Below are 116,411 nucleotides of genomic sequence, written 5' to 3' on the forward strand. Positions count from 1 at the left end.
TAGACTGCATTGTCCTGTTGGAAAATGAATTGCCTCAGAGCCCTCAGTCTGTCTCCTGGTCTATTTCCTGTTAATACCAGGAAGGCTGGGATTTCCATGTGATTTTAAAGCTTAGAGCTCTGATGTACAGAGAAATTCTGCCTCTTGGCAGAATTGTTCATTCTTTACTTCTTCTGATTCCTCCTTTTCTCATCCATTATCTCAAATGCTCTTGGAAACTTCATTTTCAAAGCACTGTAGTGTCTCATGGGCTGCTGCTCACATGAGTTTCCTTGTGTGGGCATCATGGTTTAGTAGGAAATGTGACACTGGTTTGAAATGTTTGGCAGACAAGATAGGGAGAAACACATCTGTGAGTTATTGAGGGCAGGAGTAATGTCTTTTACCTTCAAAGTTTACAGATTTTTTTTCCCCCTTCTCATCTGCCAAACACTTAGCTTTTCAGCGTTGTCTATGTCCAGAGGGTGTTTCTCTTGGCTGGGAATTATCTTGGATATGTAGCCTGTGTAAAGCTGCCTTGGGCATCTCCTAAACTCCATGGCTCTGTGGCTCAGTCCTTCTGTACATGCTAGCTTGTATGGCCTTTAGCATTTCACCTCCGGTTACTCATGAATGCATTCTGCAGTGGGAGACTTTGGTATTTCATTTTGTAACTGTTCACTATCCTCATGTGAACTGCAGGTTTCAATAAGAATCTGGGCTGCACTCCTCTCTTGGTATCTGAAACTCTCCTTCCCCCAGAGGTGGTAGGCTTCTGCCTGTGCTCATAACACCTCTGCCCATGCAGAACAGGTGAGTGATGACAGCACTGTTTTTTTTTCTACGGAATTCCTGATCAAACCCTTAAACCTCACTGAGTATTAAGCAAGTTAAGCCCAGCTTTTCTCCTGATTGGACCATTTCTCTCTAAAAAACAAACTTCAAACAAAAAAATTCTTCTACTGTAGTACCATATTCCTAGTAGCTGGGTACTGTTAGGTTTTGTGTGTGGAGGTCAGATCTTGGGTTAATCCTTCATTTGCAGCATCTATAAGTCAGAGAAACTCTACTGCTCTGCTTACTAAAGTGTTTTGGTAGTGCATTGCTTTGGTCTAAAAATGCTCCCCTTACTTATTTCCAGCCTCCAGTCTTTGTTGTGCTTCTCATAATGCTTTAGTTTCAAATTAAAAAAGACTCAAGTGCCCACCACTCTCAGAATTTTTCACTGCAGTGGTACACAGTGACCAAGATTGAGATGCATCTTAACCTTCTCATTGCTACATTGCAGGCACTGGTCTCGTTTCAGCTCCTTCTGCAAGATGGATTATCTGAACTTTAAATTCTGGGGTTTTATTTTGTTTGCTAAACTCTCTGCCATCAAGCGTTGTCCTTTTTAGAGTGAGCACCAGAACTGATGCTGCAGCAACCTGGCAATGATGGTTAGTCACTTTTATCATCAGGAGTGCACATAACTCACATGTCGAGAGAGTTTAGAATGTAAGCCTCCTGCTTTGAGGTGGCTCTTTGCAGGATGAGTAGCTGTTGCTGACTTGAATGATAAGATTGTTTCCAGTGTGAAGGTGAAAAAGCAAACAGGAGAGGTGGGCAGAGAGGACAGAACAAGGAAGGAAGAGGGGTGCTGTGATCTCAGGGAAGGCTATGGTATATCTCTGTACAAGGCAATAAGAACTTGTCCTACAGGGCATTAATTATGAGTGTAAAAGGATGAGTTTGGCTTCATGTCAGGGACAGCCACAGAAGGAGAGCACAAATCTTAAACCTGTGTGGCTCAGAAATGAAGTGGCTCTTCCAGAGATTGTGTCAAGGAGACTTTATCTGAGCGTGATTTTGTTGCACTTTTGCATATTTTTCATCCTCTGTACTCTCCAGTCCTTTGCTCTTCATCTCTCGGCAGCCTTCATATCACTTGTCACTTAGATTGGCATGTTCCCACTGCTGCCAGCCTCTCTAATTTTGCCAGATTTTTTTTTCATGAAGCTCCCATGTGTGTAATTGTTGCCCTGATGAGGGTAGGTACTTCATGGCTCTCCTTCAGTGGGCAAAGCAGAGGCTCTCCTAAGTCTCCTTGATATTTTGGGGAGCAAATTAAACAATGGTGTCCATCAAATGCTTTTGACTTGGGCTTCTCTAATGAAATATTCCTTTGTGCAAAGCATGCAGGTTTGGGATCCCCTGGCTTCTCTCTTGCAGAACTGGATAAATTACTCATGCTTGTCCCACAATGGCTTTCACTACAAGTGTGGTGATTAGGAGTGAGATCACTCATGGTAGAGCCATTCTTTCTTGCTCTCTGCAGGATAACTGGGAATCTGAGCCTTGAGGCTTTCTTTGCAGCTGCAATCCTTACAAACTGACATTCCAGGGGGCCAGAACATCTTTTGAGGACAAAGCCAGGATATGTATGTGCTGGATGCAAATTTTTTTTGCATTCATATCTTCTTATCCAGCTATCAGAAACATCACGAAGAATCTCTTGAGATCTCAACTGTTCCCTTAACTGTTATCCTTTCCCTACCAGGAAAATATGTTCATTTTACTTAGACAATTCTTGTAGCAGATTACAGAATGAATCCACCTGATTTATTTCCTGCAGCTGCTGAGAATGGAGAGAAGTTGGGATATCAGAGAAATCACAGACTTCTTCCCCTGCTATGGATGGAACAGGAGCCAGTTGTACCTGTGTGCTTCGGGTCTGGAGAGCTACACGCCAAACAAAGTGGCTTTGTAAAGGTTAATTAAAGGAGAAGGTGCCAGCAGGTGGCACTCATGAATGCATAACGTTGTGTCGGGGTTTTGCAGGGTCACAATCACTTCTTTTGGGCAAGTATAGGAAAAAAGTGCAAAATAGTGCAGCATTCACATGCTGAATTCACAGATGGGTGGCCACTGCTGCAGTATGCAGATAATCTTCAGTTTGGCGAGCCCAGGAGGTGAGGAGGAGGAATTGCTGTCTGTTTAGAAAGAAAACTGATGATGCCCCTGGATTTGATGGCTATCCTTGTCTTATCCCTCACACCCAGCCTGTTTCTATTCAGAGCAGCTCACCTTTCCAGGCCTTGTCAGCATAAGGACACTGGAGGGAGGTGTAGTGACACAGACCTGTCAGCTCAGTGGTGGCAGTTCTGGACAGACAGGTTACTGCAGGGTCAGAATGATTTTTGTGTGGAAAATTACAAAGTACAGCAGTTAGAGGGAAGTGCAGTCTGAAGCACAGTGAGTTGTTCTGCAGTGCTAATGTGTATGGGACTGGCCTCTCCCTTTCCCTTAAGCTGGATAAGATTGGTCTCTTTCTGTTTGTCTTATTTACATAAGATTTGGGTAGCTCATGGAGTGGAATTACTACAGATCAGACATTGCTTCTGGGCCAGCACTCCTGAAGATGAAGGAGGAACAACAGAGGACAGGGCAGAGGCAAATGTCACCCTGTAGCTCTCTTGAGGTAGCATTTGGTTTCATATTTCTGAGGAAATAGAGGGAGGAAAATTCCTATGTGGTATGTGAGCTTTTTTGAGTTGGAGTCTGCCTTTTTGAATCACAACCAAAAGAATTCCATGGCTGTGAAGACGGAGATGCTTGCTGACATTAAACCCCTAAACAGATCCTGGGTGGCATGCCTTAGGTGATCCTGATTGGTTAGGGGAGTAGGACTTGATGATCTCCTAGATCCCTTCCAACCTCTACCGTTCTATGATTCTGTGAAACAGGTAAGACTTTGCTTCTCCTGTCTTCTGAATCCATCCAGCTGGTCCTGGACAGATCATTTGGGTGCAAGTGAAACACATTTTCTTACTCTATTTCCTTAGGGACTGGTGTTGGCATCATGGCTTTCTACCTCTCCAAGAAGTGCTGAGGGTGGCAGTGCCAGGAGACAGGAGCTGGAGTGTACAAGACTGCCTGTCCATGCCAGCTGTAGTGCCGTGGGCTCTGTCAGGCACTGGCACTGCCCACCCTGGGACTGAGGAGTTAGACTTCCAGTCTGCCCAGTGCCCCTCTCCTTGGACAGACCTGTTTGGCTGCTGTCTAGTGCAACAGGTGGCCAGAACTGGGGCTTCATGCTGCCAGCTTTAATTCCTGATGGAGAAAGCAGGGACATTCAGCTTCTATTAGAAGACAAAAAAGGCCATTTGAGGGCACATTTTCAGCAGTCAGAGTGAAGACAAGGTATGGGTTCTATTTCTGAGCCGTAAGAGCAGTCTATTCCCAGTCCATGGGACTTGTCAGCCCTGCAATGATTTGTGAGGCAAAAGAAAGGCTGCAGAGCTCCTGCTGCCCAGCTCTGGTGAGAGAAGGTGATAAGGAATTCGTTGTGCAACCAGGAGATAATTGGCAGCAGTAGGATGAAGCAATGCCAGTCCCTTTTGCCGTAGCAATTGTCTAGACTGCAGCTCACTTTGCTGTGCAGTCAGTTTCTCCTGTACCATGCACCACCTTGAAAGGACTGCAGCCACCATGTGAATCCCAGTGGGGTGGCACAAAGCCTGTGTGTGGGATTAAGTGTGAAAATCCATTTTGTTGGTGCATGGCTTGGAGGAGACAGGTGGTGAAGGAACTGAACCTCCAAAGGGCAAGTCAGTCTCTTCTCCCCTCACAGCAGACACTGGTAAGTGTAGCTGAGACTGTGCAATCACTTAACTCCTTGTGAGGAGGAGGATCTGTGCTCTGCATGCCTCGGCCTGAACAGACAGAGAAAATATTTTATGGGAGGTGGAGTCCATGTCTTATGTGATAACAAGCTTGAAGGAAGAGGGACCAGGTTCCTCTGATGACATCTGTGCAGAAAACTGAACAGAGCTTTTGGTTTAGTTACAGCTGTACTGCCTGTGTCTTTCTTACCTTTTGCATTTCATCCTGCAGTCCAGGCTTCGTGTGTCTGCCCTGTGCACAAGGAGAGTGGTATGAGGCTGGTTGCTGCTGGCCTCCACTGTAGCTTCACCTGCAGGTGTTAGCTACAAGGAGACAGTTTGGTTAGGGTGACTGGGCTAAGGTGGTACCTTGGGACCTTCAGCCCAAGTTAATGGGAGCTGAAGTGTTAGTGATAGGTAAACCCCATCCTGCTGGGCAACAAAGGTCTTTATTCTCCAGCTTTGAGCCTCTAGCCATGTGTCATATAGTCCTGTAAAGAATGTGTCCTGCAGCTGTCCAGCCCTGAGCTCTGCCCCAAGGAGCTGCTGTCTCCAGAGATGGCTGCAGAGCTGTGTGCAGCCCTCTGAGGTACAACAATGAGCACTTGCCAGAAGGATCATGCTTCTCCTCCTCTCATGATGAAGAACTTATCTGACAGTTTCTCCTCTGCTTTGCGGAGACTTTATGAACTTCTGGGATTTCCTCTCCTCACCACGGGACAGCTGTGATTCCCACAGGGGCTCTCTCTAGGGCTGTGCAAGATAATTGGCCAGTTTCCCTGGTCTGGAACCAAGGGCTGTGCAAGACAGAGAATGAGAGGAAGCCAGGGTAGCAACAAGATTAAAAATATATATGAGCAAACATCTTGTTTTGACTGCAAGGATGCATTGAAGCAGAAGTGTCTGGGTCCTGCAGAAAGCCAGAGGCAGAGTGGATTGGCATTCAGATTGGCAGTCACACAGCAAAGCAATGCTGGTAGCACAGGAAAAGTGAGGTCAGGAGCCCAGTCTTATTTACACTGGTGTAAACTGGAGTACTGTTATGGAATCACCTATTACATTTGACTGCATCCTGTTGTATGGAGTCTAGCATGGATACACAGCATCAGGACAGCAGGCACGATGCCGCTAAAACCAGCGCCAGTCTCTGCCTCTATTCTTTTGCCAGTGGCCTCAATACAGATGGTAGCTTTCACTGTAAAGACTGTTGGTGTGGAGCCATTATCTACCATTCAACACTAAGAGCAGGGAGGTGGATACTGAGTATGATGACCCTATCCTCGTGGATTCCATGGGGCATCAGCAGAAGCTAAATGTGATTGTTGGTGAAGGTGTCAGTGTGATACAAAGGTAAAATGGGTGCTCCAGTGAACCATGTTGCTTTTTCTTTCATGAAAAAATAAAGTTATTGAATTTGGATTTCTATTTTAAGGGTGATTGTTCTTGGCTGGGTTGGGTTCCACTTCACAAAGTGATTTCAGATAGTTGAAAGCTGTCAACACACCACAGTCATTTTCCTCTTACACTGTGAAGGATTTTTTGGGAGGAAGGTTTATGTTACATCCTTGCATTGAAGCAGCTCAGACTGGCAGGGAAACTTACCTGTGAACTGCAAAGGCACTTTCATGAGAAGGAAACCTATCTTGTTGCTTTGGTACATATGCAACCTAAAGAGATGAAGCCCTGCTGTGAAATCTCTTCACAGAGAGAAACTCATTTGCTTGTGGAAGAAGGCATTTCTCTGTACATATGCTAGGTTTACTAGGGACCATAAATCCCTGAGCACTGTATTTCACAGGTACCAAGAGAAGGAAATAGCTCATGAAAGAAAGGGATTAGTGGAATAGTTGGGCAACCATGCAGGTTTGTAGCTGCTGTGATGCATGAGAGCACCCCAACACCATTGCTGGGACAGGGATTCCCTCACCCTGTGGGACCTTCTTGTCTGCCTGCGTTTCAGCAGGCCTGGAGTGGCAGGGATCACTGACCTGGCACAGCAGCAGAGCAGAACATGTCAAAAGCTTCAATCAGTCCCTGTCTCTGCTGGCACTGATGTCACATGTTTGTCTTGGAAATCAAGCTCTCCAGCAGCATCCCATATATTAGCAATTCCAATAAAAATAATAATTGGATTCAGTCCATTGCATTTAACATTTTAATGTCAGCTGGGGATTTCTTCCTGATCCCAGTTCCTGATTAGGTGACATCTTTAAGCACCAGATTAATAAGCCTGACTGTACTCTGAACACCCAACTGGCACATCCAGGGGTGAGTGCTGCAGCGTAATGCTCTGCACTTGTTGTGCTTTATATATGTGACTGAAGCTGGCCAGAAGGCCACAGGCAGCATTCTTGAAATATTCTTTTCTTTCTACATTTGTTTCTCATCTGAACTGGATGGAGAACAAATCTTTCCTAAATTTGATGTGAGTGTCCTCCCATCCTGTGGGTGCGTGCTAAAATCAATGTTTTCTTGATTTTTTTTTTTTAAGAAGTTAGTCGCTGGAAATGGTATGGAAAGGTCTTCACATCTAAGACAGGTCTCACCGTATGGACTGTCTTGGGTTCAGCATCTCATGAACATATCTTTCCTTCATTTTAGGATGAGATTCTTAGTAGAATTTTAGTAGAACATTCCCTCCCCCCCAGCTTTTGCCAGAAAACACATGCTCCACTGCCTTCTGAACTCTGAACTTAGGATAAAGAGATTTTGTTCTGGGATTGTTGACTTCTGTTTTCAAACTCATGCTTGGTCCTGTCTGTACTATGCCAGACTCGACCTTAGCTTCCTCGGTAATATGAATTTTTCCTTGTGCTGAACTGTGCAGCCAGCCTTCACTGTTCCTTAGAGAGTTCTCTCTGTGGCCAAAGAAAACCAAGAGTTTGGGGACAAATACTACTGAAATATCATTTGTCAGGAGCACTTCTAAAAGCTGTCATGTTTTACTGGCTGTGTCCTGATATATAGTGAGTTACAAGTGTGTACATTTACAGGGGAGAAAGGGAAGGGAGATACTGGGAGGAAAGGCAAAGAAAAGAGAAGAAGGAGGTGTTCTCTAAAGAAGGAATTGCACTGAGGATGCGTTAGAGGCAAGGTTGTATTTGAGGCTCTTGCAGCTCCTCTCAGTACCTGTAAATTTGTTTCTGGCATGTTCTCCATTTACTACTGTGATGAGACTGTGTACAGTCTCACAGAGGTAAGTCCTTCCTCTGAACAACTTCCTGAAATCATGTGTGAAGTGTCTCACTAAATCAGATTTTGGAAAAATCTTTTTCTTCAGCTGTTGTATCACAAAGTCTCAGTCCTGCTGCTCTTGCCGGTATTAGGCACACTAAAGACAAAAGAGGCACTTTTCCAGCTGGTGCAGTTGCTGCCTTTCTGCTGTAGCTGAGAGCCGTTGATTCTTTAACCCAATATCAAATACTTTCCCTGGTCAGCAGCCGAGAGTTTCTTGCATTTTAACTTTCCAGGTCACAGCCCCAGTAAGTTTGGGAACGTTATTTTCTAGGTCAAGATACACATTCTGTATCATGATTTTTCTCATTGTAAGGTTTCAGGCTGGTATGGAAATGCAGTGAGATCACAGACAACCCTTGTCTCTAGCCTTCCAGCTCCTTGGAAGGACACTGCCTTGAGCCAGCATGGTATTAACATCTAACTGGGATATTCTCCAGGCAATGAAGTCTTCCTTCATGGAATGGAAACACATAAAGACCTTTTTCTTCTCCATGCCCTCTGGGCTGATGTTATCTTGATGCCTACAGTCCCTCTGCATTGCAACATATGGGTAACCCAGCATTCTTTGGTACTCACAAGTGGCCATGCAGTTCTGTGTGCATGCCATCCATATAGCACCTTTGTTTATATTCACCCATGACTTCACTGGAGTTGCTGTACCTGTGAAATCAAAGTTCATATTGATCTAGTATGAGGTTAATTAGATTCACAACATTTGTGGTGAGATCCACTTCAAGAGAGAGATGAATGAAGAGAAATAAAGATCTGCTTTCATTTGTGGGGACAGGGGAAGGAACCACTAAGGATGAAAGCAGTCTCAGCTGTCCCATCTGTTTGAAGAAATAATTCAGACCTTCCCCTGTGATACCATAGCTGAGGGTCTAGGATCTCTAAAGGGTGTGAACCGTTATGAAGACCCTCACCTGTGATACCATAGCTGAGGGTCTAGGATCTCTAAAGGGTGTGAACCGTTATGAAGACCCTCACCTGTGATACCATAGCTGAGGGTCTAGGATCTCTAAGGGGTGCAAACCATTATGATTTTTTCTGTGCTGTACGCCAACCAGAGGTAAGTCAACCCAGACTTGGAGGCTGTGTGACTGGGTCACCATGGGAGGTTGTCCAAGCTACCAGAGTTGTTTGCATGGATGCAAATTTGGGGACCCCCTGATAGATTTGCTGTTCTCACACCCTTGGGTGATGCTTTCATCATAACTTCTGGCAGCTGGGGTGCTAAAGGAATGATGATAGTTCAGAGGGGTGAAAACAAGATAGAAAGGATAGTCTTCTTCAGGTTGGTTGTTCCTGGGTGTGAATCTGTATCTTCAGCCTGTTTTGCAGTGCATTGCTGCTCCAACAGGTTATTTTCCTCCCTGCCCTCATGGAGCCTGTCTCAGGACAATAGGAAAATTTTTTACTTTGGTAGCATCATGCTTTCCTGCTTTCTCCAGAATATTCTGAAGGCAGCAGGAGATAAGGGATGGCAAAGTTTTCCTGGCAGCTGCTCAACATGGCTTCTCTTCCACTTCAGACAGCACTCGTCTCCTGTATCTTCAGTCCCAAATCACCGCCCACCTGAAACCTTCTGGTGATGGAGTGCAAAAAAGAGGTCTGAAAGGTCTTAGCCTATTCTGTTCCCAGAGAACAACTGCATTGAGTGGAGAAGAGCTAGAGAGGAAAATTTTTTATTGCAAATATGTCTGACGAAGAGATAGGCTGTTAGTGCCATTTCATTTTCTAACAGCCTTATTGGCTTTAATCACTTCACATTCATAACTCAGGTTGGGAACATTTGGATATTATCTTCATCTGGTTTGATCTGGGATGTTGAGATGCTCTGGAAAGTCACAGATTGTATATTAGCCTCCATATTCAGCATCTCTAAAACCCCAAAATGTTAGGTACCAGCAGTGGTTTACCCCTTTCAAATATGTACATGGAAGTAGGAGTTCAGGTCTCCTTGCTGACATGTTGAAGATGCCCCTTCTTACTGCACCTGAGGGAATTGGACTAGATGACCTTTGAAGGTCCCTTCCAACCCAGACCATTCTCTGATTCTGTGATGTGTGCTCAGCACAGGGCTGAGCACAGGTGTCAAAAGCAGAGGGCTGTGCAGGCAGGGCGGCTTCACGCTGCCTCTGCTGCAGTAATTAGTCTTAATGATTACATAGAGGTGAATGTAAATTGAAACCCCAGATCCTGGGGAAAAAAGTGGAGAATGACTTTTGTGAAAACCTAATGTGTTGACAAATGCTTTTTAGATAAAGATAAACATCTTGGAGAATGTTTTTTTTATGTCTCACCTAGCTCTAGACCATACAGGTTGAAAACTGAGGTACAGTGATTGGTGGCTGTGCCAGTGAGGAATCAGTGTTGAATGACAACTGTTTTTTGAGAAGATAAATTTGCTGCATTTGCCCATCTTGCTCTGGTGGTTTTACTGTCAGAATGTGCCCTTAAAGCATACAGCAGCATAGCTTGGTGTAGCTATTCTAAATGAGAAGTAATTTCTCTCCTCTGCTGACAAGTAGTGCAGGGTGTTGTGCATGGTCACTTACCAGTAACTCTGGTGTTTGTCCTAGGCCATAGCAGCTTGCCCACACTCCCCTAGGTCTGGGGCAATCCCAGCTCTCACAGTCTCTGACACCAGGAAGGGCTGGAAACCTTTCTGTGCTGTTTAGATATGTAGGGTGAATCTTGATTTTCGCAGACCTGAGAGCAGACTGAGTTCAACATCTTCAGCAGATAAAATCCAGCAGGCTGGTGGGTCATCTTTCTTTGTGTTCAGCCAGATGTGACGAAGGAGTATGGGAGATGTTTAAGTGCAAACCAGATAGGATTGGACTTCGCAGGGGTCTCCTGAAAAATTTAGAATCGTGTTCCTGTTTCTGCAGGAAGCTGTGGTGTGTTCTGTTTACAGGTTGTATTTAGGTTGGGCTTCTTATGTTTAAGCTGTTGGTCCTGTTACTCCTGTTAGAAGGTGATTTAAATTGCAGTTTACAGAAAAAACAAAAACCAAACCAACAGCCTAGGAGTGACACTGGGGATCTGTGGGAGGTTAGTGCACAGCTGCCACTTTGCCTCAGTTCCCCCTCTGCCTAAACTGGAGGAGCAGTACTGCTGGGCTGGATGGCCTCTCATGGGGAAGAATCACTAATTACAGCTGGGGTAGGATTCAGAGCACAGGCTTAAGCAGTATTGGCTTGAATTGTTTCCCTCTTGCAAAACTCTATTCTGGGATAGGGATCTCCTGGCAGATATTCCCATCGCTTTGTTCCTTCCTGAGAGAGGAAGGATTTGTGAACCCATTGCCTAATATTAATCTGAGAGTGTTTCTGTTGTATGTAATCAACTATATCTCTGTCTTAGCTTTGAATTTTACACCACACATATCCCCACAGTAGGAGAGCACTACATTCAGCTTTACCAGTTCCTGGAGGTGGATTATATCCCACTTGATTGCTTACAACAGTTGTGAAGATCCAACATTTTAATGAGGTGTAGCAGTGGTAAATTAAGAAATGTATCTATTAAATGGACTCTTTAGAAATTGATAGGAATTTAATTGGCATGTATTAATATTCTTGTTACATCTCAGTTAAATCCACAGTTTAAACATTAGAGTAGGTAAAATACGATTTGGGTAAAACTATAAACTAAAATAAATATACAGCTGCCTTTAGTATGAAGATTTTATTAATAAAGTCTTATACTGACTGAAGCAAGTGTTTACAGTAGGTATTTTTAAAACAGATGAAGATGACATAAAAGAAATGTTCTGTCAATTACTGCTCTGAGATAAAGAGTTATCTGTGGAGGTAATTTTCATCTCCTCTTAGGAATGATTCAGACTTCATCGTTTTGCAGAGAAGTTTTTTCCAGAAGTGTGTTCCTTCACATGAATGTGGTCATTCCTCTCCAGGGACCTGCTCTCAAGGATTGGTAGTTTGCTATCTGAGATTCTTCAAGCTGTGGTGTGATCACCATCTATGAAGGTTTCAGACTGCACTACCAAATCTGCTAGTATTGCAGCCAGTGGTAGATAGTTTGTTGAGAACAGGAAGAAACCCATGCTTCAAAAGGACAAGGTGAAGGACACAAAAGTTTCCTGGGACGAGAGGACAGTGTATGTATAGATCTTGGGGGAAGACACTGTGTTTGATGATCCCTCAGGCTCAGTCTTCAGTAGTGACAAGGGGACATCTGTGTCCTGCTATTTCATTCTTGGCACCTGAGCTGAGAGGATCCTCAGGACAGCAGAGTAATGCATGAATTCTCTTGGAATGAGCTGCAATTGCTTCCAGTCCCTGCCCTGTGCAAGGTTTGCAGTAGGTGTACTTCCCAGTGCCCTATGGCATGGTGATGGGAAGGCACCTGCAAATGGGGGTGAGTGATTCAGTGACTTACTCTGTAAAAGGCAGCACGTGGAACCAGTGGCATGGTGGGAAGGCCTCTGTGTGCCAGCCTCACTTATCACTTCTCCCAGGCTGTTACTGCCCTGTTCACCTTCGCCGTTTGAGTCATTTCTCAGCAGCACTCATGTCCTCCTTGCTCCATCTTTGCCTGGGTCTCTGCAGATACCAGCTCCCACAGCTGAGCAATTGAGACCTCCTTGCTGCTGGCAGGCAGCCTGCCTGGTTCCCATCGCTACGTGTCAGTAGGTGCTTCCTGTCTAACGAAGCTCCTTTCCAAGAGAGGCTGTTGATGTGCTTCAGAATTGCCAGATGGTCCCCTTAGTTCTTCTCCTCTCATGCTCCCTCAGAAACATTAATGATCCCTAAACCTTACTCTTGGAGGGGTTCCTTTTTGTGACAACCTCATTACGTGGTTATCAGGAGCTGCCACTATCCATGTTGTCACGACAACCAGCCTGATTCAGAGCTGCTGGGAAAGGTCTGAACCTCAGGCAAATAACCAGCCCCAGCTCCCAGCAGATGCTCACCCACAGCCAATCACTGGGGTGCTGTGAAACCATGACATCATGGGCCCCAAAATGTAATTGTTAGCTTTCAGTGTCCCTCTGTGTTGCTTTCCCCTGCTAATCCCCAAATCAGCTAAAGGCAGTCCTGCTGCACTACCAGTTCAGCCCACTCTGGAGATTGCTTGGGCTGAGCAGGGCTGGGGGAGGGGCCCCCCAAACCCCCAGTGTGAGGCAGCCTTGGAGGAGCTGGAGCCATGGTGGCCTTGGAGGTCCATCACAGATAGAAAGCTGCAGGGTGGTTTTACACCCACAGCTGTTAGGAGGTTGCTTCTTACTGGGGTTTTGTTAATAGGGATGGGAGTTAGTTGTTAGAGTTAATTTTATCCTCAGGACAAGCTCTCTGGCAGCTACCACTAACTGTGGGAGATTAATAGAGTCCTTAGCCCCCTGTTCGCATTAAAATCTCCTGTTCTCCAATTACCAGTCATACCATGTTGCTCAGACTGTGTCACATTTGCCAGCAAGGTGTGAAAAATGCAGCAGAACCTGCTCTGTCCAGATGGAGAATGTGTCCATCTTCCTGCCCTCCTGAAGCACACAGGGATTTGTTCAGTGGCCTCGTGCCCCCACTAAGATATAGCTGAGCCACCTCTGGAACTGTGTACCCCATTAAGTAACCTTAACGGCTGCTTAATGATCAGGATTGGCCAAGGCATCCTGCAGATGTGCAGCTGTAGAGCTTTCCCGAATTCCTGCCCTGCTTGAGCACATTTCCCAAGAAAGCAAGATCAAAGCAGCTCTTTGAAGGGATTCTTTTTTGCTCAAGAAAGATTTTTTCCTTTTAAACTTCCTGGCTAACTGTACATTTGGTTTCTGAAAATCATAGAATCAAAGAATCATTAAGGTTGGGAAAGACCTCTCAGATCAGCAAGTCCAACCATCAACCCAACATTATCATGACTACAAAATCATGTCCTGAAGTGAAAAGCTTTGCCTCTCTTACTGAGATGTTTAGCCTTGCACACCCCTCTGCTCCGGGGAAAGGTGCGGGTAGTTTCAGTCAGTATGAGTCTGCAGCACTGCAATCAGTTTGGGAGAGTAACTAATCATAGATCTAAATGGTGAGGTCACATGGGTTTTGGCTTCTGATGTCCTCAGGCATCTTTTGAAGAAGCAAAGGCTATGAGAAGGCTATTTGTTGCTCATAGCTAAGACTTATTTCTCTTGATCTGCTGGCCTGGGCTACCTGGCCCTTTATTTCCATGAGGCTGCATCTTCAAGAAGGAGTTGTCTCTGGGCCACTCTTGGCTGGAAATGGCCAACAGAGGGGGTTGGGAGCTTGTGCATAGTCTGGCACAGAGGAACTTCAGCACGGATGGCCCTGATACAGACAGCCCTGCCTTTTTTAGCACATAAAGAACGACTTGTTTGAGCTGGTGATGGACCTGATCCAGCCAGGTCCCTCTGCCTGCTTCTTAGACTCTAAAAGCACTGGGCATTAGGGCGCAAATTAGGGCAGCTTCTGAGATTGCTTTTGCAGGAAGAGATCCTTGTTTGGAGACCTAGCTGGCTCCTGAAGAAAGAGAGTTCAGGCATGCCCTGTGACTTTGGAGGCCAAACCTTGTGGGCGTGCAGACTCTTGAAGCATTTCCAACTAGCTTTGGCACTCATGTGATAGTCACACAGGACTGCCATCTAGCAGGGACTGCTTTGCTTTCCTGTGCCCTATGAGGACAAAGCCAGCACCCTGTCCACATCTGGCTCAGCGAGACTCTGTAGGTTTGGCCTAGCCCAGCCTGTCCAAGGCTACAGCTCTATGGGGCTAGTCCAGCTTGTGCTACTGATCCTTGTGCCTCAGGACTATGTGGGTGCTCTGGCCATGCAGTCACTTGGCTTTTTCCCTCTCTAAGCAGTGCCATTACCTGCACACCTGGCTGCTTGCAGTGTGAGGAGGAGCCCTCCAGCTCTGACAGAGTCAGCCTCAAGTATGGCTGGGTTAAGGGGCAAGAAAGTGCTGTGACCGTTGCCTTTGCTTCCTCTCACTGTGTCCTTTCCCAGGAAGACATGGGACAGGCATGGGGCATCAGCATGGGAGACTTGACTTCCATCCATCAGCTTAAAGATAGCTGGAGAGCCCAGGAAGACTGAAGTAACACAGGTTCAGGGGCTTTGTGGTCTCCAAAGGCCAATCCAGAAGGCACAGGCTTTTAAACCTCCTGCTGTAATTTTGAAGAAAAACTTCACCAGGCACAGTCAATGTTTGCAAGGTTTCCTGAGCTCCCTAGAGAGTCATAACTTTGGACTAGGCTGAGAGTAAGGGATCTATCTTGCTTTTTCACTGCATGCAGTCATGGAGTCAAGTTTCTGCTCTTTCACAGAGGAAAGGAAGCTGAAACTCTTCATCTGCTCTCGCTCAGCCTTCGGCAAAGTCAGACAGAAGCCAAGGCAGCAGGCTTGGTGTCTCAGGGAGCCTGCAGTTTTCTTATAGTGCGTATAGGAATAGTTTTGCTAGTAGTTTATGCAAAAACTATGTTTTGGTTGGACTTTTAAAAATGCATGAAAGTGACTGACCCACAGATTCAATCCTAACCTCGGAAATTGCCTGACTTGGTGCTCTGTCTGTGGCTTTTCCTCCTTCAGAAGCCTGAGAGCAGGGTACACACCTCATGCTGAACGTGGGGCTGGTCAATAACCAACCCTTCTGTGGCTGGAGGTCCACTGCTTGTCCACTACCTGCTCAGTCTTTTCCAACTCTGTGGGCTGTTTATAAAGAGCAGTTTGCAGGAGCCAAGATGGTTTGTAGGGTACATACCTTCAGGGCTAGGTGAGCCTGCGGGGACCTCTGACAGCTTCTTCAGCTGCATTCCCATCATCACTGCAGGTGGGGGGTATCTTCCCTATATATTTGCACAGACTTTGAATGGGGGGAAAGGCGGGCCAAAGCCTAAGCCCTCTGTAAACTACCCCATTTTGGATCAACAAGGGGGTGCATGTCCTCTGTAGGGGTTGCCCCTTTGGCTTGTCCCAAGCCCCATGGATGCACACCATGCTGTCACTGGGGTGGACACTACTATTAGCAAAGGCACCTCTTCTTCCACTCTCAAGGGACAGTGGCCTCACTTTGGAGGATGCTTGAGAGTCCTCTGTCCACAGAAGTATTTCTCTACAGGGATGAAAACAGCACTGACAGCATGCTCCATGGCTCAACTGTGATCACTGCAGAGCCAGCCAGCTAAATGATATATTCGAGTCATACTAGAGAAGTAAACCTTGGTGAGACCCTAGCGTACAGCAGGAGGGGACAGCAGTGATTCAGTAGGGGCTGCTCATTGTGTTGGTGTTGACTGGGTGACTCTGTGTGCTTTTGCTTCTGGAGAACCCATCGTCTGAATGAGCTGTAAGACGATAGTGTGACCACTCATGGTCAGAGAAGATCACATGCTGTGTGGTGGGGCTGAGAGGGTTTGCTATCTTCTCTTGGGTAATTACATGACCTGCCCTACCTTTGGCAATAGCAGCCTGCAGAAGGGAGTCTTCATTTCTTGCCTGTAGCTGCTGCATAGCACGTTACGAAACACACTACCTTGTGACTCTCAGGAAAAAAACAAAGTCAAAAATGTCCCCATCTTGGGATGTAACAGCTGGTGGCACATGGGCAGGAGAATGGCTGGCAGAAATGCCTGCCAGCCCCAGGACCAGTCACAGCCCAGGCAAGGGGCTGAGGTCAGAACAAGACTCCGGCTCCCAGCCAGGGCCCTGCCCCAGAGCCTGTGGCCCTGGGGCTCTGCTGGGAGGTTGTAAAATCAGTCACATTTATCTGTGGATTGTTTGGCCTTTTTTTTTTTTTGAATACTGTAAATGCGAGGTCATTCTCATCAGAACAGGATCTGTTTCGACTTTTCAGGGAGAACAGGGAGACCTTAGTGCAGCCCTTCAATATGTAAAGAAGGCCAATAAGAAATATGGGACCAGTCTTCTTAGCAGGAACTGTTGAGATAGGACATGGGGTGATGGTTTTAAACTAAAAGAGGAGATTTAGGCTAGATCTAAGGAAGAATTTTTTTTTACACTGAGAGTGGTGAGAAACAGGCCCAGGTTGCCCAGAGAGGTGGTAGATGCCCCATCCCTGGAACCATTCCAGGTCAGGTTGTTTGGGGCTCTGAGCCTCTGAGCAACCTACTGTAGCTGAAGATGCTCACTGCAGCAGGGTTGGACTAGATGACCTTTAAAGGTCCCAGCAGGAGGAGGGCCATGCTCTGCCTGGGGAAGCCATGTTCTAAATGGAAGAAGGGAAAAGCACATGCTGTTAAGGAGATTTTCCTTCTGGTGCAATTGGGTTTTTTTGCAGGGAAGCGCTGTGTCACAGGAATGGCTGCAGCTGGTTGCTCAAATTTTGCGCCTGGTGGCCTCTCCCACTTTGGGACCCTGACAGGAAAAGCCCACAGGCTGTCACACGGCACGCGTCATTCGGGGGAACCCGACATTTCACGGTGCATTGGCTGCTCCCCGCGGACGAGGACCAAGGAACAATCTTATGGCCTTCAGGAGGTAGCAGCCGGATGCTGGTGCCCGCCTCCCAGGTGCCCGCACACCTCTGCCGTGGCTCAGCAGCCGGAGGGGGGGGGACCCTGGCAGCTGGGGGCGTCAGATGCGCAGGTGGGACCCCCCCGCGTCACGCTCGCCCCACGCAGCCGCCTAGCAACACAAGATTTGCCCCCGCGCCTCGAGGGTCCGCCGCAGTCGTGCGAGCGCAGCCAATGGCGGGCGGCGGGTGACGACACGGGCTCGGGGCGCGGCGGCGCGCGCGGCGATTGGCGCGCGGCGGCGGCGCGGTGGGGCCGGGCGCGCGGCAGATGGGCTGCGCCCGGGGGGGGGCCCTCGGCGGCGGCGGAGTGGGGCCGCGGCGGGGGACGGCCGGTGCAGCATGACAGCGACAGCTCCAGGTAAGGCCGTCCGCCGCGCAACGGCCTCACGACGGGCTGCCAGCGGCCTGCGGAGATTTCGCCCGCCGCAGCCGCCTGCAGAATGCGGTGTCCGTGGCTATGTGTGCAGCTTCCCGTCTCCTCCCGGTGGGGGCGGCGGGGGGCCTTTCGTCGGGCTCGAGGTGCCGTGCGGGGTGTGCGGCTGCAGGGAGGGCCGGGCTGCTCCGGTGTAGGGGTCGTCTGCGGCTGTCGGTTTCATCCGCCGGCGGTGACACCTGTGTTACCGGGCAGCCTCTGCGTCGTCTGTAAATGGAGACCGGTGGCCTGCGGGAGGGAGCCCCCGGCGTGGCCGCCAGCCGCAGAGCCTCTGCCGGCTCTGAAGTTATGTCAGCGCCTGCACCGGCCATAGAGGCTGCCGGGGTGCTCCCCATCTCCCAACAATGCAGCCTGGGCTGTGCGGCAGCAGATGAGCAAGTGATCATGGGCTATAAATAACTCCCACGCTTCTGGGGTTATTTGTTTGTTTGTTTTGTTTGTTTTTTTAAACACTCTTTGTGGGCAACACACATCCATCCCACTGATCTCTTTAAGCATGCCGGCCAAGTTCTTGCCGAAATCTGGGGGAAGGATCGTCTCTCCCCAGCACATGCACGGTGGTGCCTGATGCCACAGTGAGGCTGGTTCCTGTGCTGGGTGTCCCTTTGTCCCAGACTTGTACACCAGCCAGGCGAGGAAGTGCTCCAGCATGATGTCTGGATGCTTCAGGGTCCCTCCTCTGATGGGGGATGTTCCGGGCACGAGTGCCCCCTTTTTGGTCGGTCAGGCAGTTTTCAGATCCAGTTGGCACCAGTACCAGAAATGATCCCTCCTTTAAATACAGTGGTGTGTCTAATGTAGATGGTTGAGGGAATTTGGGCAGGAAAAGCTGTGGCTTCAGAGTGAACAACGTCTGACAGAGGTGGTGGGCCTGGACTGGGAAGAGCAGGGCTGTTTCTGAACTTGCAGTCCCAAAGCGTGCTGGGGGGGCTGGATCTTGTCTCTCCCCACCTGGATCCATTTGCTGGGATGATGAAATGTGCATTAGGAGTGAACAGCCTGGATATATGTGTGGAGAATTGAGCAGTAGCCCATAAGGGCTTCCTTGCTCCCATCTCCCTGATGCCCCAGCTGCCCAAATTTGATGCTGAGCAAAAATTTCAGAACGGAGTCAGGTTTTTATTTTCCTTCTGGGCACTGTCAGTGATGTTCAGCACAGGGAACCAGGAGCCTGGAGATCAAAAGTGGGCTTTGCTGAGCCACTTGAATCACCCAGTCAGGAGAAGGAGGAGGGCTGTCAGGAGAGCCAAGGAGGCCAAAGGACTGGAGCCAGGCTGCTACCTGCCTCCCTGAGGGGGAGAGGGAGGGAAATGCTGCAGCTGAAGGGGATGATAAGATATTCTTCCTGGCCTCTCCTCTAGTGTGAATACACATTCTCTGTGGCTGTCCGGAGGGGAGGAGGGGGCCTGGGAACAGCTGTGAGGGGCAGGGGCAGCATGGTGGGGAGGTCCCTGTTGTGAAGCCCCTGGGGGACACCGGGGCCAGCCAGGATCCCACAGTGGGGGTGAGAATGTAGCCTTGGCCAGCGCAACTGCCTGGTGTAGTTTGCGGTAGGAAGACATGGTGGAGGGGACCACAGTGTCGTCTGAGCAGGAGTTGGTGGGTCCTGCTGGCTGGGAGCAGGCCATCCATGCAGAAGTGGCACTGGGGATTCTCGAGCATCTTTGCCCCATCTCTGAGGCATATGGCTGCAGAGGAATCACATGCATCAAGGAAAGGTGTTTAGTCATAGGTTACCCAACAGTGTGAGCAAAAAATAAATCAGGAATTGAGGGTAATTCATTTTAGGCCTGGGACATGGGCTGATGGGCTCTTCGAGTCCAGGAAGTGAAGGCTGCCTTGACGGGTTATGTGTGTGGAGGGGAAAGATTGCCCTGAGCCTGGGTTTTCTGTGGTGGACTGGCAAGGGACAGCAATGCTTGTGGCTGCATTGGTTGCAGCTGCCCTCCTTGGAGTGTGGGACTGGGCAGAGGAGCTGGTGGTAGGCACAGTATAGGGGGCTGGGTTTGTGGGTGGCTGTTTTCATGTTTGGAGGGCTCCAGGCAGCTGCCTCTACGCTGCAGAGGAGTTTGTGCTCTGAACTACATGGATGGCATTTTTTCACTGAGTGACTCTGGATAACTAAAAGTAAGTCATAGTAGCTCCTGCAAGCTCGGAGATCCTGTTACAGGATTAAGTTTCCAGCCTTATAGGCCACCACTTGCAGCAGCAACAGTTTGGAAGGCAGCTGTGGCAGCAGTGCTGTAGGAAGCAATACCCAGGGTGAGCTGCTTTGGTTGTCATAGGCCCTCTGCTTGGACTTTGTTCACTTTAGGGCTTTAGCACAAGCATGTCAGCTTCTTGTAGAGTATCTCACAGGAGCTTTTTGCCCTTTAAACAAACAAGCCCAATGAGACTGTGTAGGGGGGTATTGCAGAAGTTGGCAAGTGCTTTGCTTTTTTAGTACAGTGAAAAGGATTTTACCTCTCCAAGCGGACTACTAACTGGGCATTTTCTCTGTAAGGATCTGACCAAAACTCAGTATTTAAAAGTGTGTGGAAGTTGGAGTCCAAATTATCCTGTATGTCCTGAGCCAGCTCATGAGGTCTGGAAAAACAAAACAGCACAAGAGGTTGCCTTCCTCTATGCCCCATATTTTGTTGCAACTTTTTTGCATACAGTTACAGGGATAGGTGAGACAAATTCAGCTCTGCAACATATTGTTTACCATAACAAATGCAGCTCCTGTATTAGCCATCTCCTGGCTCTGCAGCATTTGCTCCTACAGGAGAACTGGTTTATGGTGGTAAGTCCCACTTCAGTCCTCTTCCCTCTGCCTAGACATTTTCTCCATTGCCTTGTAGTACTTTGACTGTGGATTCAGTGTTCTGGGATCAAAAATGACCTGGAAGGTGGGGGCCTTTTAGATCTGCCTTCAGCTTTTCCTTAATTTAACTGTCTGCACAGAACTGGTCGCAGGAGACACATTGCCAGATTTGGCTTCTGCTTTGGTTGGACTCCCTGTGACTGGGACATTAATGCTGCTGTCAGTTTGTGCCTACCTGGGTCAAGTACTAATTTCTGTTCCTTGCTGTGTTGTACAGTGGACAGGCAGGAGTCCACTGTGATCTTCCTCTTTCATTACCTGCCTTAGCTCTGGCAAAAGGTGCTCGAAGCTTTTCTTCCAGGAACTTAATAGGCAGGGGGAACAGAGTGAGTGGGTGGGAAAGGGAGAAAGAAACGTGAATTAACTTTCACCTGCAGAAATAAACCTTTCTACTCACCGGTACTGTTTTTGTGTTTAGCTACCATTTGCTATTTTGGTTTTTACCTTCTAGACGTGAGTAGTTGAACTTATGTATCTTCTGCTTCTTCTGTTTACTTTGATTTGCTTGATCCTTGAGAAACAGTATTAGGCTGGGTGGTAATTTCTAGGTCTCAATAGCCTGGGTCAACACAGGTGGAGATGCTGATGTGAATGTCTTGTCCCAGACACACCTGTTGCTGGTGTGTCTCCTAATGGTAGTTCTATAGTGGAAAAATATGACATGTGGTTTGCTAGTGGCTTGTCTTAGTGGTTGGGCTTTTGGAGATCCTTTCCAGGTGAATGTCAGTAGCTGCAGCTGACAGCAAATGTAGGGTGTGCTCTGTTTGGGATAGCAAAGGGACTTTTAATTTTGCATCTTTAATTGGACAGATGCAACTTAGCTCCGATAGTGTCCTGTTTATGAGCTGGCCTGCTGGTTTTCCCGGGACAGGAGATTGGGCTGCAGTGTGGCCTTTGCCTCCTCAGTCAAGCAACGTGGGACATGGCAAGTGGTATCCCTTGCTCTGGGCAAGCAGTATGACATCCACCCAGTCAGTCCCACTGACTATCATCCAAGAAGCCTGTGATCTTACTGATGTGGTCTTATGGCCCCAGCTACTGGAGCTCTTGACCCCAGGAAGCCCTGGGACAGGCAGGCCTGCAAGCTCTCTAGGTCTTCTGGCTCCTGGGCTGGGAAGCTTTTCTTCTTAGCTTACACCACCAGCCATACCTGCATGTCTGGTTCTTGGAGCACCTCTGGGTACTCTGATGTCCAGTCTCATATCTTCTTCTCAAGAGGCAGACTTCCAAATCACGTCCCTCTTAAAACAGGGCCATGTCCTGCTCAGCTAAGATCTGCCACAAATGTTGCATAGCATGGTCAGGTGTTACCTGTTGGTTTGTCTTGCTCTAATGACTTACCATCACAACTGTGTGCATTAAGTATTCAAGGGTAAAACAATGCTGTTATATATTCAATGGGCTAATTTCCCACTGTTACATTTTTATTGTCAGTTGTTTATCTGGTAGTGTATTGACAGATGAAACTGACTCTTGACTGATCCCAGAACAAAGCATTTCTCTGCCCTGGAGTCTGCTGTTAGTGACACAGTTTGAGTAGTTTACGCAGTTTCCATGTGATAGCACTGGGTTTGAGGCTCTCTGAGTGGTATAGGTGCAAGACATTCCAGTATGGTACCAAGTAAGGCTTGCCAAGATGGGAAATGGCAGAGTTAAGGTTGGATACACCTCCTTTCCTCTGTCTGCTTGGGTCTTGTGTATGTTTTCATTGCCGTCAGCAGCAAATTAAGGCAGTTTGGATCCCAGAACATGTGTTCAAGGAATCCTTGGGCAAGTGTTACGTTTCTTCATAATTCTAAGGGCAAAAGTGTGCTTTCTCAGAGAAATGGAAACAAAGATTGTGATACAAGCCCTTCTAAAAATGATACCTTGCACATGTACCAGTGATAGCTGAGCTTTGATCCAGCTTGCTGCACGCGTGTGCTTGCCTTTCCCACAAGACAACATACTGCAGTGTCGTTTTTGGCCAGCCTTCGATCCCCTGTAAGCCTGGAACAAACTGCCATTTCAATGTGGCAGTACAGACGCCAGAGACAGACCTTTTCATTTTCTTTCTGATGCCCAAGTGTTGAAATTGCTCTGGCACCTTAGCAGGCCCACCATTGCTTTGCAGGGTGTACACACAGCTGGCTGCACATGACTAAGGGAGTACTAAAACATTTTCCTGTCATGTCACCTGAGCATGCTCATTGATCCAGATAGTGCAGTTGAAGGGGCAGCAGCCCCCCAGTTCCTGTCCCTTTGCTGGCACAAATAAACTGCTGTTTGCTTTATTTGGGAGGGGCACTGGGAAGTACTTCTGTATGTCTCTCATAGGGACTGAAAGGTGTAATGTTTTCCATTTCCTCTTTTCCTTCTCTATTCCCTACTGTGAAGGAGAAATTCCTCCAGATCAGAAATTTTCCAGGCTCTTCCCTGCAGAGAATTTTGGTTCAACCTGCAGTGTCCAGATGCCAGCTCATATTTATCAGGTGCACCCAACCACTCCCTGCATGAAACATGGGGGTGCTGGCGCATGGCAAACCTGAGAAGGAAGAACAGGAGTCACACGCTTAAGATCCTGGGCATTAGCTAAAACTGTTTTTAGTGTCTTCTGCTTTCACTTGCAGAAGATGGTGGACTCTGATTTGGGATGCTCTTGAAGTATCACCAGAAAAGCCATCAAATGTGTGCACACAGAAATGGAGACTTGGAAAATGCCTTTAATTGCAATTCCATTCTGCACAACACAGATTGTCATGCTTTGAGCTCAGGTTTGTTTGTATCGGGGACAGACATTGATGCAGCAGTTATCAGGGCATGAATATTTCAGCAACTGAAATGATGCCTGCCTGCTCCAGAAAAGAGATGCTTACATCCTTGTTTGATCTTTTTAGTGAGCCTAGCCAGCTCAGGTTGGGATCCTGGTTATTTATTATCTACAGATATGGTCTCTATTAGCTGTGCTGTGCTTTGACTCTCCTCATCCAGAGGCTCTGTAAACTCAAGTTGGGAAGAGTGGAAATTTCTATGAAGAAAAATGACTAAAGCAGACAGAATTTTCTCCCTTTTTGAGGAGGCATCATGCACTTAATTGGATGCATATACTAGAAAGAGGTGGAGTAATATTTGAAAGTATGTAGAGTGGCAATTTGTGAAGAGAGATGCCCCACATCCTGCACTACACCTTCTCTCCATGCTCCTGTTCTCTCGCTACTTCTGCTTGCATAATTCTCTCTAGTAACATTGATGGATAATACTAAGCACTTCAGAAAGAGTAAGCTGAAAGTAGCTCCTTATTCTTTTATGTGGTATATTGACAGTTCATACACAGAGATTGTGCCCTGAACCTTTCTTTTTAAAAGCTGTAATTATACTGAAACTCTGGAATTCCTGGGACCATTGCATTGTTTTCAAGTAAAATGTCTACAAAGCATCTACTTTGAGCAGACTTCCTACACCTGTGATCTATAATGCAAACACTGTGAGCTTTTGAGCAACTAGTTCCTCAGAGGATGCTCTGTCTTTTCCTATGGTCTGCGGTGCACTCTGGACACTGGGTGAACGCCAGGCTTGTTAATGTAATAAGGAAAAGCAGCATGAGTCTGGGTATGAGGCAGTTTTCCAGTTAAGGTAAGATCTCTGTCCTCTCACTTAGCCAACAACAGCATGTGGATGAAGTTTCCAGGCCCACAGATAGAATCAGCTACCTGATTCTTGAGTATTTTGGTTTGATCTGTTTCATGGTGTTTTCATTGCTGATCCCAGCAGAATGACAGAGCCTGGCCTCATGGGTACAGCTGAATGTGTGTGATCTGTGTTTGAGGAACTGCTGGAGTGGTTATCCTGGGTGTAATGGCTTGTGTACCAGGACAGAAATTATATATTGAGAGTTATAGCTGTGTATGTACCCCAGGAAGCAGTCCAGTAAACATCATCTCAAAATCAACCCACAACCCACTTTTGGGCAAAGAGAGGAAAAAGTTTTGCTCTTAAATATTCCAAACAGCCTCTAAAGCCTGAGCTCTCCTTAGACTGATACCTTTTGTTGCTGAGTTCCTTGGGCAGAAGATGCTTTGTACTGGTCAGTCCTGCAGTGTTAATGAGCCACTACATTGTGATCTGTGGAGCTGCCTGTTTCTGGCCACCAGTCTCCTGTGGCACAGAGAGGGCAGCTCAGGCTGGCCCCAGGCTCCCTCCCAGTGTTGCTTATTTGGGTTGTGAATGTTGATGCCAGAAAGCAGTGAGCATGTGCATGCTTCAAGGATTTCTCTGCACTCTGAGGTTCTCAAAGCATATTTTTCTCTGAAAAGGTTTACAATAAATGGCTGAAAGTCAGGCCTGGAGGAAAAGCAGAGATGTTTAGGAAGGCAGAGTCTGACTACTCCAGGGGACTGAGTGCCAGGTTGACTCGTGTCAGACATGCTGGAAACACAAGGATGGCGTCAGATGTCCAAGGTCATCAGTAGGGTGCTGGCAGAGCAATGGAAGATGCCAGTTAGAAGTAAACATGGTTGAATTTCTGTTTCCTCAACTCAGTGTGGGTAACACTGACATTGGTGTGGCCAGGTACTCTGCAAACCTAGGCCAGTAGGTGCCTAAATGGTAGAATTTGGGTCTGCAGTGACTGGTGAGGACAATTTACAGTGGAACTTTACTTCATGTGTCCTTTTCCACAGTAGGCATGTGGTGCTTCAGTCTGGCAGTAGTAGGGGGAGAAGAGCCCTGGCAGCCTGAGGCTGCTTATTGGGAACAGACACTGAAGGAGGGACACATTGGATGAAGAATTGCTACTTGTGAGATATTAAGTGCTAATTGTATCCAATACAAGGAGCTTGTGAAAGGATCTGGATTTAGGATGTGCCTGTGCATAGCAGAAATGTTCTATTTTGTGGCTGTTTGGAGCAGAAAGACAAGACCTCCTTGCCCAGCCCCTGTTGCAGGATGGTTGCTGAGCTGAGTGTTGTGAGGTGGCCATTACACATCACATAGGTGGCCACGTACCACAGCAGGATTTGTTGTGGAAGCTGTAGAGCTCTCTGGGGACTGGGGATTTGAAGGCTTTTTAGACACTTTGCATTGCATTTCACTCGTGCATCTTTGGGAGGGGTGCCCTTGTGTGCATATATATATCACATGAAAATGTATTTTGAGTTGCTCTGTGTTTTGTCTGAATTTAGAAAAGGAGTGATGTGGAGAAAGAATCCTCCAGGAAATACTGTTTTCACAAGCATGGGCCTCTTGACTGTGATTTGGGGGGAGGACGGAGTGGGAATGAGGGGGAGGTTCGGTGAGGTTTTCTTCTTTCCTTACAGCATTTTGGGAAAACTCCAGCCAAGGCCCACATACAGTCAAATGAATCATCATTTCTTTCTGCTATAAGTGATTGGCAGCTTGAGCTGCAATGCAGTTTTGATGTATGGCTAATACAATTCTTGATTAATTGAGAAGAAGCGCTGCAGAAGACGCATGGTGTTGAGTTGGCCTTTGTATGGAGTCTTTGAGAGCTAGGAGGGAGACACTGTAGGCCTCTTCTTGAGAGGATGGAATTTGCTGCAAATTATACTCCATACTGTGGTCTGAAGGCTGTTGTTAGTGTTCATCTGCTATGGAAAATCCATTTCTTGTTGCATACAAGTGTAGAGGGCATGGTAAACTGGCACACAGCTTACACTATTGCTTAGTGCAGGGTTTCCTTGGAAGAGTTTCATTTTATGACACGTTTGACATAATATTCAAGTTCTGAGATGAGTGACTGTTCCTATGCTGACAACTAAAGCATTTTGGCCTTCTCATATTCCTGTAACAAAATGAAATTCACTTGTTTTTTAAAGTGTCTGGTGCCAATTCAGACTCACAGCTTTCTGTGTCTGCTGTAGGATTTTCACTGGGCTCGGAAAACTTACCAGACAAGCTCAGTATTCACCACTGGAAGTATCTGGGATGGCTGGAAGACTTTCTTGTCCTGGAAACAGGACATGTAGCAGTTGCCCTTGGCAGGTCAAGATTTCCCAAATGCCTTTTATTTCCTGTTGGAAGCCTAGTTTTACATGGAAGCAGTATATTACTTATACAGCTGTATTATCTGTTGGTAAATGTTGGCTTCAATAACATTGGCTTCACGTTAGCAGAATAACAGTGGTGTGGGATGAATGTGAGCAGTGAAATAAGCATGCTGTACTGGGACAGGTACATCAGTGCTCTTTTACAGTGTTTTAAATGGTAAATACCATACCTATTACTTTTGTAGCATTTGAAAGTTCATTAGAAATAAGTCCCTTTGAAGACCCTGTAGTCATAAATGTGATTAACTTGACTTTGGAGTTACAGTCATGGCCAAGGCTTCACCGAATGCTGTCTGAACAGAGAAAACAACCCTGGCCTTTCATGGAATTGCTTCATTTACAGGCAGCATGTGGCTTTTCTACCTCCACTAGTTCTGTGGGGAAGAAAGTACCAATGTAAGGTTTCTACAGGGCAGGCAAATAAAATGTTTGGCTCTATAGCACTTTGTACCTGGAAGTTAAACCCAAAGTGGCCATTTTTGTCCTGCACATTTGTAGGGGGTGGAGGAGACTCTTGGATGTATGTGAGCACTTAGAAAGTAGAAGGGCATCTTCCTTTCCTTGTGTATTTAGCTGAATGTATTCCTGCCTGTTTGGTTCGATGTGTAACGTGTATCTGGAGAGAGATTTTATCAGGCCAGTTGGGCTGAAGCTTGCTCTTTCTCTCTCCAGTTCATTGGACAAGTGTTTTACGTTTTCTTCAGCATAACTTTAAATGGACATTGTTCTGCCCTGTTCTGGAAAGGAGCTGATACTTCTACAACTCCTGCTGTCATGTAAGTAACCTTTTTCTTTTTTGAACAAGGTCATTACATCATGATGCAGTAATCCTCTGCCTATAGGATAAACCATCCTCTGTCTGTGTGTCTCTGTCTACTGCTCTTATCTGTGTGTGTTCTTTCTTAAAAGTATGCATGGGGGGAGCAGAGATGAGGGGAGAGAAGTTGTTTTGATTCTGACCTCTTAAACTATGTTTAGAGAGAATAATGCATGGGTTGTGAGATGCAAAGGGCTGTTGTCTCACAGAGCTTTTGCTTTGATACTTTATCCATAAAGAGGAACTACAAAGTCTGAAGTCAAAAGAGCCTAGGGATGAAATTACACCTTTGCCAGGCTCTGACAGGTTAAACTTTACAGAGTTGCAGGTAGCAAATTATCCACAAACTGAATTGTAAAGGAGAGCTTTAAAATTGGCTTTAAAAAGCTGCTGGGGAGTTTGCATGGATAAAAAATAGTTACTTCTTTTTTTATCCCTCTTTTTGTCTGTGGAGCTAAAACAATCTATAAAGGAAGGACAACATCATTGTTTTTGTCTTGTCCCAGAGGAATCTGAGGGATGCAGCAATGCTACTGTGGGTGGAAGGGGCCAGCATGGGAACCTGCAGCAAGACACAGCCATCTTGCTGCCTGTCCCATTGCCTGTCCATTAGACGAAGTTGCCTTCCTGCTCAGGGTGGTTTCTAATCAGCCTTGCATGTGTCTCTGTGCTTTTTCTGAAGTCAGTTTATACCACATTACGTTGTTCATGGCAGCCTGGGGAGCACCTGATGAAATATGGTTCATAACTATTTTGATTCATTTATAAAGGGATTAGGTGATATGGTTGCCAGGACAGCAGGGACTGTACTTGGTGACCTGGCCGGTCTCTCCAATCCCGTATTCCTATGTAACTTGAGGTGATGCCATCTAAGCTGCATCAAGATGCCAGTGATGTAATTTCAAACTGTCTGGTCTGAGCGCCAGGGAAGTCAGGGAGGCTGCACATGTGTAAGATAGCCTTGGCTTTGAGCCTGTCTCTTTCACCCAAAGAAGTAGCAGAGAAGCATGTTTTGAATCAAAATGGAACCAGCTAACAGAGCAGAGAAGGCAAAGGAGATGTATTAGTGGCTGGTTCCATCTTTCACCTGCTCTGAGAGGAAATAATCTGTCGTATTTTACTGTGCAGCTCTAAGGTCTGTTGCACAGTAAGACAAATAACTAAGTTGAGTCATCAGGTTGTGGTGTCTCAAACTACTTAAAAAGATGTTAGGCCCTCACTGTGGGTGGATGTTAAAGTGGCAAAGATATTGAAGAAACACATCTAGAATCACATGAAGACTTCACTGTTGCTGTCATGCCATACTTGATAGCTGCTCAGAGCGTTGCAGTGATAGAGCATGTGTCCTCCAAGCTGGAAGTGATAGACTCCCGTGGCTGTCAGCAGGACAGGACTATGACAGACACCTTGCAGGGCGTGCTGGCATGGGCACACTTCTGTGCTCACGTGCCTTTACAGCTATCAAAACAGACATGTGCATCAAGTTGCTTGGAGTGCAATCTGAGGAGCTTAGATTGGGCTGTGCCCATTTGTGGAGACTTTGCTGTGACTGAGCAGTCCCTGTTCCTATCAAAGGGGCACTAGTAATGGCAACTGTATCCTGATGATAATATTTTCATGCCTAGTACTTGTCCATAATTTATTCTATCCCCAAATCCAAGAGTCTTCTCATAGAGATTGCATTGCTGACACCATTTCCCTCCATGTTTCAGCTGTGCTGCCTCTGTGGGTGAGAGTAGGCTTGATGTAGTTGGGTCCAGTATCTGAGTGTGTTAGTGGAGGGAGGGGGATATCTAAATCAGATTAGTTCATTGTGCTCTTTTACCATTGCGTTTTATGAGAAAAACTCTAGCAAATAACTTTGTACTACTTCATTTGCATTATTGGTTTGCTTCTAATTCCAGCAGAAACTTTGGAGTTAGATTCCAAGGGGATGACTGTGTTGTAGGAGCAGTATGGTCACAGCAGAACTTCCCAGCCATTAGTTATGATAGCTTTGACTTCTACCATGCTATATTTCAGAGCAACATTGATTTTTTTTTTTTTATTCCTTTGTGTAACTTGTGATTTACTGAGTTATAGCTGACAGCAGCTTTTCTCTGTCCTTAAGGGGTCATTCTGCATATGTGTATTTGACAACTGCAGAACGACATCTTAAAATAAAAGTCCTCTAAACATGTTGAGTGTAATGCCTTTCCCTTTGGACTCAGTTTTAAAGCCAAATGTCATGAAACCAACTCTCCGTGCTTTGATGTGGGCTCATAATTTTCTCATTGCTGCTATTAATATTGCATGCCCACTTGCTCTGTGGTGGGTGTCAGTGCTCACTAGCAGCAGCCATCTGTGAGAAAGGAGCTGCTTCCTGATGTGGAGTAAAATTCAGACCAGCTGTGGATGCTGGATCCACATCTTAGAGACTGTCTCTCTGGACTTTCTCTTCCCTGTGCTTTGCCTGAGACACTGTAATGAACGGAATTTTTGGTACCCAGGATCCCACAGCCTGTGGAGCTGAATTTCTCTGGTTGTGTCAGAATCTAGGGCCTGAATTAGTACTGCATTAGGCTTGTGCTGTTCATGTTCCAGAAAGCTAATATCCTTCAACTCAAGGGATTTGCCTATTTCAATCTATTTAACTGTGAAGAAGTTACCAACAAATGATGCTCTTGTTCAGTTTGGGCAATACTTGAAACTTGGCACCTCCCCATACATGTGTTCAGCACAAGTGATATTTTATGGCTCTAGTGAAACAAATGAGCAATTGCAACTCTGGCCTGATAGGTTGGGAAAAGCCAGTTTTCCTGAATTTTTTTCCAGTGGTGTTGGAAAAGTCTTGCAACTACCTTTTTAGCTTTGGTTCCTGGAAATATAAACAGGTTAGGATTGAGAGATCAGCAGAAAACAAACAAACAAACAAACTCCAAGTAGCATCCCAGGTAAGTCTTAATCTATAGAGAATGTGTGATTTTGCCACATTTTGGATTGTTTACAGCCAGGCTTCTTGGATCTGAATGGATTTTCAAGCCTGTGTCGGAACTCAGTGATGGGATTGCTTTCAGTGAAACATAACCTGTCAGTCCTCTTTTTCTTAGTCTGCATGATCTGTCTCACTGGGGTGTTCATGACACACCTGTCATCCAAGAAGCTGGTTCTTTTGAAATCTAATGGCCTTTGGCCATTACATGGTCTGATTTCAAGTTTTCATTTGATTTACAGAATTGAGGTTTATAAAATAGCTGTGTTTTAGTAACCATGTCAGTTCTCATCTTAATGTGACACCTAAATAGCATTTGCTATAGGAACATGGTCTCAAGATTTCTGCTGTTTTCCAGCACATGTCCATCCTTTCTGTAGCTCCCTTTCCTCTCACAGGATTCCATTTCTCAGAGGTCTTGGGGCAAGGCACTTTGCCAACAGCTGCAGGTATAGGCCAGTCACTCAGAAAAGAGTTTTTACCCTGGAGGTGCTTCCTTACAGAGAGGGAAGAGAATGCAGGGTTCTGCTGTCCAGCCATCCTTTAGAAGAAGGGAAACTTCTTTCTTTGAGGGCAAACAAACCTCCTGCAAAGGCTTAGGAAGTGATTCATCTCCACATACAGAGTCTGCAGTGTCAGCTTGTCAGACTAGGGTCATATGTTGCATTTTATGATATAATACTCCTTGTTGTAAATCAGCTCAAGGCATGCACAGTTTGTGGCAACCAAAGTTATATTAGTGCTGATGGTAATTGCTAAAAGAGTACAAAGATCTATCTGGGCAATCATGACTGAGTTCTGTCAGTAACAGTAACTCACCACCTGATTAAGGCCCTGGCTTCTAACTGTTATGAAGCTTTGAGGAACTGGGAATGGTACAAGCCCAGAAAACTTGCACAGAATCTGCCTTGGTGGCTGGTCGTACTGGCCACATGTAAATGTTGTGTGGGATTAAAAGGCACATTAGGGTTGAACTGAGTTTATGCTTCTCTTCCTCAAACAGCTCTGTCACAGGAATCAGTGGAACTAGTCAAAGGCAAAGGAGGTCTTCAACTCACAAGTCATCAGAGATTTGTGTTATCTGTTATGAATCCTGTTTCACACTTAAAAGACTGCAGTCCCAGATCCTTCAATCAGCTCACAATTCTTCCATTGCACCAGAACCAGTGTTTAACCCCCACTGTGGTGGTCTGAGCGAAAAGGCCAGGACCTGAATGGGCTGTAGAAGCTGTCTTGGCTATATAGGTGGGTTCTTGATACTGACAATGTTAATTTTGGCCAACCCCTAAAGGTGATGTGAGGAATATGTGCTCGATAAATCTAAGGAACTCCTTGCTCTCCACAGGGATGGTGAGATGTGCAACCAGAGATGGATTCTCATGGGAGCTGAGCAATATCTTCTACATGCATCTCAAACAGGCAGTAGTTTCTCTGCTGTATTACTGAGTCCCATCATATTCTTTGAAAGCAAATTAATGAAGTTTTGATCAGGGTTGGCAAGAACTTTACAGATAAGATGTTCAGCATGGGAACTTTGTATCAAGGAAATCTAAGGAGTAAATACAGGAATGTTACAGGTTCAGGTAGAGGCCTTGCATGAGGAGCAAATGCACTGTGCAATGAGGTCAGGTAGTGTTTTCTGATCAGGCTGGGATTTTGTTCTGAGTGAAGATTGAGATTTGCTTTGCCAAAGAGTATGTGAAGGCTTCCTGTTTCATTGGTAGATGCTGTTGTCTCCTTCATAAAATCTTTGATGGAAGAAAGAATTCTTAATGGTGCTTATGCCAAGTAAAACAAGAGGTGGTGTCTTGAAATAGAGTTAAATATTTCTAGGAGAAGCACGGAATGTATTATGTTTTCAATCTGTGCCTTAATTCTGCATCTCAGATTTGCCTTGATAGCATTTCTAATCAATAGGCCCTTATCCATTCTCTGCCAGTATTGCAACTTAATGACATATCACAGTATATCAGAGGTTGGAAGGGACCTCAAGAGATCATCAGGTCCAATCCCCTGTTCTTTATCACTTACTTAACTTGCGAAGTTGTTTATCTCATGGAAGGAAGGATGGAGAGGAGAATTTATTGCCTCTCTCTCTTGATGTTCTGCAGTGCAAATGCCTATTTTGCCAAAGCCTCGGGGAAGGTGCATTATCTGAAACTGCAGGTGAATGCACACCTAGAAATGGAGGTGCTGCATGCTGCCCACACTGATAATCTAGCCAGGTCCTTCTAATACCATGTTACCCTGTATCCACAGAGTTTGGTAAAAAGAAAAAGGAGATTAGGGAGATAGCTAGGTGATAACCAGTAATTTCTGATGTGTGGCCATACAGTACTCACAGGCACATGAATTGGATTTTTGACAGCTGTTGCTGGCAAGTTATCAAAGCAGCTTTTTTACTAAGGGTAGTTAGGTAAAGAATAGGGTTGTGTAAATCCTGAGGCAGCAGAACAACTGCAGTGTTCTCCTTCCAGGGCATAAGGTGATGACACATAAGCTGTCCCATGCTGATTTCCATGTTGAAGCTAGAGGGGAGAAGTTGGTTAGAGGGTGTTTCTGCTCTCTAGCTCCTCCAGGAAAGTCAGCATGGGTCAGCCACTCAACAAATCATTTGTTGCTAGGAGAGGGCTGCATCCTGTGCTGATGTGCCTGCTGGAAAAGCAAACTTGGGTGCATGTTTTAAGAATTGCAAGTACGGCTTTGGTGCGGCGTAGACGCTTCTTTGGTCTTTTGACTTGCAAAGGAATGAAGGTAAACTGTCCTGTCGGTCTGGGAGGAGGAAGGTCTGGGCTTGTCAGAGATGTGGCAGCAACTTAACTGATTATTGTGATAAATCACCTGCTTTGGATGCTTGTACAAATTCCCTCCTGTGCTTTGATCCATTTTGTGCAGTTGGATTGTCAAGTTAAGTAATACTGGCTGCTGGAGGAGTCAGGCCTGCTTTGAATGGGTTGGCATTAAAATTTAGATTGTAATAAATTGTTTTCTAAGGAGAGTCTAGCCAATGTCTTCAGTGTTGTCTGTTTGGGGTGAAGAAGTTCAAGGGAAGGCCGATGAGTTCCAGTAGATCCAAGACCTGGTGGTCCTCTTCTCCCCTCTGGTGAGAGTTACTGTTCTTAGAGCCAAGCTGTGAGAACATGAGGCTCAGCCTTTGTGGCTGTGCAGTTGGATAGTCAGCCCAAATCCCTTCAGTAACACTTTATGCTCAGTCAACAAATGCTGCATACAAATGGCTTAGTACAGACACATCTTCCTTCCTGCCAGTTTTTCTGGGTGAACAGTGGCTTTTGGCAGAGGGGCTTCTTCAGATAGTCTGTTGGGGCAGAGTGATGTCACATGGCCAGATTTACATGTTAAGAGCATGTGGCCCTGTGCCCATTTCCAGAGCTCTCTTAAAAGGTTCTAGGCTGAGACTGTGGTTGATTAGAACTCGTGTGCTGTGCAAGAAGAACTGATTCGTGGTGAGTCCAGCATCACAGATTCATAGGAAGGACAGATTAAAGTTGCCTGTGGCATGTGTGTCAGAGAGCCACTTTTCCCAAGCACTCTCCAGCCATTAACTAATAAATAATCTGCACAGAACTCCTGGGAAGTGGCCACCAGGTTGGTTGTTTGGTGGGAGGTTGAGTGGAGATTCTGACATCTTTGGACTCTAGAGAGCTCAGCTCTTGATACCTAGGTCATGTATGTACCCAACACCATTTACAGGTAAGTGCAACCTGAGCTCTTTCCCTGTCATAGGACAAGGTAGGAAATGGTTTTATCTTACCTATCGTCCTCATACTAAGACCTTTTAAAGCTTTCCAGAAAAGAGTGGGAATGGAAGAAATGCTGTTAAATTTTTTTTTTAGGAGTGGAAAGACTGTTCCTGAGTAATCTGGATCCCTTGCCAGGATACCCAACAGGCTGATGGCTGGGTTTCCCACTCCTGTTAATAGTCCCAAATCCATAGTTTCTTCAGCTGCTCTCACTCAGTAATTTTATTCCCTCTCTGTTTTATCTATTGATGTTCTTCTGATGAAGCCTTTCAAAACAGTGGCATATTCCCATTAAAAGATTCTCTTTCAAGCCACTGACATGTTACTTGCTGAAAAATTCATGGCTAGCTCTATTCAGAGACCTTGGTTCTCCCAGGAGCATGGCCTGTGCCTGTTTGATTGTGGTGTGCCTGCAGGGAGGCAGAATCCTAAGCTCAGGATCTGTCCCAGGTGATCAGGGATTTGTTACAGTATAATTGTAGCCATTGAGAAATGAGGGAATTGAGACCATTGTAATTATGCAACTGGCCAGAGTCCCCATGATAAGTCAGAAACAGAGCAGAAGAGAACATCAGATTCCTGATACTTCCTCCTGTGTTTCTTGCACAGGGGAGCTGGATGGGAAAAGCCCTTCTGATTTTGGATTTGATTTGGGTATTGAAGGCCCTATAAAAGACCTTAGCTCCCCTTGAGAACAGCAGAAATTATGGGAATGTCAATAGCAGAGTGAATCTATTTTTTGAAAGAAGGCAGCCACTAAGTGACATAGCTGAAGGGGATCAGTGGCTGCAAACATGCAGAGAGGATGTGTCCAGTGCATCTAACAGAAGAGTATTCAGTAGGTGATGTGACCAGATACACCTGCCCCTGTAGCTGTGAGCAAGGGTTGGAATGTCAGAACATCAAGGTAAACATAGCTGAAGAAATGCACCTTTACAAGGAGAAGACAGCTGTGTGGTGAGTAAGGCTTAGTGCTGCAAGCTACCTGATGACACAGGCATAAAGGGATGCTAAAGCTGACTTACCAAAGCCCTTTGTCTGGACTAGACTGTTCTGGGTGGTGGGTAGATAAGAAGTGACGCAGTGCACTAGGGCAAAAGATGATTTTGCTGTCATTGTCTTCAACTGGCAGTGACTGCTATTCCCCTGAGTATAGGAGATGCGTTGCACAATTTAATTCAGAATATAGATTACAGATGTTACATGTATAGGGAACAGAACACAGGGACTCGGGTTTTGTTTCTTGGATGGAGAGCTTAGAACTGCTGGTGGTGAGTGCTAGACAGCATAAGGGGAGCCCTTGGGGTATGTATCAGGAACAGGTGGTGGCATGTTTGTTAATTTATCTTGGATTTACATCCATAGATTTATCAGGGCAATTTGGCATGGTAATTTAATCTCTCTGCATTGATTTCCTAGTGTGTAAGCTCTTTGCAGACAGGTGCCTGTGTTCTGGCCAGCTCAGGTAAGCTCTGTTCAGCTTTCAGTGCTGAGGATGAGCTTTGCCTGGCACAGGCCGCATGGTGAACAGGCTGCAGTGTCTGGCTTCAATGCTTGTTCTCATCCAGGCTGAAAGGCTGAGACTTTTGGCAGTGGAAAGCCCAAGATTCTGGCCTTGGCTTTGTAGGCAGTGTGTCATTTGTCTAATAAGAATTCACTAATCACTCCTGAAGTACTTTGAGACTATCACTTGGGGGGTGGGTGTTAGTGAAATGTACCTATATGATATCAGGAGGTTTAATTACTTTAGCTGAGTGTTATGGGGTGCTCCGACCCCCCCTTCCCCCACCTCCATCAGCAGAGGTTTGAATGGGGAGAAGACAAAGGCATGAAATTGCCTTCCAAGATGCGAAATGACTCTTCAGGTGCAGAAAGTGTTATGATTCTGTATAAATATTTTCTGGATAATGGAAGAAAAATATTTTAAAACACAGGAAATAATGCAGGAACAATATCTGTAAAGTGTGGCATTTATTTAGGAGCAGGCTGAATTTAATCTGAAGATAAAGAAATAGTAATAAACCGTGACGTGAAGGCCCATGCTTTCCAGTGGAGGATCATTGGAGTGTGCCATTCGGCTTCACACCATGCTTCGTCAGCCCAAATTAGACTCTGAGGTCCTGGGATGAAATGAAGAAGCGTGACCACTGGTACAGCAGGACTTCCTGGCACACACAAAATGATACAGAGCTGCCCGTTCTGAGCCATGGGCTTTGCCTTCACTCTTTCTTTCTTCCCAGGGTTTGTGCATTTCCTAGTTGGCGCCTTGGCGTTTGGCCCCTGTGTGGCAGGCAGCCTGGCCGTGGGCATGCTGAGCCTTAGAGATGCCTTTGCTGGGAGCAGGGGGAACTCAGTCCTTTGCAGGCTGGGCCAAGTGTGTCTGAGTCAGAAAGGGCAAGGAGCCAGAGCATTTTCCTCACAAAGGCAAGGAAGCTGAATTCATTCAGTGCTTAGAGGAGCGTTTAGCTCCTCAGATTGGAAGGGCCCATAGAAATCTGATACAGCATTACTGGAATCTCTTCAGTGACTTCAGTGGGAATTGAATAAAACTTTGTATGTGTTAAATTCTTTGCACTTTTAGCTGCAATGATGATGCTGATAAGCAGAATTGAATGAAAGATAATAAAGAACCATCTTCCCTGTACTGTTATCTGGTTTCTCTTGATAAAAATGTCTGCATCTAGATTATTTTAGGTTTTGTTTCGCTGTGGTATCATACACTCTCTAATAAATAATTTGTGGTTCTTTGTGACAATTCCCTTTACTCCTGAAGAGGGGAGATCCAGTTTCATAGCCCTTCTAGCTTTGAGGTGTGTAGTTGCAAACATCTTCTACCCTCTCTTTTATTCTTGATGTTTCTTCCTGTGTACAGTTGTGCCTGCACCTTGGGAAAAGTTTGCTTAATGCAAGGTAAATATTTTCTCTTCTCTGGTGCACCAAGGTTTTATTGTCTTATTTTGTGTCTGATGGCAAGTAAGAGCTGTCTGAGCTGCAAGAAATTATTAATTTTGCAAAGGAATTTTGATCCCTTGAAAGTGAGAGGATGCTTTCCTTCAGCTGTAGGGACTAAGCAAATAGGATGCATGGTCACTGACTTTTTGTAGAGGCTGCTTTTAGGTTTCTCCCTGAAATTTATCACGAGGGGAAAAAGCCCTGAACATTTACGCTGTAGTTCTTTGGCTAGTTTTCTACTGTAGCTTTCTGCTGGCCCAGGTCTGTGTGTGTTGGTGGTGGGGGTGGATCTGTGAGCTGCCAAGCCCTGCTAGCAAAGATCGGGTTGTATTTTTTGTTGCTCTAAGTCATTTCACCCAGGAGAGTGGCTGGCAGGGTGCATGTTATCAGCAGAAGTCCTGAGGATGTTGCTGGTTGGTATATCATGACATGTGGGTCTCACAAGAAGAAGGTGATACTGTTGTCTGGTGATGTGGCCTGTCAAGGAGCCAGTACTGCACTACTCTGCAGTGCTTTGACATTGTTTGGAGTCTCCCATTAGAGCTGGGTAGCAACTTGATGTGTTAGTCTGATGTTTTCTCTTCCACTGAGCCATGCACATTGCATTCTGTAGTTTCCCTTTCTGCATAAATTTGCTGCCATTAGTGACCAACTAAAAAGTGCTGTATGCCGACACTGCTGCTTACTGAAGAACATGGCAATTATCCTTTGGAGGTGCTCCACAGGGTTTTTTGTGGTGCTTTCTCCTGGATTGTGACCCAGACAGTGCTGGTGACTAGTGTAGTGTGAATGGAAATGTCACATTCCAGGGAGCATAGCTGATGGCTCCTTTTCTGTCTGAGCAGAGATACTCTGTGACGTGTGAGGCATCAGCTGGTAAATGGGATGGCTCACTGGCTTTCCATACTTGCTGTTCCTAGGCTTGCTTCTGAGGCATCTTGGTGTCGCTCCAAGCTGATGCATAGGATGCTGGTACCTCAGGACTGGGCAGGGAAGAGCAGGCATCTGCCTAAGGCTGTAAATTAGGGAGGAGCTGATAAAATCATGTTAGGAGCAGGGCAACTTCTTGTATACCAGCTTTCTTGAATGGCTGAAGAGAAAGGGATAGATCTAGGTCTCCAGCTCAGTAGAAGGCAGCTGGGGCTGTGCTACCTGTGTTCCCAGCCCCTGGCCATGACCGCCTCCAGCCTTGCCTGACTTAGTAGAGACAGCAGGCTCATGAGACCTTCCAGCTGGGGTGGGGCCTGCTGTCTGGCCATGCTCCCTGAGATGACCCCGACCCCACCTGCTGCTGCTAAGGGCCTTGAACCCCAGAGGGGAGGTTCTTGGTCCCTTGGCAATGCCTATCACTGCAGTGTGTGCTGATGGCCTTGGATGTTCCCCGACTTCAAAGTGATGGTGCAGAGTCTGCAGAGCTCCCCCAGCTCAGAACACTACAAGGTGCTCGTTGTGTCTTTTTCTCTAAGAATTTCTTTAAAGGCCTCAGGGGAAAATTCAGGGCCAGGGATTAACCTCACCAGGAACAGGCTCACTCAGTGGTGGTTCTTAGATCATAGTTAGTCTTTGTGACCTGTTAGTGTGGCTTTTAACTGGTTTAGTGTGTTCTGTTGTCTTTTTCTTTTCTGTTTTGGTTTTAAATTAAAGCGTCTTGTTTTCTAAGACCTTCTAGGGACATAAGTTGTTATGAAAATGATATTTCTGTATCAAATATGTTTATCATTTCATGTTTGCATGGCCCTACTGCTAAGCAGTAGTTGGTTCTTTCTGTTAGTTTCTGTCAAGCTGAAGTGATAATGCTTCTGGTTTTAGGAGGGCTTTTTCTATCAGTAGCTTGTATTTGCCCACTGACCTCAGAATTTTTCTTTTTTAATTCTATGTTTTCAAGGTTTGGTGACATTTCTCCAGTCTAAGACTGCCTTTTACCATTACAGCTGGCTCTACAATCCAGCTGGCATCAAATTGGTCTTTGATTTAATGGCACAGCAGCAAACATAGCTGTAGAATGGCTGGCAGCTTCCTTTGCAAAGCCTGACTAGTGAGTCTGTTGTCTGTTGTCTGCTGAGGCTGTACTGGAGAGGTCCTTCTCACAGGAACATCTTCAGTCACTGCATTCAGTCCTGTTTTTTGCTTTCTGGACAAATTGCATCATCAGTGTGTTTACCCTGCTGCTCTGAGCTGAACACTTTTCTTTTTGCTTCTCTGTACTCTGCTCCAGACCACAAAGCCTGTGTTTTCAGGCACTCTCTCACCGTCCTTTCTGGGTTCCTTTAACCCAGCTGCAAGAGTTCCAGCTCTTTGGGCCTGTCTCAGTTCTAAACTATTCCACACACTTCAGGTGGCCTTGCTGTTGGGAGACATTTCTGTAGAGCTGGACTGGAAGCCTCTCAGGCTTCTCTGTAAACTAGAGTGATGAGCATCTCAGACTGTTGCCTGTGTTACAGTGGGGGATCTCTAGTATCTCTAGAGTTACACATAGACACGGTGACGCATAGCTCTGTAACCAAAGCAGTTATTCTTTCCTCTGCTTCACGATTTTGCTTAAATAATGGTGTCTTTAGACAGGTTCATTGCATCTGAGATCAGACAATATATCAGCTGTTCTGGGCTTTTTTTAGACACTGTTCCTGGCAACAGTGTCTTGCTCATTTTTCGTAGTTCTGTGCCGCTTTGTAGAATCATTTCACCTCCATCTTTTTCTTTACTTTTCCTCATGAAGGACAGATCAGCCTACAGGCTCTGTTCTTGCTTTGGTTCACTTTTGTTTTCCTAGCAATCCAGCATTTCCAGAAGTTTGATATCCACCCCATGTGCTTCCTGGTTTTTCCATTCCTAGGAGGTATTTTGTGGGTCATTTACTCTGTCTTTTTCACTTGCTGCCTGTGTTGTTGACACTGTCTTGCATGTACTGTGTGCTGGCTAACAACACAATTGCTGTCAGGTTTTTAAAACTAAACTAGCTCTTTATTAGTTTTTTTTTGAAGTCTGATAGATCTTCTGAAATACAGGCAGCACCCCATCTACATCAACAGCCAGGGAGAGAGACAAGTTCCTCACAAAGGCAGCTGAGTAACTTGTCTGTGGCAATTTCTGTGGCATGTGTCCCATGCCTGTGCCTTCAGCATGTGACTGCCTCTCAGTGCGTCCTGCAAGGAAACGACAGGCAGAGCTCTGCTCCTGTCCTCTGGTGAACACAGCTCCAGACTGGTTTGTACTGAGGCAGAGCAGGGGGTACTGTGAGCCTGGAGGCCAGCAGTTTGCTGCTGGCTCCCTCATTTCCCACCATCTTGCCACAGCTTCTACTGTTCCTGCTGGGATGGGTCCTGGATAGGAATGTGCTTGCATCGATCACTATGGACATGGGCATCTTGTAGTCAGGTACCTACTTGAGGTGGCAGTTGCTGCTCTCTGTATTGAAGAGCAGCAGTTTCCTGCTGTGTGTACACATGGAAATAAGTGCTCTTTACAGCTTCCAAAGGGGCAGGATGGGCACAGGCCCACTGAAGGCTGCTAGGAGGGAATTTCAAGATTCTGCAACTCTGTATGAACCAAGCATGGAGACATTCCTCTTCTGTCAGCTCTCCAAGTTGGCTTGCAGTGAGCCCTCTCTACATTGATGCGGTGTCTGTATCGGATGTGTCTGCTGAGGCATGAGGCTGCGTTGATGCAGCTGGACTGCCTCCTCACTGCCATCCAAATGCCCTTGCCCAGGCTCTCCAGGCTGTGTCCAGCTGTGGATACAGGTCGGGAGAGAACAGTGCACCTCCAAACCCTTGGCCCTTTTTGTAATGACTGGGGGATAAGGACAGGCAGAGGAAGTGTTAAGATTTTCTTGGACATCTTCTGTCCTTGCATACTGTTTCTCTGTTGTCTTCCCCATTTTTCAGCCTGCTTTGTTTCATACAGAAAGCAGCTGTCATTTTGTGCCTCATGAAATTCTCAATTAATATACCTCAGTTTTCCTTTAAGGCCTGAAGTTGTTGTAAATAGAAAGTAGGGGGTGTCAAACAGTAGTAGGCTTCAGCCAGCAGCAGGGTAAATGTTCTTAAAGCAGCTCACTGAACAAGTTTCTTTGCAAAGCTTTTATGATATAAATCTGATGTGTGCCTGGCACAAGGAATCTATTTATGGTTCTGTTACTGTCCTCTTTGCTCTTCCATTGCTTTTTTTGTTTGCTTACTTGTTTCTGTGCTTTTTTGACTGTTTGTTATTTTTGGTGCTTGCTTTGACCTGATACAAGATTGCATTAGTGTCAGCTGCTGCTCTGGGAGTTTGTACTTTTGAAGGGATTTGCATTAGGACTTTAGGCTGCTTTGGAAACAAACATTGGAGACACTAACCTTTTAAACAAAAGAGCATGTGGAGACAGCTTTGCAAGTTCTGGACAGAGGCCTTCAGAGATGGAGGTATGTTGTGTTGGAAACAGATGTGGCTTGGCTCTTGTCTGCCTGTATCAAAAGATTTGTGTCCTTTTGCATCAGTGACTTGCAAATGTGTTCCCAGGTTCTTCAGACAAGGCATCTGTAGTTGCATGGAGAAGCTAAGTGGTATGTCCTAAAAAAAAATTGCAGGAAACGGGAATGAAAACCGGAAGTGTGAGATGCCTACCGATGTCTCTAACTAGTATTTGTAGTATGGACACAATGCCATTTCCAAAACTAGAATGGTCTCTGCTGGCTCAAGCACTCTCCCTTAGAGTGACTGAGGTTACAATGTCCTTACTCCTGGGTGCCATCACCTTTTGGGGAGGTTGTTTCACCTTGCATTCAGCTCTGTGTTCTAAGCCGTGGTGTTTGCAAGCTTCATGCAGGAGGCTGTGGGTAAGTGCAGAGGAATTGTGAGTAGTTCGCTGAAACCTTTTCTTCATTCAGTTTGTAAGAGGACGATGAATTGTTTTGCTGTTGTAGTGTGGAGTCAGACAAGGTGTAGTAGTAGAGCACTTCTGGGAAGCAGAGGATTCTCTTTGTTTTTCTGAGCAATGGGGCATTAATTGCTGAGTCCTTGCTTTAGCAGCTTAAAAATACCAGACCATTGTGGTAGCTGAGAAAACAACAGATTTAGTGTGTGGATCTTGTTTTGCTTTCTGCATATAAGTGTCATTTCTTTCCTGACTTGTTCAAGAACAGCATTTGTACAATTGCTCTCCTAGTCTTCCCATCTTGCTGCTCTGAAGCCAGAGTCTAGCTGGCAGCTGGGAAGAAATAAGTGTACACAGCAACTGCTCCATTTCCCCCCTCTGACTGCTCCAGATCCATAATACCCCCAAGGTAGATATGCCATTACGCACGATAAGATCACTAACGTAGCAGGTGAATATTAGATACATGAAGCTAGTCAGCTGTAAATAAAAGGCCTGCCAAAGAATAAAGGGCAAAACGTTGTCCCTGAGGAAGTAAATGGGGATATGAATGCCTTCCCGCCCTGATGCCCTAAAGAGATGATGCAGAATTTGGAATGCATCTACCTCATGTTTGAGACACTTGTGTCAGCCTGGAACTTTGCCCTTCCCATACCTGAAGGCAGGAGCTGTTTCCTTCCAAATGTACCATAATGTCGTGGGACAATAAGTACAGCAAATATTCTCGTGTGGTGTTGGTCTCTGTCTCTGCTTGTGGCATTGGGAGGCCTGAAGTCCATCCCATACTCTCCTGATTAAAGATTCTTGCCTTCAGCCTCAGCTGAAGCATCCAGAGCACTAGCTGTTCTTTGAGTGGGGTTTGCCTGTCAACTCTGCCTGGAAATCCTGGGGTGACCTTGAGTGAAGTCTTCCAGATGTCAGGTTCACCCTTCTCTGTCACAGGGGTTTAGTGTTTATTACAGCAGGTTTCTCAGCTCAGACTAAGGATTGCAAGGTAGGATGGGCTAAAGGTGACTGGAATGTCCTGGAAAATGGCAGCTGTCTAATTTTCAGTTACTGGTGTGTTATTGCTGCTTCCTCATCTCTTACACAGTTGTGTAGTGGTTGTTGGCTTGGTCTGCATGTGTCTAGTGGGGCATGGGCCAGTGCTTCAGCAGAGGGGAGTTGTCAGCATAGCATAACCTCCCTCTTGCTGGTTTCCTGGAGAGCTGCACGTGTGTGTCTGGAACCCAAATCAGCTCTTAGGCTGCCCTTGGGGACCACTGCAGGGAAAGGACCATGAACGTTACTTTGGTAAGCATTGTTATTGTGGATTGGAATGGTGCTAGGCTGGATTGTGTTTATCATGGCACATCTTCTGTGAGTATGCCAAGCAGAGAATAAACTGTGGAAGAGTAGAGAAAGCACCACCACCTGCAGAGGATATGAGGGACAGGGAAACTGGTTCTTTTCTTTTTTTCATTTTTTTCCCCCACTCTTTCCAAACCTTGTTTGGTTCTTTTTATGTAAACAAAAGGAAAACCATAGTAGGCAAGATGCCAAATGGTTTATTAAAAGCAGTCTTAATGCACCAGATGGAGTTCAGTAGGAGTTTAAGGTACCCAAAAAATAGGAACTCAAGGAATTTTTTATGTACAGAATTTTTGTTCTGTAGTCCAAGGAAGAAGAGGCTTCTTTTGGCATTGTTTACATATCAAGAGAGAACAATGATGAGAAGAAGCTTCTATCAGCCAAACCTTGTGACTGGTGAGTGCTCTGCCCAGATTACTGGAGTTTAACCTGAGTATAGCTGGGGATCAAAACTCTGCTTGAGAGTGGCCGCATCCAAGACTCTGTGCTGGTGGTTTGTAGTGCTTCCAGGCTTTCCTCTGGTGCAGCAGACTGTGAAACAGCCCCTGGGTCTGTGCCTTGGGATGCTTTCAGTCCATTTTGAGATGGTGCAAATGGTGGGGTTGATGGGTGAATATTTGTTCCTCTGCTGAAAGTCTAGACACAGTGGTCTGTGTGATGCTGTGCATGTAAGTTGGACACAAAGCCTGCATCCGAATGCATGTGCACTAGAGAGGCATAAGAATTGAGGAAAGGAGGATGAAAGGTAGGAGAATATGGTAAAAAGACTCCCCACGTTGTCCAGAACCAGTGGAAGAACTGACAGTTCCACCTACATGTCCTGAAGCTGTGTCGACAAAAGCAAGCAGTGTATTCCTGCCAGCATGAAGCGATGACATCGCCCTTAGGTGTTCCAGATACATTGGTGTGAGGGAGCTTTGTGCCTTTCTGCAGGAAGGGACACTTGTGGCATGGAAAATAAGAGACATTTGCATGGATGCAGTACTGCAGCTTGTTTTATTCTGGGGTATTTCTTGGTATGGGTGAAGCATGTATGATAGCCTGGTATCTTACTAGGCTTGTGTAGACTCACCTGTAACATGTTTTCACCAGAGAAGATGAGAGAAGGGCGGAAATTCTTGTGCTGAGTTGCAACAGTTGTGATCTTTGAACACAACAGCATGTTTCCCATCATGTAAGTATGGATGATGTTTTAGTTGTTGCTGAGCAGTGCTTGACACTAAGTCAAGTACTTTTCTTATACTGCCCTGCCAGAGAATAGGCTGCAGATGCACAAGTTGTTGGGAGAGGACACAGCTGGGACAGCTGTCCCCAGCTGACCAGAGGGATAGTCCAGACCTTATGACTTTCAAGATCAGCAATAAAACTGAGGGGAGTTGGCCAGGGAGTGGTGGCCTGTTGCTCAAAGACTGGTTGGGCATCAAGTCATTTGCTGGTCACAATGTAACTTATTTGCACTTGGAGTTGTTGTGCTTGTCTCAAAAGTTATATTATATAACACCTTGCTTGCTGTGTATGTGCCCTATTCTGCTGTTTATCATCTCTGGGGGCTGGATTAAGGTTATCATTTTGATGTATTGTGTAACACTGGTTTATGGTAAAATTACTTGTCAGACTAATCTGGTAGCAGCACTGAGCATTGCCATTATCTCCTTACTTTGAGAAACATCTCCCAGAAACTATCAATAACTATATTCTTTCTCTTTTCTCCTTGGAGAACCAATCCATGGGGGAGACACTTTTTTTCACCTTCTCCTCCAGGCTACTCATAGTAACTCTTGAGAACTTTGAATATCTTTGGGATGTTAAGCCTGCATGCTCATATTGCTGTATCTCCTGAATGTGTTTTCAGATCTGGTTTCAGGTGCCCCAAGGCTGGATAGTTTTGAGGTGCAGGGTGTGTGGGAGAGCATGGGCAAGTGTCTAGGAATGGCAGTGGGCACCTCCAGTGTTTTGGAACATCAACCCTGAACAGAGGCAGAATCCTGACAAACTTAACATTTTTGAAAAAATCGTGCTGCTGGCCTGGCAATTCCAGGGAAGCACAATTCACAGTGAGGTGCTGAGGCCTGGCCCATGCCTTCTGAGCCCTATTCCATACCATTCAGTGCCCTCAGGGGAAGAGAAGGTCTCTAACAAAGTGCAGGCTCTGTGGCCACTCCAATAGCTGTGAGAGGCACTCTAGCTGAACCAGAGATCCAACCTGTGTCAGTATCAGTTGCCCCTATACATAAGAAGAAATATTGGATGTGAAGTCATCTTGTTTAGTAGGGGAAGATACTGCCACCAAGAAGGGGAAGGAGAAAGAAGTGGACAAGGCAGGCTACTCTGAAGGAAAGCCATCACAAGAGGAGGAAGAGACAGAACTCACAAAGGTGGCAGTAACCACCCAATCCTTATCCCTGAGTGGGCTGTGAGGTATGTGCAGAGATTTCAGCTACAATCCAGGCGAGCACATGGTCACCTTGCTGCTCTGATGCTGTGATTATGGGGCTAGTAGCCTGAAATTGGAGGATAAGGAAGCCAAACTGCTGGAATCCCTGACTAAGAACCTGTTGAGTCCCTGGCTTCTGGAAGCAACTCCTATCAGGAGTGGAGGAAAGATACTCTTTCAAGAAAGATGGTCAAGGGGACCATCATGGAGAGAGGTATCCAGTACCTGAGGAAATTAGCCGTGCTGTATGTGACTGGGAAAATTAAAGGATGCAATGGTTTGCTAAAGACTACAGAAAGAACAATGGGAGATGGGGCCCTCAAACCCTGGAACACACTTTTAGCACAAGCTGTGTGGTTAATCAACACTACATCTGCCGATTCAGCTCTTAGGTACTGTAGAAGGTAATAAAGTCCCTGTAGTGCACATAAAAATATGCTCGGGAGACAGTTTGGGTTAGTCCTGCCGCTGGCAAAGGCAAATCCATCTGTGGGACTGCTTTTACTCAAGGAATTAGGTCAACTTAGTGAGTAATGTGGAAGAACAGGGAAAGTCTGAAGCGTGTACCTCAAAAGGATTTTCTTTTGGGTGAGAATAGCCAATGGTTTGAATTGTATGATGTGATGTAAAACTGCATGTCACCACTACTGTTGTTGCTGTTGGCTGTATCAGTGGTGTTGCATTAAGAATTACCCAGATCAATAAAGGATGAATTGTGATGAAATCAAGCAAAGAGCAGCAATGGTGGAGCTGGGCAAGCACAGCAGTGACAGAACCATGCAACAGTCTAAGACCATACACATCTCTCTTGCCCTGAAAGACTATTTTGAATTATGGACCCCAAAGTCAGGGACTAAATGAACTCAATGGGGGTGTTATAAGAATAGGTCATAGATGTAGGGGGGGATAATATCTTTGTGTGTTTATCAAAAGACAGGAAACGTAGTGCTGATTAATTGGGATGTATTGGAAAGTGTGGGGCCTGGAGTCATTAAATCACAGCAAGTGGGTTGCTTGTACCGTATGCTGGCTTCTCATACCTGGTCTTGAACACTGCTCAGGATGGACTTCAAGTTGCTGAATCAAATTAGGACTCCAACAATTTGTCTTGGCTATTTTAATCCAAATTAAGTTAATGAAATTTTTATTGCTGCTATTATGATGTTGGTATCTTCAGTAAGTAGCTTTTCTTGGTTTACATTTGACTTCTGGAGAACAAAAGTGAACCTGAGGTTTAAGCTCTGAACTAGGAGTAACAAAGTCCATGTGGAGAATCATTTCAGTCTATCTACAGTGGTTTAAATCCACACTTTGATTTACACATGCTTTCAAGTGTAGACAAGGACACAGGATGCAGTCCTGTGGAATGTGGGATAGTTGATAGGAACAGCTGATTTTGAGACATCTTTTTTGGCTTTGTGGAGCTCTTCAGCTGTGTAAGTAAAAAAGTGAAAGAGAGAGGGATAAGATTTTTTAGTTTCCTCTTGCCTGTAAAGGTAGGTACTTCTTCATGATTTATTTTCAATCCCAGAGAAGTGTTTTCTATTACATTAAAAGAAAAAAAAAGAAGCTGTGGACTCCTGGAGGTAATTCTGGAAGCCTCCACTTCATTCTGCTGTGCTTCACTTTTTCTTCTTTTAGCTCCTTCTGAAGTGTCCATTGCTCTGGCAGTCTAAGCATGTCTCTATGGCTTAGAGCACAACCTTTCTGATTCAAACCACACATGACAAAAATACCCATGTAGCCAAATGGGATTGGGTACAAGGAGATGGGAGATGCTATTCCCAAGGCAGCCAATAGGGTGGAAGCTCTCTACTTTCCCACTGGTTGGCAGAAGTGTCCTAGTGACCCAGCTAGCTTTTCTGCATTGTCAGGGTATGATGTGTCCATACCTTTTCACATGAAGTTAAGTGTTTTTTCCTATAAAAACTAACTACCTAAAAGCATGTTTCATAATTATTTAAAATTGATATATCGTCAATGTTTAAAAAATATTAATAACCAGCAGGCTCCTTCATCTAGAGTAACCACAGGGGCTTTCCTGAGGGTCAAGCTTTGAACATGCACTTCCTATCCCTACTCCCCCTTTCCACATTTCATTTGCTCAATTCTCTTATGTGACTCTGCACTAGGTGGTTTTGCAGCTGCTGTGCAGGCCGTGTAATGATGCTGTGATACTGTGAGGTGCTCATGTAATGTAACCCATAGGAATATACTTCCTGTCCCTGCTGTGCTCTTACAAGGCTTAATTGCTGAATTCCTGGACAAGGATTGGTGTGGGAAGTTGTTTCCCTGCCCCACACCCTCTGCACACATACTTCTTTCCCTCCCAGGTCATGTAACCATCCCAAAGCTCGAGTGATTTAGTAAGTGGCCAGTATCCCAGCAAGAGCACAGTTTTAACAGATTGCTTTTGTTTTGATGTGATTCCAAAACACCCACAAAGAAAATACCTTGGGCTAAGGGTGTGCTCCAGGGCTCAGCCCCATCCCAGCAGGGTGGAGAGGGACTATTCCTCTCTTCAGCTTTTTTTTCCAGTGTCTCACAGCTATGCTGAAGCCTCAGGATCCACATTCATGTTATCTCATATGTTTAAACACAGCCCTTAATCCACCAACTTTAAGCATTGCTGACTTTCATGATGCAAAAATAATCCCATGTGTTGCTTGTTGGGGCCATAGCTTTGTACAGAGAGGGAAGGCAAGAGGTGCTCTACTGAAATTTGGGCAAGTCCTAGTACTTGTTGCACTTGGAAAGGTTGAACCTGTGTGAGAAGCCATGAAGCTTTTGTAGTGGGAGCGAGTACTGGGAACTGGGAGTCTGCAGAGCAGTGGTGAGTTTCCACTGTGTGGGAGCCTGAAGTGGGTGTTGTGAGATGATAGTCAGATGCATGTTGTAGTGCTGCATTGGCAGTTTGCAAAGAAAGAGTGGAAAGAGTTGTGGAAAGAAATGTAGTTTGATAGGTAGAGTAAGTGTTAGAGGAGGAGAGATCCTTGAAGGCCATTTACTGAAAAATACCATCAAATGTAAATTAAGCAAGGGGGAAAAAATACGTATTTACAGGTTACTCTCATCAGTTGCACCAAGCTCTGCTGCTTCAGTCCCTTCCCAGCTCTTAGCAATTCAACTGGATGACTCTTAAGTTCTAGACAAGAGACATAATAATTTAAATTTGAAGAGATGCCTAGTCAATACCATTCAATTCACAGCTACTGCATTCACATAGTTTCTTTATGCCTTTTTTTTAATGACACTGTTGCTGCAAGTGCACTGTCAAGAGTGAATATTAAACCAGTATTAGTAAGTCACTTAGTAAAACCATTAATGCTGCAATTCCTACCAGAAGCTTATTTATCCCATCTCAGAAACAGTTGCAAGTCTTTGTGACCCAAGTTGTTTTGCTTGGATACAACCTGAATTCAAAATAGACCCTCCACACAAGGAGCTGCTTATGAACAGCTAGTTCAGAGGCCAGAAGTTACTTGTACCAAGTTTCAGAGGGTAACTCCTGAATAAATGAATATATTGGAGGAAATCATAAGTCAGGGTATTTGCAAACAGAAACAGAGAGTACATTCATCAAAGAAATTACTCAATTTGAGTAATTTGTTGAGCTCAAAGCATATTTACCTGCCTGTGAGGGGAATGGGAAGGCTTAATTGGCAAATGTTTGTATTGTGCTTTGAGACCGTATGAAATTGAAGCATTTTTGTTATGGTTTCTAGCATTATAATTCCTTTTGTAGTTTGTATGAATGCTGCCTTTCTTTGGGTTGTGTAAAGAAGGGGTTCAATGGTTGTTTTGCCACACATGCATATGGTGGAGGTCCCAGAAAGATCTCTTCACTCCCAAAGGCACTGAGACACCCTGGCTGCATCTGCCCTGCCTGCAGAGCCAGTCCCAAGAGCCCACCTCCCAGCCTGCAGCACCCAGGGTGGAAGCAGCTGAGTGCAGACAGCCCCTGGGGGCATTCCAGACCTTGAGTGGCCAGGCAAGAGTTGTGTCTGCTTTGGCTGCTGCTGAATATGGCCCTTTTTAAAATCAAAAAGGCATCAGTATTGTATTTTAACTTGTATTTTAGCGTATTTTAGGTGAGCAGTGAAGCCAGGACTGCATCCATTCTGTGCGGGTCACCGGCTGCTCATTCACATGAACTTTGAAGCAAACTGCAAGCAGACATGCAGGTGTGGAAAAGCTGGGCAGTACTGTACAATACCTTCAGATAGCAGTTAAGAAACAGTGTCTCAGTACTCAATATCTAGAGAGAATCCTTCTCAATTACATCATCATTGATTTCTGGGAACCAGATGAGTATCACTGGGAGCAGAATTTGGCCCTTACAACTAAGTAATACAGTATCTTTTTGCAGGAAGTGTATTTATAAACAAAGAGGGAGCATTGCCTCTTCAGGTTACATTTGCACAGCTACTGTCTGAAAATTGGCATGGCTCCTTGCAGCCATGGCACAGTAGAAACAGTTTTGCAGCATCACAAGCCGCAATAGTATCTCTGTGGCTTTGAAAATGAACACCAGTGTCCCTGCAAACAGGATACTCTTTGTGAGTTTTAATTGGAAGCAGTCATGTCTGAATGCTGCAGACTTTGAAATAACGTGACTATCCTAAGAAAGCTATTCAGGGTCTATCTGCATACAGTATTCCCCAGATACACAGAGGTGAAGGGCTTGCTGGGATAAAGGCCCAGCGTGAGATTCTGCTCTGAACTTGAACTGTGTTGAACAAGGATTTCGTGTGTCTGTTGTTTTGAAGACATTTGGGTGCCTCAAATATCTTCCTTCCTCTCCTCTCCCTATGTTGGCAAGAACTGGATGTAAAAATATTATAACACAGGCCTTTGCAAAGGGAGAATTGAGTCATGAAGAAGCTGAATGCCGTATATTTAAAGTCAATGTTTGTCTTTGCGCTTGACAAAACTGGTGTTTGGAAGAGGTGAAGAGGAAGGGAAGGGATGCTGGATCATGTTCTGTAACTGTGTAATAGTCATATAGAAGCAACTGACCTGGCTGAGAATTTAATTTCAGCTGTTAATTAAATTTCAGCTGTTAATTTCACTTGGCTGTGAAGCCTTCACTAGAATACTCAATTACACTTTTGTATTTTGGTACAACAGTCTGTGTCTTTAAATGCTTCCTTCGACCCAATGGGTGTAATGGATGTTGAAAGGAATTATTTCTGGAAGTAGGTAGGTGCCTGTCCTCTACTCCACACAAGGAAGTCTTATGAATTTCTTTTAAAAAAGAAATTACCAGCTCTGGCTTGGTTCCACTACTGGGGTCTTTGAGGACTAAGATGAGGACAGTCCTGTTGATTGTCCATCCTGTTGGTGAGCACGGGCTGGCTTCTTCCAAAAGTTGCCCCTGCTGACAGCTGACAGGCTCTCATGGCTCTGGTGAGGTGTGGTAAAGAGCTCTGGAAGCTCGGGAGGGGGCATTGCTTCACAGGTCTACGTTCCAGGTTTACTGGGATCTCATCTCTGCTGCAGCCTCGGATCTGTGCACACCAGTGCTCAGGGCTGCAAGAAGAGTCTACAAAACATGACAGGAGTGTAAACCAATGCCACACTGTCTCCCTGAGCTTGCAACAGCCATGGAATGTTAGCTCAGAGACCCTGGAACACTGCTCCCTACCTTTCAGTGAGAGTCCTGTGGATTTTGTGATCCTTTGGAAGTGGAGTGTGTCACTTTGGTGGTGGTCTCTTGAAATTTGCAGTTATGATAAAGGTGGAAATTGAGCTTTTTTTTTTTTTATGTTGTTGAGGGGTTGCTACAATAGCTCCTTTGAGAGAAGGTCTTCACAGATTGCATACTTCTTGAAATACTGCATGGAAACTAAGTCAGCATGAAGTCAGAGACTTGGGAATTCATTTTGCAGCTAAGAAATGGAAGTTTTGTGACCACTTCTTTCTAGGGAAGAAAACAATCAACACCTTGCATGTTGAGTTGAGATGGTGTTATAGGGAGCAAGGCTGCCTGGGAGTTTGCCAGGAGGCATAGCAAAAACTCATGAAACCAATGTCTGTTTTGAGCGGAGAGTCTTGTGTCTGTGTGAAGGGGTGTGTGACATGGATGAGGTAGTGGAGATTAATTCTGGGAGGCAAGAATTAGTGCTGCTGCAACACGTAAGGATTCTTAACAAGGCAGTAGTTATCATTTCTGGGCATGGAAAAAGGGGTACAAACCTCATCTTAATGCAGCAGTCTGTTCAGCCTCCTGATTATAAGAGTTTCCTAGGAGTTCTTCATTGTGTGCTTGCTGGTTTGTCAGATGATTAGAGCAGTGAAAGCATTTTGGTTTGAAAGGCAATCTCCAAAGAATGAAATTCTCAGTGAACCTCACATTTGTAAGAAATTAAGATAATTGGCTTTTAGAACGAATAGACTATTTCAGTTGAAAGGCACCTGCAATGATAGCTAGTCCAACTGGCTGACCAGCTCAGCGCTGAGCAAAAGTTGAAGCATGATACTGTGGGCATTGCCTCTTAAATACTGATGGGCTTGAGGCACCATCTCTTAAGGAAGCCTATTCCAGTGTTAGACCACCACTCCAGTCTTACTTATTTTATTTTATTTTATTTTATTTTATTTTATTTTATTTTATTTTATTTTATTTTATTTTATTTTATTTTATTTATTTTTTTTTCAATAGAAAAAGACAAAACAACAAAGCCCTGAAGAAAAAGAGAGAACACCAGAACTTGGCTGTTGGACTGGATACATTGATATGGCATGATCATTTTCAGTAGACAGAAGGTGGTTTTGGGTGGGGTTGTCCTATGAAGAACAAGTCTAGCAGGACCGAGGACTTGTTATTAGGCAGGGAAACCTGGCCCCAGGATAGAGTTTAACTTGGGCTGTCATGCTGTTAACACTTCTTTGCAATGTAAACCTGAGAAGTTTCAGAGCTGACTGCATCTTGTTGGACCTCCATCCTTTACAGGTTTTCTCTGAGCTGAAGTTGGAGTGAATCAATACAGACCACTTAAAACATGAAGTCTCATGTGCTAGTGAATATTCTCTTGTTTTGGTGCAGTGGTACATGGAAGTTCTCAAAATCATAATGAGTGGAAGAGCAGATGGGCTCTGATTAAGGGAAACTATACATTGTAAACCTCTCAGTGTGTATTGCCTTGTGGTTTGCTTTAGGTTTCATTTAGACCAGCTTTAGCAAGTTAGTATCAACTGATAAAACCTTTTAGGCTGTCTTCCTCGCTCCTTCTTTTCTTTTTTTTTTTCTTTCCCTTCCTTCCCTGGTTTAGAAATGAATAAAAGAGCTTTGTACAGCTCTTGAAACTGAGCCTGAAACAGCTCTGAACAAAATATAGTGTTCCTTTCAAAATCTTGGAAATAATTACATCATAGGCAAGTTGGGCCAGCAACTGTTAATAGTATTCTTTGTGGAATGAAATCCCATGGGAGGACCTATTTCAGCAAACTGGCATTGTTTACAAATAGATACAGTGACAGATACAGTTGTCCCTTGGTGAGGGACAGCTGAAACGTTGTGTGCTGTAATGGACTTCGTAGAATAACCGTCTTCCTTTTGATAGAAGCTGAGAAGTGCCTTGGTGCTTCTGTGGTCAGCCTCATGCCAAGGAGGAGGGAAGGCTGTTTTTGGCACTGGAAAAGCATTTGTAGGTGGGTTAGAGAGAAAATAAAAGCCTTTGTTGCCATAAGGTCCTAGTGTGGTGGGGCAGGGAGCCGAGTTCACATGCTCTGTTGGACTTTGTGAGCTGGGTGCTCCCTCATGCTTCCGTGTGCAGAAATACCTTGTCATAGTGTGCATCCCTTCACTGTGATAACACACACAGTACATGGAGTTCTTCCTCTTACTTCATGCTGGTTTTTGTCACTGGCTCCTGGAAAACCTGCGTTTCTGGACAGAAATCACTAGGATTAGTGATGTTAACAGTTCGACCTAAATCTACCAAAGCATGTAGTTCTTTAGGTAAATGGGCAGCGCAAGCCCTCGCCTGGGCACAATTACAGACATTCCTTGGTGAGATAAAGCAAGTTGCTGCCTAAGGATGTGCTTCCGTCCGGTGGCGAGCCCTGGTCCTCCATCGCCAGCGCAGGTCTCCCCGTAGCTCCCAGCATGGCCAGCTGGGCTGTGTCGGCAGAGCCCTCTGGTGGGCACTGGGCACATGGCAGGGACCGCGCTTTGCTGTGAAGGGTCACTGTGCTCTCCCGGGTGGTGTGTTCCAAATGACAAAAACATCTGAAGAAGGTAGATTAGATTAGACGTTAGGAGGACGTTCTTCCCTTTGAGGATCGTGAGGCCCTGGAACAGATTGCTCAGAGAAGTTGTGGATTCCCTTTCTCTAGAAGTGTCCAAGGCCAGATTGGATGGGACCTTGAGCAACCTGAACTACTGGGAGGTGTCTCTGCCCATGACAGAGGGGGTTGGGACTAGGTGATCAGTAAGGTCCCTGGTCAGTGGCTGCCTGTGGTTCAGTATTACCTATATACAGGTGGAGGTGAGCCACTCCATGGTGTAGGGAAGGTCTAACAGTTCATATAGGGCTTGAGCCTACAAGCAGGCATCCTTTTTCATTTGTAGACACCATATGGATCTGTCAGTGGAGCCATTATTTGAGCTCTCTCTTATGTCCTGCAGACAAAATATGCCAAAATAGTTCAGAATGCTAATTTAACACAAACCAGTTGATTGCATCAGCTGGGAATGGTACTCATACAAACTGCTCCCCTGACCGTGGTGAGCAAGTGGGGTCAGTGGCATCTTTAAGTGCATGTTTGTGAATCAAGATCTCCAGCATCCACACTTCATACCGTATGTACTAGGAAGAGGGCTGGGACCAGCTGTTGCCAGGATTTTCAGCTGTGACCCTGGGGTGAGTCTCTGGGATCCCTTAGGTATCCAGATACTCAGAACTCCACTTTGTAGACTCAGGGGCTGGTACAGAACAGAGAGGTGATTGTATATCCTTGCTGAGGTACCACACTTGGGGCTTCATGGTACTGTTATTCAAAGCTGCACCACAAACCACCCCATGGTAGCAGGCCTGGGTGGTAGCAGGCCTGGGTGGTAGCAGGGCAGAAAGATGAAGATGTGAATTGTTGTCAGGATATGATTGTTTTCCTGATTAAGTTTGAATGGATTTTTAAGCAAACTTATTGCTCATTTTTATGTGAAAAAGAGTTTTTAATTGGTGCTTCTGAATGAATTTCCTTTGGGAAGATTGACCCTTTTTAAGCCCCAACCTCTCTCCAAACAGAATAGGGAGGGAACAAAGATCCTAATGCTATCTGTGTGCCTCCAGCATGCACCTCGTTTCTTACATGATAAAAATGGTTCCCTACAAAGCCAGGTAGTTTCAGTAATTCATTTCAGGTTTGCTTTGGAAGTGTGTTTTTAGATGAACATTTGGATTGTAAACAACTACAGAAAAAAGGTTGTAAATACAAATTTCAAAAGTCTTTAACAAGGGTAGACCCCACTGTATTTTAGTAATAATACAGTGATATTTAAGAATTGGCCATTGCATTTATTTATAGCAAACTTCTAATAGAGTGGCTTCCTTATTCCACCAGGAAGCTTTCCCTGCCCTCTTTCTTCCCCAGGATGCCAGCCTTGCATCCTAACTTGACAGACATGCTTTCTGTTCTGCTTTTGCAGGAGGCTGTGAGGGCTGCTGAAGATGTCCGATAGTCTGGATATTGAAGAGAAACCTCCAGCACCACCATTGAGAATGAACAGCAACAATCGTGATTCTTCAGCACTAAATCACAGCTCCAAACCGCTCCCCATGGCCCCTGAGGAGAAGAACAAGAAGGCCAGGCTTCGCTCCATCTTCCCAGGAGGAGGGGATAAAAGTAAAGTATCAGCAGGGCAAGTGGGTGGCTGCCGCTCCCTTTGCACTCTGTTGATTGGGAGTTGCCGTGTTCAATTTCTGCCGCCGTTTTCTTCCTGTTTCAGTTGTAGAACATGGTAAAGTCCTTCCAAAGGCTTCTATTCCAATTGCTCTAGGAAGATGTTTCAAAAGGGGAGGAGGTGTTTAGTCAGTGACACTGTTTTCTTTGAAAAGCCAGTAAAACATGCACAGGTTGTGCAACTTGCTTTGTAAAAATAACCTTTCGTTTAAGCTGGGAAATCCTTTCCTTTTGGATTTTGTTTTGCATTTGCACTAAAACCAGAGATGAGGTTGTGTATTTTTTTTGCAGAAGTGAGAAGAACTGACCCCCACCACGACCCTTTAGCGTTTAGTTTTGGGTGGTTTTTTGAATGCACTTACCTTCCAGGAGCAGGATCAAGGCTCTTGTTGCTTTTGCAGTGAGAGTGGATGCAGAATGGCTTGATTTAAAACCTGCTAGATGTGATTACAGCAAGACACGCAGGAAACAGCTTTTCACATGCATTCTTTGAAATGCTTTTGCAGGAAGGGGGGTGTTTTCAGTTAGTGTATTTACTGAATTAATGGAAGGGGTCGTCTTTTTTTTTTCTTGTTGTAAAGGATCTGGGGAACTACAGGCCAGTCAGCCTCTTCTTGGTTCCTGGGAAGCTAGTAAGTAAATGCTCCTGGAAACCGTTTCCACACAAATGAAGGATAAGAATGTGATCAGGGATTCACAAAAGGGAATTCTGAACCATGCTGACAACCTTCTACCAGGAAATGACAGGCTTGGTGGTGAAGGGAGAGGAGTGTGTGTTATTTCTTAGTAAGGTGTTCAACAGTCCCCCATAGCATCCTTACACACTATGTGGCGCTGCCCTCAAGGGCAGCTCAGACCTATGGAACTGAGGTCATTCGCTCAGAACTCCAGCTCACCTCGACTGCCTTGGTCCTGAGTCTTTTCTGCAGGTCATGTGGAGCAGTTGGAGATAATCTGGCAGGCAAAACTCCTCACAGGCAGTGGAAGGCACAGTTTCAGCACCATTCCTCCCCTTAGTCAGGGGCAGTCCTGATGACTCCTCTCATCTAAAGGCTGTGGCCCATTTCTGAGGCATTCTTCAGGTTCACTCTGCAGAGTGCTTCCCAAAATGTCCCCTTTGGCTACAAAATTAATTTTCAATTGATTGTTTTTAAAGGCCAAAATTAACATCTCTCCTGGCTCCTTTAATTCCTGGAGGGACATGGGTCACTTCTGCTGCTGCCTACCAGCAGGATGGTATTATCCCTTTCAGAGAGAATGTTTCTTAAGTTGAAGGTGCTGTGTGAAATGGATGCAGAAATGAGGAGGTCCCTCTTGGAAAAGATCAGTGACATTAAAACTGTAGTTCACTACCATTCATAACAGTCTTAGGAAGCATCCAAGTGTCATGATATTAAATGTGACTGTGAGGGAAGGTAAGGTAAGATTTATAGCTTAATTTTGTTGGGTGATGGCAGTAAACGGAGGAAGTTTTGTTTGGCTGGCCAAGCCCCTTGAGGTGGTTTGATCTCAAGGTTAGTTTGTGGGTCAGGGTATCATCTAGCCTGTGTGTGCTTCACAGACATGTTTTTGAGAATCCTGCTTATAAAACAGAAGGAGATTAATGTTGCAGCTCTCATCTAGTGCAGTGCTTTGCAGCATCACAACTTTTTTATTAATAGTCCACCGCTGGTACTAGTAAACAGGATGTGAGGAAAGTGCCGTGGCAGGGTGTTTCTGCCTGAACTTTCACAGAATCATGCAGAATCCCAGCATGAGTTGGGGAGTTGGAAAGGATCTCTGGAAATCATCTAGTCCAACCTTCCTGCTAAAGCAAGGCCGCCTAGAGCAGGTTGTGCAGGATCATGTCCAGGTGGGTTTTGAAAGTCTCAAGAGAAGGAGACTCCACAATCTCTCAGGGCGGCCTGCTCTAGTACTCTGTCAGTCTCAAAGTAAAGAAGCTTTTCCTTTTGTTTAGGTGGAACTTCCTGTGTTCCACTTTGTGCCTGTTGCCATTTTGGGCCATGCTGCCTCTTCTAGACATTTGTATTCCATCTCTGCCTAACAGGTTGTGATCATCAAAGAATGTCCCATTGTCATAAAAGCCAAAACCTCATGAGAGCACCAGCCATGTAGCCAGAACTTGACTTCTGGCTGCCCCCTTTCTCCCAACTGATAAAATGGAGGAAGAGACAACCTGGGAACCAATTTTTCACTTGCACCCAAGGGCTTTATGGTCTTCCTTGATTCTGCCCAGGTTCTGACATACAGTGTCACTCATGCTGACATGAAAGAGTAGCAGTGTGTAGTAGTCTGTGCTCTTGAAAAGTTGTGGCACCCTCTCAACACTGTCTCCAGTCTCAGCTCCTGGAAGGCACATATCTCTTGTGGCTCCCTGTCAGGTTGGCAGATGGACGCCTCGGTGCCCTTTAATAGGGAGTCACCCACTGCAAGCACACGTCATTTCTTGTGCTGCTAGTGCAGTTTGTCCATGCAGACCTTGGTTGTGGGTGTCTATAGGTGTTGAAGCTTCATATGTAGGGGTTTTGGTTTGGTTTGAGGACTCGTGCATTTAAAACCTTGTTTTGACAAGTCACTGATGGCTCTTTGGAGGCCCTCTGTGCTTCTGCAGTTGAAACAAGCCAGTTGAGCATCAGTGTCCTGCTCCTTCCCTAGCACCTGACCTATGTTCATTGGTGTAGTTCCTCTCTCTTCTGTCTCAATGGTAAGGCATCCCTTTTCCTGGGGCCAGGAAGCCAAAGCAGACAACTGAAATGTATTTCCAGCATCGTGTGGGAAACCTGTGTGGAACAATGAGTCCATACTGAAGCTGTGAAATTGCCTTTCCTTCCTCAGAGGTGAGGATGGTGATGGGAGCCATGGTGGAGTTCACAACATGATTGTTTCAGCAGAATGCTGTTACCTCAGGAGAGCTGGCAGCTGAAAGAAATGACTTCTGTTCTTCTGGTTGTTTGATACAGCCTTGTCCTTCTTTCATTAAACCCACTGTACCTGGTGTGCTATGAAATAGATTAATGCTGTGTGTGATCTGGTGTCTCCCTGAAGGTGCTCTAGAGCACTCAGCCTAAAAAAATGATGGAGGGGGAGCAGGCCCATCACAGTCCAGATGCTCCTTTCAACTGAAGAAGTACATCCATGTTAAGAGTACTGGGTAAATAATGCCACTTTCATTGAAACTACTTCAGACTTAGCTGCAGATGGGAGCAGAGTCTGACCTTTAGTTATCAGATTGCCTCTGGTACGGAAGAATAAGAGGGAGGAAGAAAAACCAGGGCAGAGTTAAGATTAATGGAGGAGAAAGAAAAGGACAAGTCTGATGGAGTAGGACAGGAGGAGCAGAGGAAAGAGGATTGGAGGACAGCATAAGTGACAGTGCAAGGGAAAGGGGATGAAGGAAAGAAGAGAATGAGATGAAGAGTTGTTGAGCAAAGAGGAGGGCATAAGCATGAAGTAAACCCTTCCTTCCTCTGTGGGGAAAAGCTGCCACTTAGCTGAGTCGTGTTTTGCTGCCAAACTACTGCTTTTTTAACATAATAACAGTTGTGGTGATGCAGACTGTGAAAGACAGAAAAGTCTTTCCTTGTTCTCTTTTGTTCTGTAACAGTTGGTGTGGGTGGCCCTCATGGCTAGCTGCTGTGCAGGAGAGGTGCATTGTGAGGGGGAGTCATAAAAAAATCAAACAGGAATGTCCAGTATAAAACCCTTGAGCCCAGTCAGTTGTTGCTTCAAAGCAGTCATGCCTTTTCCTGTCATTTTTCCAACTCACTTAAAAGTGATTTGAGTTGCAGGGCACGTACAGATATGCCAAAGGTTTTTGACTGGGGAGGGGTGAGGGTGTTGCAAGGAGATGTTTAATTCTGTATTGAATTTATAGTTTCTCAGCATTTGGACCATAGATGTTGTATCCATAGTGTGGTAGGCAGAGCTCTCTGAAGCAGATGAGCCAAATCTTGGAGCATGAGCTGGAACACTTCTCCTGGAGCAGGAGAGGCCTAGCATGGACAAGTGCTGCCTTTGATGGAATGTTTTCTGTAATGCCTTATTACACACTGTGATGGTTTGAAACTGTCTTTTTAATTTTTCCTTGCAAAGTTCAAAACAGAGAAAGTGAAAGAGTGTAAACAAGTCACTCTTTCCATTGGATAGATAGAAATGTTTAAGAACTATTACCCAAAAAAAAAGTGGGGCACTCTGCACTTTCTGCATTCTGCAGCGGGGGCAGTTGCTGGGCTGTCTGGCTGCTGTTTTCTTCTTCTCTTCTGGCAGAAGATAACACACTGACCTTGATGAGCTTTGAACTGAATTTGATGATCCTTTAAGTCTAATTTCCAATGCATTTGCTAGCTAGGTAAGAGAAGCCAGTTTTGTTATTGACAATAAAAAGTTACATATGCTGAGCAGAGATGACAACTGGCAACATCTATCCTGAAAATTAAACATAATCTTGGAGATAAAAGAAGAGGGAAGGCCTTTGTGTTTGTATTTGATATATTGTTGCCTTCTTTACTGAATGCTAAATGAAAATAATCATCAATAATTAATAATTAATCATAATTAATATTGTGTAGGGGTACGCAGTACAAACAACAGGTGACAGTTACTTAATGAGGATAAATGCAACAAGGCAGAGAACATCCAAACATTGTTACAAACATCCAAAATATAATTATAAAGAGCAGATCATCTTCCAGCTAAAGGAGACTATAAGGTACAGTGAGAGAAGACATGCAGAGAGGCCTCGTGGATCTACTGTCTGTGATCAAAGACAGACCCAGGCTGGGAGGGAGCTGATACATTGTGAGTTCAGTCTTTGCATGAGACAGACCCTTAGGTAAACTTAGGAAGCTGGCAAAAGTACTAAAACACTGAAGGAAAACGTTAATGAAAAGTCCCTGTGTATAGCAGTGCTTTATGTTAGAAGGCTGATTTCATAAAACTCCATCCTGAATGATATTGATAGAAGGGGACACTTGCTTTTGAAATAAGACACAGACAAAATTGTCTTCATCATGTTTCTGATGTGCATAGCATGGCTGTCACTGGCACTGCACTGAGGGAATATGGAAGGCAAAGACAGGACCTAAAAAAATGCTCCTTTCCTGCTGATGTGTAACCATGGCATGTGTATTCACTTCCATTTTATCATTAATAAATGGTGATACCCTGGCCTTTAGGGGTCCTGATACCAAGTCCCACTGTGATAGGCACAGTACAAACCTCTCACATGTCTCTGGGTTTCTCAAAAGAGTTAGCATGAAGTTGTATCACATCAGATTTACAGAGCAGACCAACTCAGCACCACTGTGATTGTAGGTAAAACAGTTAAGCATTAAACTGGTAAGATGGACAGCAGAGGAGAGGTAGGATCTCAGGGTGCAGAAACCTTCTTTAAAGATGTGAGATGATGTGACTTTTTGTATTCTGCATGAGAGCTTTGTGCCTCTCTTATTTTCTGAGGTTGTGTTAATGACTCTTACATACTGCAAGTGGGCACTGTAATATTTGTTCTGTCCCAGCCACTGGCATGTCATTTTGCCATGAAATGATAAATGTGTTGGTAGAATGGCAGTTTCCCTCTTGACTGTTATAAATAGACCATTGGCACTAGAGAAGCTCCTACAGATAGCTCTGTATTATTCAGACATGTGGTGGTTAGTCTTGGAGCATGCTGGTTCTCCAGGGAAGCCAAGTATTTGAGGTACCTGCCAGCAGGATAGATGCTTCAACGTGGGTTTACGCTGTGTTCATCTGGGTGTTTGGGAGTCATCCAGAAATGGCATTATTGTCACCATATTTCAGAGAAATCTCTGTTGAACATGGATTCTTGATTCATCAGAGTGAAAGCAGTTTCTCTCAACCTTTATTACACTCATTCTTTATCAGGGTCAATAAAAGTGGACTGAAGTGGGATTTGTCAATAGTAAGAGGCACAGGAAATAGATGACCACAAGGGATGTTACTTTTAAAAGGTGTTAAAATAGGAGGGAGATAAGAAACATAATGACTCTCAAGTCTGTCTCCTTCACTAAGATGCTCCATACTCTGAATACAGGTGGAGTGATTTAAAACCAAGAAATTTCTGGAGACTAATAAAGCCTGGGGTTTATAGTTGTATGTCTTAGTTAATTGAGAGCTCAAATGAAGCTTTTCCAATGGCATTTTGGGGCTCTTGTTGCTGGGCAGATTCTGTGGGGTTTAATCCAGAGATACTGCTTTAGCCTTTTACTCAGAGAAGCATCAGGAACAGGTCCTTCGTCTTCTCCTGAGCTGCCTGCTTTCACGCAACTTGTATGAACCTTGTTATCTAAAAATGTCTTCTCAGATTTGCTTGAGTTTGACAACAGGCTCAGAGCATTTTGGAGGCAAGGCACATACAAACAGGCATGGACATGCATGTCCCGGGTGCTTTAACTTCTGCAGGAACCCACAGAGCAAAGTCTAACATAAGTTAGTTGCTAGATATAAAAATTTGATGAAGAAAACAACTGGTAATAGAAATCATACTGGGTAGAGATAGCCTAAGAAGGCTACTTTAGTAACAGCTTACTTTGGCAGCTGTGAAACTGACCAGGAGAAAACCAAAATGAAACAACTCCTTTTAGACCTGCCCAAATAGGGGTTAACAGGCTGGTGTTGTATTAGCTTGGATCTCTTTGTCAAGTAAGATGAATGTTGATCAATTTGTTTTCCACTTCTAAACTTGGAAACTATTTTGAGCACACCTGATTGAAAATTTTTGAATGAAAAGCTGTGCAGAAAATAAATGCATGTTAACCTTTTGCCTCTAGCCAACAAGAAGAAGGAGAAAGAACGTCCAGAGATCTCTCTTCCTTCAGACTTTGAACATACCATTCATGTGGGATTTGATGCCGTCACTGGAGAGTTCACAGTAAGTACCCCTTGTATTGTGTGCTTACCAGAGCTTCTAGTTTATTGATGGTAAAATAACCTCCTGTTACCAGAAGCGTCAGATGACAGCAGCCAGGCTGTGAAGAAAGAAAATTTTATTTGTTGGACTTAGGATTTGGAGTGTTTTACTTCTGATTCAGGCTGCTTTTTTGTTTCTCCAAGGATTGTCAACAGAGTGTCTGTGGAAAACGAAAACTAAGAAGAACGTAGGTACATGCTTTTATCAGTCCCACAAGCTTCTACAGGAGCTGCTTATTCCATGTCTTTGGCAAACCATAAAAACCCCTCACACATGAGCTCATCTTGCTGTAGATGATCAGCCCCCAGGTGTGAAGTCCAGCTGCTCTGCAGATCGCCCTTGAAAACACCCAGAAAGCAGCAGCAATGTGGAAGTTTATTCATTTTAATTTAATATCCTTCAAAATATGTTTACAGAATAGGTGATCAGGCACATTTCTAGCCTCTATATTAATAAAATGGCAGTCAGACTTTTCTACTTACATCACAACAAAGTGTATGAAGCGTTGGGAAAAATGAGTCTGAAAGAAGCAGGGGGACTTGAAAGCCTTTTCTCTCAGACTACTAGTTATGTGCTGAAACCATTAATCCTTAAAGCTAAGAAGGCAGGGAGCTTACATTTGGTTGAGCTGTGGAGGTGAGAGGAAACATTAGCAACTCTCTGTACTATCAGTAGCAGTACCCTGTGAGCTGAGTGGTCAGACTGTGTTATCACCATGTGTCAAATTGTAAAGTGTGCTATTGCTGACTGGCTGCATACACCAAACAGGATGGGACAAATCATTTGCCTGCACCAAGGATGGTTGATGTTCAGAATTTGAACCCCAAATTACATTTCTTCATAATTTTTTACTTTGCTAGTTTAGTTTCTCAAAAACACTTCAGAAAATGGGAAACTTTCTGTATGCCTCAATAGCAGTAGTACCAGTAACAAGAGAAGTAAAAAAGACACATTTAATGACAGCATGCCTTCAGAGGAGTAGTGAAAATTAATTATCCTTAGTAATTAGGAAATACAGCTACATTTAAAATATATGGACTAGTTAATTAGCTTTTCTAAATAAATGCCACTTATAAAATCTTCAAATTTTATTCTGTGCCAAACCATAGGGCTTGATTAAATGGTCATTTAAAAAGTCTAAACATGCTAATTTTTTATGAGAAGGTTACCATAAAACTGTGTTAGCATAAAATTGTGTTTTCCCTGCTATCTATCCTGGTTTTCCTCTTTTTCTCCCTCTCTTTAGCCACTTTATTGTTCAGATTAATCTCCAGTGCCATTCTGGTGTCATATCATAGATTCTGTTACTTTTTGCTAGTTGCTTTTTGTGTTGTTTGTTGTTTTCTGTTGTTGGTTTTTGTGTGTGTTTCCCTGCCCTGTATTTCACTGCTTTTCCCTCTGAATGTCCAGCTGTTTCCTTTCAGCCTTCTGCCTTTATTTCTGCCCTGTGCTTCGGTCTTTTTTCCTTCTGGCTCTGTGCAAACACAGTGGGTCACAATCATGTTCACTTGTAGACTGACTGCTGGTGAGGATCCCAGTTATTTTCATGTCCCTGCCAGTTAGAACATAAAGGAGGGACGTAGAAGTTAACACAGTTCAGTTCTATGCACAAGCACTCTCTATCAGTAATTAAGAGATCACAATTTAGATGAGTTTGAATGTTATTTTTATCATCCAATGTGTCAAAACAGTCTCTAGCATCAGAAATTTTTTATCATTGGGTGTTTTTTAGGGGGTCAGATGCCACCAGCACTGGTCCTGGCCTTGCAGAATGAAGTGATTGCACATGACTAAATACATCCAGGTCCATTGTTGTAGTACAGTTTATTTTTTTACTACAATTTTTCTTTTCAAAATAGTGGACATTAGATGACTGCTGTTCATTTTTACACAATACTTCTACAATAATACTTGTTCCCAAGGCAGGAGGTGCAGCACTGCAGTTTGAGAAGGCTTTAACCAATTCAAACCAAATTAAAGGGACAGATGACTTCCCCCATGCCACTTGCTAGCACAGGATTTAACACTCAGTCCTTAGTGGAGTAAAATGTCAGTCAGAGCAAAGGGATTTTTGCCCCATGAAGAACAAACTATCGATTTCCAGCTAATCCCAGATGCAAGCATTATGTTACACAATAGATTAGGCATGTCTGATTTGTCACAACCTGGATACAACTCATGTATCAGCTGGGAAGTCCTGTGGTAAGTATATCCTGCTGAAGGGACTACCACTAGCTATATCATGTGAAAATACTCCCACTGTCTAGTGATCATGCTGTCATGTCTCTTTCAAAAGTTTGGAAGTGCCATGGGAATGTCCAATAGACATCCAAATATATGGGTTGGGTTTTTGTTTGGAATTATTACAGTTGTCATGCTCTACTGGTTATGTGCAATGCATTGGGCCATTTTCTGACCCCTAACAGTCACTCCCAGCTGCATTCCTTACCTGACTGCTGATGGTTGCATCTCAAATCAAAGCTGCATGGGCTCCTGAGTTTCAACTTTCAGGCTTAAGCACCAAGCTGTGGCGTTGTGCATCTCCATTTTCACTGTGCTTGGAGCAACTCTTGTACTTTTGCTAAGAAGTAGGGCTTTTGAAGCTCAAAAGAAAATTGGTTGGGAACTGTTGAGCTGGAGCATGCTGCTAGAGATTTATGTTGTTTTATTTTGAAGAAACAGTTACATTTTCTGAGTGGAGGAAGAAATGTGGTTTGCAGGGCTTTGGGGAGTGTATTTTGTAAGTGTGTTCTGAAACAGTTTCCTCATCCCCAGTCTAGAATAAAATGTGGTTACCCACCAAACTTTTAACATTTCAAGATTATTTCAAGCAACTGGGAGAAAGTTGTGGCTGTAAATCCAAAGTTGTTGTGCGTTATTAATCTAATAATTACTAGTCCATTAATTCTTTAGAATTGTCCTGATTTTCAGTCTGTCATGGATTTTTTGTGTTATGATAATACACAACCTCCCAGTATGAAATTGGAGTTTAGCTAGCTGCTTTCTCCACTAGACTTTGCTGACTCCTGCACTAGCCAATTCTAATCTTGAGACTGCAGAACCATTAGAAAAAACTTGCATAGAGCCATTCAAAACTGCTAACCTGGCTTTCAAAACTAGAAAACTGGCAAAAGCCCCTATCTTTCTCTATTAGTTTGGGGTTTTCTTAAATAAAGAGAGACATCACAGATCGCTTTTCCAGTCACTTGCTGTTAATCCTAAGTAATGTATTTTTATGAGGGGTAGAAAAAATGATTTAAAAGAGAAGGGGAAATGATGCTTCCAAACTTTGGAACACTTGTGATTTTTCTGTTTTCCTAAGTCTGCCTTCCTGTAGCCTGTCCACCACCTAATCTGTTTGGTATCTACCTCGTAACTCCCATTTTAGATGGGACTGTCCCATTTTGGCTCATTGGTTTCCTCCCACCACCTTCTAAGTTGTCCCACATTCTGTTTTAACTTTCTTTTCTTTCTTTATTTACGTCCATTACAGCCAGATCTCTATGGCTCACAGATGTGCACAGGGAAGCTCCCAGAGGTGCGTCACAGGCCCAAAAGAATCTTGCATCCAAATGCCTCTTTGAGATGTCATAGCACTGCAGCAGCAGGTTGATGTGTGTGCAGTAGATTTGTTGCTTGGCTTATCCCACTTTTTTTCCATTAGTCTAAACTTTGGAGGCCCATGTCACACATTGTTTTGTGGAGAACTTCTTAGAAAGAAGCTCTGTTAAAGAGTTTATCTAGATTGGGGTGGCACAAAGGCTTAAGTTTAAATGTACTTCAGATGTAATTTTTCATCCAGTAAGCCCTACGGTTTGCTGGTAGGTGTTGGCTGTTCAGTAAATGGGGAAAACTACAGGCTTTCAAATTTAGGAAATTATACTGGATATTTAAAGCAATATTTCATCAATGTAATTTCAATGCAGAGCTGTGGCCTTCAGCGATTGGTTCAATATACAAATGCTACCTTCTCTTGTAAAATGTCCAAGAATTCCTGCAAGGCTTTGTCACTCTTGGCATGTATTCTGATGCCCAGGTTTCTGTATATTTGCAACCTACAGAGCTACAGGAACTCAAGGAAAGAAATGTCCTTAGCAGCAGTGGTACAACTCAGTGTTAAGATTTTGAGAATTTAAATCCAGATTCTTAACCCTGCAGTGTTCCCTGGAATGCTGAAAATTAATTGTGTCAGGGTGGGGTTTGCTTTTTAATCAGACAGCAGAAATCATTTCAGTAAAATGTGTTTGTGTTATGAAGCATTAAAAATCCAGTGTAAGGCTCCTAAAATACACTGTATTGTCCACAAATGTAGAATAGTTTTGCTACGTCTGCACTGAATCACCAGGAAAACAAGCAGAGCCTTAAATCATTAATCCGTGGAAGAGCAGAGTTGATTTAAAGATGAGTTTCATGCACTTTTTTTCCTATCACAGTCATAACTTTCTTTTCTTTCTAAAGTTGGATCCTGGTTTTAGCTCTATATTTTGATAGAGAAGAGAAAGATTGCATCTAATGTATAAGTGACTACTTTTAATTGTAAAGTGTCAATCAAAATTTCTGAAAGTAATCTTACAGGCAGCATGGGATCAAGGTAAAGATCTGTGAGGCTGTGGTTGTTAAATATTCTAAACCTGCATTCTTTACACTTGGCATCTACAGGGCATTCCAGAGCAATGGGCCAGGCTACTACAGACCTCCAACATAACAAAACTAGAGCAGAAGAAGAACCCACAAGCTGTTCTAGATGTTCTCAAATTTTATGATTCCAAAGAAACAGTTAACAACCAGAAATATATGAGCTTTACGTCAGGAGGTAAGTCGACATCTCGCTGTGAAAAAGGCCCCAAAATGAGGCAGAGCGATGTTCAACATTAAAGTTGTCAAGAAACAGCCTCAAAAAATTCCAGTCTGTGGAATACTTCTGAAATGAATAAGATTTCTTCTTTCATCCCCTAAATGTCAGTGAAATGATTACTTTTCTTTGTTATTTCTTTGTAGAACAAAGTAAGATACTAGACGGAACAATGTTGTGGTATTTAAGCCTACCCAGTGGCGGCTAACCACCATGTAGCTGCTTGCTCACTCCCTACTCCCCTCACCTCAGTGATGTGGGGAGGAGAAAATATAATAAAAGGCTCAAGAGTCAAGACAGAGATGAGAAGGGCTCACTCAACAATCATGGTCATTGACAAAAAACAGACTTGGGGGAAAAAAATGTCCATTTAATTTAAAATAAAGATCTGACAAACACCTATCCCCACCTCTCCCTTCTTTTTGGGCTCAGCTCTTTTCCAGATTTTCTGTGCTTTCTTCTCCTGAGCCATGCAGGAGGATGAGGAACAGGGATCAGTTCATCACATTGTCTCTGCTGCTCCATCCTCCCCAGTAGGAGGACTTCTCACACTCTTCCCCTGCTCCAGTGTGGGGTCCTTCCCACGGGAGACAGTCCTTCATGAACTCTCCAATACAAATCCATCTCATGAGACTGCAGCTCTTCACAAACTGCTCCAGTGTGGGTCCTTTCTGTGGAGTGTAGTCCTCCCACCAATGGACCGCTCAAGCACTGGCATCCTTTGGAGTCATGACCTCCTTCAGGCAGTCCATCTGTTCTTGCATGGGGTCCTTTATGGGCTGCAGCTGGATATTAAATTCTTTATGGACCTCCATGGGTTGTGGAGGAACATCTTGCTTCACCATGGTCTTCACCGTGGGCCACCAGGGAATCTCTGCTCCAGCATGCCTCCCTGCCTCCTTCTGGACTGACCTTGGTGTTCCTCTCACATCTTCCTCCTCTCCAAGAACTTGTCCAGAAAGGTTTTTTTTTTCTATCTCCTTAAGTATGTTATAGCAGAGGTACTTCCACTGTTGTTGATTGACTTAGCCTTGGCCAGCAGCAGGTCCATCTTGGACATGATGTATGCTCCTGACCTCAGAAGCTATTATTGTGCTATGTCAGAAAAGAGCTGCCATGGCTAATGGGGATTTTGGGGAAGCTTTCTTGGGGAAGCGTTTTCAGCAGCTAAACAGAATCAATGCATGTAAGTTATTTAAAAGAAAAAAAGAAACAAAATCAAAACAAACAAAAAGGGATAAAAAGCTGCTATATTAGCTCAGGCAGAATAGAAGCACTGGCTGTTAAAAAACAATAATTTGCATTTGATTGGATTTGATTTACTGGCAAAAACAGGGCAAAAAATAGATACAAGAAACTGTAGAAAAAGATTCCCCTAGTATAGTATTGCCCTGTTACGTTGCTTGCTGTGTAAAATAATAGTTACTACTGGAGGGATGTTGTGGAAAAAAACAATGCCTTCTATTTGGATTTACTTGTTCCGTGGGATTCCCCACCCCAGGCAGTTTTACAGTATCTGGTTAATTCTCCCTTTCACTTTGCAGATAAAAGTGCCCATGGATACATAGAAGCCCATCCTTCGGTGAGTGTGAAAATAGCCTTTTGTTTTCATCGTGTTTTAAGAACTGTGGAGCAAGCCATGAGCTTTGACTGCCAGCCTTGTAGGCTGAAAGAACACGTATTTTAGTGTCTGTGCATCAGCAGAAAGAGGTCACTGGCTCTTTGCTGGTTTTCTTTTTAGGAACTTTATAAACAGATGAAAGTCTGGTTTTGCAGACAGAAGATTGTTTGCTATTCTCTGCCATGGTGGAATATGTAATGGCAACATTAGTTGTTGCCATTGGGCTGTCTAATTAGCCCATTTTAATTTATTTTTAACAACTTAGAATCCACTTGTATAGAATTTTATGATTTATCCTTAGTACAGATGGATATGCAGCTGAATATAAATAAAGTTATAATTGATATGTAACTCACTGGAACCACTGAAAGAAAGTTTTAGTTAATCATCCCCTCTAATTAATGCTGGTTTGCTATAGCAATCCCAGAGGTGTAGCCAGGACATTCACATTAATACTGACCACATTTATTAGTGTTAATATTAGTGCATTAAGTAGCAAATAGCTGAATGGGGACTTGGCCTTTATTTCCAAGTGTTAAGTAACTTAATTTTATATTTGTGATTACGCATCAGAGAGTGTGTATAATGAAAGGAAAATCATATTTGAATATTCACACTTCAGATTTTCATCCATGCCACTTTCATTATCTTTAATCAAACACACTTTTATAAATATGTCTGGCATTCACCAGAGCACAGTAAGCCCTCCCGGCAGCTTTAGCAGACATAGACACTGGTGAAGCAGTCAAGATGTCAGCATTCAGAAGTCGCCAACACAGAGGATGGCTGGTTGAAGGCTGTAGTAGAGGGAAAACAGCTGACAGGATTGGGCAGATAGTGGAATTCTTTTAATTTAATTTCACTCCTTAATGGGAGTTTAGCATTAAATAATAGGACATTGTATATGTTTGAGCTGCAGAGTTCAGTGCTCTTAGGCCAAGCATGGAGCACAGGGATAAAACTAATTCTAAGAATGTGACCTAACAAAAATGTGATTATTCTACTCTTTATTTTTCCCTTCCTCATCTTCTATCCCCATGTAAGCAAAATGCTAACAATTAATAGAAAGCTATATACTGGTCCAACGTGTGACAATGTAACACTGACCTTCCCATTAGGACACCCCTTGCTTGACAGGGTTGGCCCTTAAACAGCTGTTTAAAATGTCTGACCTGTCATTCCCTGTTTTGGTCAAATCAGTAGCCTCTTTCACCACTTCAGCGCCGTGGAAACAGGCAATATGATTACCCCACAGGCAGAAGAGTAAAGAAACAACCAGCCTTTATCTCCATAGCCAATTCCCATCCAGACAGCTGAGGAGGTTTTGCACTAGCCAGTAGGCACCTTTAGCTTAAGGAATTCCTACTGTTTCTGTAGACACAATGCTGAAGCACTTAACCAGCAACTGGAAGTGACTTCCAGTGATCTATTTTGTGAACTATGTTTTGTGAAATGAGGCTTTGACTGAGCATAGGAACGATTTAGCTGCTTTGAGCAGAAATGAAAGCCACCAAGATGAATTAACAAAACTACATGGACCTCTGTAACCTTCCCATTGCACTGTGCTAGGTGTAACTTAGAATGGAGGCCTGTAAGACTATAGGCATCGCCAGGGGGTTTCCTGATGTCTAAGCAGACTGAAGTTGTGTGTAATTACCAAAACCCTCCAAGTGCCAGAATGCTGATCATCACTCATGCTTCTGTCTGTCCACAGAGCACAAAAACAGCATCAGAACCCCCACTAGCTCCCTCTGTTTCTGAAGAAGAGGATGAAGATGAAGAAGATGAGGAAGATGACAACGAACCGCCGCCTGTTATTGCACCACGGCCCGAACACACAAAATCAGTAAGTCCCAGGTTTGGCCAGCACTGTAGTTGGTGTAAATCAGAGCAGCACGTTTCTGATCAGACAGCCCTTGCATGAAGACTTGAGAGCTGGAGTCCTACCATGACATAGTGCTTCAACCAAGCCACTGACACCAGGAAAATCTGCTTTGACCTTTCACATTTAGCCAGTTCAACCGTTATGTTCAGAAAGGGGAGATGTTCCCTTCTTCTATTCAGACACTTATGTGCCCACTAAAGAGTCTTTTGGGTACCTATGAAAACACATGAGCATCAAGGAACAAGGCTGTGGCTGCCAGGACAGATCTATTTCTGTATCCTTGCTAGAAGGTACATTTATGCTTTCTGTTATCTTTCAGACAATCAGTGAAAATTGAACGTGAAACCAGCCATGGATGTGTATAAAAGTAGCCTTTAATTTTCACCTGTTCAGTCTGAGAAGGGAACACCAATACTAAACATACAGCACCTTCCTAAGTGTTTGCATTTGAAATGTCACCTCTGGGGCATCTCTGCAAGCCAACTTTCTGACGCAAGTCAATTTCTTGTCACAGATCTACACCCGCTCTGTAGTTGAACCTGCTGCTGCACCAGCACCAGCTAAAGAAGCCACCACTCCTCAGCCTGAAAACTCAAACACAAACACTTTGTACAGAAACACAGACAGGCAGCGAAAGAAGTCCAAGATGACAGATGAGGAGATCCTGGAGAAACTGAGTACGTATTGTATGTGTGGTGTCTGACCAAGCAATCCATGGTCTGCATATCTCAAGACTACTGTACGAAATGTTCATCCTCAGTTGAGTGTCAGAAGGCACTTATGACTCCCTGCAGAAACTGTGATTGTGCTTACAGTATCACAGTATATCAGAGGTTGGAAGGGACCTCAGGAGATCATCAGGTCCAACCCCCCTGCCAGAGCAGGATCACTGAGGGTAGTCCACACAGGAACACATGCAGGTGGGTTTTGAAAGTCTCCAGAGAAGGAGACTCCACAACCCCCCTGGGGAGCCTGTTCCAGTGCTCTGTCACCCTCACTGTAAAGAAGTCTCCTCAGGTTGAGGTGAAATCTTCTAGTTTGAACCCATTGTTCCTTGTCTTATCACTGTGAACCACCAAAAAGAGCCTGGCCCCCTCCACTTGACACCCACTCCGCAGATATTTATAGACATTGATCAGATCCCCTCTCAGTCTTCTCTTCTCAATACTAAACAGCCCCAGGGATTTCAGTCTCTCTTCATAGGGGAGATGCTCAAGTTCCCTGGACACAGTATTGCAGGTGTGGTCTCACCAGGGCAGAGTAGAGACATAGAAGAATTTCCCTAGAGCTGCTGGACACACCTTTCTTGATACATCCCAGGATCCCATTGGCTCTCTTGGCCACAAGAGCACATTTTTGTTCCATGGAGAACTTGCTGTCCACCAGCACTCCAAGGTCTTTCTCTGTGGAGCTGCTTTCCAGCAGTGCAGCCCCTACCCTGTACTGGTGCCTGTTGTTATTTCTCCCCAGATGCAGGACCCTGCACTTGTCCTTATTAAAATTCATGAGGTTTACCTGCACCCAGCTCTCCAGCCTGTCCAGGTCATGTTGGATGGCTGATGGGGTGTCAGCCAACCCCCCCAGTTTTGTATCATCAGCAAACTTGCTGAGGGTACACTCAATCCCCTCATCCCCTCAATCCCCTCATCCAGGTCATTGAGAAAGATATTGAACAAAACTGGGCCCATTACCAATCCCTGGGGGACACCTCTTGCCACAGGCCTCCAAGTTGACTCTGTGCCATTGATGACAACCCTCTGAACTCTGTTGTGGAGCCAGTTTTCAATCCACCTCATTGACTAACCATCTATGCTACATCTCCTGAGCTTTTCTGTGAGGATGTTATGGGAGACCGTATCAAAAGCTTTACTGAAGTCAATATATATGACATCCACTGCTCTTCCCTCATTTACCCACTTGGTCATAACTTCATAGAAGGCTAACAGGTTCGTTAGACAAGATTTCCCCTTGGTAAATCCATGTTGGCTACTCCTGATAACCTTCTTGTCTTCCATGTGGTTAGAGATGACCTCGAGGATGAGCTGCTCCATCATCTTTCCAGGGATGGAGGTGAGGCTGACTGGTCTGTAGTTGCCTGGGTCCTCCTTCTTGCCTTTTTTGAAGACTGGAGTGACATTTGCTTTCTTCCAGTCATCAGGCACCTCTCCTGTTCTCCAGGACTTTTCAAAGATGATGGAGAGAAGTTCAGCAACAGTATCAGCCAGCTCTTGCAGCACTCGTGGATGCATCCTATCAGGGCCCATGGATTTGTGTGTCTTCAGATGGTGTAAGAGATCTCTAACCCTGTCGTGACTGACCAGTGGAATGTCCACATCTTTCCAGTTGTGCTCCCTTGCTTCTAGAGACTGGGGTTCCTGAGGGCTGGTCTTAGGAGTGAAGACTGAGACATTCAGCATTCAGCAACTCTGCCATCTCTGCATCATCAGTTACTGTATCTCCCCTCTCATTCAGCAGTCGGTCCACCTTTTCCATGCTCTTCCTTTTTATCATTAGTATATTTGAAAAAACTCTTCATGTTCTCCTTCACCCCTTTGGCGAGATTCAGTTCCAGGAGGGCCTTGGCTTTTCTTGTTGCATCTCTACATTCTCTGGCTACATCTCTATAATCCTCCCAATTGACCAGTCCTTTTTTCCACATATTGTAAACCTCCTTTTTGTTTTTGAGTTTTACTAAGAGTCCCTTGCTTATCCATGCAGGTCTTCTGCTTGCCTTACTTGATTTTTTTTTTCAAGGGAATACATTTCACTTGAGCTTGGAGGAGGTAATGTTTGAACATTAACCAGCTCTCTTGGGCCCCCCTTCCTGGATATTTCCACTGGATATTTCCAAGTAGAGTCTTGAAGAGGGGAAAGTTGGCCCTTTTAAAGTCCAAGGTTGAAATTTTACTTATCACCCTGCTTCCTTGTCTATTGGTATTAAACTCTAACATCTCATGCTCACTGCAACCAAGATTACCCATCTACAACCAGTCCTTCTTTGTTTGTTAATATCAGGTCCAGCATTGCACTTCTCCTTGTTGGTTCTTCAACTACTTGCAGGAGAAAGTTGTCATCAATGCACTGCAGGAACCTTTTGGACTATTTGTGCTTGGCTGTGTGATCTTTCTAAGTAATATCTGAGTGGTTGACATCACCCCCAAGCACTAGGGTGCTTGATCTTGATGCTACTTCCAGCTGCCTGTAGAAGGCCTCATCAGTAGCTTCTTCCTGGTTGGGTGGTCTGTAGTGAACACCCACAATCATTTCATCCTTGTTTGTACATCCCTTCACTCTTACCCGTAAGCTTTCAAAGCTTTTATTATCTCCCCCTGGGTTGAGCTCAACACATTCCAGTTGCTTATTCACATAGAGGGCAACTCCACCACCTCGCCTTGTCAGCCTACCCTTCCTGAAAAGAACATAGCTGTCCATAACTGCATTCCAGTCATGGGAGCTGTCCCACCATGGCTCTGTAATTGCAACAAGATCATAACCCTGAGACTGCACCCAGATTTACAGTTCATCCTGCTTATTCCCCATGCTTCTTGTGTTGGTATACAGACACTTCAGACACTTAGCAGAGGAGTATCTGTTACCATTGTGGTGTTGCATAATCTACTATCGCTTACAGCCCCTGGGATAGCAGTGGAGCTGGTACCCTGCCTCACAATTGTCCCAGGAATGTCCTCAGTGAGGCTTGTTTTTCCCTCTTCCCCTCTCAAAATTAGTTTAAAGACCTATCAATCAGCCCTGCCAGTTGTTGTCCCAGGATTCTTTTTCCTCTCAGAGATAAGCAGGTTTTTTTCCATAGTCAGTAGGCCTGGAGTCTTGTAGAGTAGCCTGTGATCAAAGAACCCAAAAACCTGCCGTTGACACCGGTCCCACAGCCAGGCATTAATCTGTTGGATTTTCATGTTTAGTCCATCATTAGGCATAGCTAGTGGGGAGACAGAATCAAATACTACTTGTGTTCCTGACCCCTTAACCATTCGTCCCAGGGCTCTGAAGTCCTTCTTCGTTGATCTCAAACTTCTTTTTGAAATTTCATCATTGCCTACTTGGAAAACCAGCAATGGGTAGTAGTCAGTTGGGCGGATCAGGATAGGAAGTTTTCTCACTATGTCCTTGACCCTGGCCCCAGGTAGGCAACAGACTTCCCTAAGGAGTGGATCAGGTCTGCATATAGGACCCTCAATGCCCTTCAGAAGTGAATCCCCAATGACAAGCTTAGAGGAAGTAAAGAGCACTCTGGGTATCCCTTCTGCCTCTGAGGGCAGCTGTGACTGGGCTGGGTTTGCCTAAGCTTCCTTCTACACCAAGGGCAAAAGCAGCGATTGGTTCTGGTTAAGCAGAAGACTCTGTGAATGACATAGTGAACTCCTGTGTGCTAATGGCCAAATTGAACCTAATATTTGGGTTCCTAAATTCTCTTCATACTCCTGACTTCGCACCCGTCAGGGGAGCCTGAATATTTTGCAGAAATAGCTCCTTTTAGTCTATCTACCATTAATGGTTAGGACAAAAAGTGGGCTGTCCTAACACCTCCATGTGTTTGATACCCAAGCCAGTAACCTTCTGTCTCTAATGGGAGCAGTGTTTGTAAAGGGTGCAGTCTGGTGGTGGCTTCCTGACAGTGGTGAGGAATGCTTGTTCTTGGTTTACACCAACCTTTCTGTTGTACCTGTCCTGCCAGTGATAGCTGCTTTGACTGTTGAAGCCTTCCTTGGCTGAGTTTTGAGCTGCTTCTGCAGAGTTCTCTGCACCCTGAGCAGGTTGATAGGACTGCAAAGAACTGAATCTTGGTGCTGTTAGGAAGTATCCAAGTTCAGTGACTAGCTGAGGACATAATGACATAAATTCCAGAGCAGATAGTTACCTGCTGGTATGTTGGCTTATAAAGGGAGGAATTCTAGCTGCTTCAGCTGAGGCTGTTTGAGCCATGCTTCCACCATGGGATCTTCAGTTACCCTGCACACGTGAGCCTAAGTAGGTGTATCATTTATTCAAGCTTCTACGTATGCCAGATCAGGACTGAGCCCTTGAGTTATTGCGGCTTACAGCTTTGTAATGTTGCATGCTTTCATGCTTTCTCTTTCTTAAGAATTTGATACCAAGTGAGCAAGGTCTGAAGGTCTGCCTTGGGCAAATTGTGATATGGACAATGAACATCTTTTTGTGCTTTCATGAAGCTATCTGAAAACAAGTGTGGTGCCTTTTTGCTATGGTGCTGGGCTAAGTATATTTAAGCATGCATAGTAGTTGGGATTTTCTGTTCTGTCTTTTTTTACCTTGTATGAGTTCTCCACCTTGCCTATTTCCCCCACAGCTGATTTTATGCTACCTTTAGGATGGTGGCCCCTGCCCTAGTTTATCACAAACTGCTTTCATAATTCTCTTCTGCTTGAAATAACTTGAGTTTTTTTAGAGCCACTTTCATTTCAAGTTTTGCTAGGGAGTAAAACCTGTTACAGTGAGATAGGATCAAACAAAATTCTGTCTGTAATGAAATCAGGAATATGTTCCACTGTAACTATGAAACAGAAGTGGCCCGGTTCTGCTTTCTTACCCACTTAATTAAGTCCTAAAAGATGTCAAAATATGTTTATCTTTTGTCCAGAGTAGGGAGTGATTCTCTGAACTGGAACAGCATACCAGTCACTTTGTTGATTTTAGTGCTGTCATATTTGATGTATGTTGGCTTAAGCACAGGAAACCAGCCACAAACAACTAACTTGTGAAAGCAGCTACTCAAGTTTTGAGAGAAAATTCCTGAATGCTGAATTGCAAAATCAGTGGCAAATTTGGAAAATTCTTTTAAAAAGTATTTATTCTGTTGTTTTTCCCTTTATCCTTTACTAACACAGTGTTGTTCCTGTGTCCAGCCCAGTGCAGGATTACAGCAGCGTTTGGTTTAGCACTGCAGAGTCTCATGAGGATCCCTGTCTAGGGGATGGTGGAGCTCAGCAGTGTGAGTGGGAGGGTGTGACTTTCTCATCTCACATCCCTCTTTCAGACAGAAGGGAGTCCTGGAATCCTCTAGTCATATTCCTCTTGACAGAAGACTTATTTTGTTGTGGAGACCCAGAATGAAAGCTTCATCTTACACTATGTGTTTTAGTGAGATGAAATTAATGTACAGTTAACCTAGTCCTGGAAGCATTACGTCCTTGGCTTGGACTGCAGACAGCTCAGTTACTCTTAACTCCTGCAGGCTGGCACAGCAGGGCAGGGCCTCTTCTGGCTACTTGAGATTGTTGTCATCCTCAGCCAGCAGCAAGCAGGCACTGGCTGGCATTCCTGGAGTGCTGGGTGAGGGGAGCAAGTACCACAGGGTAAAAGGTAACCTCTTCTTCTTCTGCAGCTCCCATTAGCCATCTTGCCAAGGCCAGCAATATTATTTTAGCAGGGAGTGTAACCAGATGGTGCTGATGCCCCATCTTCTGTCTGTGTTGGCAGGCTGGGTTCCTGGCTCGGCATCCAGTCAGATGCCCATTTAGATGCTACAGTGCTCTGACCCAGAGGAACAGCCTGGATAGGGGGAGAGGTGTTTTGTTCTGCATGCACAGGTGAACAAATAAGTACCTGTTTGTGGTGCTGGAATCTTGCCAGATCAGTCAGAAAAATATGTTGCGAAGCACTGGAAGGCTTTCCTCCTGAACTAATCTGCTTAAAGTATTCCAGTGATGTATGTTCCAAGTTAAACCTTTAGAAGTTGTTTGCACTGAGCCATCAGTGTAGGCTTCGTTTTTTATCTGGGAAACCGACAGACCAGGAAAAAAATTGGGGTTTTTCTTTTTTTTTTTTTTTTTTTAAGTATTGCTTCAGATTTGTTGGGATTGATCAGATTTTGCCTCTCACTCAACAAAAACACAGTATCCTAATTACTGCTTACTTTCCTTCCCATTCGGACTGCCCTACACCTCTGAGAGTGCTCCACGATGGCTATGTCCCCAGACTGTCCCAGACTGGTCCTGCCTTCCTGCTGTTGCAGTACAGAGCTGCCGCCAGGCGGCAGCATCCCCTCTGGTCTGGCTTCTGAGTCCCATCACCTGTACCCATGAAATTACCAACACCTCATATGTCCCTGGTGTCCAAGGAGCACTGCTGGCCTTGTCAGCTATCATGGCTGCACCAGCAATGCTGCAGATCAGCATCTGTGCAGTGCTGAGAGTGCGAGTCAAATGCTCGCTACTGATCCAAGTCAGGTTGAAGACAAAGCAGTGTGATTCTTAAAATGGCACAAACAGGAACTTATCCTAGCAATTAATAATGAGGGTCAGTAGTTCTTAAACACCCATTATTTCTGCTAACATGAGATGCTGTTCTTCAAAAACATAAATGTGTTCTTCTAGCAAACTTCTGAAAGGTTTAGAAGATCCCCTCCCAGAAACATTTTGCAGTATTCTTTGTGTTCAGAAAATGGCATCTGTTCACAAAGGTTGATTCCAGAACCCAAGGACCATTTATCTTCAGAAGCATTAAACCTCTTGTTGAATCACAGAGTAATTATTCCTGAGAAAGGCTCTGTTGTTCGAGCTCTCATTAATGTTTATAGACAACAAAGGCTTGCATTGCTGCTTGTTCTTTTCAGGTATCTGTCTCCTGTGAATGTTTCTCCATGTTCTTAGGTTCCTGTCAAGGTAACTCTCCAAAGAAATGTAGAAAATCAGTCTTTGTGGAGGCCATCTGTGCTATGGAGCTGCCTCTATTATCATTGTCATTATTACCTGAGTACAAACGGCTCACAACCCCACACACTGAGGCTGCAATTCTGATCTGCTTCATTTTTTAAAGTGAGCATCTTTACTTTTGTTTCTTCCAGGGAGTATTGTGAGTGTGGGAGATCCTAAGAAGAAATACACCCGATTTGAAAAAATTGGTCAAGGGTAAGTTACTTACACAAAAACAAGGGCCAGGGCTTTTGCTAGTGGAATATGAAGCATGAATTTGGGCAAGCTCCACACATTTCAGACACTGACTTTAGACTCTCCTGTCCTTCAGTATTGGTCAGAATTCATAGCTCTGGTCAGAAGGTATCATCAAAGACAGCTTGATGTTGACAATGTCTTGTCAGCAGCAAGGAGCAGGATCTGGAAGTTCTAGTGTCCACTGGTCAGGACTGTAACTACCTAGTTTAGAAGCTGACACCAGAGATGACATAAAAGCTCTTATTTCTAACTGAGGGAGTAGAACCCCCAAATTCAGTCATAAACAGTGTTGATGCGTAAAGTACTTGATGAGAAAATGCATCATCTGCCTAGGATGCTATTCCCTTTTGAAATCCAACTTTGCTTTCTGTAAATAGTATTGATTGGAAATACTTCCTGTGAGGAGTCAAGAACAAAGGAAATTACATCAAAATTAGGTCTCTGACTTACATTTTAAATACAGAGTCCCTGCTCAGCTCAGAGTTTCCTTGTCTGTGTGGCAGTCCCAGGAGGACAAGTGCTATTTGTGTAACACCAGAATCATGCTGCTGTCAGTGTATGACAGAAGTTGTTTACTGACATCAGGAGATAACTTAGGTAACTAGTGCTTGATGAAATAGTTGTGCTTCCTCAGGCAGTGCAAGCTCTCGCTAGAAAGACAAATTGGTGTGGAGCCATGAGCAGCCAAGGTTTGAGTTGGTTTGTAGTGCATCCCGTATCTAACTGTGGGCCCTGGTACTTGCTTAACTGCATTAAACTCAAAGACATAACAGAAGCATTTAAAAGTTACATACAGATGGGAATTCTAGTTGCTTAGAAATAAAAGTTGGTAATACAGAATCACAGAGCCTTTGCAATTAATTCACAGCTTTACTTGAATTACTCACTTTTATCTAAACTCCTCACAGATGGCCTAGAGCATACAAAAAGCACCCTAATTTAAATAGCTGTTTTTAAATAAACCCTGACAGGACTTTGCTGAGGAGGTAGAGCATGGTGTTTGCGAGGCTGAATAAATGATGTTGGCTTTTTATGAAAACAAATTGGATTAATCTTGACAATTAGTCACAGGAAAATACATTTGCATTTATATTAAAATAATTCATAGCATGGCAAAGAGAACACCATTCTCAACTCAGAGATGCAGTCTCTCGTGCCTGCTGAATTAAAATACCTCAGAAATATTTCAGCCTGCAGGTTAAAAAAAAATATAAAACAAGCTTGGGGATCATGTTAAAATGAGTAAATTGATTTTGGCCTTTTTAGCCATTGGAACACTTGCTGGGTGTGTGTTCCCACTTAGGATTCCCACCTGGCTCTTCCTTGCCTCACTGCCCATGCAGACAAAGGCTTCTTAAATGATGGCAGTATAGACCTGTGATTTAGCTCAGAAGAAAGTCCCAGTAGGGTTTACAAGTCTGCAGCTGCTTTTAAACCCAGAGAGCTTCCTCTGATTGTGGCCTTTCCAGCCCTTCTCATAGTTACAAGGGAATAACCCCTTTCAAGGAGAGGCAGGTGGCAAACAAAACCCTGCCCTGTCAGTCTGCAGGTGAGCATGTCATTTATGTCTGGTGGCTTGACAACGCAACCTATGTTTGCACAGAGGCAAAACAGAGACACCATGAAGAGTCCTTCAGCCGTCTGGTGCATCTAACAAGCAGCTGCTGATGGCTCTTGACACACAAAAAAGCTGTCTAAGGATCCTCTGTTTTGAGTAGTTCTCCATTTGTGTGTGGAGCAATATAAACCTTAATGTGGTCTAGCTGTGACCTCACAGAGACAAGTTTAGGGGGAGAAGAGTTTCCTTGCATGCTGGAGAAAAGTGTCTAGATTCTGTCCTCATGTGGCTGTGACATACTGAAGGCTCTCATAGTGACTGCATGGTTGAATTTTGCAGATAGAGTCAAAGTAGATGTCTGAGAAGGCACAACTAGACTGTATGTTACATTCCTTGGAGAAAAAAAAATCCACATGCACACATGTACAAGAAAAAAACAAGAGAAGAGGAAAGAGAAAATAAGAAAGAAAACATGAAAAAATACCCCAACAAAGCAAAACTGGATAAAATGGAAAAAGAAAGAAATATATTATTTTCCAGTTTTTGCAGACACACCCCCCCTAGGTGTTGAACTAAAATAATTTATGTATGTACAGCTGGTATTTGCACCAGCCCTTTTTCTTCATGTTGGAATTAGGTTTTAGCTTGGATACCCTGCAAAGCAGGGCTGGTGGGCTCCTGCACTGTGCACTGCTGGCCAAAGGAGTGAATATACAAAGCTGGTTTAGAAGCACTACAGGCAGCAGAGATCTGTCTCCTGCCTGGGCTTGCTTTCACTCATAGGGACTAAACCTCTTCTCATTCCTTTGCTGCTGTTTTGCTTCTAGGGCATCAGGAACAGTTTATACAGCAATCGACATCGCCACAGGACAAGAGGTAAGTGTCAAGAGTACAGCAAATTCTGCTGATCTTCAGAGCTTTCCCCTTGGGTGTGAACTGGGGATGGGGCTTTCAGGTCACCAGTAGACCTTTACTGCAAGCACTGCTCCTTTGAAAAACAGGGTAGTGTCAGCTGGCAAAATCCATCATCTGCTCTGTTCACCTTCTCAGAGAAGGCTCTTTAGGGGAGTTTCTCATCCACTTGCAGTGCTGCACTTTGTAACTTCTCTTAGATAGAGGTCTACAGAGGATCTAAAAGCCCTAACTAGGCATGGCTTGTAACCTATCCCATCTGTCTGTCAGATAGCACAGAATGGAGTATTTTGTTTAAACCTAGAATATGTAATGCACATAAGTATTTTCTTTCTGTCCAGCACTTAAGAATAACAGCAGGTGCTAAATAATGATCAGAAATTGTAAAATTGCTAAATTTGGGTTTATGTATTTGACAATAACAGAATCAAGTCCTGCTTGGAAACAGTGCATGAGTAATAACAATGATGATAAACTATGGTCAGTTATGAAGAATGTAGTTCCAGAGGGTGTTGATAGACAATTGTGGTTGAACAATTAAAGAGCATATTTACAGATTTTACAAGGCAAAATGTATATGGCCATGTGTCCTGTAACCCACACCCAAGGCAGCAGAGAAATAGGCTGTTGTATTGTATGGCACTGAGCTCCTGTGTCTAACAATGAGACAGTTTGGCACAGCTTGACTGAAACATCCACAGACACTCACTGTATGTTCATTCAGACCTTGTGCAACAGACTGCTCAAGTGCATGGTTTTCAATGTCATTTCAGGTGGCCATAAAGCAAATGAATCTTCAACAACAGCCCAAAAAGGAACTAATTATTAATGAAATCCTGGTCATGAGGGAAAATAAGAACCCAAATATTGTGAACTATTTAGACAGGTAAGTAGTTCTTTTGTCTCTATGTTCATCACTATATTGCAAGTTTAAGATTTACAACAAGGTGACCTGGTAGTGGTTGAAGGAAAGGCTGTGAATGTTTACTTGGACTTTTGTAAAGCATTTGACACCTTGTTCTGCAGCACCTGCCTGAATGCTTGTGGCTTGGATGGGTGGATGCTTTGCTGTGTAAAAAAATGGCTGTTGGCCAGGCCCAAAGAGTGGTGGGGAATGGAGTTAAATTCAGTTGGTGGTTGGTTACAAGTGGTGTCACTGGCAGAAAATTGACCTCTTTATTATTTGTCTCCTCATAAAATGTATGGGAGGAGATGGCATTTTGTCTGCATTAATCTTTTCTAGCATATATATAGTTTGAAGACTCTTTTCAAAAACGTGGATAAGCCATATCTTTTTAAAACAGCAGCCTCTATGTTCATGACCTCAATGCTGTTTTGTTGTGGGTTTTTTCACATTGATTATATTTTCTCTCTTACAGTAAGTGCTGATAAATCATCATGGAAGTTACTTCCGTTGAGCTGTTCCAAATATTTGCCATTGCTGTGGGTTCCAGGAAGACTAGATTCAGATTTCCAGAAACACATAACTTGCCAGTTTTAAATTGTTCTTCCTCTTTCTGAATGTATTTTAGGTGAAGGTTTTCAAACTGTTGACCAATTTCTGTCCTCAGTGGTACACACCATGCTGCTACCATGGACTACTATGAAAGTTGTGTTGCCTTGTTCCTGAAGCTAATCGTGGAATTTGTCTGTAAAGATGATGAACCAGATGATCTGATACAGATCTTTGCTGTTACTAATCTGCCTTTTTTACTTGTTTGCTGTCTAAGTCATCTGATTTTTCACTTCTGTGACTTTCACATTTAGACTGCACAGATTCCAAGTACTGTATAGCCTGGAAGGAATGTCTACCCATTTTATTCTGTCTTCATTTAACAATGATCTGAAAACAAAAATCCACTGTAGTCTTTTCCTTAAAGAAGTTCAGCTCTGTGCATTCATCTCAATGCTGTTGTTTCCTTCTTTCAGCTACCTAGTCGGTGATGAACTCTGGGTCGTTATGGAATACTTGGCTGGAGGCTCTTTAACAGATGTTGTTACTGAGACATGTATGGATGAAGGACAGATAGCAGCCGTCTGTAGGGAGGTGAGGGATTCTGTGTGTGCTTCTGGTTATTTGAACAGTGTGGGACTTCTCAACAGGTGGTAAGAACATGAGTAATGTCATCCTCAGAGGCTTTGTTTCTCTGTTGCTTTTAACATGGAGAAGAGCAAGCATCCTAAGTGAATTACCTATCAGTAATGCTGCATTTGTAAAACTCTGTTGTTGCATTCTTTTATACTCTTATTGTAGTATCTCTGTTCTCAGCTTCACCTCTTTCATTACTCACAATTCATCTAGAAATTAAATATTCTAGAACCATTTCCATTCTTGTGTGATGAAATCAGGTCATTAAATTTTACTCTCATGTTTCTTTTTTATCTTGTCAGTGCCTGCAAGCTCTGGATTTCCTTCATTCAAACCAAGTGATTCACAGAGACATCAAAAGTGACAATATCCTCCTTGGAATGGATGGATCAGTCAAATTGAGTATGTATTCTTGGTCAGGAACAGCATTCCCAGGATGCGGTGTGGGGCTGCCAGTTTGGGTAACTGACTGCCAGATACCCAAAACTGATGCCTGTGGTCAAGCACTGACCGCTGGTACAGGCTGAGGGCAGTTCCTTCATGCAGAGGATAGAAATTAGAAAGGTGTAAAGAGTGGCTTTGGTTTCGGTAGGTCCCTTTCAGAGTGAGGGAGGGACAATCTTTTGCTTGGTTTCATCCTTCTAGCTGACTTTAACAATATTGTTTTTCTTCTCAGCTGATTTTGGCTTCTGTGCTCAAATCACCCCTGAACAGAGTAAACGGAGCACAATGGTCGGGACTCCTTACTGGATGGCACCAGAAGTGGTGACAAGGAAAGCATACGGCCCCAAAGTGGACATCTGGTCACTTGGGATCATGGCAATAGAAATGGTGGAAGGAGAACCTCCTTATCTTAATGAAAATCCTCTCAGGGTAAGGTACAAATAAAACCAGATGCCACTGTCATGAAACAAAATCCCTGTCACATCAGCTTAAACCAAGTTCCACCAAGGCCTGCTTCTAAAAATGCCACTGGAGCACATCAGCATATCTTGTAGCTTTGGTCTCTTTTGCAGAGATTGTGAAGACTCACTCAGCTGCATGGAAGCGAGCCTCTTTGGCTTTGCTTAAGAAAGTTAGGCTTAGCTTAGGCTAGATGATCTTGAGGAGGAGAAAGGCTGGAATGTTCAGGTGTCTGGATAGGTCCTGTGTGCATGGAAGGACTGTGCATGCAGATAAGCAGCAGGACCTTTATGCACATCATAGAAGGGATTCACAGAGGAGTCAACACACACAGATACTTGTAGTCCTCAAGTAACACTTACATTGTTCCAGCTGTTTTGCCTGTGAAGATGACCATGAAAATACAGAGCTAGTGTAACAGATTCAATGCTGTCTTTCCTAAGGAAAAGAAAAAACAAACATCAAACTTTTCTAAAACAGTGGTTTTGAGTGATGAACTAGCCTGCAACTTTTTCTCATGGGGCAGCCTGCTTGAAGCATAAAGATCATAGTTTAGAGGCAATGCAATCTGTTCTGCTTCTTGTCCTTTTTTGCTGTAATGCTTAGTGCACATAATTTTTTCATAGTCTAAGTAGTTTTCTCTCTGTCACCAAGCCTGAGTTCTCAATACCCCAACAGTCAAAACCTTCCATTTCTTCCCTGGCAATTTCTGTGGCTGCATTAGGAGGGTTATTTGGTGGTATAAAAACATCATCTCTGACCCTCTGCCAGGGAAGAAACTGCCACTGGAGACTGGACCTTAAAAACCAGAGAGGGGCCTGTATGAGCACTTGTGGATATGAAATAAACAAGTGGAGTCTCATGTTTCCTTTTCTTGTAGGCACTGTATCTGATAGCTACAAATGGGACACCAGAGCTTCAGAACCCTGAGCGACTTTCTGCTGTGTTTCGTGACTTTCTGAACTGCTGCCTGGAGATGGATGTGGACAGGCGAGGGTCTGCCAAGGAACTTCTGCAGGTACCTTTAAAGGTCATATAGTCCAACCCCCCTGTAGTGAGCAGACATCCTGTCCAGGGATGGGTTATCTACTATCTGTTTTTAAACAATCTGGACCAATGCCTCATCACCTTGAGCATAAAAAAATTTCCCAGAACACAGGCAGGGCCAAAATCCGATCTAGCTGAGCCCACCTTGAGAAACAGATTAATGGGATGATGGGCTGTGCCTGCCTGTGATAGCAAGGTACTTGGACATGAAGGCACAGGTGCAGATGGTCCCCTCAGTCCTCTTTGTACATATTGCTGGTAACCAGAGGAACACTGCTTGAGCCTGTGAGTAACTGGGTTTGGGAAGTAATGGTTCCTTTCTTTTTCTTCCTCTGACAGCATCCATTTTTAAAATTAGCCAAGCCACTCTCCAGCCTGACTCCTCTCATCATCGCGGCAAAGGAGGCAATTAAGAACAGCAGCCGCTAGTGCTTGCGGCCAGCTTTCTCCTGTGGCAGCTCAGAGCAGGACTGAGAACAAAAACTTGATAAAAACCTCAAGTCTTGTGCTGCAGGACAGATGGAGGGATGAACAAACCAGCGGTCACAGTCCTGGTGGTAGGAGGGAGAACATATCAGTCCCTCAAGGAGTAAAATATGATCATTTGTCTTCTTCCTGCTTTCTGGCTCCTTTATTTATTTTTAAGATGAAACAGGGGTTAAGACAAACAGGTAATGACCGAAAATGCTTTGCTGCCTCAACCATTTCCAAGGTAAAGCAAAATCAGTTGGAAGAATCCCTTCCTTATCACCCTGTGAATAAGCTGTACATTCACTTTTAAATTGTTAGTTGTTTCTTAAAGATGAAAAGTCCCTTTTATGGTTTGTGTTTTTTTGGTACAGTTTGGAATTGGAAAAGGGTCTCCTTCATTCATAAACTCCAGACTGCACTGCCTTTGGAATGCAGCCCACTCGCTGGTATTTGCCCAGTCATGGTACACGGAGTTGAGGAACAAAGTGAAATTGTATTTCCAACTAAAATTGAATCAAGAGGGAGGCAGACAAAACATGCTGTTGAGGTACAGGCTTTCAGCTGTGAATATAGTGTTTTGGTTCTTGACCATTTAAATGACTTGTAGAACTAGTTGTAATCTGTTTGCCTGGATGAGAATCTTAATCAAATGAAAAAGCAGAAAGTCAGTCAGTGTGCTCCAAAGGGGCTTGTCTGCTGCAAAGCTGTAAGAGAAATGTGAGGTTTAATAGCAGGCACAGCCTTGCCTCGTGCTGAGCTCCAGCAGACCCCTTGCAGAGCACAGAGCAGCCTCAGCATCCAGAGACCTAGGCTGGAAGTGGCAGCAGACCAACTCTGGGTGCTTGTCTCCTCCTGAGACCAGACTAATCATCCTGAGTCAGAGCGAAGCTGGCAGTAGGCTGCTCCCAGGGTGAATCATAGCTAGGCTGTGAAGTGCACAGACTTTTGGAGTTAATCATTTTGAGTTTGTGCAGGAGTAGAGAAGGTCAAAACAGAGGTGAGTGTTGGTCACCTCAGAAGATGCCTTCTCCTGGTTATCTTCTATCTCCTGTGGAAGGTCAGTTGCATCTGTGCCACTCTTGGCAGAGAAGAAGGGAGCTGGGCTGCTCTGCAGGCTCGTGTGCAGGTGAGTGTCCTTCAGGCACTGGGTTTTGCCATGAAGGCTGAGGCCAACACGAGTGAGTGACAGCTTCCTCAGTTCAGATCTGCATGAGCTAGCGCAGCAGACAGCTCTGGAAGAAAGAGCCTTAAAACTTGGGAGTTCTGCACTGAGCCAGAGAAAACATGAGATGCAGAGTGGATTGCATCAAGCCAGGCTGCTTTCTGCTGTCCTGCTGAATGCAGCTCTGAGCTGCTGGGAGGGAGGAAATCCTGGATATGACTGAGAATTGTGCTTGACTAGTCAACTGATTTGTAAGGGAGCTGAATAGTTGAAGTATGGCAATTTGTTTCATTTATTCATTTCTGAATGAAAGGCCCAATGTGACTTCACTCAAAAAAAAGCATTTGCATGAAGTATTTGTTGCTCTGTTTTAGTAGTACAGCTAATCAAAGGCTTTCAAAACAGCAATTGAAGCAACACCCATCTAGTGAGAAAAAAAAAAAAACCAAACAAATCAAAACAGAGTAAAAGAGCTTTCTGCTGTAGAAATCTTCATGTTTAGGTCTGGTCCTGCAAAGGGCTAAGCAGCCTTTTGGATACTAACCACCTTCATTTTTTTGCCAGCAGGAATGAAGGATGCTTGGGCTATTCTTGAATTAGGCCACTGGCTGCTTTGGCTTTGTACTTAGTTAGAGTCTTTGTGTTGCAGGTGTCATTAACACTGCCACCTCACTTACTCTCGCTCACCCTGTCTGTCCAGGTGTCTTTGAGGCAACAGAGAGAAGCAATGCTCACTGAGTTACCACAGCTAAGCATGAATTAACCTTTCCTGATTTCCTGGGGAGGACAACAGGTCTGGCTTTCAGATGCTCAAATAACAGCCCAAGGCCAGCAGCTCCAGTTTTGTGAAGCGGAGAAACCTCGGGGGGAGCCAAGAGACTTGCCAGGAGCTGCAGCTTCTGTAACCGTGGCTGAGGAGACCTGCAGGCAGGGCCAGGAGCATTGTTGGGATGTTGAGAAGTATCAGGGAGCATAAGAGAGAGACAGACTACTGGAGTCCCACCTTACTTTCTCTGAGGTGGGCCTGACAGGCAGACAGGATGCATGGTATAGGGCATTGCCTATCCTGTCTACACCTGGCTGACTCAGTGGACAGAAGGCAATGGTGACAAGTTCCTGCCTGGCACAGGAGACATCTCCTCTGTGACAATGCCCACCTTCCCAGGTACCTTTGCACAATAGGTATGAGGATCTGCAAGTGGAATCAAAGAAAGTGGGGACGTCTGCTGAAAATACAATACAGTGGAGGCAGAACAGTCCAGAAGGTTCCTGAAGTGTATGAAAGAGACCTTCCTGACACAGCTGGTGAGGCAACCAACTAGGAAGGGTGTGCCACTGGACCTGCTGTTTGTGAAGAGAAGGATTTGTGGGTGATTTGATGGTTGGAGGCCATCTTGGGCACACCAATCACAAAATGACAGTTTTCAGTTCTTGGAGAAGTAAGGAGGGGAGTCAGCAGAATTGCCACCTTGGACTTCCAGAGGGCAGACTTTGGCCTGTTCAGGAGCCTGGTGACTGAGTCCCTTGAGAGGAGTTCTGAAGGGCAAAAGGCTCCAGGAAGGCTGGACATTCTTCAAGAAAGAGAGCTTAAAAGCACAGGAGCAGGCCCTCCCCATGTGTCAGAAGTTGAGCCAGCAGGGAAGGCTTGCCTGGCTGAACACAGAGCTTTGACTGAAACTCAGGGGAGAAAAAAAAAAAAAAAAAGAGTTCCTGGCCTTTGGAGGAAGGGGCAGTCAACTCAGGAGGACTACAAGGATGTTGTGAGGTTATGCAGGGAAGAAATGCAAAGGACCCAAGGCCAACTAGAACTTAATTTGGCTGCTGCTATGACAGTAAATTAAAAGTATTTCTATAAAAACGTTAGCCACAAAAGGAAGGGCTAAAGAGAAAACAGTGACCATGGATAAGGAAAAGGCTGAGGTACTTATTGCCACCTTTGCCTCAGTTTTTAATAGTAAGACCAGTTGTTCTCTAGGTACACAGCCCCCTGAGCTGAAAGACAGGGACGGGGAGTAGAATGAAGCTGCTGTAATCCAAGGGAGATAGTTAGCAACCTCCTGCACCACTTAAACATGCACAAGTCTATGGCACTGAGTGGTGTACACCTGAGGGTACTGAGGGAGCTGGTGGAAGTGCTCACCAAGCCTCTTTCCATCATTTACCAGCAGTCCTGGCTAACTGGGAATGTCCTAGTTGGTAGGAGATTGGCAAATGTGATGCCCATCTATGAGAAGGGCTGGAAGGAGGATCTGAGAAACTACACACCTGTCAGTCTTGACTTTGATTCCAAGGAAGGCTATGGAGCAGATCATCTTGGGTGCCATCACAGCATGCACAGGACAACCAGGCGCTCGGGTCTCGTCAGCAAAAGTTTATGAAAGGCTGGTACTGCTTGACTCGCTCATTCACCTTCTGTGACAAGGTAGCCGCTTAGTGGATGAGAGAAAGACTGTTGATGTTATCTACGTGGATTTTACTGAAGCTTTTAACACTGTTTCCCACAGCATTCTCCTGGAGAAACTGCTCATGGCTTGGATGGGCCCACGCTTTGCTGGGTAAAACACTGGATGGATAGTTGGACCCAAAGAGTGGCAAGGAATGGAGTTAAATCCAGCAGGTGGAGAGTCACAAGTGGTGGTCTCAAGGGCTCAATATTGAGGCCTGATCTCTTTAATATCTTTATCAAATCTTTGGATTGAAGGGATTGAATGAAGCCTCAGTGAGGTTGCAGACAACACCTGGTTGGGTGGAAGTGTTGAATTCCTTGAAGGTAGGGAGTCACTACAGAGGAATCTGGAAAGGCTGGCTGATAAGAGGTCCAACAAGGCTAAGTTTTGGATTGTCCACTTGGGTCACAGCAACCCCGTGCAACACAAGAGGCTTGGGGAAGAGTGGCTGGAAAGCTGCCTGTCAGAAAAGGACTTGGAAGTGTTGGCCAACAACTGATTGAATGTGAGCCAGTGTGTGCCCAGGTGGCCTGTAGCAGGAATGGCATGGCTGACAGGATCCAGGGCAGTGATTGTCCCCCTGTACTCAGCACTAGTAAGGCTGTACCTCAAATAATGGGTTCATGTTTTGGTCCCTCACTGGAGCACATCTACAGAGGGGCAAGAAAACTGGCAAAGGGTCCAGCGAACAAGTGTTACAAGGAGTGACTGAGGGAGCTGGGGTTGTTTAGCCTGAAGAAAAGGAAGCTGAGAGGGGACCTTGCTCTCTACAGCTCCCTGAAAGGAGGCTGTAGTGATGTGGGGTCACTCTTCTGACAAGTAACAAGTGATAGGACAAGAGGAAATGGCCTCAGGTTGTGCCGGGGGAGGCTCAGGCTGGACATGAGGAACAATTGCCCAAAAGCATTGTCAAGCCCTGGACCAGGCTACCCAGAGGCTCCCCATCCCTGGAGGGATTTAAAGGCTTGTATAGACATGGTGCCGAGGGACGTGATTTATTGGTAGACTTGGCAGTGTTGGATTAACAGTTGGACTTGACTGTCCTGAAAGGTCTTTTCCAGCCTAAATGATACTATTCTGTTCAAAAAGTTTTGCTTGTTTTGTGAGGTCCCAGTTTTCTCTGTCAACCTAAGCTATCTATTTAGAGAACAGATTTTCTGGTGAAGGAGAAGAATTCAGGCCCAGGATGGGCTGCCCTTGATTGGCAAGGCATTCACCTGAGTGAAGCAGGTTTGTATTCTGTGTGAGAAGTGAAGAGACCAGTGACAGGTTGTTTCCAGTAGAGTTGTTTTGGGGTTTTTTCCTACCCACAGAAGAAGAGCCAGCCATCCTTTACAGGGAAAGCACTTCTTAATAGCACATGTATGCTGGCCATACAATATACTTATGTTGACAGATGACACTATTTGATTGGGTTTTTTCCCTATTTATTTTCTTTGTCTATACCTTTTTCAGTGTCTCTACTATAAAAGGAGCTGCCACCATAACTTCCCAGACGATAAGAGATATGAAAAATAGAAAATTAAATGGTAGCATTGTTTAAATTTTTTTTTGATCACTGTTTTGTGACTGCTATTCTTGAATTAAGCAATTAGTTATCTATGATTTTGACTATCTATTTGAAATAGGAATTTTTGTTGTGAAATACATAGGAAAAGAGGTTTCAAACACTTTCATTCCAAGATTTTAGAAGATTGGTTTATTTTCTTCATTTAAAATTTTGTTAAATGGTAAAAATCCTTACCCAGTGCTTGCCTGGTTCCCATTCCTGCAGTGAAGATGTGTGTAAATGACCTGATGACTTGCTGTGGTTTTGATGTGGTTTAGGATAGCAGCATGACAGCAGTAAAGTCAGGGAAGTTTGAGAAGCACAGAAAAGCTTATTTATTTAAGAAGAAAAAAAAAAACAAAAAAAATCCACAAAACAAAGAAACCCACAAACCAAAACCATAACTGTGTAAATTTCCACACGTGGCTCCTGCATGCACGCCTGGGAACCTGCACATGAGTGGCTCTTACAGTGCTCTCAGATTTCGATCACAAGCTTGGGCTGGGGTTACACTCTCACTTCTCATGCCCAGTGCTTCTGTAAGTACGTTGTGTGTTCATTCTCCTCTTTGGCTACTGCTGGCGACTCACACTACACACAAATGGACTCAAGTATTGCTCTTTAGCTGTTTGTGCTGAGTTTCTCTGAGGCCAGTGGCTGCACCTTGGCAGGTCTGTCAGTCAGTGTTTCTCCTTGTCCTGCCACCAAACATGAAGCACATTCCAGTCACCACAAGAAGGGAAGTAAGTACCTGCCTCTTGTCCTCTAGTTGTAGGAATGTCACTATACCCTGTTGTCTGTATGACAGTTATTTCCACTATATAGTCAGTGCTATGGCTACTGAACATTCCTCACACTGAGCCTGTAAATACATTATTTCTTAGCCCAGTCTTAAGCAAATTCAGTGAGCAAAGAGGCAGCAAGAGTGCTGTAACACCTACCATCAAGGGCAGGAGCCAGTGTTTCTTTGCTTGGCATCCAGGGCATGCACACTAGTTCCAGCTTCACCATGCTAAACATTCCCAAGGTAGTGGTTCACACACCTTCCTGGTGGACTGCTGTTCATTCATGTTTAGATGTGTAGCAGCTTCATGATGGGACAAGCTGATGAAGATCCATAAATATAAGTGTTCGACTTTTTTTTTCCCCTTTCCCCTGAGCAGGTAAATGTCTTAAATTTTAGTCCCTAGTTTTCGAGGAGCAGGCAAATGACAACCTTTGTGTTTCAACAGAAACCATTCAAGGATCCTTTGAGTGTGGTTTGCAATTCAGGGATCTTTAAAACTTCTCTTTGCTTGTGTCTTGTCCTTGAGCAGACATAGTAGTTTCTTTTTCTGTCTGAACTGCAAAGAATCTTGCTTATACATCCTGCCTTTGGACGCAGTTTAGAGATGATTGCCATAATCCTAGGCATGCATCATGTGTATAAACCATCACAGGCCTGAGTCTACCAATGACTGGGTGCACCTTTGGTGACAAGAGCTGTCTCAAAAGAAAAAATGGTGTTACAGGAAAGAGGAGGGAGGGATGCTTGCGTGCTCCACACAGGTCCCCTTTGGACTGCCATGTAGGTATGAGCTGGCAAACTTCATTCTCACCACTCTGCAATTCTCCCAAGCAAGCACTTGCATTCTGCTAAAATTTGACCCTGCCTGGAGAAACTGGGGGCAGTATCATTGGTTGAAGTTTATAATACGGAAATTGCTAATCATTTTAATAGCCTGCGAGCACAGTGGCTTTGCATGGACAGTTTCCCAGCAAACCACACATCAGCTTCATCAGGTGCCTCTTGATCTAAAGGAGTGGTACCACTGGCAATCACTTGGGGATCATGGTTGGTTTCTGCAAAGCTTACTTACGAACATTTGCCTTACCCAGCTTATGTACAAAGCCAAAAGGACTACATTTGGGTGCAGTGGCCTGGACTGGCAGTTCTGAATGTGTCAGAAGGGCTGTTGGACACATGGAAAAACACCTTTGAATCACTTTCTAATGCTGCAGATTTGTGCATGCTGACCACTGAAGCAGAGTCCAACCCTAGGATCCTGCTGATTAATGAAAGGTCCAAGTGAAGGTTTCCAGTTCCTCTGTTACTAGTTCTCAGGTGACAGCTTGAGCCTGGATGCCTCTGGAGAGGGACTCCTGCCTCAATTACACCTTTACCACTCCCCACCTGATCCTCAAGTCCAATCACTCAGTGGTCTCTTGATTTCCTCTTGAGTTTTGCTGTCACTGGGCTGGCCTTCTGAAGTTACATCATTCTCTTGGAATTCTTTCCTTGGCCATTACCATCTTCTTTCTGCTCCTATCTGCTGGAAAAGGACCTGGGATGTTGGTCAACAACCAGTTAAGTATGAGCCAGCAGTGTGCCCAGGTGGCCAAGAAGGTCAACAGCATGCTGACCTGTATCTGCCACAGTGTGGCCAGCACCACTAGGGCGGTGATCGTGCACCTGTGCCGGGCACTGGTGAGGCCACACATCCAATACTGGGTTCGCTTTTGGGCTCCTCACTACAAGAAGGAAATTATGATGCTGGACCATATCCAAAGAAGAGCAGTGAAGCTGGTGAAGGGTCTGGAGAACAGGTCTGGTGAGAAGTAGCTGAAGGAACTGAGTTTGTTTAGCCAGGAGAAAATGAGGCTGAGGGGAGACCTCACTCCATACAAGTCCCTGAAAGAAGGCTGGCACCAGGTGGGGGTTAGTCTGTTGGCACCAGGTGGGGGTTAGTCTGTTCTCTGATGTAACAAGTGCTAGGACAAGAGGAAATGGCCTGAAGTTGAACCAGAGGAGATGTAGATTGGACAACTCTTCCTGGAATGTGTTGCCAAGGCCTGACCAGGCTGCCTAGGGCAGCGCTGAAGTCCCCACCCTTGGAAGGATTTACAGGGCTTCTATATGTGGTGCTGAGAAACATGGTTTAGTGGTGGGCTTGACAGTGCTGGTTTAACTGTTGGACTCAAGTGTCTTAAATGGCTTTTCAAACCTAAATTATTCTGTCTGCCGGATTCAGCTATTGTGTCTAAGCAGCATTAGTTTTATCACAAAGTTTACTCTTGGTCAGCTCTTGAGGCCTTAGGCCTCAACTACTTTAGTTACTAGTGCTAAACTGCTAATGATAACTGAGAGCTCTGAGAGAATTCAGGTAAATCAAATCTCTGGAACTGCAGGAACTGAGAACGAGTGTTGTTTGTGTGGCACATTTTTCTCTGTCCTTCACTCCTTTCAGGGCCGTGAAACAAAACAGTTTTCCTCAAGAGGAAGGCAGAGTGTTACCTCTCACAGGTCTTGCTCTTCCTGTTCTCCATGCATCATCGCTTTTGTCCCTCTTTCTGTTCTCCCATTCTTTTTGTGCTTTATGGCTGCTAACCAAGACTGTGACTGGCTCAGATACAGTGTGCGAGAGCCTCATTTCCCTGCCCTTTCAATTGTCTGTTCACAACAGCCTGTTGACTCTGTAAGCTTGGTCTGGAGAGGCCTGAGGGCCTGCTATCTGAAGTCCATGAGGGCTCCCCAGTGCCTCAGGCTGGTGTGGCACTGTTGCAAACATGAGGCAATAGTGGCAAGTTGTTGTTTTTGAAGTGAGATCCTTTGCTTCTTCATGACCTGTGTGTAATTTGTCCAGCCCAGCCATAGACTTAGGGATCATGTATACAGGCACTGCTGCTACTCCCAGCGAAGTCAGTGAGAATTTGGTTGTTTGCCTCAATGACAGCCAAACTGGTTCCTTAATAAGTGGGTGCTGATACTGCCCTTGGGTACTGGGGGCTGGAGAAGTTGCCTCAGCTGAGTGAGTGGGAGGGAGCTGCCCTCAGTTCTTGTTCTCCCAGTCGTGAGTGGGTCAACATAGCAAATGCGAAGAATGCATGTCTTCTACATCCATGTCTGCTAAGATTGTTGACCTTTGAGCTTAATGAGCACGAAGACAATTGCTTTTTGTCACACTGTTTAGTGTTAAGCAATGCTGCTAAATTAGTCTGTAGCACAGCGACAGGGGAAAAAAAAGCCCCTCAGGTGTTCAGGTGCAGCTCTGGTAAGCTGCTGGCATCTGCCTTAGTGGGCCAGCAAGTGGAAGGGGAACTACTCAAGATGGGAACTAGTGGCAGAAAACTGCACATGGGGCAGCCCTCTATTGAAGAGAACACAACACCTCCTCCTTGGGCAGAGCCCAGGATTGGGGGGAACAGCTGGGAGAGTTACTCTGGTGCTGGTGCTGCATCTGCACTGCAGGTGCTGTGTGTACAGACATGTGTTTCTGCAAAAGAATTCTACAACTCTTGACTGGATCAGGATATAACCAATGCTAAACTCCAATTTAGTCTGAAGCAACCAGTTTACACCTGCGCTGGTGTCTGCTATTTTTTTTTTTTTCCTTCAGGGTATCCAGACAAAAGTAAAGAGAGGAGGAGCCTACGTTTTCACTGCTTATCAGAAATGTATCTCATTTTACTGTACATTCCTTTTTTAGGACGTGTTATCTGTTTAAAAAAAGAAAAAAGACAAGAAAAAAGAGGAAAAAAAAGATAAAAACAGAAAACAAATGTGTAGTGAAAAATCTTCTGTAACTTTGAATTAAGAGGTAAATGATCTTTTTAAAACGAGCACTAAGTTATTTACTTTATAAATGTGCTGATGGCATGGCTCCATCTTACTGACCTCAGCATCCTTTTTTTAAAAAGATTTTGGGTTTTGTTTCCAATATTAACTTATTTTAAATGTGGTTGAAGCAATAGAAAATTGAAATATGGATTGTGCATGACTGTGTCTTGAGTGTAAAAATATTGCAGTTTGAAACTTGGACCTAAAGTATTGCAAATAAAAGTTATAAATACCAATGGATTGTGTGACTGCAACTTCTCCTGTGGGACTCACTGCTGCTGTTGTCAAAGTATTGTCAGTGCTGGCTGAAAATTCACCAGCCTTGATCATTGATGGAGTCAGACAGACTTGATCTGCACAGCTGTGTGTGCTTGAGTCTTTGTGCTATGCCACTAGCATGTCATGAAACAGGAGTTAATCTGCCACAAGCCCAATTTACCCTCTACTACTGGAGCTCCTTGTATCTCATGTATCTGCAGAAGAAGCCACTCCGCTTTTCTATTGCTCCCTAGTTTACAGCGATCCACTGAGTGCTGTGATTGTAGAAAAGGGTTGTGTCACCACTGCTCCCTATGTAATTTATAAAGAACCAGTGTCCCCTCCTGAGCAGTATAACAAGTTATGCAGATGGTGATGAGCTGCAGGAAGTGAGGGCTCCAGTCAGCTATGTAGGTGAGTGTATGTCCCTCGTTCCACTGCACCTCAGCCTGACCTCCACACCAGGTCTTCACAGTTCAGTGTCTTGATGTGAGTCCAGCTACTTGCTACCACCAGCCTGGAGCTCTGCTGAGGCTGCCTGACCTCCTGCCCCCTTCAAGTGCCTCCCCCAGCCCATCTCCAGCACTCAGTGTTGCAGCCTCTGGTGAAACCTGCTCTGCAGTGGTGCTGGGGCTCCGACACTGCTGGCTCCCACTCTGCTGGTCCTCCTGGGAACTTGCAAGAAAAGGTGGCTTAGGGGAGATCTTGTCGCCATGCTCCTGTTGTTAAAGGGTGGCTACAAAGCAGGTGGAAACACCCTTTTTACAAGCAGTCACACAGAAAAGACAAAGAGTAATAGGTGCAAGTTAGCCCTGGGGAGATGCCAACTGGACACAAGAAGACAATTTTTCACAATGAGAACAACCAGCCATTGGCATAATCTCCGCAGGGAAGTGGTGGAGTCCCCAGTATGTGATGCCAATATGTGATGTCTTTCTTGCAGAGAGGGGCCCAAAGTTGAACACAGTATTTGAGGTGTGGTCTCACCAGTGCCAAGCATGGGGACACAATCACTTTTCTACTTCTGCTTGACTCAGTATTCCTGATACAGGTGGTCAGGTTGCTGAATGGAGAATTGATTCTGTTTTAGCTCAAACCAGGAAACTTGCTTGCCTACAGAGGTCACACTCCTGTGGGAGCAGCATGGACCAGCTGAAGACCCAGCTCAGCTAGTGCAGCATCTCCTACATCCAAGCCGTCATGAGCATGGTGCTCCTGGGACAGGCAGGAGAAACGCAAACGTAAGTGCTGCAGCTTCTAGCACAACGTCTGCCAGGCCATGCCTGTTGTGGAGAGGTGGATTAGGGATGGAGAATGACAGTTATTAATTATGAATTATGAAATACGAATTATTATTAATAATTATTATAATTGTGAATAATTATTAATCACCTTATATATATTGATTGGGATGCACGGTTGTAACAATATAGTCCATAACTGGTTCAGTATTTACAATTATACCCAATTATAATATTAACAGTCAATTTCTAATTAAAGGAACGAAAGGTGCAGTTCCGCCACTTGTCCACTAGATGGAGACTCGACAAGACACTTGCAGCATGCAACTATATACAGAGATATTTATAATGTTATCACGAGGCAAGTTAAGCTAGAAATATCACGCGGCTACGCGTGGGTGCTTTGAATAGAATGTTACTGAATGTTGTACACATGGAAAGATACATTCTGTCTTTCTGTGTAGCGAGGCAAATTGCTGGGTTATGCTGGCTGCTTGCTGCTGCTGGCTTTCTGCCCGGGGTTGGTCCCATCCGGGCGGCGACTTTTCTTTCTCCCCCCCACCTCTGCGGGTGGGGGCAAGGCTTGCTTTCTCCTCCCGCGGTCTGCGGGGAGGGGCGGCTTGCCTTTCTGCCTATTGGCGGTTTCCCTTAGTGGGGTTGGAGCGGCTCCATGAACGGTCAGCCGGCAGGGCCGGTCCGGAGGAGCGGTTCTCCGTGTGGCGGGGCCGGGTTCTTTCGGGATCAGCCCTCACGATCAAGGTGGCGGTTCCCGGTAGGCGGGTTTCAGTGGGGGGTGCAGTGAAGCGATGCTTCCCCCTCGGCTCGGCTCGAAGTGAGCTGACTCTGCCAAACCTCTCGGCGACTGCTTTCCATTAAAATTACAATGCTGCAGTCTTTGCCTTTGACTTCAAAGGAGAGGCTATCTTTCGCTCTCTCCCTCAGGGAAATCGTCTTCCTCGGGGAAGACGACAGGCCTGGATGAGCAAGCAGCTCCTGAAGGATTTAAAGGAAAAAAAGAGGGTTTATCGCCTTTGGAAAGGGGGGGAGGCAACTAGTGATATGTTTAAGGATGTTGCTAGATCATGTAGAAGAAAAATTAGAGAGGCAAAAAGCACAGTTAGAAATTAAACTGGCCGCTTCCGTGAAGGACAACAAAAAGCATTTTTATAAATATATTAATGCTAAAAAGAGGGGCAAGAGGAGCCTCCACTCCTTATTGGACGTGGAGGGTAACATTGTAACTAAGGATGAGGAGAAGGCTGAGATTCTAAATACCTTCTTTGCCTCCATTTTCAACAGTAAGGCAGGAGGACTTCAGGATAACTGGCCTCCTGAGCTGGTTGATGGGGTCAAGGAGCAGTGTTGTGCTCCTGAAATCCATGTGGAATAAGTTTGAGACTTGTTGAGTCACTTGGATATTCACAAGTCCATGGGACCTGATGGGATCCATCCTAGGGTGCTGAAAGAGCTGGCAGATGAGCTGGCCAAGCCTCTCTCCATCATTTTCCACCAGTCCTGGCTCACTGGAGAGGTCCCAGAAGACTGGAAACTGGCCAGTGTGACACCCATCCACAAGAAGGGACGAACAGAAGAACCTGGGAACTACAGGCCTGTCAGCCTGACCTCAGTGCCAGGGAAAATCATGGAGCAGATTGTCTTGGGGGCAATCCCTGTGCACCTGAAGGATGGCCAAGGAATCAGGCCCAGCCAACATGGATTTAGGAAGGGCAGGTCCTGCCTCACCAACCTGATCTTCTATGATCAGGTGACAGCCTGGTGGACGTGGGAAAGGCTGTGGATGTAGTCTACCTGGACTTCAGCAAGGCCTTTGACACTGTCCCCCACAGCAAACTCCTGGCCAAGCTGTCAGCCTGTGGCTTGGACAGCAGCACTGTGCTGGGTTAGGAACTGGCTGGAGGGCCGAGCCCAGAGAGTGGTGGTGAATGGTGCCACATCCAGCTGGCAGCCTGTCACTAGTGGTGTCCCCCAGGGATCAGTGCTGGGCCCCATCCTGTTCAATATCTTTATTGATGATCTGGATGAGGGGATGGAGTCCATCATCAGTAAATTTGCAGATGACACCAAGCTGGGAGCAGGTGTTGATCTGTTAGAAGGTAGAAGGGCTCTGCAGAGGGACCTTGACAGGCTGGACAGATGGGCAGAGTCCAACCCGATGGCATTCAACAAATCCAAGTGCCAGGTGCTCCACTTTGGCCACACCAACCCCATGCAGCGCTACAGGCTGGGGTCAGAGTGGCTGGAGAGCAGCCAGGTGGAAAGGGACCTGGGGGTACTGGTTGACAGGCGCCTGAACATGAGCCAGCAGTGTGCCCAGGTGGCCAAGAGAGCCAATGGCATCCTGGCCTGCATCAGGCATAGTGTGGCCAGCAGGAGCAGGGAGGTCATTGTACCCCTGTACACAGCACTGGTTAGGCCCCACCTTGAGTACTGTGTCCAGTTCTGGGCCCCTCAGTTTAGGAAAGATGTTGAATTGCTGGAGCATGTCCAGAGAAGGGCAACGAGGCTGGTGAGAGGCCTTGAGCACAAGCCCTATGAGGAGAGGCTGAGGGAGCTGGGACTGTTTAGCCTGGAGAAGAGGAGGCTCAGGGGAGATCTCATTGCTGTCTACAACTACCTGAAGGGAGGTTGTAGCCAGGAGGGGGTTGGTCTCTTCTCCCAGGCAACCAGCACCAGAACAAGAGGACACAGTCTCAAGCTGCACCAGGGGAGGTTTAGGCTGGAGGTGAGGAGAAAGTTCTTCTCAGAGAGAGTGGTTGGCCATTGGAATGGGCTGCCCAGGGAGGTGGTGGAGTCACCATCCCTGGAGGTGTTCAAGAGGGGATTGGAGGTGGCACTTGGTGCCATGGTTTAGATAGTCATGAGGTTTAGGGTGGCAGGTTGGACTCGATGATCTTTGAGGTCTCTTCCAGCCTTCAAAGAAGAAAAAAAAAAAAAATCCCAGGTGCTTTGCCCTAACAACTTAGGGCGTGGAGCATCTGCGGCTCCTCTTCTCTCCCGCAAATGGCGGGGGCTACGCAAGATGCATTTCTGCTTATGGCTGCTTATTTAGCTTGCAGCAGATCTGGGCTGCCTGGCTTGGGCTTAGTCCTTCCCCTTTTGGCTTACAGTTTACCCTCTCTCGGGGCTACTCTCAGTCCTTTCGACTGGGTTTACAACGCTGGTATCTGCATCAGCGAAGGGATCATCCTGTTTGCTGGTTCCTTGAACAGCTCGGTGGGCTGGCTTCCATATTCGCAGAGGCTTCTAGGATGCTTGCATGTGAGAAGGCTTACAGCTTAGGCAGTGTGAGCTTACATAGCGAGTGAAGGCAAAAGGAGAGAGCAAAGTAGTACACAAATGGAGTAATACTTACAGATTTTCTCAAGGCTGGATCTGGCCAATGGGCACACTTGTCAACAACCTGCTTCAATCTATAGAAAGGGTGAAGCTAGAATTATGCCCTTAGATGGACAGAGCATAAGCATGCCATGCGATGGGTGCATGCAGTTGTTTACCCCTTAGGAGACAAGTTGGTGCCTGAGCCTTTGTCCTCCTCTCCTGAAAGGAGGGTGGAAGGGGGGGGGCCTTACCAAAACATGTTGGGACAAGTTAGCTGGTATCTGGGGGCATAATTCTGGGCATGTGGTGCCTTCATTACAATGCCAAATGCAATGCTGACTGCTTTGACCTAGAAAAGGTCTTCAGCCTTCGTAACTCATAGCCAGTAGGAGCTGTACTGACCCAGCAATACTAACAGTTAGTTGTTTCCCCCAGAAGTCGCAGGAGGTGGTAACACATGACTCTCAAACACTGACTGCTCACCATTAACGTCTGCACCCCAACCACCAGACGATGCTCTCTATTGACCCTGCAGCCATCCCAGAGTTCAAACCAGTGAGGATTTAATTGAGACAAGCAGCAACAACAGGGGTTGGCTGGAGCTCTTCTAGCCCCAACAGCTATGCTGTGCCCTGTGGTCAGCAAAGGCAGTCCATTATTCCCCACAGGAGGGACAGGGCTGGTATGCCAGAGCAGAGAGACAAACATTACCCTAAGTCTAGTGAGGATGAGTGATGGGGATTCAGAGAGCTCATCCTGGTGGGAGGAGAGAAAGGGAATGGGAACACAGCAGTGAGGACAAAAACTGGGCTTCACTAAAATAACAACTAAAGAATACAAGTAACACTCTGTGAAGGCTGGCAAATGGGTCTGAACCACACTATAAAATCCAGCAGGACTGCTGAGACATTGCTGTTGTGCAGCCAGAGACAGGATGAGTCCCTGGGATGAGATCGGGGGCTTGGTGTTGCTCAATGTGAGGGACAGCAAGGAAGGCTAAAGTACAATGGAGAATGCAATGAGCTGGAAACTCATTGTGGGGAAAGTGAGGAGCAGTTTTGATGTTGAAGGCAGAGTGAATGGTGAGAAATGTTCAGTGAACAGCAGAGAGGTGAGACAGGGACAGGGAGGGCTCACTGACTAATCGGAATCATGGGCAAAACCCATCCATTTAACTTACACAACAAAACCCCCACCCACTGACCAACCAGATCAGAGTTAAGGTAAAAAGAAGGGGCTACAGGGGTGGGGGCCCACTATCAAACCCTGGCACACACCAAGCCAGCACAAACAACTGTACAGGGGTACACCTGTTTCCTTCATGTATGAGTTACTCCTGGATCCTTTGAGCAACAGGTTATGCAGTATGAGGATTTGTGAGGAGATGGAGGGGAGACCTCATTGCTATCTATAACTCCCTGAGAGGATGTTGAAGTGAGGTGGAGATTGGTCTTTCAAGAAACTAGTGGTAGAACAAGAGGCAACAGCCTCAAGCTGTGCCAGGGGAGGTTTAGGTTGAATATTAGGAAAAACGTCCTTACTGCAACAATGGTCAGGCATTGGAACATGCTGCCCAAGGAGGTGGTGGAGTCACTGTCTCTGGAGGTGTTCAAAATACGTGTAGATATGACACTTCAGGCCATGGTTTAGTGAGCATGGTAACACTGGGTTGACAGTTGGACTCAATAATGTTACTGTCTTTTCCAACTTTTGTTACTCTACGGCTAGACAGCAACTATTGTGATGTAATAGTTGTGCTACCGCTATATAAGGCCTCAGTGTTCTAGCAGGCTCCACTGGTGTTCAGAGCAGTCTGTGAGTACAGAGCAGTCTCGGACACCGGCTCTTTCCCGGAAAAGCATCCGGATTTAGGCACTTTTCCCTTGACTGTACAGTCTGGAAAATTGCTGTGTGGTAACGCAAACATGGCAGGTGCGCTTGGCACTGCAGTTAGCTTTCTTTTCGATTTCGCCAATGCTTTCAATCTCCTGCTAGACGACAAGCCCTGGGCAATGACAGAGCTGTTAGCAAGTAAGTAGAGGTTCTTACTTGATACAGCAGCAAATCTGGCTTCTGTATCGATGTCTTCTGTTGGTGTTCCTTAAAAGTCAGTTGGTTCTTAAGGAAATTTAACTTGCAGTGATGCAGTTCACTACACATGGAACCACCACATCTGTGGCAGTGGAGTCTGTCAGTTCCTCAGTTTGCTGGTTCGGCCAGCCCAAAAACTTCCAAAATGCAAATGGAGACAGCTCCTCAGAGGTCCTTCCAAAACCTATGCCGTAATCTCCAGAGTTTACTAACAGTGCTCTTCTCTTGAGAGGAAGTATCTTTTTTCTGAATGTCATAATGAAAAGGCTTGACTGTCTAACCTGACACCGAGTGTTCGCAAAACCAGCCATTACTCCAGCCAGGAAATGCAAAATTCCAAACATTTGGTGTGTGCTCCTGATCTCGGGAGCTGTTACTGTGCTATGTCGGAACAGAACTGCCATAGTGAAAGGGGATTTGGGGGAAGCTTTCTTGGGAAAACATTTTCAGCACCTGAGAGAATCAATGCATTAAAGTTACTTAGAAAAACAAAACAAAACAAAAAACAACACCCCCCCAAAAAAAAGCTGCTTTACTATCTCTTGGGCACAGCAGCAGCACTGACTATTGAAGAACAACTTGTGTTTTCTTGACCCGTGTTTCTATGAATTTCATTTACCGGCAAAATGGGGCAAAAACAGACACAAGAATCCTCTAGTACAGTATTGCCCTGTTGTGTTGGTTGCTGTGTAAAACAATGGTTGCTACTGGGGAGATGTTGTAAAGAAAGATACCACCTATTTGTTCTGGGGGATTCCCCACCCCAGGTAGCTTTATTGCAGCATCTGGTTAATTCTCCCTTTCGCTTTGCAGGTAAAATCATCAGTGTGTTCAGAGGACCCCGTCCTTCGGTGAGTGTGGAAGTGACGTTTTACTTTCAGAGCACTTAAGAACAGTGGAGCATGCTGTCAGCTTCTGTTCAGAATGTCATTGCCTGCTTTGGCCAGATTAGTAGCCTCTTTAGAAGTTGGCTATCAGTCATAACTGAGTGTCAGAGGAACTACGATGCTCTGTGTTTAGCTGTAGGACAGTGGGCTCAGGTCCAGGTGGGGTAGGGCAGCGATACAGTCAACACAGTAAAACACAGGTGTGAAGATGAGATCTTCCTGTTTCCTGTGGATTGTCCTTTATTGGTATTCAGGCAGACCAAAGATAAAGCAAGGAGATGTGAATGTGTAGAACAGTGTCTTTATTTGCCTCAGCTCTCTAAGTGGCTTCTTGTAGCCTGCTTTAAAGCAGTTGGTAAACACTTAACAAGGCAATTGGAAGTGACTTCCAGTGATCTATTCAAACACCACATTTCGTGAAATGAGGCCTTGACCAAGCATAGGAATGATTTAGCTGCTTTGAGCAGAAATGAAAGCCACCAAGATGAATTAACAAAACTACGCAGAGCTCCCTTCCCATTGCACTGTGCTGAGTGTAACTTAGAAAAGAGGCCTGTAGGACTACAGGCATATCTAGGCTGGTTTCTGATGTCTAAGCAGACTGAAGTTGTGTGTAATTACCAAAACTCCCAAGTGCTAGAATGGTGACCATCACTCATGCTCCTGTCTGTCCACAGAGTGCACAACCAGCACCGGAATGCCCGCAAGGCCCCTCTGTTTCTGAAGAAGCAGATGGAGATCAAGAAAAGGAGGAAGAGGACAATGAAATTTCACCTGTGCAACAGCCTGAATATATACAATCAGTAAGTCCCAGGTTTGGTCATCCCTGTAGCTGGTGTAACTCAGAGCGACATGTCTCTGGTCAGACAGCATTTGGATGAAGACTCCAAGGGGTGGAGTCCTGCTACTATGACATATGTGCCAAGTGTAACTTAGAACAGAGGCAGAGGCCTGTAGGAGGACTACAGGGACAGTTAGGCTGGTTTCTCATGTCTAAGCAGATTAATTACCAAGCTTGCAAGTGCCAGAATGGTGACCATTCCTCATGCTCCTGTCTGTCCACAGAGCAGCACAGAAACAGCATCAGAAACAGCATCAGAAACATCATCAGGGACAGCATCAGAAACATCTTCAGAAACATCTTCAGAAACAGCTTCAGAAACAGCATCAGAAACATCTTCAGAAACAGCATCAGAAACATCTTCAGAAACAGCATCAGAAACATCATCAGGGACAGCATCAGAAACATCATCAGGGACAGCATCAGGAACGTCATCAGAAACAACATCAGAATCCCAGCTGTCTTCTTCTGCTTCCGATGAAGAAAGTGAAGAGGATGATGATGAGGAGGATGGAGATGAGGATGAAGATGATAAGAGAGATAATAAAAAGCCTCCATCTGTTATGGTAACACGGCGCAAACAGTCAAAAATGGTAAGTCTCAGCTTTGGTCAGCTACAGCTGGTGTAATTCAGATCAGGCAACACCTGGAGTTGTTGCCATAGTCCTACTATGACATACTAGTGCTTCAGCCAAGCCACTGACACAAGGAAAGTCTGCACTGTCCTTTCACATTTAGTCACAAGTTTGCTGTGGTGTGGTTTTGTTTGTGAGTATCACACAATGTAGTGGGCCCGATCCTGCCAGTCCCATCATGGTGAGCTGAAATACAAGCTGATAGACCAGTTCTGGAGAGGTGGCCACTGCCCCAGGTGGGCCAGATGACCCCAACCTGCTGAACAGAAACCTATTTATTGAGAAGTTTGTACTCGTTTTTCATCACTTTCCCGCTGCCTACCAGTCCTTCACCCCGCTGCTTACACTCTCATTCTAGCAGACAGTTTTTCCCCAACTGCTCTCGCATTGGCTTCAGCGATACAGCATTTCCTTATCTCCACAATCCCATCCTTTCTCACACGGTTCCGAGGTACAAGACGTCCTATCACTTATCCCCCCCGTGTTCCTGGAGAAACGCGAAGGCCGGCTAAACAACCCTTTAACTACTCCCTTGGGTTCCCACACTGTGGTTCAGACAGGGACTGTGAATTAAGCACAGTATCAGCTGTGGTGGTGTTGTGTCTTTGAATGTTGCTGGTGTAAAAGGGAGTGACTTTGTCCAGAGTATCTGTGTACGCTCTTTGCCATCAGTGGAGAGAGCAGTCATCAGATGTGGATCACAACCTTGCAGGATCCATGGAAGTACTTGTCCCCTGGAGGTACCTGTCCCAACCTGTCCCTCTCCACAGCCTCTCTAAGTAGCTAAATGAACAGCTGAGATCACACCTCTAACTTTTGCATGGCTGAAGATTGGTGAGAAGAATCCTACACAGCTCTGCATTGTAGAGAGAAGGAAGGTCTCTGAAGGACTGGAATGCAAGTCCTAATGGCCACTCCCTTAAGCCTGCAATACTGATGAGAAAGTCAGTTCAACAGTTCTGATCAGAAAGGACAGATGCTCCCTGCTTCTGTTCAAACACTTTAGGTAGCAACAAGGCTATGGGTCCCAGGACAGATCTATTTCTGTATCCTTGCTACAAGGCACATTTGTGGTTTCTGTTGTCTTTCAGACAATCAGTGAAAACTGAGCATGAAACCAGCTATGGATGTGTGTTAATGTAGCCTTTCATTTTCACCTGTTCAGATTGAGAAGTGAACACCAATCCTAAACATTTCAAGAGCTCTGGATATGGCAAATAGCACCTTCCTAAGGGTTTGCTTTTGAAATGTCACCTCTGCGGCATCTCTGCAAGCCAACTTTCTGACCCAGATCAATTTCTTGTTACAGATCTCCCCAGGCTCTGCAATCAGACCTGCTGCTGCATCAGCACCAGCAGCTATAGCTATCTCTCCTCAGCCTGAAGACTCAATGAGAAAGACTTCATGCGGCCAGCCTGACACGCGGAGGAAGAAATCCAAGCTGAGAAAAAAGGCACTCCTCCTCGCAGATCAACTGAGTACGTACTCTGTGTGTGGCATCTGACCAAGCAATGCATGGTCTGCACATCTCAAGTCCTCATGTACGAGTGTTCATCCTCAGTTGAGTGCCAGAAGGCACTTACAGGTCCCTGCAGAAACTGTGACTGTGTTCAGAGGAAGTAAAGAGCACTCTAGGTATCCCCCTTCTGCCTCTGAGGGCAGCTGCGATTGAGCTGGATTTACCTAGCTTCCTTCTACATATGCCAAAGGCAAAAGCAATGATTGTTTCTGGTTGAACAGAAGACTGTGACATGATCTGCTCCATTTTTGAAGTGAGCATCTTTAATTTTGCTTCTTTCAGGGAGCCTTGTGAGCGTGGGAGACCCTAAAAAGAAATACAGGCAATTGCAAAAAATTGGTGAAGGGTAAGTCCAATCACAGTTACTTACACAGAAACACCCAAGAGCTGCTATAACCAGCTCAAAACTGTGAGGCTGCAGGTCAACTTAGAGTAATGGGGAAAGATCCTCCAGAAAAAATAATCACAAAGGTAATCAAAGAGGATGATCAGGAGGAATTGGACTGCTGCACCAGCCCTTTTTCTTTGTGTTGGAATTAGGTTTTGGACACCCTGCAAAGCAGGGCTGGTGGGGTGCTGCACTGTGCACTGCTGGCTGAAGGAGTGAATATACAAAGCTGGTTTAGAAGCACTACAGGCAGCAGAGATCTGTCTCCTGCCTGGGCTTGCTTTCACTCATAGGGACTAAATCTCTTCTCATTCCTTTGCTGCTGTTTTGTTTCTAGGGCATCAGGAACAGTTTATCGCGCACTTGAACTGGCCACAGGACGCGAGGTAAGTGTCAAGAGTCCAGTAGATTCCACAAGTTTTCAGCTTTCCCCTTGCATGTGAACTGGGGATGGAGCTTTCAGGTCACCAGTAGACCTTTTACTACAAAGGCTGCTCCTCTGCATCTTTACATTCATTTCCTTTTTCAAGACAGATCTTATGAATGTATGCAAATCCTGCCCCAAAATTTTACTGTAGAAAAGTAGAAAGGTGAGAGAGAAAGGGGTGGTCTGTCTCCTCTGTGCCATGTCAAGAGCAAGACTAGACAGAGGAGGCAAGAGGTGACTGGCCAAACGTGTAGGGAGGGACAAGAGGCAGGCTTTAAATAGCACAGACCACATCTCCATGTGGCCATGTAGCCTGTAACTAGCACCAAAGGCAGCAGAGAAATAGGCTGTTGTAACGTAAGGCACTGAGCTCCTGAGCCTAACAAGGCAGTTTGGCACAGCTTGGCTGTCACATCCACATACGCTCACTCCATGTTCATTCAGACCTCGTGTAACAGATTGCTCGTGCATGGTTTTTAATGTCATTTCAGGTGGCCATAAAGCAAATGGAACTCAAACATGTGCCGATAAAACATTTAATAGAGGAAATCCGTATCCTGAAGGCAAGCAAGAATGCCAATATTGTGAACTATTTAGAGAGGTAAGTAGTTATGTTCACAGCTATGTTCACATCTATGTTCATACTGCAAGCCAAAGATTCACTAGCAGAAAACTGATCTCTTTATCTACTCTGACACTGTTGTCTTTTCAGCTACATAGTCAGTGAGCAGCTCTGGCTGGTGATGGAATACATGCCTGGAGGCTCTTTGGCTGATGTCATTAGTATCTTGTGTCTGGATGAAGGACAGATAGCAGCTGTCTGCAGGGAGGTAAGGAATCCTGTGCATGTTTCTGATCCCCTGGCCAGGATGGGACTTCTCAACAAGTGGTAGGAGCATGAGCGATGTCATCTCCAGAGGTTTGTGTGCCTCTGTTGCTTTTACAGTATGGAGAGGAAAAGATATCTTCAGTGAACTGTCTGCCAGTATCTTCTGAAACTCTGCTGTTACCTGTTTATGTACTCTTATTGTACTATCTCCTTTTTTATTTTAGATTTACTGTTTCTCATCTTTGCCTCTGTCTCCCTGGAAAAGCAAACATGCTGGTGGCAAAATTTTAAATTAACTGCCAAGAAAAACAGGGACTTGTTTATCACAGCCCTCAGCTTGGAAGGATAGCTAGCATTCCACCCAACCACCATTGTTTCCTTCTGACAAACAAAAATGTCAGTCATGGCAGCTGACTGTCCTGTGGAATGGGTCTGCTTGGCAAACTGAGCCCTCAGCACCCCTCAGAAGAGAGTCACCGACGACAGTTACTCTTTCTCCTTAATGGGGGGAGCTGTGTGTGGCTGACTTGCTCTAGGCAACCCTCTGGATGGAGCTTCACCTACAGCCTCATTTGCCTTTTTTGAGAGCCCCAGATCTGTTCTGCAAGGGCAACTGGGAAAGTGAGGGAGGGCTGGCGAGGATTTGCCTGATTTCCCGCCGTTGGGGCCGGCAGCTGCGGCCCACTCTCCCTGTGCTTTTGGCATGTTAGGAAAGGTTCCTCCGGTGAGATGCTGCCTTTGCTGCCTGTGGAAGGGCAGTGTGGGGCTGTGAGTGTTCTGGAAGCCAGCATGGTGCTCTCCACCCATATGGTGATGCTGCTGAGAAGCAGCTACCATGGCATGAACTGTTGCCTTCACCTCAGGGTGTTGCTCCACCAATCTATCTCCCTCTCACACTCCCCCATACTCCTTAGCCTTACCCACTCCTCTTTCAGCTCTTCCACCAGGCTCAGCAGATACTTCCCTGCTAACACTGCACGCAGGTATTGTTTCTGCTGCCCTCTGGGACTCCCTGCAGCCAGACAGCTGTAGGTTTGCATGCCCACTCCATCTGGGTCCCCACACCCCTTCTGGCGATAGCTTTCGGCCGAGTAGAATCCACAGCTGGGTCCGCCCCTTCCCTCTGGGAGGGCGGGGGGCACCTGTTGAGCTGCACTAACTGCGCCAGCTGCCCTAACTGCCCAGCGCCAATTGCCCTAACTGCCCAGCGCCAACCGCCCTAACTGCCCTGCGCCAACTGCCTTGCCCCGGGCCGTTACCGGCCGCCCTGCGCCTCCTGCGCCTGCTCTTGCACGAGCGCTTGCTTTGTCCCCGCCCGCGCTGACGCACAGCCGGTGCTGCTCAGGCGCTCGCGTTTCCCGCCGTTGGGGCCGGCAGCTGCGGCCTGCTCTCCCTGTTCTTTTTGCGTGTTAGGAAAGGTTCCTCCGGTGAGATGCTGCCTTTGCTGCCTGTGGAAGGGCAGTGTGGGGCTGTGAGCATTCTGGAAGCCAGCATGATGCTCTCCACCCATATGGTGATGCTGCTGAGAAGCAGCTACCATGGCATAAAGTGTGAGGAAAAGAGAAGCAAACAGGTCACAGTGCAGGGCCAGACTGAGCTGCAGTTGCCAACGTGGCTTGCTGGAGCTTTGGTCTGTATGACAGAGTTTATGCTTTCTGTAAAAAAAATAGCAATTTACAAACGTACCTGAGTAAGCAGTTCTGAGCTATGCATTTACAGAGAACTACACTTGCCTGTGGGGCTGTCAGCAGCATTGAGTTCATGACAACAAATGCTCTGCATGGAAAATGGCTTCAGCCCAAGCTTTTCAAAAAGAGAGCTGGGTTTAGGTACCTGATACATGCAGCAAAGCTGATGGCAGTATAATTATAATTCATAGCATTACATTCCACCTCTACCATACCAGAGAAAGCATTTTTCTGCTGCAGCAATGATCCCTGTAGAGCCCCAAAGAGACTTTTGTGAAAATGTTAAACACTAATGAAGGCCATTTGACAGACTATAAAACTTGAACAGAGTGGCTGAGATGGTTATGAAGTACAAAGAAATCCAAATTTCCTGACTGTAGCAAAGGCAGAAAGCAATCCTTTAGCTTAATTTTCAAGACCTGAATTTACAGCCATAAAATCTATTTCCAAGCGGTCTTACATAATGAGCCTCTTACACTGCATAGCTTGACAACATAGAAATGTCTGTTGTGAGGAAACCCTAATGTCAGGCTCTATGCAAAAGTTAGAAGAAAGTTTGTACCAGGACCCTGCTGTGAAGAAAATGTGAAACAATACCTGTCCTCCGTTATACCCAAGTTAAACTTGAAAGACATCAACTCTGTCAGCAATAAACCAATGCAAAATTTTGAGTGAAACTTGATTCCTGCCAGGGCACAGTCTCCACCTTGTGTAATGTCCATTGGGGTCCTCACTACAAAAAAAACAAAACAAAAAAAAAAAAAAAAACAAAAAAAAAAAACCAAAAAAAACACATTGAGGTGCTGGAGTGGGTCCCAAGAAGGGCAGTGAGACTGGTGAGGTGTCTGGAGAACAGGTCTTGTGAGGAAGAAACTTATTCACGGAAAGGGTTCTCAAACACAGGAACAGGCTCCCCAGGGAGGTGGTTGAATCCCGATTCCTGGAAGTATTTAAAAGGTGCAGAGATGTGGTGCTGAGGGCCATGGTTTAGCACCAGACTTGTTAGAGTTAATGGCTGGACTCAATGATCTCAGAGGTCTTTTCCAGCCAAAACGATTCTATGATTCTGTGAATCATATGATACTCTTGTCCAGAGATAGAAACTTGTGAGTTATGAGCTTGAGGTGAAAAATAGAAGGCAAAAGCCAATATGAGAGCCTTTATGAAGGCAAAGATCTTATTTGCTGTGGTGTTCTAATAGGCACTGCAGGATCTGCCTTTCTATTTTAACATTGTCCTGGCACACCTGGTCTCAAGACTATACTGATTTTTTTGCCAACGAACTGAAACATCTGATTCATGTCCCTCCCCACCAAGTTGGTGACTTTGGGCAGAAAGCTGTAAGCTTAAGGGCATCCATTTATACCCCAACGGTCATTTACATGCTTCACCGTGTCCCACAAGCATCCTGACCATCCAGCTTCATGGGGTTTCAAAAGTCTTTTTAATAGGCCATTTGTTCTTTCTACTATCCTATTTGCCTGAGGATAGTATGGAGTGTGGAATACCCTCTGAATTCCTTCATCTTGAGCCCAGTCTTGGACTACCGTTGCTTTAAAACCAGAACCATTATCTGATTGAATAGATGTTGGTTTGGCAAGAAGCAGCAGCAAGCTATGCCTCTTGACAGCACAGTATTCTGCCATTGCTCACATTCATCTAGAAATTAAATCTTCTAGAACCATTTCCTTTCTTGTGTGATGAAATCAGGTCATTAATCTTTACCCTCATGTATGTTTTTTTTTTTTTAATCTGTCAGTGCCTGCAAGCTCTGGATTTCCTTCATTCAAACAACATCATTCATAGAGACATCAAAAGTGACAATATCCTCCTTGGAATGGATGGATCTGTCAAACTGGGTAGGTAATCTTGGTCAGGAACAGCATTCCCAAGATGTGGTGTGGGGCTGCCAGTTTGGGTAACTGACTGCCAGATACCCAAAACTGATGCCTGTGGTCAAGCGCTGACCACTGGTGCAGGCTGAGGGTAGTTCTTTCATGCAGAGAAGGATAGAATTAGGAAGGTGTAAAGAGTGGCTTTGGTTTGGGTGGGTCCCTTCAAGACTGAGGGAAGGACATTCTAAAGCTTCAAGTGAATGAAGGCCACTGCATGCAACCTGAGGGATTTTTTCTTTAAGTGGGCACTTCAGTATTTCACTGGCTGCAGCACTGAGTGACCGGTTCATGGCTGCTGTTCCAGATAGGTTCAGGCACGTGTTCTCAAGACAAACAAATAGTAGGCATTGCTTTTGCTTGGTTTCATCCTTCTAGCTGGATTTAACAATACTTGTTTTTCTTCTCAGCTGATTTTGGCATCTGTGCTCAGATCACCCCTGACAAGAGCAGGAGGAAAACACTGGTTGGGACTCCTCACTGGGTAGCACCAGAAGTGGCAAGAGAAAACGCCTATGGTCCTAAAGTGGACATCTGGTCACTTGGCATCACAGCAATAGAAATGGTGGAAGGAGAACCTCCTTACTTCGATCAAAATCCTCACAGGGTAAGGATAAGTAGATACCACTGTCTTCCTAATCTGCACCATGTTTTGTCTCCCCTGAGCCAAAACCTCAAGTCACTTTAGCGTGAACTAGTTCTCCAAAGGCTTCCCTTGAGATGGGAATCCCCTACTAGTGTCACCTTTCTTTCTTTCTTGATAGCACTAGTCCTAAGTCATGGGATTGGCCAATATGTTCTGGGCAACTGCATGGGTGGACATCCATCTCCATCGTCATTCACCCAGCCCTCTGTTTCTAGAGCCCCATATCTGTTGTGTACGGGCAACTGAAAAGATTAGGGAGATTGGGAGGGGACTTGCCTGCCTCTCCAGGGAGGGACCAGCCTCCATTCTCCCCTATCTCTTAGGTCTCCTTCTTTTTCTGGGTGGCAAGAGAACATGGGATCCCCTGCTTCCTGTGCAGTCTGTACCCTCAGGGATGGCAGAGCCTGGCTTCATGAGTCTATCTCCCTTTCACATTCCTTTATAGTCTTTAGTCTTGTGACTTCCTCCTTCAGTTCAACCAGCATGCTGAACTGTTCACATCTAACACCACAGGTGTTATCTGCACCATCCTCCACTGCAAGTACCACGTTCCACCACTCTGCAGCCAGGGGCCTGGACTGCCTACATGTTTGCGTGTCTGGTGTCTTGGTACCCACAGTTTTCCTAACAACAGCCTTTGGCTGGGTTGCAGCCACGGCTGGATCTCTATGGGCGATTGCTTGCTTACTACTTCTGTTCCGCAGGGATGGAATTAATTACTCATTGTTCTGATAGGACCACTGCAAGTTTTTCTTTCACCACGTAAGTGAAGGTGATCTGGAATTTGGAGAGTGCTGAAAGGCACAGTTGCAGGTGGCTGCTGTCTGCCCAGTTACGCCTTTTCTCAATAACATATTTGTGCATGCGGCTTACATGTCTGTTGAAAACGAAGTTCCAAGTGGTTCTATTTCTTTATCCAAGGACTAAGATAATCAGATTAGTTTATGAGGTTGGTTACCGTTTTTATGCAGAGGAGAGCAAAAAATTGGACTACCCTTATGAAAGTAAAATGGTATAGTTCATAACTAAGTAAGCCAATGCAATCACCTGTCAAAGCAATGTCATTTTGATGTTGGAATAGCTGTGGCTGCATTAGAAGGGTTATTTGTTGGTAGAGAAACATCATCTCTAACTCTCTGCCAGGGAAGAAACTGCTGCTGGAGACTGGACCTTAAAAATCAGAGAGGGGTCTATTATGAGCACTTGTGGATATGAAAGAAACAGGTGGAGTCTCATGTTTCCTTTCTCTATAGGTGCTAAAAATGGTAGCCCAGAACAGAGCACCAAAGCTGCAGAACCCCAGCAAACAGTCCCCACTGTTCTGTGACTTTCTGAACTGCTGCCTGGAGGTGGATGAGAATAAGCGATGGTCTGCCAAGGAGCTTTTGCAGGTAAAGCACAAAGCAACTGCAAGTGAAACAGCTGCACTCTGGATGGTTTTGTCATCAGCTGAACTTGAAGGCATCTGTGGACCACCCCCCGACCCCCTTCCCCACTTAGTACTCTTTAGTCATGGTGCTTTTCAACTGAAAAGTAGAATCACAGACTGGTTTGGGGTGGAAGAGACCTTTAAAGGTCATCTAGTCCACCCTGCCTTGCAGAAAGCAGGCACATCTTCCACTACAACAGGTTGCTCAGAGCGCTGTCCAACCTGACCTGGAATGTGCCCAGAGATGGGGCATCTGCCACTTCCCTGGGCAACCTGTGCCAATATTTCACCACCCTCAGCATAAAGATTTTCTCCCTCATTTAGTCTAAATTTTCCCTCTTTTATTTTAAAATCATCACCCCTTGTCCTGCCTCAACAGATGCTATTAAAAAGTTCCTCCCCATCATTCTTATGGCACCTTTAGGTATTAAAAGGCCACAATTAGGAATATCTCCTTGGAGCCTTCTCCAAGCTCTCAGCCTTCCTTCACAGAAGAGGTGCTCCTGCCCTCTCATTTTTTTTTTTTGGTGGCTCTTCTGTATGTTGGCAGTATATGCAGTTTTTACCTGGGGGGAAAATCATTCATGTGCAATACCAGGCAGGTGCTGCTTTCACTGCAACCCAGATCTGAGACCATCAGATCTGTCACCTGTCTCCCTGCTCCTGTCTTGGTGCTGGAGACCTGTCCCTCAGTAGTCTTCAGACCAGCACATGGGCCGAGATGCTACTGGGATAACATTTCCTAGAGGTATTGGGGTTCCCTGAGGAATGGCTTATGCCCCTCAGCTTTTCTGATGCCTACAATAGCCCCTAGAAAACAGGGACCTAAGGAAGTGTTTTGAGTTTCCTGAAAGGAACAAGGAAGGCCCTGGGACAGCAAGCAGCAGTCCCAGAGCACAGGCAGGGCCAAAATCCCATCTAGCTGAGGCCACTGTGAGAAATGGATTAATGGGATGATGGGCTGTGTGCTACCTGCGGCAGCAAGGTACTGGACATGAACGCGCAGGTGCAGATGGTCCCCCCAGTGCGCTTTGTGCATTTCCTAGTAATTAGAGGAACACTGCTTGAGCCTGTGAGTAACTGGGTTTGGGAAGTAATGGTTCCTTTCTTTTTCTTTCTCTGACAGCATCCATTTTTAAAATTAGCCAAGCCACTCTCCAGCCTGACTCCTCTCATCATCGCGGCAAAGCAATTGAATAAGAAGAGCAGCCGCTAGTGCTTGCGGCCCACTTTCTTCCATGGCAGCTCAGACCAGGACTGTGAACAAAAACCTCAACTCCTGTGCTGCAGGGCAGATGGAGGGATGAAGAAACCAGTGGGCACAGTCCTGGAGATGATCCAAGAACTGAGAAACTGCCATATGGGGAAACCATGGAAGAAGAGGTATTGGTCAGCATTGAGAAAAGTGACTTAGGGGAGGCCTTACCACCATGCTTCAGTAGTTGAAGGGTGGCTACAAAGAAAGTGGAGACTCCCTTTTCCCAAGCAGTCCCATGAAAAGACATGGTGTAATGGGACCAAGTTAGCCCTGGGGAGATTCCAGCTACTCTGCCCTAGGCCTGGAGCATTCATGATGTTTTTATGATCCAAGTGCAGAATCTGGCACCTGGCCTTGTTCAACTTCATTGAATTGACCTCATCCCACTGATCCTTTTCCCTTTGAACCTAGTTTAAAGTCCTCTTAATGAGCCCCGCCAACTCATGGGCAAGAATCTATTTTCCCCTTTCAGATAGCTGGAGACCATCTGTCACCAGCTGGCCTGGTGCTATATAAATATCCCCATGATCAAAAACCTCTACTCATTCCTTTGCTGCTGTTTTGCTTCTAGGGCATCAGAAACAGTTTATCATGCAGTTGAATTTGCCACAGATGAGACGTTAAGTGTCAACAGTCCAGCAACCCCACTCAAAGAAAACCTGAATTTAGGCACTTTTCCCTTGACTGTACAGTCTGGAAAATTGCTGTGTGGTAACGCAAACATGGCAGGTGCGCTTGGCACTGCAGTTAGCTTTCTTTTCGATTTCGACAATGCTTTCAATCTCCTGCTAGACGACAAGACCTGGGCAATGACAGAGCTGGTAGCAAGTAAGTAGAGGTTCTTACTTGATACAGCAGCAAATCTGGCTTCTGTATCGATGTCTTCTGTTGGTGTTCCTTAAAAGTCAGTTGGTTCTTAAGGAAATTTAACTTGCAGTGATGCAGTTCACTACACATGGAACCACCACATCTGTGGCAGTGGAGTCTGTCAGTTCCTCAGTTTGCTGGTTCGGCCAGCCCAAAAACTTCCAAAATGCAAATGGAGACAGCTCCTCAGAGGTCCTTCCAAAACCTATGCCGTAATCTCCAGAGTTTACTAACAGTGCTCTTCTCTTGAGAGGAAGTATCTTTTTTCTGAATGTCATAATGAAAAGGCTTGACTGTCTAACCTGACACCGAGTGTTCGCAAAACCAGCCATTACTCCACCAGGAAATGCAAAATTCCAAACATTTGGTGTGTGCTCCTGATCTCGGGAGCTGTTACTGTGCTATGTCGGAACAGAACTGCCATAGTGAAAGGGGATTTGGGGGAAGCTTTCTTGGGAAAACATTTTCAGCAC

At 45.2% G+C, this 116,411-nt stretch overlaps 2 protein-coding genes across 4 annotated transcripts; both read left to right on the forward strand.

Annotated features, from left to right (window-relative positions):
- Positions 1–55,522: 55,522 nt before the first annotated feature.
- Positions 55,523–86,061, forward strand: PAK3 (p21 (RAC1) activated kinase 3). Of its 3 annotated transcripts, XM_054388739.1 has the most exons (15): positions 55,523–55,697; positions 62,543–62,643; positions 66,176–66,220; positions 67,342–67,495; positions 69,079–69,116; positions 70,870–71,001; positions 71,555–71,717; positions 78,863–78,926; positions 81,354–81,402; positions 82,212–82,324; positions 83,368–83,485; positions 83,830–83,929; positions 84,204–84,400; positions 85,311–85,448; positions 85,817–86,061. In XM_054388739.1, exons 1-15 carry the CDS (start codon positions 55,523–55,525, stop codon positions 85,904–85,906), a joined length of 1,677 nt encoding a protein of 558 aa, XP_054244714.1. In that variant the 3' UTR covers positions 85,907–86,061. The 3 variants fall into 3 exon arrangements, with proteins under 3 accessions (XP_054244714.1, XP_054244716.1, XP_054244715.1); XM_054388741.1 differs by lacking the exons at positions 66,176–66,220; positions 69,079–69,116 and adding an exon at positions 70,769–70,781 and having other exon boundaries at positions 55,523–55,702; positions 62,551–62,643; positions 67,342–67,499; XM_054388740.1 differs by lacking the exon at positions 66,176–66,220.
- Positions 86,062–102,466: 16,405 nt separating this feature from the next.
- LOC128972757 (serine/threonine-protein kinase PAK 3-like) lies at positions 102,467–115,029 on the forward strand. Its single transcript, XM_054388863.1, has 13 exons — positions 102,467–102,572; positions 103,446–103,483; positions 104,197–104,322; positions 104,585–104,953; positions 106,305–106,473; positions 106,797–106,860; positions 107,240–107,288; positions 107,821–107,930; positions 108,042–108,159; positions 111,606–111,705; positions 112,149–112,345; positions 113,638–113,775; positions 114,940–115,029. The coding sequence occupies exons 1-13, from the start codon at positions 102,467–102,469 to the stop codon at positions 115,027–115,029; spliced, it is 1,674 nt and encodes a 557-aa protein (XP_054244838.1).
- Positions 115,030–116,411: the final 1,382 nt, after the last annotated feature.

The sequence above is a fragment of the Indicator indicator genome, chromosome 17, assembly GCF_027791375.1.
Source record: "Indicator indicator isolate 239-I01 chromosome 17, UM_Iind_1.1, whole genome shotgun sequence".
Classification (NCBI taxonomy): domain Eukaryota; kingdom Metazoa; phylum Chordata; class Aves; order Piciformes; family Indicatoridae; genus Indicator; species Indicator indicator.

Bases quoted from the DNA above. Each gene is read 5' to 3' on its own strand.
- PAK3 (XM_054388739.1), top strand. From the start codon at position 55,523: ATGTCCGATAGTCTGGATATTGAAGAGAAACCTCCAGCACCACCATTG. The intron at 67,496-69,078 runs GTAAGTCGACAT...TTCACTTTGCAG, and splicing joins TATGAGCTTTACGTCAGGAG to ATAAAAGTGCCCATGGATAC. The intron at 78,927-81,353 runs GTAAGTTACTTA...TTTTGCTTCTAG, and splicing joins TTTGAAAAAATTGGTCAAGG to GGCATCAGGAACAGTTTATA.
- LOC128972757 (XM_054388863.1), top strand. From the start codon at position 102,467: ATGGCAGGTGCGCTTGGCACTGCAGTTAGCTTTCTTTTCGATTTCGCC. The intron at 102,573-103,445 runs GTAAGTAGAGGT...TTCGCTTTGCAG, and splicing joins AATGACAGAGCTGTTAGCAA to GTAAAATCATCAGTGTGTTC. The intron at 111,706-112,148 runs GTAGGTAATCTT...TTTTCTTCTCAG, and splicing joins GGATGGATCTGTCAAACTGG to CTGATTTTGGCATCTGTGCT.